Raw genomic sequence first — 139673 nt, 5'->3', positions numbered from 1 at the left:
GGATTATCCTATGACACTTAGTCTCTTACTTACTAATGGGTAGGGATGTTGTCACGGAAATGAGCTTATGTGTGTATATGTTTAGGAGTGGCCCCCCAAAATTAAGATGTTTTTTACCTTGCACAACTTAGTCCTTGATTGAAAATGCAAACTTGTATAATATCACTCATTGATATGGACTTGCAGAGCAAGTTCTTCGAGACATTTGCCTCTCCATTCACAAAAAGGGGATTGTTACTCAAGTTTTTGATCCTGGGAGGTGGTTCCACCCTGGCATACTTCAGTTCCACAGCTTCAGGTGACATTCTACCAATCAAGAAGGGCCCACAACTTCCACCAAAGCTAGGTCCCCGGGGCAAGATCTAATTAAGTTTCCCAATTCCATCTGTTTAGCTCCTTCCCCCTCCCCTTCTTCTTTTGAATTGAACAACGTGTATATCTCTGCTTGCATATAACGTGTAAGTATGCCTAAAGCTTACTTCTATTAAATGATGTTCATTTCCGGTCCAATTGAGTGTTCAGAGTAATAATTATTTACTTTTATCAACTTTTCTGAGTTCAAAAACAGTAAGCTACTAGTAAGTGATCACTCACCACTGATAATGAAACTCAAGATCTTTTAATTAATGCAGTTGACTTGATTTCCTTGCATGATCCTAATTTATGGAAAGCAAAACTAGTACAAGTTGTATGTTACACGCATTGGCCTGTGAATCAATACAGCATGATCTCTACATCAACACTGTCAGAAAGGAAAAGTGAGTTAAAAGGTCACGGGGAAGGACAGACTTGATACTTGTGGTAGGTATTGTCAAAAAATCACATCTGGGTGCCTACCGGACTACAAATCCTCCTTATATGGATAAAACACATCTCTGACAATGCTTCAAAGCCGATGATTTTGTATGCACATTCTTATGTACAAAAGGAAAGAATTGATCAAGAATCCAACAAACACCTCTGTGAGGCTAATGTACTTTTAATGACGCGATGTGGGGCTTCTCATGACTCCCAAGGTCTCAAGATATGAAACCTTCTTGTTGGTCACTACGGTTTGAAGTTTTTGTTGCTTTGGATCATCGTCTTTGCATAAGTCATCTGAAATTGCAAACGGGTCCTTCTTCATGTCTGCGTCACCTTGATCAGAGCCCCAACCCATAAAATCTGATAGTGTCATTGAACCAGCTTCTGCACTAGCCTTGTCTATCTCTTCTCTAGAAGGCCTTGAAACCGAACTTATCCTTCTCCCTAATAGATTTTGGGATTGAATTTGATAGTCTGCTTGGAGTACATCATCTATTCTTGAAAGTACTGTAAAAGCCAAACTTTCCAATATTCTTGAATAGCTTTCTAGAACAGCTTGCCCCACATCCTGCCAACACAACAAATCCTTTATCATGTTAATTCATGCAACACAAATGGAAAGGAATCCATATATGATGTTGGGTCTAGGTATTAAGACCAAAACTAGAGTATGCAAATAGTGGACAACAAAACTCAAGCTTCACAAAGGACATGCTCTTACCCTGTTGTATTGGATTTTGCTTATATCCAAAGCAGATTGAGGAAGGCCAGGGAACCGGTGCTTTAAGAGAAGTAATATGGTTTCTGCTCTCTCTTCAAAGAGCTCCCTTTTTTCCAAACTCACTGCAGAACCCCAAGCAGATTTGGAATCTTTTTGGTGCATCTTTCGCTTCCAAATCACTATTGATGCTTCAATTCTATTCTTGAGATCTAGGATTTTATGCTCTGATGATAAGTCCATGGTTGATAGGAACTGGTCAGGATCAAAAAATTCAACTGTTATACTCCTGTAGTTCGAGTCCCCTAGACTTGCTCTTCCATTCTGTAAATGAAGAAAAGGAAAAAAAATAATTATTTTATGTAAAAAAGATGTCACAATGTTGATCCAAGTGCTAACTCTTGAGCATTTGTTGCTTCTTTTTGTCTCACCTTAGGTAGAGAGTCAATATAGCTTTCGGGAATCTCCATTTCTGTCAGGATTTGGGCATTTATTGCCATGGCTGCTTTAAGTACTTGATTAACACAATCTTTCTGATACTGCAGAAATTTTCTAGCCATATCAGATAGACCTTCTGCAGGAACCTTAGGGGTAGGTAACCACCACTTATCATCATTTTTTGTCTTTGCACTGTCTTGATCTGAATCATCTGAACCTTTTGACACATAATAGAACTCATTTTGATCTTTGAAATTATCCAGACATTCCTGTTCATCATTAGCAATTTGTTAAAGATAATTAACAATCAATTCAAACTTACAAAAGAATAATGATCACATTTAGCTCAAGGGGTAATTAAGTTTACTGATCTTTCTTACAAGAAGCATTGCATCAAGCTTGCGCAAGGCAGGGACATTCATGTGGAGGTCCGTTCGTTGTCGTGTCGTCATAATCTATTCAATATAAAAATCAGGTTCAATCATATAGCAATTATTATGATAGGAAGAATAACATAGATATTTAAATAGAAAGAGGGCTACCTCCATATTTGAACCATCCTTAGACTTTTGTTGTGAAGGAACCATTTCAACAACGTAATCCGTGACTGATAGAAGCCAATCAATTTCTTTTCTCCATTTTGCTTTTCTTTCTGCCGGCATTGGTTCTAGGCGCTTTTGTTCACCAAAAATTGAAGCTGCGGTTTCAATGAGATAAGAATTATTAGAACATATTATGATATGTTGCAAATATTTGTTCATTACAAATCAATCACTATGGAAAGAAATTCAAAAGAGAAAAATAAAAGTCAACGTACCAGCAAGGTTTGTGAATGCATTTGACAGTGCCAAAGCAGATGAAACGCCCTTTCCTCCACCGGACATGTCCTCACCCAACAACAATTTGGCAAATCTCTCCTTCATCTGTTCCATATCTGAATTAAACCCAACCATGAATGTCAAATTTATGCAAGTCATCAACATAAAATTATAGATATTTTCCAAATCTCTCTTTTGCATGGAAAATTTTTTATTTGTAAGATTAAATAGCAATAGTATTCATTAATTCACCTTGCAATAGCTTCTCTTTGGCTTCCTTAACTGCAATTTCCTCCTTGCTTATGACCCTTACTTTGGGAATAATGTTATCTAAATCATTAAGAGGCTTTGATCCTTGACTTCTTGATGACGCTGCACCATCCTCTGTAGGTTCCAATATGGTAGCAGTGTCAACGCTAAGGCTCTTAGTATGCCTCCCAGTGCCCTCAAATATCCCTCTGAAATTAAACAGTTTGGCCCTGTAACCTTCCTGCTCTTGTTCCCCTGCTCGAACCATGTTTGTGTCTTTTTTTTATATATTTTTTTTACTTTTCCTAGGAAAGTTTAACTTTTGAGGAGTAACCTAGCAAGAACAAAACATGGGGTGTCTTAAGACCCTGCAGGGAGAGATACTGGCCGAGAGAGAAGGAAAGTAGCAGAGGGGAAAGCCAAAGTAACGAATGAAATGGGAGTTGTATTTTTTTTCATCCTTTTTTTCTTTTTGGAGTTGGTGAGTTTGAGAAAAGGGTGGAGGTGGTTTGTTTGATGGTTTTTTTTGTTAGCCTTTCTTTTTTGAGCTGGGTTCTTTGAACGTGGGGTGCATGTTGTAACGGGGATTTAAGAGTGAGAGAAACAAAATTTGCATTATTATTATTATTTTATTTTTTTTATGCTAGGAGAATTTTGCTTTGGCAAAGAGGGGGGGAAATTGGATGGTTGTTGGTTAAGGTTCTAATTTAAAGGTCAAAGATAGCTGAAGATCAGGGAAGACAGACATGCACGCTTAACCAATTACTACAAATTTATAATAACCGACCTAATACCCTTTTCTTCCTTCAGTGGACCGTGACAATGCCTTTGTCTTGTTTAAAAGAATGTTGTTTTTACTGCTTGTGAACTCCAAAATCTTACTTTTTTTTTTTTTTTTGCCACCTACACATATCTCGAGTCTTTTATTGGATTTCATTATCATATTATATATCCAATCCTGTCATTACACAATTTTTCTAGTATGGCCTTACGAAACTTCTTTGCTTTAAATTTAGTTCATGTCTGATATACTTTGGGCTAAAATTACGTAAGTAACGTAACTGCCACGTCTCAAACGCCTCAAACAGGAAAAAAAAAAACACTCTGATTAAAATTTGATTTCTTACCGTCAAATCCCTTGGTTATTTATCTTTTAAAAAATATATTTCAATTCTTTATTTTTTAAATTATTTAAAATGGTATGCAAATAGTGAGCCACCACAAAATGAACAAACCCAAATCTCTAAATTGAAAATGACAAACCTAAATCTCAAATTGAAAATTACATATCTAGGACATTTTGCACATTTGAATCTTCCTCTAGAATTTGTTGTTCCCAAACTTGGGCAGTTGGATTTCTTGTGTGATGGGTTATGCATCGAGGTTGGGGTGGCAGCGCGATGGTCAAGCAGTCAATTTCGTCGTCCACGGCGAAGCGGAAGAACTTGTGTGGATGGGAATGGCTGTGCGGGATAACGTCTTGGCGTTTGGAGAAGATGATCCACACACTCCCAAAATGCAAGAGGAGGAGCTTCTAACGCTTGAGGTCTGAAGCAAAAGAGGAGGGAGGAGAAGGGAAAAGATAAAGAGATAAAACTTACCACCTATGGTGATTTTTAATCCGTTAATAACTTTATTTCATTAACAATGTCAATTTTAGATGCATAAAATGATTATTTTGAATTAATTTTAAAAGATAAAAAATTAAAATAAATTTTCTAAAACATAAAGGATAAAAACAATAAAGAATTAAGGCAAAGGGTTCATTAAAAGGAGTGGTAGATTTGGATGGCAATAAATAAAGGATGATTCTGTATTCAAAGCTTAAATTCCAACTTCAAGCATTCTGCAACTCAATCATATTCAAAAAAATGAGGCGTAGAAAAAGGACAACAATTTTGTCCAATAACACCAAAAACATCATCAAGTCGAATCTTAGTTAGACTCGTTAACCAATCCCTTTCTTTTTTTATGAGATTTCGTTAGTTTAGTTTGACACTATTTTTTTTTTTTTTAAAAAAAAGTGTTTTCTCTGTGTAAAATCAGATCATTTGACCTTTCTTATATCATGTTCTCACACTTACATTTTTTAGATTTTATTTTATTAGTTAACCAAAACTGGTAGTTGAATTAACATCCCTCACACTGTTCTTTGTTAGTTGGGCTTCGGGACCAATTTTGCTTTAAAACAAATGCTTTGCAAGAATTTTTTTTTGTTGGGTTTCTTTTCTTTCATTTTTTGGTATCATCGGTGATGGAACTTCCTTACGGGTGAGCGAGCAGTCCCCCACATGTTTAGAAAATATTGCTGCATGATATTAAACGTTGTGTCTCTAAGAATGAAAATCTGCAATAATAAAATGGTACATTATTGAACAAACATAGTTTTATAAAAATGGGTCAAGATTAATCAATATTAGATACTAAACTTGATGAGCTTACATCTTTAATAATTATTAAATTTGATTATTCTAACTATTCTATTAAAAATTCTCATAAAATAATACAAAAAATAATTAATGCTTCACTATACCACTTTATTTTAATCCACAATATATTGTTTAAAATATAATAATTTTTTTATTTTTTGTTTAAAATAATTAATGCTTCACTATACCACTTTATTTTAATCCACAATATATTGTTTAAAATATAATAATAAGTTCAATTTTTGGTTAACATTATTATACGTTGTTCAGCGGCAGAATTGGTGAAAGAAGAATGCGGCCCATCAGTTTAGGGCCCAACGACCACGGACGGGGGTGCCACGCTTCCTTCAATTCATTGCGTCAAAGACCAATGCCACATCTGTCTGCCTTGTATAGGATGTGTATATGGATTGCATACATCTACTTGTGATTTTTTTTTGTTTGTTTGTTTGGTTTGAAGAATAAAATTACTTGTTTAACCTCTTGCAGATACTAATACTACAATTTACTTTGAATCTTGCTTCCAACACTTTTATTACATTTGTACTTTCCCCTGGTTAGTTTTTAAAAATGCTAATAACCCATTTATTGATTAAAATTTATTGAAAATCATAATTTTTTTTAGATCTTACTTATTATTTAATGAATCTCTTATAATTTTATAATTTTTAATAAATTTTAATCAATCATAAAATATGTTACAAAGTACCTTATTAATACTCTTTATTTTTTGTTCCACACACTGCTACCCACCACTTTTTGTCATGATTCATGAATAACATAAGTCGAGAATATTGCAAAGGTAAGCCAGAAAGGCCTGTAATTGTATTGTTGTTACAGTCACTATCATATTTCTATGACGGCCTAACCATTTTTTCTTTATCCAAGCAAAGATCGTAGAATAATTTTAATTTTATTAGAAGAATATATTATCTTTATTAAGCCTATTAATTAAGAGATAACAGGAAGCATTGGATAGCATTCTTTCTTTGAAAAAAATGGAATCAATCGGGGTGTTAATGACTTGCCCAATGCACAGTTACATCCAAGAAGAGCTCGCAAAACGCTTCAACCTCTTCAAACTCTGGCACTATCCCTCGTTCTCCGCCTTCGCCCAAGCCCACGCCCATTCCATTCGCGCCCTCGTCGCAAGCGCCAAAGTCGGAGTCGACGCCGCCACCATCGATTCCCTTCCCAACCTCGAGATTGTCTCCACCTACAGCGTCGGATACGACAACATCGACCTCCACAAATGCAGACACAGAGCAATCCCCGTCACCAACACGCCCAACGTTTTAACCGACGACGTGGCCGACGTAGCCATCGCCCTCGCCTTGTCCCTCCTCTGCAGAATTTGTCCCCGAAATTCCACTTGGCAATTCACACCAAAGGTTTTTAATTTAATTTTTATCCTCAAGAATTCTATTTTCATATTCTCAGTTGGATGTTACATAATTTGCGTGTTTTTATATTTAGCTTAGTGGTAAAGCGGTTGGAATAGTTGGGCTGGGAAGGATTGGTTGGGCGATTGCGAAGAGAGCCGAGGGTTTTGGGTGTCCAGTGAGTTACCATTCCAGATCTGAAAAATCAGAGACAGGGTATAAGTATTACTCTCACATCATTGATTTGGCGGCTAACTCTGAAGTGCTCTTTGTGGCGTGTACCCTTAGTGAAGAAACGCGTCACATTGTGAACCGTGGGGTTATTGATGCGTTGGGCCCGAAAGGGATTCTGATCAATGTTGGGCGAGGCCCGCACGTGGATGAGCCCGAACTGGTGGCCGCGTTGATTGAAGGGAGACTAGGTGGGGCGGGCCTTGATGTGTTTGAGAACGAGCCGGAGGTGCCTGAAGACCTGCTGGGGCTTGAGAATCTTGTCATGACCCCTCATGTGGGGACTGACACTCTGGAAACTTGCATCGCTATGGGAGACCTTGTAATTGCTAACTTAGAGGCACACTTTCTTGGCAACCCACTTTTCACACCTGTCCTTTAGATCGCTGGCTACTACCTTGCCAGAGCTCAGTTACATTTCAATTTTTCTACTTCAGTGAGTTGTGGATAACAGAAAATAAAAATAAAAAATCATCCATTCCACTTCCTGTTCACAAAATGCACATCACGAATTCATTCTAGATAAACACATCCCAAGTTATTTGTATCAAGCGCACAAATAACCACCCTTAAACGATATGAATTCATATAGAAGAGACAATACATAGATTAAGCATCTTCATATGCCATCCGGATAACATAGACCAATAGTATGTGCATTGATTACTTAAACTAAAATCTTGCCCCGACCAAATTTTTTCAGAAATGAACCACGACATTGGACGGGTGGCAATGAAAAAGGTGCAGTGAAGATGCAACATCTAGTAGATGTTATCGTCCAATAGATGGTCATATGGAAGATTGACCACGAGAGGGTAATGCATAGTCATACAAATTTTTGCATATAATATCATATTATTTTTATTACTTTAATCGGCTCAAATATTTTTTTCCAACTCAACAATTCTACAAGGTTGCTTAACGGGTAGTTTGGTTGAAAAGAAGAGAAAAAATAAATAAATAAAAGAGAATTGAGAAAAAATATCTAAATTAAAATAGAAAAAAAAATATGAGACCCAAAAACAAATTTTAAAATTTTTTCTCCCTTTCTTAAGTCTCCACAACCAGACATCCTATAAATGATGAATCCATTTTAATTCTAAAAACATTAGTACAAATGCTATTTTTTACGATATTATTTCCAAATTTTCTTGTAAAATCATCTTAGAATGTACGACAGTGATCATTTTGGAATCATCAAATCAATCATTTTATTGCCGAAACAGTTTTTGAAAATTTTCTTTCGTAGTCGTGTTGAGCAGATCTCTCTATTCTTTTTCCTGTTCGGTTTAGATTTTTGCTCGTAATGAATTATTTTATTGTATTTTGTTTGATGGATTTTAAAGGTAGTTGGTGAAATAAATTAACACTTAACAACGCCTCTTTAATTTTTTTTTTTAAAAAAACCTAGAATATCACTTGCGTGTAGTATTTTTTTGATTCAGTCTGAGTTTCAAAAATTAGGTTGTGTTCGTATTTAATTAGGCTGGTAGTGGCGGTGACAGTGTACATGATGAGGAGGAGGAAGCTGAAGCTTGCGATGACATGGAAGCTGACGACGTCTGAAGGAGGATAACATAATAGGAAAAGGAGGGGCAGGGATTGTGTACCGCGGGTCCATGCAAACGGAACTTGGAGGCCCATGTTGCTGATTTTGGCCTTGCCAAGTTCTTGTACGACCCTGGCGCCTCTCAGTCCATGTCCTCCATTGCTGGCTCCTACGGCTACATTGCTCCAGGTTCCATTCATTATTTCTCTTTTCCTTCTTCATAATATTAATATACCATGCAGATAACAACATGCATACTTATACATATAACAACATGCATACATATAAGCTGAATGTTACATCACGAACTTATAATTGTTGAATCCAGCCATTCTCAGTCTTAGAATAAGATGCCTTGGGAATTGGGATGTAACATAATTGTACATCTCCTTGAAAACTACTGATTGAAGTTTTATAGTTTATTGGTAAAAGAATGAAGAGACACTTTGCAAATAGTGTATTTCATGTTTATGTTTGGTTACCATGTTGTTAAGTAAATAATGTAATATGAAACTCACAAATCCTTTTGTTGTTAGTCAGAAGAACAATGATACAGTTATCCTTCTGGGTGAATCTGATAAGCGTAATATATAGTCTTTCTGCCATGCAGGGGAGGGGCAACAAGAGTAGTGGAGACAATTTTCTTGCTGCTCCAAACATTGATCATTCACAGGACTTTGTGAGAAAGGATCTTAAAGAATGGTTATGCTGGATGAGGTTTGTATTTCAGATCCTAATTTTTAAAACCTTACAACGACCACAAAATGTTGTCAGATAAGAATATAGCCAGCCAGTTTGCTACTTCATTCATTATAATTCTATTGTTTATTATTCAAGGTTTCATTTTTAAAGAGGTTATGCCAGAGAACTAAGATAATTTGTCATAAAACTTAACATTAAACCATCTTCTAGATTTTTGTAGACTTTTTTGAAGGAAGCTGTGTTTCAGTATCCAGAATGTGGCTTGACCAATTAGACACTGTATTAGTTTCATCTATGCTTTAATTCATGATATAACAAGAGAATTTTGACTTCTTTTACGAGAGGATGCTTGAGGTATAGCAAATAAAGATCTAAGTTCTGTATTATCATCACACTTTTATGGGTGTCTTAATTTTTCTCAAACAACGACAATGAATTATTTTGTATTTGAGTTGTAGCATAGGCTTATTTGTATCTTAGTTTCTTGATTTTACCCTATGACATTTCCTCATGGACTCAATGATTTTCCTTCAAAAATTATAATTTCCAAGATAATTAAATTGGAATTTTAACAATCATAGTCATGACCTATTGGTAAGGTTGTTGTTGTTTCTTATAAATGAGTCGTTAGCTATTGTTTCTTACAAATTATCCAACTTGAAAACCTCTTTAGAAATATTTTTAATAGAATCTGTTATTTAATAGACAAACATGAAGAACAAAGGACAAATGGTTTTGCATAAGAGAATCAGAGAAAGTTTTTTCACCATACACAAGAATCAATATGTATTTTCTTCTTTTATTTATCCAGAACAAAATCTACAAGTAATATCATGTTTTCTTTTTATTTTTCAGGAACAATTTTGTGGAGAGATTGAGTCACATTTATGGAATGATTTCAAGCCAAAACTTCATAGGAGGTGATCATTGTATGACGTTAAAGGAAACAGACATAGAGTAAGTGTAAATCTGATTGGAGAACAACTTTTTATGACACGAAATTGATTTGAACTGAGGATGTTTTATAATTTCATTAACGACCAATCTATCATGTTTCGTTATGTGGGTCACTCAAGGTTTCATATAATTATTTGTAGAAACCCATTTTTTACTCTACTAACACCAAGTCATCCTACAAAAAAATTGCAATGTGCTTCATTGGTTGCAAGCAGAAACAAGATTTTGATGGCTAAAGCAATGGCAGTCAATTAAAAAAATGTTTACACTCACTAAGAAATAATGTAATGGTGGAACTACATATTATCATGCGTTCTTATTTACTTGAAATAGAGGAATATATGTGCAAATGCTTAAACATATAGCATGATGTTGTTAGCGTTGCTTCATGCCTTAATAAATTTTAGTTTTGGTTAGCTTTTTCTCCTTATTCTATTAGTATTGTAGTTTTGTTTTAATCATTGACTTTTGTTTCAATTGTTATGTTCTATTACAATAATGGTTGCTTCTCATAATCATAAATGTATTCTTTTATTAATGATATTATTAAAATGAGACAAATATTTCAATTTTTGTTGGTTGCGCATCTATTTTTTCATTATTTACACTTGCTTTGTTTCTTTATATACATTGGATATATTGGTACAATATAACATGACATTATTTTAAAAATTATTTCTTTGATCTATAAAATCTATATTATAAATAATTCTTAAATAATAATTGAGAAAAAAAACCGTCCATTGCCCGGCTACAAAAACTAGTTTCTTCCGATGACCGCGAGAAGAGAGTTTGAAAAAAAAAAGAGCATAATATTATCAAGAATATTCAGATAATTCTAAGGGGGGCTTATCCGAAACACAATAAGAAAAACTGAAGAAGATGAACTTTATCATAAACATAGTAAGCTCAATATTTATCATGTATGCAAAATCAAAATGAGCACCGATGACATAGCAAATCACCCTTGAAAAACATTAAAAGGGTCCAATTCATAATGACTTGGGAATCGCTGCTCATATATTTTTCCCCCACGAATACCAACATTCATCAACTGGTTTTCATCTATTGCCCTGGTGGAACTTTATTTACAGCCAGACATAACCCGAGGATCCTCTATTGCGATTAGATGAGATAAGAAGCCCCTTTGAAGATGAGGAAATTGAGAGTCTCCAGAGTAAAGTACACGAAAGTTCCCTTAGAATGGGTGAAAAAACACCCAAAACTTGATCCCACCACACACTGCCATCCAGAACCATACTTTGTATCAAACTCCTGCCAGTCAAACAGACCATAATAAACTCAGTCAGCGACCAACCACAAACTTCTTTATCTTGTGTTGTGTTACAGAAAACTGATACTAAAATTAGTCTTCCAGATACACACGACATTAAATTGACTTTTAAATTTGACATTTATTTAATGTTAAAAATTATACGCTTATCCATTCATGTCTAGAAAGAACAACTTAATGTTGTGTATCGTTGAAGGAGGAGAGAAAAAATGTTACCTTTTTTATGTGGGCAGCAATGGATGTGCAATCAAAAACATCATAGAGATCCAAAGCTTCAGAAGCGGATGCCATGGCTTGGATCTGCATCTTATCTGGCATGTCAGTATCCTCTATCACAGCTTTACCTTCCAACATGCTGTCCAACACTACAGAGCAATAATATGTCACTCCTAAAGAGCCTCTATCTCTATATTTGATGTCTCAATTTTCTTTCCAAGCAAAAAAAGAGAAGGAAGAATGGCTTTAAACTAAACAAACCCATTCCAAGTGTGAGGGAATCACTCAAAATGACCATAAAGCTGGCACTGTGGCGCATAGTCCAACTTTTTTGTCCTTACTTCTGCTTGGTTACAGACATTTTTGGCCTCATTCTATAAATGGACACCAATAAATAACTCCATCTCGTTACCTCTCTCATGCTTTTTCGTCATGGTCGTGCTCGCGGAGTCATAGTGTCATACTAGGAAATTGATGGTAAGGAACTCTATTATGGATAAAGCTGGTGAGACCATAAATAAAAGGAATTTTGTCACTTTGGTAATTTTGGTTTTGGCTAGATGCGTTGCTTCTTGAAATTTGGAAGTTGGAAATTGGATTGCATTGAACTAATAACCCATCCTGTGAATTTTGTTTTTTTCTTTTCTTTTTTCACTAGGACAAATTTAAAAATTATTCAATACCCTTCGTTTGCTAGAGAACATAAAAGAAGACAAGGGAATAAACATTTATACTAAAGAAAAATAAGTGAGAAAAGAAAAAACCGCGTCCTACGCTAAAATTGATTCCTTTTAATTTCGGCAGAATGCTGCAATATAGAGAGCAAAAGAGTTTCAGAAAAAAAATAAAGAGAAAAAGATTAACAATATTATTATATGTTTTATAATTATAATTATAATATATGCAGATAAATTTATTATAATTGCATTACAACCCAATATATACTATAATATTTGCCTTTTGGGTGGTAATGAATTAAAATGACATTGACTCGTCTGTTATCGTGACAATTGATAACTATGGTAAAAGCATATAAATTTAAAATTTACCATAAATTATACTTCTTAAATAATATTGAAAATTATAGATGAAGTTGATGTTCTTAATTTTATTTAACGACATTGTAAACATTTCGCGTGATAATAAAGAGACAGACGATGGTGATGAAGACTTTGATGTACGTATACCATTTGAAGGCAATGAAGAAAAGGATGAAAACCAAAGTGAAATTCCTAATCGCTATACCTTATCGCTAGAGTCGTCTGAAAACACGAATCCTCTAATTAATCAATATCAAAACATAAGCTCGAATAAACATTGTAGTGCATTATCGTCCACACATGATCTTAAACATTTCTAAAATGTTCATCTAATTAACCATGGAATTTTTAGTTAGATGATATTTAATGCACTTTAAGGTGGACAAATATCTAATAAGTTTTTTTATCATAAAATAAAAATTTTAAATTATGCAGTTTCATAAAATACAAATTTATGAACTATGTGTGTCCAGTCTAATAATTTTCATTGGTCGATAAAAAACAAAATTATCGCCCGGTGAACGTGCGACTAGCTAATGGCAAGTCTCCTGTGGCATAAGAAATGTATGTTTCTCACTCCTCACTTTGTCATGCCTTTACTTTACCTATCCTTTAAGACAGTCATCAACTTGAAAGAACATTAGTTTATCAACTTTTTTTTTTTTTTTACTGCGCTAGTTTAGCAACTCTTAGAAACCTATTTGTGTCAAATATGAAATTATATATTTGATCAGACATACATTACAATGTATCCAATTATCTTGCTCTCTTCTTTATTATTTATCACTATTTCACACATGTTCTAAATTCGAAACACAACAATGATAAATCATTCTGTCGGTTTAATGACTTATGAGTTATGACTGTGATACTGATGCTGACACAAAAGGCATCTCCAAGACCGACAAAATTGAAAATTTTCATTACATATCAAACCTTCATATATATATATATATATATATAGTGAACATTAAAATCTTCAACATTCTCAATTTTAAAGTGTCATTTTTAATTTTTTTTAATGAATATTATAAAATAAAAACACAACTTTAACCATACATATTGTTATCCCAAATTAAATATTAAAAAAGCTAACTGTTTGATATCTATGTATTAACCTCTGAATATTGAATATTTGAATTAAATTTAAATTGAGTTTAATTCAACTAGAATTGATAAAAAAAAATCAAGTTCGGTATCGCATATCAAAATTTAAATTTTAAATAATAATATTTGATAGGAATAGAAAATACAAGTAAAAGTTAAGCTAATTAATAAAAGAAAATCAAATGACTTGGTAAAAAAAAAAACATTATTATTAAAAAGTTTAGTTTAATACAAGTTTTTTTTTAAACTGTCGGTCAGTAAGAAAAATCTTAAATATGATTTTGAAGATAGTTAGTACGTATAAAAGTTAACATAACAGTCTATAATTAAATAATATTATAATTATTTTTAATCATATCAATATATTTTAATTGAATTCTTTAAAATTAGCACACGGATTAAAAAACATTCTGAACGAATCCTAATATGCAAAAAATTGGAAGACTATCCTGATTACGATTTAGCAACATTATGGTAAAATTATAAGATGCAACTTTTAGATAAGGCTTACATGAATGGCTAATGATTAGGAACACGTCAGTAAGCACTAGCAGACAAGCTCAACAGCCTAACACCTCCATGAACGATTCCCTTTGATATTTTAATACCTACAAATATCAAACAAGATATGAACGAAGATTACCAAATAATATTATTAGATTACTTGTCTCTGGATGTGATTTCATTATCTGCTTATTATTAACACAAATAAACAATTGTTGGCCTTGGACCTGGATTCCACACCATTTACGATCGATAACTTAACCTATGTGCCAAACTATTTATGCATATAGATAACTCCAAAGGTAAGGTGCACCTATCAGAGCTAAAGCGTAAACTCGTAAATAAACAAGAGCTAGAAATGAATGTTTCGCAAACGTTAATTATATAAATTTCTAAGTCAAATATATAAAAATATTTAAATATTTTTTTCGTAGATTAAAAAAGAATTGTTGATGCTACTTACTATTTAGAATTCTAATGCATAATAAATTCATAAAAAAGTGTTCATTATTAGTATGCAAGGGGTAGCAATATTATGGGTAAAGTATGAGAATTTTTTAAACAAATGATTGAACACAAATAATTAATAATAAGCTGAAGTTAAAATTAAATAGTTTAAGTAGTTAGTATTTGAGTTTGATTATTGGCAAACATAATCTTTGATGAAATTTTATTTATTTCTTAATTGAATTTTGAATTAGTCAAAAAATTTCTTTATAAGATGGAGGGTTAAGAAAAAAAAATATGACATTATTAATTGGTATGAATAGAAGTCTTTATTAAAAAAGGATACCTCAAGCCAAAACAGAAGGGTCCCAAAACATAAGATATGTGAGAGTCTCTTCTGAATAAAACCAGTGTTGTATTTTTGAAACTCTAGTTAATTTGCAGTATGTTTAGGGAAATTTTTTTCATACAATATATGTATATATAAAACATTTAGTTATTTTACAAAAGTAGCGTAAAATAGTTAATTATAATGTGCGTATAAAATGAATGTACACAAATAAATAAATAAAATCTATGTATGCATTTCATGTCCACCGAAATTGGTAGACTAAATCAATTAACAAGAAGCACTTTATCACTTTGTATTAAGCAATTAAATAATTTTATAAGTCCCTTTCATAATTTGTTTATCATTAATTAATTTAGTTTAGTGCATCTTACTTGTACAAATAAAGTTAAATAGAAAACAAAGCAGAATCCATCCATGTCATCCCATGTATATGCACTCACTTTTAGAGCAACAAATTATAGGTATCACACTATAACTTCAAAGGAAGAGAGCACTCCATTCTAGAGCAAATCCGAATATTCACTTTTCCTCAGCTGAAATTATTGTGTTACTAACTTACTATTTAGAAGGAATGAGTCGAAAACGAAGCATGAAGTTAAATGCAAGATTATTGTCATGAAAAAACAAAGCGGGGAAGCTTCAAGTTTAATAACCTGAATCTGCTCACGTTTTTGTAACGAACAAATTGCTCCAACAATTACGGTCTAGTTCTTTCCGTAAATATAAGCACACCTAGCCTAGTTTTTGAGACATAGAACAAAAGAGTATGTTAAATATATTTTGTTTGCATATTAAATCAACAAATCAGAGTGGCGCAGCGGAAGCGTGGTGGGCCCATAACCCACAGGTCCCAGGATCGAAACCTGGCTCTGATAAAAAAGAGAAGGCTTTCCGCTCAAATCTTTTTTAACGTTTACCTAATAGAATCTGGGCTCGTTTTCGACTCTGATACAATTTGGGTCAAATGTGGGCCTTTGTTGAATTTTGTTAGGGCTGTTTTCAACTCTGATACCGTTAGGGTCTAATGTAGGCCAGACCAGAACAGAACAAAGGAAACACTTGAGGCCCAATTATTTGCAACCCCAAAATATTCTTTTTCATGTTATCTTAAACTTACGTACAACTAGCAATAGTCATCCAAATAAAAAAATATTTCAAGCATTTAATTTGTAAATACCGTCACTGTAAAACATTTAAAGTTTTAATTTTTAATCATAGATATTAATATTAAAAAAACTGTACTGTTAGCAAATTTGAAATTACTATTAAGGTTAAAGTCAATAGTGTTATTATACATGTCAATTGTGAATATATTTAAATTAAAACCTAAATTTTTTTACAGTTATTTGATGATTCAGATATTGTTATTCCTAATATTGATCCAATTTGACATCATCAAAATCAAATTTATACCATTATTGAATTAATTATATTTTTGATAGAAAAATAGAAAGAATCCAATTTAAGCAAGATTAAAAAAAATGATTGGAATTAATAAAACTGTTTTGATCAAAAGTGTAGCAACACGAAATAACCCTTCTATTTGTAAATGGTATGTTGCTGAAAAATATTAAACTCTCGATTCAAAGTCCACATGATTTCTCGTTATCCCGCATTAAATCCCAATAATTGCATCTGAAAACACAACTTTACCAAACCCTTTCCCCCCTCAAAATAAATAAATAAATAATAAAGAAAGAAAGAAAAGCCTCATTAAAATAAATTCGCATTGACACTGATTATATTTTGACATTTCAATTTCTGTCCCTCTTCATCTCCTTTTCTGGTTTTCTTATTAGATGTTAACAACCTTGCATTAAAAATTTAAAATACCGATTAAAATAGTTAGATGGTGTAACCAATTTTGTCATTGGGCTACCCAAATGACATTAGCTAAATTCCTTAGTTGAGGTTTTGTTTAGCTACTTAATCTGCATTAATCCAACAGATCTAAATATCGCGAATAAATTATAGAACGAACCTAAAATGATAGCAAATAAAAACACGTTGGAGCATAGACAAACAGGAGAGGACCCAGAATATAATTAGACAAATTGTCCTACTCCTATAATTGAAGGTTCAAGAATTATTTTCCAGGAAGTGCTCCTGCCCCACCAAGAAAAAAGACAACATAAAAAAACTGTAGCCTCTTATTTAAACACTCATAAAACAAATAACATGATAAGAAAAAAAAAAAAAAAAAAGAAGCTGCCGACACTTGTTCCCGAGCCTGGTGAATTTGTGCAGCCAGTGAGGTTTGGTTCCGAGCCTTTCCAACACTATTAAGTATTATGCATTGCTCTTATTTACCCATCAAGCCTAAGGCACTTCACTTGTTCTGCATTGACCATAGCTTCTCTCTTTCTTTCCTAATTAATCCTTCCATGCAAACAAACGCTCTCTCTCATACTCATAGTGACACACACAGCTTAGTTTCGTTGTATTGTATGTGTCCTTTCTCAATTCTCATCATATATCTGTTCAAGTACCATTATCTTTCTATGTTGAGTGTCGGCATTTTTTGAGTTTCTCACTACCACTTGTTCTTTTTTTCTGATACATGCATATATATACGTCCAGATATACAGTCTATTCACTCAAATTCAGTGTCACAAGTTCTCAAGATTGTTGTCCGGCACTATCTGCAGCACCATTCAATTCTTCACTCTATATTGGATACACACACTTCTAGTATATACCAAGTGATTGATGATGTTGTCAGCAAAATCTGAATCGGATATCACAAGCTTAGCTCCATCTTCACCTTCAAGGTCACCAAAGCGCCCTGTGTACTATGTGCAAAGTCCTTCAAGGGATTCTCATGATGGGGACAAGTCATCTTCAATGCAGGCAACTCCAATATCAAACAGTCCTATGGAGTCTCCCTCACATCCTTCGTTTGGGCGTCACTCGAGGAACTCTTCTGCGAGCCGCTTTTCGGGGATTTTCCGGTCATCTTCTGGAAGGAAAGGGAGTAGGAAGAGGAATGATAAGGGGTGGCCTGAGTGTGATGTAATTCTGGAAGAAGGGTCTTATCATGAGTTTCAGGACAAGGGTTTCACAAGGCGCTTCCAGGCTTTGATTGCTGTCCTTACCTTTGTGGTTGTCTTCACCGTGTTTTGCTTGATCATTTGGGGTGCTAGCAGGCCTTACAAGGCAGAAATTGCTGTTAAGGTAAACCCAATTTCTCAGTTTTGAAAGGAGTGAATTTATGCCACTCCTCACTCTTTATTTTTTATTTTTTTACTACGTACGTACTCTAGAACCATAAATAAATAGTTGCTGTTAGCGATACATAATAATTGCAGTGGGAAGTGGAAAACATTGTGACTACTCTTGGTCAATCGCTTTTCCGATAAAGTCATTAAGAAGATCTGAATGATAATTCAGAATCTGTTAGACACTGTTACTATGACTGGGTCGGTGCTGCAACAGTAATATTAAGTCTATCCATGCTAGAAATGAATTTCAACTTCAAAGAGCTGTATAGTCTTGTGAATTGCCAATAACCTAGTTAGGTTAAACTAATCATTTAGTCCTCATAGCTAACACTTTTTTTAAGAATCAGTCTCTGTATGGAAAAAACTGAGTTTTAATTCCTTTACGCCCTTATTAGTAATCATTGGTTCCTGCAGTTATCATGTTTCTTAAATTTTAGTCCCTTTTCACTCTTATAATGACTAAAATTTCAATTTTTTTTTTCATTCAGGCACCAATTTCTAAATGAGTGTCACCTGTAGAGACCAAATAATTAGTTTAACCTTGTAAATAATTTTATTCTCTGAACCTGTCAATGGGTTTCTATGTTATTCTGCAAACTCTATTTTATTTCAAATTAGCACATGGGATATATATGGTTACCATAAACCCCTTAGAAACTTGGGCAGCATTATATTATGATAGTGTTTCAATGTGCATAATTTACTCATTCCATTCCTAGATTTTGATTGGATACTCCAGTTTTAAACTAATATTAGTAATAGTAGTATGGCAGTGCATCTGCATGTAAAACAAAAGACTTGAAGCAATGAATTTATTGAAGTATTGCTGCAATTCAGGGTAATTCATAAAACAAATGATGGGATAAGGATTCCTATAAAATACAGGCTTATAAATGCTCTCTAATTACTTGCTACTGCTAGTTACACAGGCTAAATTAGCAAATTGCATAATAGTGCTTGACGTTTCGATTCTTGCAGAGTTTGACGGTGCATAATTTCTATGTTGGAGAGGGTTCAGACTTCACGGGTGTCCTCACAAAAATGCTGACAGTTAATGGCACTTTACGCATGAGCATCTACAACCCTGCTACATTTTTTGGCATCCATGTGCACTCCACACCCATCAATCTAGTTTTCTCAGAAATCACTGTTGCTACTGGCGAGGTAACAATCCTTTCATGACTGTCTTTATTCTGCTAATCAACAATTAATTCAATCATGCCAAACCCACTTTCACTCTCACTCCCCCTAATGAGACTTTTGAATTGGAGAATGAAATAATCACCTTTGGTGTACCCTTGGAGACAACAAGTTTTATGTTCATCAACATAAATAGTGTGACATTGGGAAAATTAAAATATATCAAGTAACATGTGAGTAACATAGCATTTGCTTATTGTGCATGTAACTTGTTGCAGCTGAAGAAACACTATCAGCCAAGAAAAAGTCACCGCATTGTATCAGTGAACCTAGAGGGTACTAAGGTTCCCTTATATGGGGCTGGATCCACCATAACTGTATCCCAAACTGGTGTTGAAGTTCCACTCACATTGAACTTTGAAATCCGTTCGCGTGGAAATGTAGTGGGTAAACTGGTCAAGACAAGGCATCGTAAGGAAATCACTTGCCCCTTGGTCCTCAACTCTTCTCGATCAAAGCCTATCAAATTCAAAAAGAATTCATGCACCTATGATTGATCAGTGATCAATGTCCATTTTCATAGCTTATCTGTTTTGAGAGTGTAGCTTAAAATTGTATAATCTGTGTTTTGTGCCAAGCTTCAGATCATAAGGTCCATTTGGTTTGCAATAGAAGCAAAATATGCACTCGAAAAAATACTTCTTACATACAACTAGTCCCCCTGAATCCCCACTCTGTACTTTACTCTTATGAGCCTTGTGCAAATAAATGCATGTATGTAAATTTGTATATGCATATGCATAAAATGAAGAAACAATTCGCGAGTTCATTACTGAGGAAATTAATAGCCCTTTGCACGTCCCCATCATCCTTATTGAATGCTCGAGTGATATTGGGAAATTGTAGATTGATGGGTAATCATTTGAGCCAGTTTATGAAAACATGAAAGTATGTCTTTCGAGTAATCCATGACTTAGCTTGATGTTAGGCCGGTATAATACTCTTTTGATCATTCCAAGAGAATTAACTTTGCTTAACAAGAAATGGGACACAAGAATGATCTTAACACAACAACAAAAGAAGAAAAAATCAGGTTGTATTTATTGTACGTACACAAATTAAACTCGCATTACTGGTTTTGGGCCTTAGCCCCTCCTTTTTCCCAAAAATTAGTTATTGATGCATAGCTTGGATGGGTAGAAAATGGAAAGAAGATACTTGGGTCAGACTAAATGAGAAAATTATACGATTTTTTCGCAGGTAGTTTATAGTTTGTTTAGATTATAACCATGTTTCACGAAAAAAAAAAGTGTTTGATAAATAAGTTCATGTCACTAGTTTATAATGGATTTTCCTATTTCGGGCTCTAATTAAAATGTTATTTGAGTTTATAACTTATATTTTATCTTTACCATTTCAATAAACTGTCTTCTATTTATTACACTTTATTTTAATTATAAAACTGTTTTGACTAAAATAATAAATCATTCCGATAAATTTGAATTTGATTTTTCACATAAATAATTTTTTATTAAAATTTATTTACTTCTTAATCATCCAACTTCAGATTAATCAAATTTCTTTATTTTTACTCTTATGAAAATTGGAGGATTAAGAAAAAAATATATCACATGAACTTCTTCTCCTAATAAAAATCTGAAATTTTTATCCTCATTTTTTTCTCGCATTAAAAAAACATTTTCCTTTCTTAATGGTCAAGGATAGTGGCAGGCTTTCACTCTACTGAAATCTTGTTAACATGGTGGCCCCTGAAATTAAGGCGCGTTCATAGTTTGTCATTACTCACTGTTATTACAGCGTTTTATTTCACACTTCACATACATCTTCACTGATGTGCATTGTGTGACACTTTTCCCAAATTCATAAACTTTTCAACACCCCGCATCAGATCTTGATCCCAAACCAATTCAAGTAGGCAACAAGCAACATGTGTACGATGAAACCCACTTTAAGATTCATCTTGGTCCTTCTCACCCTTCTCTTGGTGCTGAGGTTTAACGTTGCCTCAGAGGTTGAGGATGAGTTGGAGGAATTGTTAGCAGTGGATGAGGAAGTAGAGCAAGAAGCGGAAAAGGGTGGCGAGAAGTTATCCGAAGCAGAGGTTTTGAGCAAAGCCCAAAGGATCGTAATTGAGCTCAACAACGACAACACAGAGAGGGTTGTTAATGGGAACGAGTTCGTTCTTGTTCTGGGGTATGCACCTTGGTGTCCAAGGAGTGCTGAGCTCATGCCCCATTTTGCAGAGGCTGCAACTTCTCTCAAGGAATTGGGAAGCCCTCTTGTTTTGGCCAAACTTGATGCTGACAGGTATTCCAAGCCAGCTTCTTTCCTTGGAGTCAAAGGCTTCCCCACTCTGCTTCTCTTTGTCAACGGCACCTCTCAGCCCTACTCAGGTGGTTTCGCAGCGTAAGATGCTCTAACTCCTTTCACTTGTAATTGGCTTATCGGATACGAATCTGATACTGATACTCTTGGATAAAGTTATGAAAATCCAATAGGGATATAGAAAGCATGTATAGTATGGATACATAGAGGCATTTTCCCTTGATGAACCAAATGAAACTTGTTCTCTTTATGGATGGTTTTAAGAAAGGAATGATATTGATTTGTAGACAATAGGAACTAGGAAGTGATTTGTGATAACAACGATTTATAACTTTTTGTTTTTGTTTTTAATAATGTCCAAGAAGTATGTTCATAATTTGAATTTGCAGAATTGCAATTATATATTTTATGAATTTTTATACATATCTAGATATGTATCTTGCACTCTTACACCAATTGTATCTTATATATTTTTGGGATTGTTGTATCACCATATCGGATACATATTGTATTTGTGCATCATTTATCTGCTTATTTGTTTTCGTGGTGCTTTCAGAGATGATATAGTGATATGGGCACAAAAAAAGACTAGTACTCCTGTTATTCGGATAGGTTCAGTGACAGAAGCAGAAAAGTTTCTGAGAAAGTATCAAACATTCCTTATTGGTCGGTTTGATAAATTTGAGGTAAGTTAATTTATGAGTTAAGGTATGCTAGGGTGATCAGACTAGAGGTTCCAAATTGACAGGAGGTGCAGATGAGTGGGAGTTGTGGAGTTGATCAATTAACGTAGTATGTGGTGCTGTAGATGACTTTTTGTTGATGAATTCACATGTTGATAAAAAAAAATTACATTAACTCTGAATTTTGTAGGGTGGTTTTATAGCATTTTTTGTTAAAATATCGCAGGGACCTGATTATGAAGAATTTGTGAGTGCTGCACAGTCTGATAATGAAATCCAGTTTGTTGAAACAAATCAGGTAGAGCTTGCTCAAGTTCTTTATCCAGATATCAAGCCTACTGATCAATTTCTTGGAATTGTCAAGAGCGAACCCGAAAGATACACTGCATATGGTGAGTCTGTAGTTGGTTTCTATCCATATGTTGAATTCATTCTAGTGTTGCTACATTAAATTATGCAAGTAAAACAGATATTGATATACCGGTATCACTTAAACTGGCAAAATCTTAATAAGTGAATTCTATGTTTGTTGCCAATTAAACCATGCAAGGAGAACAAACTTGAACCTCCCGTCCTTTCTATTAACTTTGGGCGGGTAATGTATTTACATTGATCACCTTTATGTTATTTAAGCAGTTAAAATTTGGTAGACCGCATTATAGGTTTGTTATGCATAACATGATTTTTTTCCTCTTAGCTTTATGTCTGTCCCCCCTCCCCAAATCAATCACACCAAATGGTGAGTAGTTAAGACTGACTAAGGCAACATGCTAAACTTTCCTGATTGTGCAGATGGAGCTTTCACAATGAATAAAATACTGGAATTTGTAGACTACAACAAGTTTCCATTAGTTACAAAGCTGACTGAAATGAATTCTATCAGAGTCTACTCCAGCCCCATCAAGCTTCAGGTCACTTTTATTTCCAAGTTTAATCTACATTAGATATTCTTGACTTGAAGTTCTGTTCCTATTCTGCCTTTAACTGGGATACTAAGTGTAATATTTGAGTAATTTGCAATATAGTCAGTGCAATGACCTGATCAATTTAATACACTGAGATGCTGCAAATATTAAGTGTAATATTTGAGTATTTTGTAAAGGGAATGAATGTCTTTTTCAGAACTTATTGAGCAGTACTTCTTACATACAAAAATATTCTGGAGAATCTGAACTACCAAAATTGGTTCAGAACTTGGCCATGCTTCTTCTCATCCAATTTGATCATTTTCAATAACTGTAATTTGGTTAAAAGACCAATATTTATAATCTTTAAGCAACTTGCAGAAACTAAGCCACTAAAGGATGTACTAAAATTTACTCCAACTGCATACCGCCAAGTGACTTTTCTTTGTCGTTAATGAATAATACAGGCTGTATGGACTGTTCCTTACTAGTTTTATTCATTATGTTTCTATTCAAGCTTACTAGTTACTTATATCAAGGTTAATTGTCTGCTTTTTTCTCTAGGTTTTAGTCTTTGCAAACATTGATGACTTCAAGAATCTTCTTGAAACTCTTCAAGATGTTGCAAAAACATTCAAGTCAAAGGTGATTGATTAGTTACTTTGGCCTACATTTGGGACTTACAAACCATTTTCCTGCATCTTTTAGAACTTTTGGTCTAATTCTTTTGTTTAAATGCAGATAATGTTTATATATGTGGATATTAATGATGAGAACCTTGCAAAGCCCTTCTTAACATTGTTTGGTCTTGAAGAATCAAAAAATACTGTGGTTAGTTTATGAGTTAATAACAATGATTTGTTCGGATTGTTTTATTAGTTTAGATAATTGTGGCAACTGATGTGATTTACTTCTTGGTGTGCCGAATAGGTCGCCGCATTTGATAATGCAATGAGCTCAAAATATTTGTTGGAGACAAAACCAACACAAAGCAATATTGAAGTATTATCTTCTCTTTTGTTCATATAATTTCTCCTTGCATTGATCACCTACCAAAGGAGACTAATTAATGTTAAAATGACATTCTGCAGGAGTTCTGCAATAACCTTGTGCAAGGGTCTTTGTCACCTTACTTCAAGTCACAGCCAATTCCAGATAATGTGAGTATCATTCAATATTTTCTGCATAATTTCCCTACACCTGCAAGGTGTCTGTCCTACTTTAGTTTTAGACAATTCAACAAATTAGTTGCATTCAGTGTCATAGTGGTCCTTTAATTCTTTCAAATTAAAGTGAATCAATTGAATTTGAACTAGTGGAAAATATTTCAGATTCATTCCTAAAGATATACATAACGTGCTCTATGATTATAATATTAGAATAGAACAATAAAAGATGGAAGTTATTGATTTTAGTCCTGTAACTTAATTCAATGTCTTCTTAATTAATCATCGTGGCATTGGAAATTTCAGACAGAATCAAGTGTCCATGTTATTGTCGGGAAAACATTTGATGATGAAATCTTGAGCAGCGAGAAGGATGTGCTCTTGGAGGTTTGCAAAGTTTTATCCCTTCTAGATTTTATGTCGCATGTTCAAACTTCATTAGTTTGTTTGTGTTAGAAATATTATATAAAATCATTCATGTGTATTTACTTAATTGCTTAAGCTTTTGGGATAATTGGTTCATGTCGTGGTATCAGATTCTCTTAAGAGTCTATGACCAAGTGGTATAAATTTTGATCTCTATCGCCCTCAATCTTTTAGTAAAAAAATGTTTAATTTCAGCTCAAGGTAGGTGGGTTTATGCATTGTCCATGCTACTCTCACATGAGGGGACAAGTTAGAAGTATAATGCCATTCATGTGTGTTCACCTTGTAGCTTAAGCTTTTGGAGTAGTTGGGCAAATTTTGTTGAAAATATTAGTTGGCCAGCTTTGGGATTTTTTTTTATTATTCCAAAAGGTATTGGCTTCTCCTTGGTGGATTTTGCACTCATGAGTCATGACTGAAACAGGTATTTACGCCTTGGTGCATCAACTGTGAGGCCACTAGCAAGCAAGTAGAGAAGTTGGCAAAGCACTACAAAGGATCAAGTAATCTAATATTTGCAAGGATAGATGCTTCAGCAAATGAACATCCAAAACTGCAAGTAAGTGTGATGAAAAGGCTTGTCATCTGTTTTTCATGGGATTTTATCAAGGACAAATGTTTATTCCATATTGATATGACCAATTTAAACAAAGTTTATGTTTACTGAAGATGTGTTTTACCTTTGCTTAATATTTCAGGTGAATGACTACCCCACGCTTCTACTTTACAGAGCAGACGATAAGGCAAATCCGGTAATTACTTCTCAGGACTCTAATTTTGGCGACAGAAATTCGGTTTATGTAATTACCACTCTACTATAACAAAACACTTTTTTTTTTATGCAGATCAAACTTTCCACAAAATCTAGTTTGAAAGAGTTGGCTGCATCCATTAACAAATATGTAAAAGTCAAGAATCAAGTCGTCAAAGATGAGTTATAGAACATATCAAAAAGTTTTGGGAGAAAAACACTTAACCATGAAGAAAGTAAAACATTATGGAAAGAAACAAATATTATGTTGTCTTGCGTAAGCATTTTCTAATTTTTATTAACCTTTCCCCTGCCATTTTATGGTGGTCCAAATATGAGTTAGTCTATTATTATTTGAGTTAGCTTACTGCTAAATTGCGAAAGCTAGTCAAATTATAACATGTAATGAACTACAGAACATACTTGATACACCAAACATTGTACCGATCAACACTTTCCATTTGCATCTCATAGAAACCTGCAAATCACAGGCTTAAAGTTGATGCATTGACACATATCAAACTCAAGCTTTTATAATTCGAAAAAAAAAAAAAAAAGTTGTAGGCAAGCTTATTCAGCTTCGCGAGGGGTGTTGCTAGGTGCTCCGAGCAATGGATGAAGTTCATTTTTTTATAGGTTTTTTTTAAAAATATTTGTGATGAATTAATTTAAAATTAATAATTCAAGCAAAAATTGAACATGTGACTTTCAGGTTATTAATGCAATACTCTAACTTACTAAACTAACAAGCCAATTATATTATAAAATAAATAATGTTATTATACATAGCACTAAAGTTTTTAATGTATATTTAATGCGTATGTAAATTTAAATAATAAATTTTATGACAATTAATTTTGATATAAATCATACGAATAATTTAATCCATATATTCTTTTTACAAATAAAAGATATTTACTATTACAAAATTTTGATATAAAACATATGGATGAAGTTCATCCGTATTGATTTTTTGATTTTTTTTAATTCCTTAAAATTTTATTTTATTTTTAATTATTAATATATTAAATTACTCATTTGTGCGTTAAACTTTTTTTATTATTACAAAATTTAATATATATTAAAATTTTTAATAATAAATATTTTGTATTTATAGAAAATATATGAATTAAATAATTAATATAATTTATATTAAAATTAATTGTCACAAATTTACATGTATATTAAATATATATTAAAAAATTTAGTGTTATATATAATAAAATTATTTATTTTATAATATAATTCACTTATTAATTTAGTTAATTAGAATATTATACTAATAACCTTACAGTTACGGGTTTAATTCTTATTCATAACCAACATTTACTTTTACGGATGAACTCCGAATGACTCTTAGGATGGCTTGTGTCCGTGAATACGGACGAGCAATTTGCGGGTTTTTTTTTATCAAAATGGGTGATTTTGAGGAAATAATTACGGATATGGGTGATTCAACATAATATTTACCTGTCATTTTTTTTTTCTATTGCACAAAGAGGTGCCAATGAACAATTTATCATTCAAAAGGTAGTCACGTGGCCAGTCTGCATTTGCCTCTTGTTGGGCCAATCAGGGGGACGTTTGACGGGACAATACGAGGCGTTTTGCAAGGTAAGTTCTTTTTATTTTTTCTGTTTTTTTATTATAAAGTTGTTGTCTGTGTCATTTGGTATTTTTTGTTGTTGATACTGTATTAGGAAAGTATGGTAGAAAAATATTTATTTATTTTAATTTATTAGGCCACTCGTCTTTATTTTTTATATTGTTATTGTGTTTTATTTTCAAATTTTATTTGGTAGCTCATTTTTTTATGTTTTATATTTTTTATATATTTTATTGTGAAAATATAGTAGTAAAATATATATTTTTTTATGTTATTTCTGAAATATTTTTAACTTATTATGTCATTTTTTTTCAACCGTTTTATTAATTTTTTTAGTTGAACTGTAAGTTGTAGAAATAAAAAAAAATTGTATATGAGCTAGGAAATTTTTTTACCTTTACTGTTTTTTTATATTGTTATTGTGTTTTATTTGTGAATTTTATTTGTTAAATTTGATTAAAATGCAGTATATACTAATTTAGTTGATTTAATATTTTTGTTTATTTATATTTTGGTAGCTCTTTTTTTTATCTTTTCAGTTTTATTTGTTGATATTTCATTAGGAAAATGTTTGTTTATTTGTTTATTTTTTAAAAAATATTTTAGGAAATTTGTTGTTTTTTATATTTTAATAATATTTTAAATTTTTTGTATGATTTAGAAAGATGTAGGGATCTTATTTTTATATTCTTCAAAGTTGTTTTTTTAAAGAAAATGTATTAGAAAATAATATAGTTGATATTATATTTGTGAATTTTTTTTTTATGTTTTTTAGCCCTTTTTTAGTTGTCTAGTATGTTGTAGAAATTAAAAAATTATAATACGATATGGGGAATTATTATTTTTAATTTTGTCTACCATTATAGTTTATATTCAGAATTTGTTTGTGTTTAAATACTTTAATCTTTTATTAATTTTTTTAGTTGTTAAGTGAGTTTTAGAAATAAAAAAAATTGTATGAGGTAGGAAGTTTGTTCTTATTTTTACTGTTTATTTTTTTATAATGTTATTGTGTTTTATTTGTAAATTTTATTTGTTAAATTTGATTAAAATGCAACATATACTTTAGTTGATTTTATATTTGACTTTATTTATATTTTTGGTAGTCTCTTTATTTTTTTTTATCATTTTTATTTGTTGACATTTTATTAGGAAAATGTAGTAGCAAAATATTTGTTTTTATTTATTGGTTAATTTATTACGATTTTTTTGTTTTTTAAGTTATAATAATTTTTAAATTTTTTTATGCATTAGAAAGATGTAGGGAACTTTGTTTTATATTCTTCAGTAAGTTGTTATTTTTTTAAGAAAATCTATTGGAAAATAATATAGGATTTGATATATTGGGAATTATGGCTGAAGTTCCAATAGTTCATCCAGATCCACCCACGAGACGATTTTTGTTATTATGGCTTGAAACTCCAATAGATGCATGTGTGAGAGGCTGTATGGAGTGAGAAAGAAAATCGTGTCTTGCGATCTAGGTGAGCCCATCGTGAAGGCCAACAGCTTGAACAACTGAGTGTAGATCCTTTCAAGCTTACAAATATTACTGCACCCATAGCTGGATAAGGTATACAAAATCAACACCATCATTCAAGCATATTTTGCAAACTAAAAATCCCTTTGTTTGGTTCTCAAGAAATCATACCTAAAAGGACTGCTCCTATCATTATTTCATATAAGTCTAAATTACGTCTTAAGGGTCATACAAGGTCTACATGCATTAGGAATAAAATGGATTGGTCTCAATCTCAACAGGCATACACTAGTAACCAATGCGGGCACAAAAGCACGATGGGCAATTGTCCACAAAATTGACATCAGTACCATGAATGAAAAACAAAATCATTTCATCCAAATTGTCTTTGTAATTATTATAATGCATTTCAATTTCACTCATTTTTTTGCTATTTAATAGAAAAAACTCTCAATAAATTGAAACACAAACCTGATAAAACCAATAACCCTAAATTCTAATCAATATTTCCAAACCCTAAAGTTCAACAATTTATAAAAATAATAACAACATTCAAAATTAACTAAAGTCACTTAAATTAAAATTAACATTATTAAAACCTAAAATCACTTAAATCATTTAACTATTAAAATTACTTAAATTAATTTAATTAAAGTCACAAATTATTTAATTATTTAATTTATTTAAATTAAATTATTTAATTACAATTATAATTACTAAATATAAAATGAAGGATAAAACTTTTAAAGTGACACCTCCTATGTAACAATTGTCATAATGACATTACTTGTTTTAACAAGTCACCTAAAGGGATAAGATGAAATAAGATAGTGTCACCATTACAATACAAAAGACAAGCTGGTGACATGAAATATGGTGGTATTACAAATTACCACCGCTAAGTAGTAACATGGAAGAGAATGACATCACCTATTAAATAAGAAATGATAAATTGATGACATCATTTTGACAGACAACGGTCAAATTTGATGTGACAAAAATACTCATGATAGATAAATATTTTATTGAATTACCCATACCATTAATTACCTCTCCAAAATCACCCGTTTTAGTAAAAAAAATCCAGCGACTTGCACTAATTCATGATATGCATGTGCAAGTTTGTATATTGGTTTCCCCGTTTCGTACTTTTAATAATTTGTACTAGTTTGTCGGTGAAATGAAAGTAGCCAACTGCTAGCATGTTAATAATTGTACGTTCAAGAGTGTTTTAGCTCGTGGATATGCTAAATTCAGTTACTCCACGTATCATTTTCCACCAAACATTTTGCTTCTGAAACCATGACGAGCATCATACAAGTCCAGATTAATTCGAACCTAAAAGCCTTATTTTCACAGTTGTTTCATTTATTTCCTGAAAATTGTGTTTGGAACAACTTGATAATCGTTTAAAGCGTCTCGTGTTTGACGATGACAATGCAATTAATGCAAAATGCTGGCAAGGAGTGGCAATAATAAATGGTGGTGAGTTGGATTTGGAAAATTACAATTATTTCAATTATTATAAATGCTGGCAAGTAGTAAATGTTTTTTTGTGTTATTATAATTGTTGTGTAAGAAAAAAAAATTAAAATAATTATCAATTTTATTTTTTAATGTAATATTAATGATGAATAATAAATTTTATAAATAAATTAATGATAATATAAGATTAATTTTATAAAATTATTATTCTATTTATTTATTTAATATTTTTTCTTGGTACATATAAAATAATATAGGACGATAACGGACAGAAAAAGAAAGTACAACTTGAAAAACTAAAGGCTCACTCCCTGTTTCCTTAATTAAACATTTAAAAAAATGGAGGTGTACTTTTATAATTACTCTTGCAACTAACTAAAAAAATTTAACTGTCAATTATTTCCAATTAATATTATTTTATATTTATGTATAAATTAATCTTGTTAACTACCTTTATCACTTTAATTTATCCTCTATATTTTTTATCTTTAAATTGATTCTTAATATTTTATTAAAAAATTATCAATCATTAAAATAATTTTATATCATAATTTAAATTGTTCATATAAATTCAAAATATAATTTACATACTTAAAAATATATATTGATTATGAATTTTAATTGTAATATAATTTATGTATTTTAAAAAGATTTAGAATCTCTACTAATTTTATTAAACTTTTTTTTAAGGAGGTGGGGTCTAAAATGTATTTAAAACTATTTTTCATATAGAACCTTTTTAAATAAATAATAAGATTGCATGTTAATTATTTAGTACAACTCTTATATACTTGTCATATATACACATCTTTTAACTACATAGTTTTTTTTTTTTTTACACATCTTATATCTTTTAATTGCATAGTTTAAATAATAATAAATAGTAACAAATAATATATCATATAATAGTAATACTTATCATTAGTTAATTTTAATCAATAATAAAATAAATTTTTAAAAAGGGGTATGATTTTTTTGAGACATTAGATAATGTGGATTTGGAATCTCATACAACTGCCCTATTAGCCTTGTAGTTGCCAGAGAGGGTTGGGTAAAGCTGAACACCGATAACTGATAGCATGCATACACGAAAGAAACAATTTTACTGATCTGATGCGTTTATAAGGCAAACCTCTGATGTGCCAGAGATGGTTAATTGAAGAGGCTTCAGGGTACTTGTAAGAACTACAATTTATTTAAATTGTGTCTGGACTCTGGAGGAAGCTAAGAGAGATATCGTTGATTATATATTTAAGAAACTCTGTCCAAGATACAGCCATGTTTGACAAATAAAAAATAAAAAATTAAGCGCTGAATTATTTTTCATCGCTTAAAATTCTTGACATAACACTACTAAAAATTCTGACTAGATAAAAAACAATTCGAATTGAAAAATGTCAATTATATAGTCCTTGAAATTGAATTTGTAATCCGAATTCTAATATCTAGGCTGAGTAGGTACAAAGGTTTTCAAACCCCATGTACTCTTTATTTGCAATTCTTTGGATCATGTTTGATATGCCCACACCACCTGCAATGAAAACCGAAAAAAAATGAGGCAATCTTAATCAAGCATTACAAAAATATAAGCCTTTAGGCATAAACAAATTAGTCCTCCTCAATTAAACCCTAATGACACTTGCCTAGTGATATTGCACTGACAAAAATGGTGCTGGAGAGGATAAAAATGATCAGCGATGCTCTCCCTAGTATGGCAACCAGCTTTCTCACTAAAACTTGCCCAACAAAGGCCGCAAAAGTGGATACAGCCACGAAGTAAAGAGCTTCAAGGAAATCACAAAGTGAATATTTGAAGTTATTTAAAGACATAAGAATATAAGATTATTTTTGTTAGTTCTGTTCCCATTCATCCATACTTACTATAAGGAATAGGAAACCGTTTTAGAAGGTAATATTCCACCACTGACATAGATGCTGAAAATGTCATGGCAAAAGTAGCTGTAGCACTTGACACCTACATAGAAAGGAAAATTCCCAGTCACAAATTCAGTTCAAGGGACCGACACAACAAACTCAGTCAAATTGTCCACAAGCACAAAATCTACCGTAGAAGGATGAAAGTGTTGGGACTTGGGAGGATAATTTAAATTTTAAATTCAAATTTTTAAGATAAAATTCAAAGATATTATCAACTCTGTAAAATGTTGTTTGGATCTAACGATATTATCTTTATTTAAAGTGTAAATATTATTTTTGGTTCTAAAAAGAGAAAATTTCAAATTTAGTATTTAAATATGAAAAAAGTATGACAGTTTTATCATTAAATTTGTGAAGTTGTAATGTTCAAAGACCAATTTAATAATAAATTATATTTTTAAAGAATCAATTTGATATTAATTAATTATAAAGTTTGGAGATTAATTTATTATTAAGTTATCTACCGATTAACCACTCGCACTTTTTACATATTTAAAAACAAAATTTTTATTTTTATTTTTTCAAGATTGAATTTGTCACAACTTCCTACTTTTAGAACTAAAATAAATATTTATCTTTATTTTAAAGATTGCGTCGTCTCTTAATATTACAATGCAATACGTATAAAAACATGTTCTTGAAATAAGAATTATCCAACCACAAGAGACGGTTACAGTCCTAAGCAAGAGGGTGATGACGTAGAGGGAAAATTTTGTAATTTTATTGGAAAGAATATTCATTACGATGGATTTTTGGACAAGGCAAGAAGAACCATGTTAATTATAAACTTGTCTCTTTTTGGTATTTTTATTACGTGTGTTGTGTATGTTTTGATGCATGAAGGGGTTTGTAATTATTTCCTAGAGAGAAAGTTACCTGAGGAGGGATTCCTAGCTCGAGGAAAAGAGGTCCCAAAATAAAACCTCCACCAAGACCAAGCAAGCCACCAACTATACCAGCGCATATGCCACAGGAACAATACATAATTAGCTGGTGCGCTCTCCATTGAGTTCGTTGATCTCCTTTGGATGCTATCACTCTCTTCCCTGTGTACAGAAGCACAGCTTGATATGAAGTCGCTCCTAATGCCACAGGGACCTGCAAACAAACCACAAAATACATGATCAGGATCCTGGTTCATTCATTGCAAGTTGGAACATGCACGTTATGTGATTTCGAGGAAGCGAATTCATGCACCTGTAATAGATTAAGTACCCAATATTCCACTGAACAAGTTGTTGTGTGACTCTGTTTGAAAACAAAGGCATAATTATATCACTACTCCACGTAGGAAGAAAAACAAAATGGAAATTCCGGATTGGAATTGCTGATTTCATATCTACCAACTTTTGCAATCTCGGAGGCAAGTATAAGGACCCAGACAGTGAAAAGAACTCCAAGTGCTTTCCAACGAACATTCTCAAGAATTGATCCCTGCATGGCAGTGGCATTTGTCATTCCCACAAAGAAAACAATTGTCATTGATTTGTGAAAGTAGAAGCTGCTACTTTGTGATGTCTCAGTCTCACCGTTTCCTTGGATTTTTTAGGCTCTTTATGATTGCTTGTGTTTGGCCCTCCCGGTAGAGGCTCATATGCGACCTCCGCGGTCCTTTCAGTGCCTAATTAATTACAGTGTCATGTGGAAAATAACATGATAGTTTTAGAAACCACAAAAAAAGAAAAATAGAATTTTTACTGACCCACTTACCATTAAATTGTGATTGTCTAGCAGTTTCCTGGAATTATAACAGGAGATGCATTAAAAGGAAGTAACAAAAAGCTAATTTATTGGTAACTCCAAATAAAAGATTTCTGAATATGTAAGCACCTTCTTGATAATGGTTTCTTTTTTCCATGTCTCAACTCCTTTTAAGAATGCCTTGGTTGCAATTCCTGTTTTACATATACACCCAGTCAAAGGATTGGTAGGGAAGAAAAGAAAAGATTCAGTTGTTAATAATTTTCTTGCCTACGAAAATTATTAGTAACAAGACTGTGATCATCCAATCAGCAAAAATCACATTGAAGGCAACTCCAATGCTGATTCCAAGCACCAGCACTGGTTGGAAAAGAAGTGCCAAGTCGTAGTCGATCACTGGCATGTCAAGCGTAGGATGTTTTTGCCTCAAATTGTAGAAAACTGTCGCTGCTGCTCCACCCGTAATCATACCTTTTTATCAAAATCAAGAGCACTCAGAATTCACAAAATTTTCTAACCAATTAATAACCTAAACAAAAGCTACCTTAATACTTTAATAGGTACTGAGCACCGAAAATTTATTGATTTTCACCAGACCAATAGCACTTTGGTGACAAAAAGATTCTACTATTTTAGGCTGTACTGATATTCAGCGAAAAAATATAAACTAATTTTCATCACATAGTACACTCCATAGTTGAGTGCTCGACTCAGCACAGGATATGGTATATGTACTGTAACTCTCTTTTTCAATGACCACAAACAAATTTGATACTTTTGGTGAAAATATTTCCATTTTAGCATTTGACACCACTACTATTTAACAAAATGTATTATATTTATGTAACTACCTTTATATATATATATATATATATTAAAAAAATGATGACTATTTTATAAATAATAATATAATAATAAAAAAATTAGAGTATACATCTTGGAGAAGGAGGTTCTTATTTTTCCCACTTTTTCAATTAGTTTACTATCTATATTATCCTTTTTCTTCTTATATAAGTGCGACTTTTACTCACAAAGAATTACAAAGTTTTCTCTCACTTTCCTTATCTCCACATAATTTTTTTTTATTTTAATTTAATTTTAAATTATAAAAACTATACCAAAAATTATTAATACAAAATTTTAAATTTATCGTTATATAGTATTATCTTGTCATTTGTTTGTTTATTTAAAAACTATAAAATTAATTAAAAATATTTTTTAAACATTATAAAATTTTAAATCCTTTCTTATCTAATACTATTTAATTTTATATTTTATATTAAATTATAATAATAAAATAATTAATAAATTTAAAAATCTCTCTATCCGTTAAATACTTTTATTTAAATTCGAAAATAGTTCATATTTTATGTTTACATTATTAGAAAGCCTTGGACAACTGCTCTCCCAGTCCCCCAATGCTTAATGTAGAATTGTTGATGGGTCCCTACCACCATCAGCATGTAATAAAGGAATTCAATTTCGGAAAGTGACCAGAGGCACGGAACCAGTCATATGGTAGCTATGATGAATGAGGGTTGAGTAAATGGACAACGAGAGATGAATGATGATAAAAGCCACAACAAAGAGGAGAATAAAAAATAAAAATAAAAAACACAACTCTTCAACCTCGTGGTCAGTTTATAATATTTAAAAGAAATGGTGAACCTATGAGCGGTGATTATCTAATGGTTATTAAAAATAGAAGCAGAAAAATAATAGATGCAATAAAAAGATAGTAAATAAAATCAAAAGTTATGTTTTCCTTCTCTAAGATACTCAGAGCATAAAGTTTCTTCAGTTTTCAAGAGATAATCAGAGCATAACAAAAGCATCGTGTAGGTCTAAGTTTTTGGCACACGTGATCAAAAGAGAAATTAAAGATTTTTCGTTTTTAAGTCTAGATCTGGCCTACCTTCTCAGGATTCATGAAGCTAATCACAGTATATTATGCCTCACTCGAATCTTTATCCTATAATATTCTCTCAACGATGCTTTCTTACATTAGAATTACCGACATCATATTATATATTTAATCGGTTCAAATAGTCGAAAAGCATAAGTACACCGGATAAAGTTCTCTTTTTAAATTTTTAATGGAATCATATTTTGAAAAGACAGTGCATAAACTAACCGGGCATTTGGTTTGGCAGTAGAAGTTTTTTTTGTTTTTTTTTTACGGAAATCATGAATTTTAAAAATTATTTTTTAAAAAAAATAAATAAAATTTATTTGATTTATCATTAAAATATTAAGATAAATTTTTTAATAATAAAAGAATTACATAGTATTTTTAACATATTAAATAATTTAATATAGAACAAAATGATATTTTTATTGCAATAACAAAAAAATTGTTATAGAAAGTAAGATTTTTACCTCTCCATAAAAATATTTCATGGAAAATGAATTAAAAAATATTTTTTTAAATATCTTTCTCATGAATTTTATTCTTTTTAAAATTAATATTAAATATGAGAAACTAAATTTTCAACCTATAATTTTCAAAAACGCTCCCTAGAAGTATTGATATTAAACCAAAAAGTCATATGTATTATAATTTTAAATTATTTTACAATATAAAATATTTTACACTAATTAACAAGACATAAAAATTAAATTTACAATAATTTAATCATAAAAGGTTATATGATTCAGAAATTAGTCACACATAAAATTTATTGTAACTTATGTGATGATTGAAATCAATTTTTTTTATGAACTTAGTGTGTTGCCAAGTTACACACGTTGAGTCTTTTTTTTATAAAAAAAAACGAGTTTATAAACAAAATGTTGAATAAATGATTTGTCAGCTGAAATAATTCACACACAGAGATCAGTAATGCTTACACTTGGAGATTGCAGTAGCTGATTTTGCATCAAATCCAATAATAAGGGAGAGCATAGTGACAAAGATGCCACCCCCACCAACACCACCCACAGTTCCGAATGCAGATCCTACGAATCCAATTATCGTACCCGTTATTATTCTCCACCCAAATTCTATTTCCTGCAAATTAATTAAATCACACACAGCTAGTTAATGTTCACCCCAATTCAGATTTAATTAGTCCATTTTCAATAATTTCATTGTTCAATGAAATTAACTAAATAAAGAGAAATAGGGTCAGAGAGGGAGAGAGAAAAGAGTTTTGAGGAAAATCATAATAATAATAATAATAGATGAGTGAGGACACTAACTGGCCAAGTATGTTCGTATCCAGACCCAGATGAGCTCCACAAAAAGTTCATGACTTTGCCAAGAAAACTAGTTTCAGCGGTGGTGGGATCAATCTTTTTGTGGTTTACATGTTCAAGAGCAGAAACAGAGGCTGAGATTAAAAGTAGAGAAAATGTCAAAACTAATCTCACGTCCCACCGTCGAGGTGATCCATTCATAGCCATCGTTGTATGCTTTTTCTTTTTCTTTTTCTTTTTCCCCAATCTTGTAAGAACTATAAACTTGAATAAACCCAAACCTTAGTTAGTATGATAGTTGCAGGGATTACACATGCGCATATGTTGGGTAGGTTAAAGAATTGACAAAAACCTAAAAGAAAGAGACCCTCAGCTACGACTCTGAGAAGTAATAATTGTGTATACTTGCCTTTCTCCCTATTCTATAAATGCCACTGCCTTTTCAGTCTCTTTTTATGTCAGTCACATCTGATCTCACTACTTGTTCACTACCGGCCATCCCAGTTCTTCCTTACAAAACACAATTAAACATTTTTAATTAAATCATTAGTTTTCTTACCCTATAAAATAATTTACATTATCATTCGATTAAAATATGATTTTTAATGTAATTATAATAAAAATTAATAGTTTTATTATATATAATAAATTATTGTTAAATGATAGTATGAAAATATTTATATCGTCGGTCTATTATATATTAAATCCTTTGGATTTATATATATATCTTTCAAATTAAACAGGTAAAATAAAACAAAAGGAATAAATGCGACATTACTAAAGGCATATTTCTTATACACATGTTAATTGGGAAAACAAAGTTCAAGTTATGCATGCTATGTCCTAAATACACATGTTAATTGAAAACCACATGGTAGCATGATGCTCAACGAAATTACCAAAACTTTTTCAATGACAACAATATGAGTTCAGATGGTGTGTTCAAACGTTCTGAACTTTATTTGAAAGTTAATGCATGTCCTGAATCTTACAGCATTGCCATTAGAGAGACATTTTGATATTTTTTAAAATTATTAAATTAATTAACTAATTTTATTTTTTACGTCAAAATGTTTTTTTCCTAGGCATGTTGATTATTTATATTCAATCTAATTATTTTCAAATCTATCTCTTGATCACCGTAAAATAACACAAAATATATATTTTATAGAGTGGTTTAAAGGATCTCTGCATTTCCTATACTCCTAAAGAACATCAATATCATTCTTAATTTTTTTAAATTTGAAAATTTTAAATTAGTTATGTATATCTTTCTATAACCTTAAATATTTATTGCTATATTGGTAAAATTATATATTAATTGTTCTTTTATAATTTAAATAATTTGTTATTGTAATACTGAAATTTAGTTTAACTACCACCATGAAAAATTGAATAAAAAATCGTTGATCCGATGCGGTTCAAATTTCCTAACTGCATGTTTGGATGCTCCTTTACATGAGTATATGTGCTTCAAAATTGAAGCAGGCATTCCTAACTTCTGCTTTTTCTCATGTTGACTGAATTTATGTACCAAAAAATGTTGACGTTAATTTAAGGCTAAAACACACACATTACCGATTCAACAGTAATAAATGGGTTCGTAGATATACGTCTAAGAAAAAAAAAAATGTCTGACGCACTAGTACTGTAGGAAAATAATTAATGTGCATATATATTTACAACTACTACTCTCTCTCACTCTGTTTCTTTTTTTCACAAATACAATTACTACTCTTAGTTTGTTTATTTGAGTTAAAATTAAAAGGATAACATGTTTTTCTTAAGAAGATAATAACATATTAGTACAATCCACATGAAAAAAGAAAAAGAAAAACATGTTAGTACGGCCTGCGTGTAAAAAGCCAGAAAGCTACATTTTAAGTTGATTTTTTATTTTTTATTTTTTGGGGAAAGGGAATATGTTGATTGTATATCTTATTTTGATAGTAAATTAAACAGGTAGAAGAAAGATTAAAAAAAAAGAGGTGTAATAAGTAAGATTAATATTGTGTATTTTTATTAAAAAAATTATGAATCTTCCTATTATTTATAAACGTATTAAATAAAAATAATATTGATTGTGTTAAAGAGATATTGAAAGAGAATTTCAAATTATTCTTTTTGGAAGAGGAAGGAAAATAATGCCAGAGACAATCTATCAAAATAAAAAGACTAGAAAAAAGAAAAGATTGCAGGGGAATATGACTCAATAGGTAAAGGACAAGCCGTTGCGGAGGGGCGTCAATGGCATGAAACTGCTTGTCATGGTTTCATCTTGATTTGCATTTTGTTGTCTTCCCTCAGGGTGTGGGTCAAGTACTATCTACATTATATTATTCTATTAAGTCATGGGACGAACATATAAAAAATTATATTAATATCATTATCTCATAAATTCATTCTTTTTTTCAGATAAGGAATGTGACAGAGTAAGACATTATACTCTTATTAAGGGATTCATTTGAGTAGAGTATCTAAATTATTATAAATTTTTTTTTTTTTTTAATTTTTACCGATAAAAAAATATTAGACTGTTGAAATATTCTCATATGTAAGAATTTGGAATATTAAATTGTCATAAACACTTAACACATTCTTTCTTTATGTGATAACTAACAGTAAGTATAAAGTGGATCCAATATAATTATTACTACTAACAACTCAATTCTAAGAAAATATATAAGTTTAGCGAGGTATAATTAAACATTTTATTTTAAAAAAATATAATTAAGAATTCATTGTGATTAGAATTAAACAAAATTTCAACAATATTATTAATTAGAAGGGTTACATTCTTGCTATATCGAGCGAAGGAAATTAGGGTTCAGAATTTACGGGATCAAGGAGATTATAATTCAAACTTTTAAACTTAGGTTTAATCAGATTTTTTTAATTTAAAATATTTGTAATTTTTTATTTTTTTCATTAATCAAGGACTAACTTAAAAAAAACAAAAGGTAGTTTAATTAATGAGAAGAGAAATAATATGACAACTTTTATTGGTTAAGAAATCAACGGTGTCAAGACTTTCAAAATATTTAGAGGTATCACAGAAACTCTCTTTAATGTGTAGGTTAAAACTTGAAATTAGGTGAAATGTGTTTACATACCATTTAATTTGTTAAGAGAAGACTGATTGGAAAAAATATTTTTTCATGTTTATTCGGGAATCAAGATTCGTTAGAATAACGAATAAAATTTATTTGATTAACAGTCAAATTTATTTGATTGAAAAAATGTATCCGTGTGTGTGTGGTGTTGATAACTGTCAATGAATTTCCGTATCTTTGGATTAGATTTCCTTCCCTCGTCACATCTTGTTTTTTGCAGTACAAGGAAGGAAAAGACGTACAACCTGTACGAAAGACAAAAAAAAATCAGAAAGAAGAAATAGAAATTAATAATAATAACAATAGTAATAAAAATAATGCATATCATAGTAATAGTTTTTTAAGAGGATGAAAGTAATATACTGAAAAATGACAAAAAAAATTGAATATATATTTATTATTGTTGGTTGTGGGATGATGTTTTTTTAGCAATGGGAAGATCGAAGATGGTTAAACAAACAAAGCTTGAATGGTTCATTTAATAAGTATTCTTCATATTTTTTTCTTTTTTCTTTTTCTTTTTCATTTAAACTTTTCAATGTAATCTATATAATCTATACTATTAACAAAAGGAATACCCACTTTTGGTATACACAATATTTAGTTAATTTTACCCTTTCACTAATTTTAAGCTTTCACTGTTCTTTTTGTTAATAATTATTTCACTTTTTTTATTCATAAAAATATAAAAATATAAAAAAAAAATTTATAATAACTCATTTTTTCAACCAACCGAAATCCATTAGTAATAACTACCCCAAACTCTTATATTATTAATCACTTTCTTTATTTTATTTTTATTTAAAATATATTTCCTAGTATTGATAATAAGGTTAGTTTTATAAAAATGTTATTTTATTTTATTTTATTTATTAATTATTTTATTATATAAAAGCAATAGAACGACACACTTATGATATGAGCGTAGATATAGACTGTAGCATGTTAATTTAATAATATGTAATTGATTACTTGAGTTCATTCTTTATTTTATTTGAATCTTTCTTATAAGAGAAAATATGATTTGAGAGTGATTCAACCCACTTTTTACGAAATTATTAAAACATGGAATAACATTGTAGAAAATTATCCAAGAAATGTCAGTCAATCAATATCCAAGAAAAGTAAGTTTTTAACATTGCAGAAAATAATATCCCATAGGAATATATATCATACGTGCTAAATACTCGCATTTCTACGTAGAAAAGGAATATATGAGTGCAATATTTATTAAGAGAAATATGCAATCCAATAATGTTCAAACATTTAAAATATCTATAAGTAATATGATATATCAAAAAGACATCTTGTCATACATATCTTATGTTAAACTCCCACTATCTAAAAATAGCAAAGGACTTTATTAACATGACTTAAATACTTAGATAGGAAGATAGTGGATCTACAAACGTTTCTTTGATAGCAACTCACGTCAAACAATTGAGGGTTATTATTCTTATATTCAACAGTTTTTTTTTATATCAAACAAATTAAAAAAAAATTAATTTTATCTTTTTTTACTTTTTCATATTTTTTTCCGAATAATCTACCAATTAAAAATATATAAGATCAATTAATATAAATTCACACGCATTGATAAATTCATATTATTAATATAAATTAAGGATGGAATAATGTGTATACTCATACGAATTAACAATTATAAAAGAAAATAAAAAAAAGAAATAATAAAAGATAAAATTTAAATTTTTTAAAATATGTTGAATGTAAAAGAAATTTATTGAATTTTGAAAAAATAATCAACAATTGATATATAAGTGACTTGTGTAATCATGTTTTCCTCCGTGGATAAATCACTTATCAGTTAACACTAGTATTACTGTACACAAACACACTTGTCTAGAATCTTTGTTTTTTAAAAAAATAAAGTCAATGCATTCGTCGTTTGATTAAGTTTAGAAAAACAAGAATAAAACACGTGTTTAAATTTAAAAAAAAAACAATTATTTTTCATGCGTGTCGTTGTATAGTATGAAAAGGCGACTTTTACAAATTAAAAAAGAACAGTATCGTTTCCGTGTCTCTTTAATCAACAATAGGGAATAGTTGAATTCATGTTAATAATACTACGTTCATTTTTTGTAACTTATTCAATATTTATTTTAACAAATAAATGTAAAATTGAATGATACCTGATATTCGGAGAAAAGAAGAAGAATTTCTGTGTATGAAATGAGGCAATTACCAATTAACCCCTGTAGCACCAGGCCAGCACATATAAACATAATAGTCTGAAAGGACAGATGGGGACCAAGACATATACACTTCACCTCACACGCCACATTTAATCTACAACTACCAATCTGGCATAAATTAATATGGCCCACTCTTCTGATGACAAAACGTTCATCTATAAAAAAATAAATATAATAGATACATTAAACTTTAACTTTCTTCTATTTAATTTTTAAGATAAATTTTAATTTCATTTCATTTCATCCTAAAACAATCTCATCATTTTTACACTAGTCATTCTAATTAATTTTTACAAATTATCCTTTTATAAATAATTCAGAGTTAAATTATTTATCTTTAAGTATCTAACCGTTAGTTCTTTTTTTCTTTTTTTGTTACAATCCTTTTTTTAGAAATTATTTTGTTGTCAAAATATAATGTTATTTTTATTAGATTATTTAATGTAATAAACTATTAATATTTATAAAAAGTTCTATTAAAACTAAATGTAAAAATTATTTTTTTAATATTTTTAAAGTGATATATACATAAAAGAAGGAGAGATCAACTTACACTCTTATAATTTTGACAAATTATTATATTATTTTATAATTTTTAAAAAACTAACGGGTGGATTGAAAATTTCTTTCATATAAATTACATATACAAAAGTTTATACTAATTCAAAATTATTTGTTATTTTATTTATATAGTTTAAAATTGATATAATATAAATATTTTAAAATATACTAAAATACAGATGATTTGATCATCTTCTATCATTGTTTAATTTTAATAAAATTTGACATAAATTATCTTAGTATCATATAAATATAATTAAACGGTTCAATCAATAAAAATCATATTTTATATTAAATTATAAAAATAATATAATAATAGTTATTTGTAAAAAGAAGTAACATTTAAGAATAAATTAGAATGAAACTAAAATTTTAGGAAGTCTATTTGTGAAATATTGATGATGAGGGTTGTGATCATGATAATGATAATGATGATAGTTATAGTGATAATAATATTGATCTTGACGTAAATTAAATAATTAAAATATTTAATTTTAATATATATATATATATATATATATATATATATATATATATATATATATATATATATATATATATATTATATGAAAAGTTATACTACAATAGTTCACTCTGTTAAGAAGTGCATTGGGAAAACAAAAGTGATTAATACGAGAAGTTAAAACAATAATTGTAAGTCATTAAACTATAAATTAAATGATAGAAATTACAGTAAATATAAATTAAATTGAAATTAAATTTAAACTACATGTTTAAAATTTAGATATCAAATTAATAGTAAAATTGAAATTATTTGGTATTAATCAATACATGTGGTAAGTAACAAATATTATCATGGTTTATACTCGAAGAGTGTTCAAGACACATTTTTTTATATTAGCTAAAATTATAAAATTAAGTAAAATACTTATTAAATAAGTGGTAAGACTCGTAAAGAGTTGTGATTTATAATAAAATTTAGTTAATAATAAAAATATATTCGAAACGCGAAAGTGTCCTGACATTTTTTATATAAAAAGTATTTTTTCTTTATAACTTATATTTTAAAACAAGAAATATTATCAGATAAATTTTATTTAAAAATATAAAATTGATTAAATGATTAAGAAAAAAAAAACTTAACAAAAACAATGAAACTGGTTATTAACAATTTTTATAAAAGAAAAATCAGATAAATCCTATTCTACCTTATCACTTATCAGATACATCATAGTGACTATGACTAGTGCGTAAGTGGGTTGGCTAGTGGATAGCGTCGTGACTATAAATACATTTCACACTGCCACATGCGTGTGTCGGTCGCCACTACTCATTAGTCAAACACGCAATCGTTGTCATATATTTTATCCATTTCCTATTACTAGTATATAGTTTTTTTTCATAAATTTAATAAAGCTTAATATTTCTATACTGAGATTATAAAATAAAATAAATTTATATTATCATTTAATTATAAATTATTTTAAAATTATTTTACAATAATTATTTCAAAAATTAATAAAGTTATCTATCATCTTGTGAATAAATTATTATGTAAGAAAAATTTATATTATCAAATGGATAACTTTTTTTCTCAATACGGTTAAAGAAAGGAAAATGTAGAGATGTATAGAATTAAATACTCTTATAATTTTAAAATGTATTTTCATTCAATTTTTAATAAAAATATTTTCAATTTCTTAATCAATGTCTCCAAAACAATCTTTAAGGAGACTCTAAATTTAACTAGTAAGAATTTTTTTATTTATAATAATTTTATTCTATTAAAATATTAGTTTTTTTTATAAAAAGAATCATATGATCTATATTTTAAAAATATTAATAATAATTATAAAGTTTTTATATCATGTGTAAGTATAACATTTGCACATATTAACTTTCATTATTACGCTAATTAAAATAATTAGTTTATTATCTTCTCTTAATAATAATAACTATTTTTTCTCTCGTAATCTTTCTTCCTTTTCTTCGTTTTTGAAAAAAAAAAATTACTCAATCAAGGAATTATTCATGTGCACTTCACTATACCCACCAACGTGTAGTTACGCTATGTTATGTGTGGGATAAGTGGGATTATTCAATCAAGGGTGCGTGTATGTGAAGCTGTTTCAAATGGTTGACACACGTTCCAATGTTCTGTTTTGTGAGAAGTAAACCTGTTTTGGTCGTGAACGGAGAAATAAATAGGCTATAGTCGTTCAAATTATTTTTTATGGGGATAAAAATTATTTGAAAAAAAATGGTATAATTAAATTTAATCATTTTAAAATAAGAGAATATAAGAGATAAATTATTAGAGGAGATAGATTATATCATAGTAGGAAAAAATAATGAGAGAAAGAATCAATTGTTGTTATTAACATAATATAACAAATTAATTAATGAGAGAATATGTTGTCAAACATGAAAATCTTGTTGCTGAAGGATACGTAAGTATATTTGTAAGTTCTCTTGAAAACCTGGTTAGCCCCGAGATTTAATTCACTCAAACTTTTTTTTACATAAAAATATAATAAATTAATTATTTTAATTATTCAGATTTCTTAAACAAAATTTGAGATTCAAGTTTTTTGAATGAAATAAATGTGATTAATTAGTTAAGTTTTTCGGCGGCCATGATGTATTTATTATATTTTATATTAAAAATTAAATGTTTTTGAAAGATTAATTAAGTTAAATGAGTTTTCTTATAAAATTTTATGTTTTGTAATAAAAATTTATTTTTTAATTTTTTTAAATTAAGATATATAATATAATATCTTTATGAATGTTTCTCTATTATTTCTTATTAATATTAATTTTATAATCAACATTTTTAGTAATATATATGACCAACATGTTATTTAGAATTATATTCAATATAATTAAAATATAAATAATAAATTCAGATAATAGTATATACGTATTTAAATAACAATCATATTCGGATTGTTTTTATAAAAAAAATTGTTATGGGTACTAAAATTAGTATTTGCATGTTTTTAGTTTAATAAAAAGTTACTGGTTTGAGTGTGATGTTGAACTCCATCACCTTAGTTAAAATTTTGGATTTGAGTCTTGTAAATAAAAAAAATGATTAAAAAAAGAGATCCCACTAAAATTAGCCAATCAAATTTTCTAATAAAAATTAGTCTTCATACTTCATATCAATATCATAATGAAAAAATAATATTTTTAATTCTGTGTATTTTGATTATAGTTTCAATAAAAATTACGTTTAAATATAATTTAATCCTAACTAGCATTATAATATATTGTTTAAATGTGTGTGAGTGTGATGAGATGATGAAGTTTAGTGAGATGTGTCCGAAGAACTTGCTAGAACAACTGAACAAGTCAAATCTTTAAGGCTGAAAAAACGTAGATTGAGGTATTTAGGTTAGCTCTTTCTCAATCTATCTTTTTTTCATTTTTTGATGAATTGAGCATGATCACTTCAAGGACATCTAACAAAAGAATATCACAACTTTTTATATTATCCAACGCCTGATTTGCACTAAATATTCTCTTGTATAATATATATGTATTTGCTATCTTATCTTGTATTTAAGGTGAATAAGATAATATTATATTATGATATAAAAGATATGTATGTCACGGTTTTACTTTCATAAGAAAAAAGACAATGTCACCCTTTTATAAGAATGACTCAGCAAATTTTTAAAATTAATTTTAATAAATGCTACCAACTTTTTATACATTATTTTTTTAATGTTCTTATTTTACTTTTAGTTATATATCTATAATAACTTACTCAAACGCTAAGCAAATTCTCCAAAGTTCAGCTGATAGGAGAACGGAGAACCCTCATGAAACCCAGCTGCCGCATACCATCAACACGGATTCAGCAGACCGGAATACTGCATCTCCATCACATACAGTCATGTTCCCATGCACTACCATTGTTGCACACTCAAGGCTGTCATTGCATTCAGTTTTGCTTGTTGAATTCATAGTAACTTTTTAACTGATTGTGAAATTGATAGTCAATTACAATTTTATTGCACGAGGGTTTGGTTGGCGTACATCCGTAAAGATCCTACTCACTACTATCTAATCTTAGTCATTATGAATATCTCTTAGTCAAGCTAACAAATGGAACAATATTCCTAATCAACTAGCGTAGGGAAGGGTTTTTGACCCATTAAAAACAAATAAAAAACTAGTGTAGGAAAAAACTACCTGCGAATTTTCTGTTTTTGTAAGATTTTAGAAATAGGAGAATATGAAAGAATAAATTAAAACGATTTCAAAACATAATGCCAATATTCTGGTGAGCCATGTTTAAGGAGCCAGAGATAGACCGGAGTTATGGGTGGAAAGATTCCTCACGTTCGTTGTTTATAATTGTAAACATCATTTGGCATTTTAGAAAAACATCTTCAATATGGGTTTATGGTATATGATGATTGGATATAAAGGGAAAAAATGACATTTTCTTTTACCTTTTCAAAAAACAAAGTACTTTTATTTGTTTAATAATCCGCAAAACACAATAGGCTACCATATCAAAGAGCCAAGTAAATGCACTTCATCTTTCAGACAATTTCAGAATTCACTTTCTCGGCATAATTACATTTTTTTACCTCCAATTTTTTTATTCCAAACAAAGTAATTTAAAACATATTCCTCTACTTCTAAGAAAGTTACAAATTTTATCCTCCATCATTTACATCCTAAAAAAATTAAACTTTTTAATCCCTAACATTCTACTTTTGAAAAAATTTGCATCCAACTTTTTATTTTTTTAGAAATTTTACTAACTTCGTATTTTGGACAAATATTCCCTAACTTTTGTACTTATTAATGGATAAATGATAAAATTCATACACTGAGTATGCAACAAACTAATGGTAAAATGCAACAATATTTGTCCAAAAATTAATGGTAAAATGCAACAAACTAAGTTGATAATAAAAATAGACAAATCTTTTTTAAAAAATTGGGAGTAAAATATACAATTAAGCCTTCTTTCTTGTTGAATTCCTACCAATATTTTCCTTATACACTTTTTTCCCATCATTCATAATCTAGTATTACAAATCTTAACACCTAATTGCGAAGAACAATTTATTTATGATAAAATGACGACATAACCTTTTATACTTTATGTTGTAATTAAACCCAATATTATACGTGTTTCGAGATTGACAGGCTTATACAAGGTGCTTATCAGCCTATAGATGACAATTCTGCTTTGCAAACTTCAATGTAGAACATGATGCAAATCGAAATAGAATAAGAGACGTTTTACCAAACACTGATGCCAAACAGCAATCTGAATGTGCATATAATCAAATTGGAACACTGCACACTGATCTACCTATAGAAACGAATCATGAAAATCCATCCCTACCCTAAAGTTTTGAACCTCGGTTCCTAAGAACAGGAGTATGTTTTTCGAGGGTAGGGGGAAAAACAAATCCAAATTACAAAAGTTCTTAGGATAGGTAACTTTCTATGCTGGTGAAACAGAGCCTCTTAAAATGAAGAAATCATAATTTAAATGTTGCTCTAACAGCATGGGACACCAAAATTCTCCAAAGACCTAGTTGCCGCTTAAATTCAAAACACCAATGAAACATAGACATCCAAACAAATCCGTTTACTATGAAAGTTACATACATGATAAAAGAAACGTAGAAACTGCCTTTGACTTGAGGAATATATCAGAAGAATTGGTTTTAGGATACACATTGTGAAACAAGTGAAGAAAACCGTTTATGCAGTCACAACGGAAGCAAACCAGGTTTACCTAAACTAACTTCCCATAACAAATTAAAGCTCTCTCGTTATGACTATGGCAAATTTCATAACAAATGCCTAGAATAGTATTGTGGGATAGCCAGGTAGGGATGTCTTTCATTCTATCCAGTATTCACTAATTGAAAACTGCTTAAACCACAAACTATAAATGTAACATAGCCGACTGAATAATCAATAAGTCTTATGATCTTGTTGAAATATAAAGCAACTACAAATTAAATGAAGGACAAAGTAGCAATCAGACTCTAAAAATAATTGTTCCAAAATACTTGCCATAAGCACAAAAAAGCAATCTATTCTTGTAAGTCCGTACCCAGCAAACAACGATCTTTGACAGGTTTATGCAGTGGTAGCTGCTCCCTTCTTCCTAGGTGCAGCTTCGGTACCTGATTCAAAATCCCCACAGAAATATAATATTAATATTAATAAAACGATGGCCAGAACACGCAGTTAATCAATTATTAACCCTAACCAAACAATTATTAGAAGAGAATAATATGATAGAAAACGATGAAGGTACCTTCTCTGAAGCCACTCTTGAATCGGCGAGGCACGTTACGCAAGTACCTCATCCTGCCAGTTCCGGTGGTCTTTCTGCGGATTGCCTTGACGCTCCAGTTATCTGAAATCGTTAATCATAAATCAGAGTAAGTTAACAATTCCAAACATAAACCCTAATGAGATAATTGAAGAAGAAGAAGTTACATTTCCTAGTGCGTGCGGCGGGGAAAGCACAAGCGGCGCAACGACTCTTCTGGAGATGGAAGCTGCGGCGGCCACACCTCACACAGAGAGTGTGAGTCTTGTTCCTTCTCTTACCAAAACTCCCTGTTCCCTTCCCCTGCGTTCCATTTACGCACACGTGTCAAACCGTCGAATCATATAATAATACACAGAAAGAGAAAGGGAAAGAGAAAGAGTGAGGGAGAAAAAGTAGTACCATTGAAGCAGATGAAAAACCCTAATGCTGCAGCTATGGAGCTAAATGGCTGAAGAAGACGTAGCGGCGTGGCGATTTGTATTTATATATCTGTTGCCCTGGGTTCAATATGACAGGGGTTTAGGGTTACGAAGTTAAGGGATAGCAATGGAAATAAATAAGGGTGGGCAAGCCCAGGCCCAGATCTTGATTGGGCCATCAAAATTATTTTGGGCTTTAATTACTTTCTGCTAAATCCTATTATTCACATGCAATTACTTTGCACACCAGGCAAATTACTGGTACACCAAATACAAGATGTGAAATTCCAATATTACCCTTCCATAAAGCTGATACAAATTCATAATTTGTACGAGTAAGCTTACGGATTGCAAATCCATAAGTTTACGGTAAAATAAGAACCTATGACTTTTAAATTATTAACATAACGCTCTAACCAACTGAGTTAATAGGTCAATTATGTTATAAATTAAGTAATGTCGCTATATATAACATTAAAATTTCTAATATATATTTAATGCACATGTAAATTTATATAATAAATTCTGTAACAATAATCTAATAATTAATTTGTTTACATATATAAATTTTTATGAAACCTATGATTTTTATTTAAAATTTATATATTTTTAGAAAAATACATTATTAGGTCAAAATTAATTGTAATAAGACCAAAATTTTAAATAATTAATTCGTAAGCTTATGAATTGCGAATCCATAAACTTACTCTTATGAATTAAAGGAAGAGCAATATTGGAACTGTCCATCTTGTGGTGGGAGTACCAATAATATGACTGATGCGCAAAGCAATTTCCCTAAAAGTGGCTCCTTCGTGTAAGTTGCATATTGGTTCATTGAGTGGAATGGGCCTCTTTATGTCTATTGTCTATATACGGTTATTGCCATACCATCAACATAAAAACGGGGGGAAAGTTAAATCATTAAAAAGTATTTCGAAGATTTTTTTTAAAAATTTAAACAATATATAAACTGAAAATAAAATATTTAAAATAATAAAATATATATGATGAATTTATTCTTACATATAAAATTAGAGCTCAAATTTTTAATGCTAAAATTGTTTAATATTTCTCTCTCTCTCTCTCTCAATTTCAATAAATAATTCCAATAACACTTTAATATTTATGTAGATTCACTTTTCACTATGGTGCATGTATTTTGTTTATTTATAAATGTTTAAATATATATTTCAAAATACATTGCCATGTTAAAAAAGAGAGGGATAAAGAGTGTGAATGTGAAATAATTTTCTTACTAGAAATAATGAAATATATTTATCTTTTGTATATATAAAATTTGAAGTTTTGGTCTATCCTAGGAGTATATTTTACATTGCATTAATTATATAGTTGTAAAATATTTTACATTGCTTTAATTATATCAATTTATTATGTTTTTTTTTCATGGCAGCAACAAGTTAGAACCTAAGACCAATGGAAGATATTTAAAAAAAAATAGCGGAGGCAAAAGAATAATTAATAATATTTTTACAGAAGAGAAATATTATAAGTTTTTACAAAATACGTCTTTTATGTATTTTTATATTTTATAAATGTTATATGATTTTTCATCGTCAATGCGTGGATCCGCCAGTGCTCAAGACCTTTTTGCATATTAGTGTCAAATTTCTCACTACTCTAACCGTCCTCTGTGGACTGTGGGTACGTATTGATTTATTATTTATTATATAAAACATGTTTATAAGGTCTTGTTAGGACGTTTAGTGTAAAACAACACAAGTGATTGGATAAAGTGCATTTTGTGAACCATGAAAGCGACATAAGCAAATAGCATTCCCATTCTATTTCAAGAGGACTTGATGTTTCCACGACACAGATTAATTATGATTAAGTTAGTTGCGATTGTTTTAGAAATTAAGAAATACTAGTAATCACTGATCATGTCGGTGTACAGGCACCCAACTAACAGATGTTGGCGCCCAAATTTGAATAAAACTTATCCTTGGTTTACGTCTGCATGAGGTCCCCCCCTTTAGCCTGCTTCTTTAATATTCCAGATAATTTATAGCACTTTGTAATGCCCCTCCATTTATGTAGGACCAAGACCAATATCGCCACACACTAGACATAAACGTTTTGCTCACCAAATAAAAAATGTCTTAGCATAATTGTGAAATTTGAGAGCCATAAAATCTGAAGTTAATACTTGTTTACTGTTATAATTTATTTCGGTTCCTCTTCTGATCATTAAAACCAAGTCTAGGCTGTTCCATTATGTACTTCCATTAATAATTCGCATATAGTTCATTTTAAACACCGTTCTGCCAAATATCACCAGCATCCTCATGAATGAGAAATGCAGTTTCAACACATATAATCCGTGTTCCTGCTTCTATAGATTATGTTGTCAGTTACCAGAGTTCAGTAGCTCTCGTTACAGGGCACAAGTTTTTTCAAGAAAGAAACAATCATGTGTTACCCTCTTTTGCAAATTGCAAGTGCAATCACTTAATATTTAAACATACATGATTTAGGACAGAGGTGGGTGTAGGACTTAAACGCTGGCAAGTGTACGATAGTGACCTCACAGTACAGGAAATCCAATGCATCTCATCTTATCTTTATATCAAATTAATTAGTCCTCACTTCTCATTTCTCAGTGCCAACCTGACTATAGATTAATGGGGACCATGCATGTTATTCTTACAAATAAAGAAGGATTTCTCCTTCACAAGGCCTAGGGACGGATGGCAGTTAACCGGGTTTGGTATATGATCAAGAGTCCCGGAAATTCTTCTCAATGACCCAAAGTGATTCTTTTTTCTTTTTTTTTTTTTTTTTTGTTAAAATCAGTAGCTGATGGCGCATTAAGTAGTTACTATTAGTGTAGTTCCTAAAACAAATTTGCATGCTAAAAGGTGACCCGTGAAAGAATTGTTGAAGGACTAGTTTTTGATTTAGGGGTCTAAGGTTTCAAATTTTGGCTAACAAAGTAGCAAGAATTTGGTAGGCTGTTGTTGTTTTAATCTTTTAGCCACCCACCACCTTTAGCTTTGCATCTTAATCAATGCAACTGCACTTTAAACAGCATGTAGTCAAAATCAATACAATGTTTGTGATAATTTAAATACAAAAGTTCCCAAACTAGTAGCCTTTTCTTCAATTATCTTTAATCCAAAGAGGAAGACCCCTAGATCAGCGGGCAAAATCCCTCAAAGTGTTAATTGGTACTCTAAATTAAGTCCTTTGGCCCTCAAATCAGATAATAATTATCATATAGCCACCAGATTTAATGTTTAATCATTTAATGTATAAAGAGAGAGAAGGTTTGAAAGGGAGAGAGAGCATGGGATGCCGTAGACAAAAAGGTAGAGTTGAAACCTAGACAGAAGAAAATACAACTCTTTAGAGTACGCTTGTTTTTCTCTTTTGGTAACCTTCGGAATAGTTACCATCTGCACAATTCTTTATATGAAAACCCGAGTCTGGACAAAATTGTAGAACACACACGAGAACTAGAGCAGATAAACACTGTGTCTGCTCTAGAAGACATTTTAGTGCCATTAGGAGAGAAAAACCTTGCCTTTTCACATTAGAATTAGAACAAAACCACAAATGCTGCTTAGAGAAACCATTCGCAAGACCAGGGTTTTATTTCACAAGACCCTCCGAAGCTTCAAGTCTGTCATCTTTGGAGGGTACCAAAAACTACCCAGATCTCTCTCCTTCAATCCGTTTCTCGGTCGCAGTGGCAATGCAAGAACTTACACAAGCGAGCAATTCTACAACGAGTTTTATGACATGCTGCAGTCTGATCTGAACAGAATAAAGAGGAGTGATAGCAATAGCATGAACAGGTCAAGAGATCATGCAATTGGAGATGCCGCAGCAAACACTGAAATCCTTACCAAGCAAAGTTCGCAAAAGAGCATTGCTGAAGAGGGAGTAGTACTGAAAGAGAAGAAAAGCAAAGGGAGCTGTGAATTGGGAAAGAAGGAATGCTTGAATAATTCAAAAAGCATTAACGAGGGAGTTCATGATTTGACGCAAAAGATGAAGGAATTGGAGATGATGGATACGGGTGATGTTGAGCACGTGCTAGACATTGAAGAAGCACTTCACTACTATTCACGCCTTAAAAGTCCTGTTTATTTAGACATCGTGGACAAGTTCTTCATGGACATGCACTCTGAATTCTCTGTTCAAGACTCCTCTATCAGTGTCAAACGCTCAAAGTCGAAGGGAAGACTTGGCTCAATCAGGCTATAGATAAGATAATTTTAATGTAAAGAATGTTCTAGTATACATGAAACCTAGCTGTTTTGTTTTACTATTTTGTGTCTCTGATTTTTACTTCTCCCAGTGTGGTGCTGAGCGATTTTGAGTTTGTTTGGTGAGAATTCCCGCTATTTCTACTCTTTTTTTTAGTTTCTGGTTGTTTTCAATGTTGAATTGAATCTATATTGTACAATATAAAGACGAATTACTTGGTAATAATATCTAGCCCTGTTTGTCAATTTACCTAATTTGAAAACCTTTTCAGAATACGGTTTCTATTTCTTTCTCAAAGATGCTTGGTTATTGAAAAGAGGGTGAGAAAACACAAAAGCATTCAATCTGTGGTGACTATGAGATTATAACTACACACAAACAAAATTGTGATGCATACAAATAGATTAGAGTGACGGGAAAGTATCACTTCTTGGCAATATTGTGATACAATATTAACAACGATCTTATAGCTTCATGATTCAATGTTGGAAACCCAAGTTGCAGTCTTGCAGAGTTAAAATCGGCATCTTTTTGTGGCTATGGCTTCAATGTGTGAAACCCAAGATGTCATGTTTTTTAAAGGGAGATTCTTTGGACTCTTTTCCATGCCTATTAGTAAAATTAGGAGAGGAAGATGGAAGGAATGGCAGATAAAATGAGGGATTCGATTTACACACATAATTTTTTTTTAATACAGTTCCCATGAGAACTGACAATTGCTTTTCGAATGATCAAGGGATGCATGAGTACGAGCCTCTTGCATGAACTTATGAACAAGTAGTTACAGGAGAAAAAAATACAAAGGTAAAATATTTTTTTTTTCTTATAAATTAAAAAATGTACTTCAACTTTTATAGTATAATTTTTTTCAGATAATTTTTCTAAGCATTAAAGCATATGTTTGATTCTAATTACTAAAAAAATATTTTTTTCTTATATTTTATTCTTGGTATTTAGAAAATTTTATCTAAATAAAACTTGTATTTATCTTTTAAATGGAAAATTTTTCTCATTAAATTTGTACTAATTTATTATTGAAATTTTCGTACTCCTTAACTTCAATACAAATGTATTCGTGATATTAAATGTATTATATTACGTTTTTCAATAAAGATTTTTTTTAACTTTCTGTAAGAAAAATATAGATTTTTAACTTAAGTAAGAAAAAAAAAACATCTTTAACTTTTAATTCCTTAACCATGATACTGGTTGGGCAAAAATGTTTTTGAATGAAATGATGTCTTTCCATGACAGAATAACTATTAAAAATATTTTTTTTATCCAAAAATGTATATTTAAACAAAAAAAACAAGGTTATAATTTTGTAAAATAGGATTATTTTAAGGAATTTTTTTTTAAAATACAGTCAAATCATGTTTCAATGTTCAACCCAAAATTGGAAAACTAAAACCTAGTGTCTAACTACCACACTATTTTCAATGCTTGGAGACAACTTATTAAAGTTTGGACCAGTCGTATTAACAAGTATCTACATCGTTGTCTGGGTGTGTGGTCTTCCGTATGGTCATCTACAGATTTTTGCCACTTTTTCCCCTTGTTAATGTCGTTTTATCCTTGATCTGTGACACATTAATTCTTCGACTGTACTCTAGTTATTACGTTACTTGTTTCAGCCCCAAAACCGTGATTTATAAAACGTAACACACTGGAAAATTCTGGATCTTTGGCAGCTCGGATTTACACTAATGGCCAATAGCTTAACTAACTATAATTTCATTAGGATAAAAGATTGAAGAAGAATAATATGATCGCAGCAATTCTTTTAGGTGTGCAAATTTTTAGTTGTCGGCCTAATTGGCAAAATAACTTGTCTATAACCTGAATATATAACTATATGAATTGATTCATTCAGACACATAACCCACTGCAAAATTAGTTACGGAACTACTCATCGAGAAAATATTAATACTCCATTGATCAATCAAAGATCAATTGTTAAGTGAAGACATTTGAATAACTTTATATTACTAATATACCCACTCAGACAAGAGTCCTTTGAACTTGAAGCCTCTAGGCTAGAGTGACGCGCATATTTACCCTGTACTAAAGTTCAACCATTTTATTAAAAATATGGGGGCGACTACACCACTATGGAGGCTCGTACACTAGTTAATTATTTCAAATGCTTATGTTGATAAATGAAAACACAAATGATTTTATATTAGATTTCTGACACAATTGAGGGCTTTATACAAAGATATTGCCTTGATGGAGGCATGTAAAACCAATACATGTCGACATTCTTAGTAAAGAGAAAAATGAAGACTCCAAACCCCAGTTTCTTATCCTGGGGAGAATAGCCAAAACAATGATGAATCAACTGTGCCACGTCATATCCCAGATCTCACATAATCTCCACCTGAATCACAGAAATGCATGATTCCGATCACCCAAATAAAACTTTCTAACAAGGGAGTCTGTTTTAAATTCTATTAGTAACCGGTAGATGAAACCAAAACATTATGCTCCTTTAAACGTTTCTGAAAATGAGCTAAACGGGTTTGCAACTGCAGGATGCCAGCAGCCTTCTGAGAAAGAATGGCGTTTAGTCTTGTTATGTAATCATCCAGCTGATTCCCTGGTTGATCTGCTTCAACCAAGAGGTTCATCTCCTGCATGTCAAGCGTAGACAAAAATATGAATATGAGAAATGGACTTTGCACCCTTGGGAGGATGCAGAGGCAAGGATAGTAGTATTCAGGAATTCGTTTTTTCACAATTCTAGAACCTGTTCATTATTCCTAGAATGAATAACACTGAAACCACGGACAACATTCAGTAAAAGATTCATGAAATTGAAGTTTGGTGTGTTATGTACTTGTTGAAAATATGCACACAATTCTTGTTTATGCTATTTATCAAAAGAATCTTTTGAAGTATTCACACACCTGTATTCATATTCAATTGTTTCAGGTGACTCCCTACATACAATTAGTCAATTGTTTCAGGTGACTCGCTACATACAATTAGTCAATTGTTTCTAAGGTTGGGACACATGACCCAGTGTCCAGTTACCCAAGAGAGTGTGAAGGAAAATAAAGAACAAAAACAGAGATAATTTAAATACCTCTCTAACAATGTTCATGGTCTCCTCTACTTGTGTCCGGTGAGCATTTACAAGGTCCTCTTCTTCCTGAAATAATGACAAGCTTTTGGTAAAGATGAGCTCTGGGTTTTCTATACAACTGTTATCTCAGTAGCCGACAACTTACCTGTAGGAGGGCATTTAAATCATCCTCAGCATGTGTGGTTTGAGGTTCAACTTTTGGGAGGTCCTTCCATTTGATCTGACCACTGGGTTTCTTCAATTTGTCATCTGTTGTAGCATATGATTCCATCTTTCCATTTTTCTTCAATGGTGGTTTCACCTGCTCGTAATACTCTTCAGAGGGGCTAAAATCATCCCCTTCATTTTCATCAGGCCATCCATCTGTCACGCGATCCTCATAGGCTGACCCAGTAACAGAAGATAAGGGAACTGTACTTGATTCTTTAAGGTTGAAATTTGACGATAAAACATCCTTCTTTGAATTGTTCCCTTTCGATAGGCTTTTTACCCTGGTTTGTAACAGCGAAACTATGAATTTTCTTTTCTTTATCCTTTTGTGCGTGGGTGTGTTGGGTAGTGTTTATCTGAGGTGTGATGTGGGTGGTTTAAAGGAGCAAGGGATACAGAATTACATCTAACAGAAAATTCATTGTTACCTGTCAGCATATCTTAATGTATTCAGAGTATGTTCACATGAACCAGTGCTTGGTGATATGCATGAAATCATAACGGTGCGGGAGTTGCCAACAAATGAATCCCTCAAAACTTCAGTCAGTTTACTGCCTCTGAAAGGGATGTGTCCTTGGTCATTGTCCAGAGCTCTTATGCATTCCTTTAGGGCAAGTAAGCTCTTATTGATCTCAGCACCTTCTATTCTGAATCATATAATTGTAAGCAAATGATGAAACAAAAGAATTCATTAGACTAAAATCAGAATGCTTGAGGGTTTCATACAATTCATGATAAAATCCCAAATCTGAGATATCTTCAATTATAATGTATATGGCCAAATTTAGAATCTAATCTAATCTAATTTATATTCCTAATTAATTTTCTGAGGCACAAGTACTATTTTATTTTGGATAAGTAACAAGATAAATCCGTCTTAAATAACTCAAGGTCTCAAGCTCAATCAAACCTTGTCTGTTTGTCATTATCAGTGGTATCTGCTCCACGTTCGCTTCCAGCAAGATCTATGAAGGAGAGCTTGCCAACCAAACGGAGAGGTTTGGATTCATTGCCATCAACTGACCTCTTGATAGCAAGCTGAAGTATTGCATGTGACCGTGATGATTCCTCATTTGCACCTGTGGTGCCTGTACTTCTTGTGGAATTTCCTTTCTCAATCAGGTCTTTTATGTTCTCCACATCCGATACTCGGTACTCTTGCAAACCCACAATGCAAACTTGCTGCTTACCATCCTCCCTCATGCAAAGTTTTCTGCAGAATTAAAACTTTAAACCTCCAGAACACACAGATTACAGATGCAAACAACAAGATATTTGACTTACTTTCGATCATTAAGGAGATCAAAGAGCTTGCCACCATATATTTCAAAGAAGCTCACAAACAATTGAAATCCCTGGTTCCTGTAAGTATGATGCATCAATCTAAGGATGTCCCTTGATGCTTTAAGTGGCAGTGGCTTCATTGTGTAAGTTTTTCCACTTCCTAGAAAAGAAGAAAGTGGAATTTAGAAGTTCACTCATAGTACAAATCATTGAGGTCAAGTTCACTAGGCAGAAAATGGTCCACAACTAGACCTCAACAATTTTAAGAATTGAGTTTTGGTCATGGCCAAAACATAAAACTGTAAGGTTTAGAGAAAGAAAAGAAACATCAATATATGATATTATAAAGCAGAAATATCACTTCACAAATTGGCATAAAATTTGATTTGTCTTCAGGCAGGATGCAATAGCAACAAAATCAAAATCCAGAGGATGTTATCACCTGTTTGCCCGTATGCAAAGCAAGTTGCCTTAGTGCGTTCAAATATTATTGGAACTATGGGCTCTACTGTTTCACGATACACCTAAAAAAACAAAGTTAAAAAAAATTAAAATGAAGTTAGATAAGGATATAACAAATGTTGTCAATCATTCTTTACAACTGAACATTTATGTACATCATAGTTACCTCATCATTTGTAACCTCTTCATTCAAAACAGCATCAAAGACAAATTCATGCTTTTCTACATACTGAGTTAGGTCAACCTGCAAAGCACATATAATTTTAAAATGTTTATCTATAAAGCATCCATTAGATTATCATACCATAAGAACTGGCAGGTGAGGAAATTAGTGGGCAGAATATTATTATCTTGGTTCTTTTCATTCTCCAACTAGAGTACCTAATATTTAAAACATACAGATAATTACACTCCACATATCATAAAATTACCTGTCCTTTTCTGTTTTATATTATCAATGTTTTTTTCAAGTCACACATGTCTGATTCACCAAGAGAAAAAAAAATAGAAATATCAGTTACATAGCCAGCGCCACATTAGATTTCCTACTACACAAGTCATGTTCAGCAACTTAATCTTATATTTCTAAAACCTAAGGACAGCTATACTGCATTGAAAGTTGGAACTATCGATTAGTGTTGCCTCTTAAACTAACCTTCAGTTTAGTCTCGTGCACTGTTAAAGAATTGGAATATGTTTCTATGATGTCCTCCTCATTTTTTGCTAATTCCTTCTTATTCATTGGTCTTTTACGAACCTGCGTTAAAAAATAACATGCAAATATTAGAACATAAAAGCAATGCTCTTCAAAATTGGACAAGATTTAATATTCATTTTCAGAAAATTCAATGAATTTTAAGTTGGTAAGTTGGTATTATGCCAATGCAACCTTAAAGGAAAAGAAATCCAAATTTACTATCAAACCATCTGCAAAAACATAAAAATGAAACATAAAATGGCAGAGATTATGCGAAAGAACATACCACCACTTTAATCTTTGCTACAGAATTAGATTTCTCTTTGTCTGCAGGGAGACTTTTCAATATGTTTTCAGGAGCACGAGCTCTGCCAGTCTGTTTGCTCAGCATGTAAGTTTCAGAGTCATCAAAGCTTCTACCCCGGCCAGGTTGATACAGGGAGTTGGCATCATATGCATTGGAGACTGGCAGCTAGCAGGACAGAAAAATTATAAACAAATTTAAGCTACCTTTTCATGTGCATCTACTTACAACGACAAAAGGACAGATCAGCCATCCTAGTTGGCTAGTTCAAAACAGATTAACTTAAAGATTTTATAAACCTATATGATCAACTTGAGAATACAATTCTCATAATATCTAGATTGAGAAAATGCTTTCAATCCTCACATCATATGAAAAGGAATGAATAAATTAAAAAACACAAAGTCCTAACATACAATTTTCCACAACATCAACGAAAATTCTGCATAGTATGACACTTTCAAGGGTTAGAGACTCAAAGAAATTGAAAATTTCTGTAGCCGTGATCTTTCAACAGATTACGGATGCAATGTGACCGTTATTCACAGGATTAAATAATAACTTGAGAACAAAAAAGCACAGAAATCAAATGAAAGTTCTTCCGTTGAGGAAAATAACAACCTCGGGAGGAAGAAGCTCGGTGTCGAAGGACTGCAGATCCAACAAGCCGGGGCTGAAATCACCGGACAAATCTTCGCCATTCTTTTTCTGCATCGAAGCACGGTAACCACCGGGAGGCGTGGAAGGCTCCATATAATACTCGTTTCCTCCGTTAAAGCTCCTTGGCGCATTCCGGTACATTCTTCCTCCTTGTGCACCGCCGTACAAGTTATAGTCCTGCTCGCATTCCAAACACGAATCTCATCAAATCGGACAAAAACGTTTACGCGTAACGATCGAAGACAAAATCGCTAGTGAAAGGGGAAGAGAGAGAGAGATTTACCTGAAGCGGAGGAAGTTGATTGGAGGAGGATTGAAGGTGTTGAAGGCCAGCCGACTGGAGCCACCTGTTGCCGTTGGATGAGCTGTCGAGGAAGTTATCGGAGTACTGGCGCTGGTGGTGCACCCCCGCCGCACCAGATCTCAGCCCCTGTCTCCCTGCACCGTTCATCTTCCTTGGCGATGATGAGATCGGAACGGAATGATGAGGTAGAAGGACAGTGGAGTGGACTGGAGTGAAACCGAAGATATAGGAAGGATACGATACGAGCGACAAAAGGTGTTGTAGTGAAACCAAGGGAAGGGGGAGGAGGCTTTGAAATTTTTTGAAGGGACTCCCTGCCTAGCACGTGCGACGACGTCGCGTTGGGGGTTAGGGTAGGTCCCGTGGTTTTTCGAACTTGTCCCGTCCCACATGGGTGGGGACGGCCTCTGTTTTTTGTCTATTTATTACCGTTGCGCGCTTGGCTTCACATTCAAAACTTGAGGTATTATTCTCTTGCGTTATTTTAAAATGTTATGCCACGTGGCATCCATTGTGGGTTGGGTTTGCGTGGTGATGGCAACGCACCGTAACAATTTGCGGCGCGGCTCCGTGCTCATATTTGGGCCCAGGGCTTCCGGCCTTTTCTCATTCTTTTGTTTTGCTGCCTTCTTGCTTTTTCACTGTTTGTTTATTTTTAATTTTAAACTTATCTAGGGAAAACGTTCCCTGATGTGAAGGGAATGGGAGATGGGGACTGCATTAGGTACTCATTCAAAGACAATTTGAATCAGTGAATTGGCCATATATGATGGTCATCATCTCCATGATTGTTCAAGGACTGATTGGTCTTAGATGATTGAGTTTGTTTAAACTTTAAAATAAATATTTTTTACATGAGTGCTTTTTTAAGAAGTAAAAATAATTTAAAATAAGTAGAAAATTATTTTTTTTATAAAAAAAAGTTTAGATAAACACACTTATTTTAAATTTATTAGATATTATTTGATTACTCAAAATCAGTCTCAATAACCATATAAGTCATATAAGTAAATCTCACATCACACTTTATTTCAAAATCTTAAGGCTATGTTTATGGGTTTTTTTTTTACTTATATGGTGTTCCACTTTTTCATTCTTATCTAATGTCGGACTTCACCTCACACTTGTACTCCAAAAAATTTTCTTTCAAGCATGAGTCTCTTATACATTGATAATTTTTTCCTCGAGCGGAAGTCATTATCAATCCATTTCTTTAGAGCTTTATTGTGGCTGCCTCGACACTTCCTAGCCATTGTTGCCAACATGTTTTACTCATTTGAACTAGTCACCAAGTTGGATCATCGTTGGACAATCGAGAGGATTAAACATTAGAGAGATTTTCACCAATGAACCATAAATAATCATATAAATGAACTTTGACACCACACTTTAACACAAAATCTTAAGACTTAAGTTTATAGGTCTTATTCTTACTTATATGGTGTTCAACCTTTCTATTTTTATCCAATATGAAATTTTACTTCACACTTATACGAAAAAAATGAATTTCATGCTTCACATAAAGTAAAGTTGATTATCATATCAAATGATTATATCGAAAATAGAATTTTCAATTCAACAAGACTTCACGATGGTATCACACAAATCTTATGACCCAAATAATTGCCTTAAAGCTTTGAATATAAATTGTTTATGCATCTTTTCATATCAATGTAATTGTTTAAGACTGTAATATTTATGACATTATACTGTATTCAATTAGTAGTTAAAATGCCTTTGTTTTAGTATAAAAAAATTGGGTAGATCTTTCGTTGTCTCATATACAACTTCAATTGTCTTAGGCAGCGTTTTATTTACTTTCTCGTATCAAATTGTTTGAAGTTGTTTCAAAGCTTTGTTGTATTTTTTTTGTTGTTGCAAGTTTTCTATCCAGAATTTTTATTATGCACTTTTGTCTCTTAATACCTTTATTTTAAATCAATATTCTCAAACATCAAATTAATTAATATATTATTTAGAGAGTATTGTCAAATATTTTTTTTTTGGATTTGACATTAATAATACGTAATAGCTTTGGTAATCCTCCTTCTTAAATGAATTAATCCCTCTAATATATAATATTACATTCTTCTCTAATTATAAGAGATTTTTTTAACTAATTTACATCCTTTAATGAAATTGACTAACTCATTCAATAACATATTTATTAATATATTTTTTTCAAATTATTTTTAATATTATTGGAACTCACCATTTTGTTAATGAGATGGGATAGAAATAAAAATATTTTAGGTCGCTCAATAGGAACCTATGGTCTAATTTACATTAGATCCATTTCAAGTCAAATCTTTTTAGAAAATAGGTCAGACCAAAACTTTTAGTAAAATCCTTTTTAGTTAAATAGGTCAAGTCCTAAATCATTCAAAAAATCGTTTAGACTTAAAAGACTCACCTATTTAAAAAATTATATGTAATTATTCCTATTAGTATTATTACTATTATTATTATATTAAATTTGTTACGATTTTATAAAAACTTACATTTTTTGTCTTTTTAAGTATTAATCATGTTGGTCTACATAAGTAGTCTAGTTAAAGTTTATAACTAAGTTTATTAAAAATAAATTTATGTCATATTTAAATGTATTATTGCAAAATATATTTTTAAATAAGATCATGAATGTTATATTAAACATAAAAATATGTTTGTATCATATAAGTAAGATTTTATTCTTATATATAAAGTGTCACATGTTTTACCTCTATTTTAGTGTTAAATTATTATAAATTAAGTCCTTAAAACAAACTTGTAAACCCGATTAGACTTTTATGTAGGTCAGATTCAAACCCTTAAAAAAAGTCTTTAATGAATAAACTGACTAAATTTAGGTCATATATTTTTAACTCAGGTCAAGTTTAAGTCTAACAAGCCTAACTCAGCTCGGCCTATTTTCACTTTCAGGTGGACATATTAATGTGCTTACTAATTATTTATTAAATAACTCTTTGTATAGAAACATTAATTTAATCGTTAAATATTTAACTTAAAGAGACTATAAAATAAGATATTAACTTTAAGAGCAGTATGCAGAGAGTAATCTTGTAAATAATCAAATAGTTCATATAAAACTATTTTTCTTCCAAATTTGAGATTAAATAGAAAGACTTTTTTTTAGAAAACACCATGGTATTACACCAAAAAAAAAAATGTTTGGCATTTGGCAATTACATCAAGTTATCAAACACCATAGTGTTATCCCATTGTCACGTCTCCCTCAAAACCTGATTTGCAGCCCTTGAATGTTTCCTACATTTGAATGCAGAATGCTCCAGGAATTATTTGTTTATTTGTCAAACAGACACCTAAGAGTGATCTCATAAGCAGAAAATATAGCACCATTCACAACAAACGCTCTAGCAACCGCAGTTCCTAAACCCCGCCATAGAACAACGTATCCTTCCTCTTCAACGCTCTTCCGAAGACAATCCAAAATGCCTTTGTATTTCAGCGAAGAAAATGTCTGAGCCTGCAATCTTGTCTTTATAACGTCCAAAGGGTAGCTGAAAACCCAACTCACAACCCCGGCCAATCCTCCTGATACCAACATAGTATTCAAGCTCTCTCCACAACTTTTTCTGCAACCTGGGTGAAGTTTCTCCCTCGCGTATTCATATGTCCAAAAGTAAAGGCCATGCGCAGGTGCATCTCTTAGTATAGTGATGCCAAGTCCTCGATAAATGCCACGAAGACCCTCTCTTTTCCATATGTTGTTGGCAACCCTTATGGGACCCTTTTGTGGTTCTGTGGATTGGCCTGTGTTCTGAAGCTGAAGGCGAATTTTAAGTAACTCAACAGGAGACAGCAACATGCTCTGCAAAGCGCCGGAGCAAAATCCCCCTAAAGCAACACCCTTGTAGGAAGGAGGGTCGTTAACAGAAACGGACGTGCTAAATGCCCTTGAGAGAACTGCGTAAATTTGGAAAACCATAGCGTTCTGCATTCAACATATACAAAATAATCACTTCAGTTGTGGTCAGTCACATTCTTATAAGAAGGATTTGAGTTCATGTGATCAAGGTGAGTTCATCTTTTTAAACATATAAAATTGTTTTAGAAAATAATTATTTTTAAAAATTTGCACCGACCACGATTAAAGAAGATATGTATTTACTTTAATTTTTTTCCAGTAAAACACTGAACATAATAATGAGCAAATTTTGAAGTATTCACTGACTCATATATCACATATGCAACTTTATTAGCACTGGCATATTCTACTGTCACAATTTATAATACGACTTTCATAATTGGTGGAATTCTCAACAATTGGATGACGGTGATCGTGGAGTAATTGATGATGATTCTTCAGTAATCCAGAATCCATCGTTGCCCTCTTCCCATAATTTATTTTAATATTGCCTCTGGGCGTGTATGACTCAGTGCACCATGATTTTCGTTAATATCCACAAACAAATAATTGAATAATAAGACAATAGGACTGGTTTTTAAAGTCAAACACGATGAATATGATCATCAAACTTTAAAAAACGTGCATTAAATTTCTTTTAACTTTGAAAACACGATGATTTCTTGAGAATGAGAGACTGAATTCAAGTGATTTTTTGTTTTTCTAAGTTTGAAGATGAAATTCATTCATAGTATAAAAGTATATAATTATTTTTTACCGAAAATAGAAGGACTAAAGACTGATTTTCTTTCCTTGATAAAATTTATTTTCCAACAGCCTATCTGGCATTGAGGTGGCTTCAACGATTGTACATCTAATAATCAATGGAATTACAGAAGACACCAAAAAACGCAGAAGAAGAGATTGGTTGGTTGTGGCCTCCCACGTGAAAGGATATAAAGGGATAAACCCCCCATCATCCACGTGATGCCCCTGATCTTAAAATATGTCTGTAACTAAACTTAAAACAGATAAAGACGAAAGAAATAACGTGAAAAACCAAATAATTAATTTACCTGAAAGGTAACAGAGGCCAAAGGTGCAGCCATGCCACGGTACAGAGTAGTTGGTCCTTCCTTGGCCACCAAATTTCTGAGGATGGTGAAAGCAGAGCCATTGTTGGAGTTTTGTTGCATCACACGGAGCGTGTCTAATGGGTAACCGGAGATTATACCAGCAGTGCCTCCAAATCCTCCAGCTACAAACTCTTTACCCGTACTACTAGCAAGAAATTCTGGCCAAAATTCCATTATCTTATCACCTTCCTCGATCTAAGTCACTCTTTGCCCCTGCTGCTGAAATGAAAACTATTACAATTTTGAGCGTTATATATAGAGGGCCGATTATGAGAAAATAATGAATAAAAAAAAATACTTTACCCGCGGACTAATGAATCATTAAAACATGGCAAACTTAGTCACGGAGCTTGGATGTGATATGATTTGACTGATATCAGAGTATAGTGTTCTGCTAACTGTTTTGAAATGTTAACAAACAACAACCTAGGAGGAGGAAGATCTCGTTTTTTAAGTCTGAAAACAACAACGTGTGATGAAAAGACGTGAAGATGTGTTGTTGGATTGGAAGGTTGGAGAACTAGACAGTATAAGTGGGAAGTGGGTTGGAGAGATCTACCTGATTCTGAGATGTGTTGTTGGATCGGGTTTAATTTGTATTTGCTTGCTTAAACAAAAATAAAAATATTTTAAAACTAAATGCATTTTTTTTTTTTGTCAACAAATGCATTGAATTTTTTTAAAGATAACAAAGTTTAACAGAAAATTTGGAAAAAATTAATTAGAATCGTATAACTTTCGAGACATTACAAATCAGATTAATTCTCATATTAAATAAAAACATAAAGTGAATATGAAAATTTTGTTTTAAAAGATATAAAGATTAATTTTAGTTTTGATGCATCATAAATGTAAATATTTTACACTATTAATCAATTAAAAATTATTCTAATGTAACTTTTAAAATAAATTATTATAGTCATATTTTATTTAGGTATAATAAATAAAAAAACAGATAATTATATTAGTTTAGTATCATTATTTATAGGCTAAAATATAATTTTATCCTTTATATTTTAGATTATATTCAATTTGATCTTTTTATGTTTTAACATGTTTAGTTTAGTCTTTTATGTTTTTAAAGATTGTCATAATGGTCCTTCTAAAATGATATAGGACACAATTATGAATCATTTTTGAATTAATTTTAGACATAAAAATTATTTTATTAGATTCATTTATATGAAAATACGAGTTTAATAGATATGTTTTTGAACTTTTTCTTATAAATTCAAAGTATACATTTCTACGCATTCAAAGTATACATTTCTACGCGAATCTCAACAATTACTTGATTTGATTTTACATATTGATTGTTTTGAACTAATAGAAAACTTTTTGGTGAAATAGTCATATGTATAATATCACCACTTCCAATAATAAAATACAAGTCTATATAACATAGGAAAACAAGATGCCCACGAGTGTAAGAGTAGGATGAACCAAATCTTCATTTAATAATTTTTTTTCATTATAAGGTGCTCGCACTCCAGTACCTCCATCTCCAGTGAATACTTTGCCAATATAAAAAGTTCTTAATGTTAGTTGAGTGCCCGGTTCTCCAATGGATTATGTTTGATTTAGAAAAGGTGAAAATTGCATAAAAAATAATATTTTTTTTAGAATCTTTTTCAATTGTTATTTTTTACATGATTTTCACAACCTGTGACCCTTTTTTATTCTCCTTGTATTTGTATTGTATTTCGGATGATTTTCCCACACCTCTGGATTATCTCCTTCTGAATGATAGTCATGGCCTCATGGGTGATCTTCTTGTTATTTTTCCACCGAACAAAAAAAAAAAATAGACCAAAATTTTGAAAATAAAACGTTCCAGATATATTTATTATTACTAACTAAAATGGTCAGTTATCTAAAAGAAGTAAAATTGGCACAAACAATAATACCAAGAACTCCCACCGCCAGAGTGATGCAGTATTAAAAAGTGAAATTTGGTGTACACAATTGTCCAATTATCTTGCACGCGTACTAGAAATTGTTACGTCATTTTCGGAATGAAATTCTTGCTGGTTGTAAGGAAGCTCTGACTCTTCCACAACCTCATTGATGAAGTATGCTGGCTGCATTGGTTGGGGAAGTTGGATTGTATCATTTGATAGAAATGAAACAATATCTACCATTGTAGGTCTATCCGTTGCTTGATCTTGTACACACAAGAGGCCAATATGAATACATCTGAAAACTTCATTCTGAGAACACAATCCATTTAACGTTGAGTCTATAAGCTCCAGAGCTCTGCCTGCATTCCAGAGCTGCCACGCCTACAAGAATTCCAACATCCACAAAAGATCTTCACCTTTGATAATTAAGCATAAAATTTAGTGGACTAGTCATTTGAGAAACTTACGTATCCTATGAGGTTGAGTGGGTGATCCGAATGATAGCGACTATTATTCTTTTTGCTACTAAGTATCTCTAGTAGCAACACACCAAAGCTGAACACATCTGTTTTGATGGACACAACACCTTTCATTGCATACTCTGGAGCCATATATCCACTGCAAAGGCAGATGTTTTCATAAACATATATCAAAGACCAAAATTTTAAAAAATTTGAAAATTCACTATCGTTTATAAACTTACTATGTACCAACAACTCTATTTGTGTTTTCTTCTGATACTCTTACTCCAAATATTCGAGCCATGCCAAAGTCAGATATTTTAGCATTCATCTCGTGATCAAGCAATATATTGCTTGCCTTTAGGTCCCGATGTATCACCTTTAGTCTTGAATACTTATGAAGGTATAGAAGTCCTTGAGCAATTCCTCCAATGATGTTCAACCGTTTTTCCCAGTCTAGCAAATCCTTTCTAGCCGAATCTGTTTTAAAGTAAGGTTGCTTGTTAATATGCTACATGCTAACATTTGGCACATTCTTACCTTTGTTAAGATAAAAGAAAGCCTACCAAATAGGTAGAAGTCTAAGCTCTTGTTAGACATGTACTCATAGACCAATATTCTTTCATCTCTCTGGATGCAGAACCCTAAAAGCTTTACCAGATTAGTGTGCTGGAGTTTGGCCATGAGTTTGGCTTCATTCGTAAACTCTATTAGCCCCTGTCCCGAACTTTTAGAAAGTCGCTTTATTGCTACTTCTTGCTGATCACTTAGATTTCCCTGAAGGTGTCATTATATTAGTTCTTATTCTGATAGTTTCAAATTTAAGGCAATTAATTCTTATGAAGATGTATTACAAAGTTTCAAATTACCTTATAAACAGGACCAAAACCACCCTCTCCTAACTTATTTGCAGCTGAGAAATTGTTTGTGGCAACAACGATGGTATCAAAAGCAAATAGTTCAACTTCATTGTTAGTCTTTCCCTTGTTATTACTTTTTATGGTTTTGCCGTACACCATTGCAAGCATTGCATTACCTCCAATGTCATGTAATAACTTCTTCTGCATCTTTTTTCTCTCCACTAGTGGCGTGACATGAAAATATAAGTTATTTGAAAAAGAGTCTTAAAATGCTTAAAATGATCATAAAACCATATCCATATTTTACTTACCTTTTGCTTTGTATTTTCTCAGGAAGGCACGCGATAAATAGAATATCACAGGTATTACAAAAGCTGCTCCCACCCCAACGATGAGCCAAATCCACCAGCTGTTTACTGCAGAAGATAACGTGTGTAGAAATTAAAATGATATGCATAAGGAATAAAAAAGATTAAAAGTGATAAATGTAAAGACTAAAATATGGTGTTTATAAATATTCTGTTTGATTCATAGGAATTGAAAATAAAGTTGGAATTTTACAATAATTTATATATTTTGTTCAATTAACTAAACTAGATTCTTTGATGAATGTTTATAAATATACGAACTAAAAGAGAAAAATTTATAACCATAGGAGCCAAAAAGTAAGCATTTTTTGTTCCATAACCAGTTCCTTTAGGGGACCAAAAAAAAAAGAAATATATTAAATTAAATGTACCTTTGTGTTCCAGCAATGCAACAGAAACGTTGATTGGCAGAGCTATATTTCCAGAAGCTCTAACAAATTTGGTTCCTTTGAGCCATATCTGACATCCAGTACTAGTATTGTTAATGTGATTTAAGGGAGCAAACGCGTCGCAGGAACAGTTGTTCCTACATATGATCTCACAGCACTGTGTTCCATTGTTGTCGTCTTCATAAACTTTGATACCGAGCGTGGACATGTAACCAAGAAGCTCCGCGAAACCGCCCTCATGGCTCCTACATGCTTGACTTTTCCGTGTGCATAGAGGGTTTGCTGTCCCATTTCTTAGAGGATTTTGAATGCGGGTACTGTATCCACTAATTTTATCGTAGTACCTTGACCACAACATGAGACCTCCATAATTTGTTGACTTGTTTATTTCAGGTAAGATCTTAGACATTAATACATCAGCCGGAACATAACCTCCGGCCGGAGCTGCAGCTTCATCTGCTGGTAACCCCAGAAACAGTTTACCTACTTTCAATGATGTGGCCCACTCTCTCCATGATTTTAGAAAGTTATCTAAATTGTTTTGGCTATAACTGCACGAAGGGTTGTTATAGAATTGTACCCAGACATAGTCAAAAATGCCGGTACCAATGGCCGAACCCAGCCTAGCATCAGGAAACGGACACTGAGGTGCTGCTGACAAGTACAAAGATGCAGGTAGTTGTTTTTGTTGTATCGTCTGTGAATCTGAATTTGATTTGAGATATTGTGCAAGATTTGCCATGAAAGATGTATTATCACCCAGCGCGATGTCAAAGTCAAGGCCATCTAAAACTGCATCACCAAATGGGCGTGATGAGGAGAAGCCACCGAAGAAATTATCCCACAAATAATTGGACACATTGTTGGCATCCTCATCGGAAGTTATAGAGTAATTACCAGATCCTCCTCCAATAGAGAGCATCACCGTGATCCCTTGCTCTTGACAATTCTTAATCTCTCTCCCAATCTTAGTGCACCCATTAGTAGAGGGGTCACAATGATCAGCCAGGCTGAGTTGAGGGGTCTGGCCATTCCCAAAGGTGGAAAGGAAGGCTATGATTACATGCGAGTATGTCCCTGTTGCACATGTTTCATTAAGAGTTCCCTCGTCGGCGTTTTGACCCCAGTAAATGGCTACGTTTTCGGGTTCAGAAGGGTCAAGTAGCAAGAGGATGAGGACTAGGAAGAACAGGAGAGAGGGAAGCACACTTGTGCTCATATTTTCTCACTTGGTTTAGTGTATCAATCCAATTACCTAATATGTAATATATCTATATATGATTCCAACATCACTTTTAACGCGTTTTAAACCCATTTCCTCCCTCTTTCCACTCTCACCGCCTCCTACCTTCCTTTTCACCTTAATCATTGACTCCTTGCATTGACTGATGATTGACTCCTTGACGCAATGTAAGGGGTAATTTTGTTTTGTCTTTGTGTGTTTTTATTACGCTTTCTTTTAACGCGTTTTAAACCCATTTCGTCCCTCTTTCTACTCTCACCGCCTCCTACCTTCCTTTCCACCTTAATCATTGACTCCTTGCATTGACTGATTATCCGCCACTCACTGATGATTGACTCCTTGACGCAATGTAAGGGATAATTTTTTTTTTTAGGAAAAATATATATTATATTAACTCAAAATGATATAACAATAAATATGACATACTTTGCAGTTAGAGAAAATAAAAAATCTTCCTAATACAAAAAGGTTTATGTCAAGATGTTAAAACAAATGCAACAAACTTATCTATACATAAGAAACTTAATCTTACTAATAACTTCTATTACAGAAAATTGATAATCATAAAAAATTAGCTTGTTCCTAGACAACCAGATGCAGTAAACTGCCATTGTTATAGCCAGACAACGAAATTTTTTTTGAACACCTGATGTGGATCTGAATCTAATTAAAGAGTCAGTGATACGCTGCAAATAAATAAAATGTCTATGGAAAGGAGCTAAATCACTCAAACTTGAAGATATTTCCTACAAGAATAAGGGATAATTTTGTTTTGTCTTTGTGTGTTTTTATTAGGCACTTTAGATTTTAGGTGTCGTGTTACAACATTTGGTTTCTCACTAGACAAATCATCGAGAGTAATGTTGTTTCTAGTTAAAATTTTCTCATCAAATTTTACATGGAAAAAGATAAGAAAAGAAAGAGAAGTGCAGGATAAGATGGATGATGTGATAGAGATAAAGCGAAAAAATGTTGTGAAAAAGTAGTTGAGAAGAGGAAAATGTTTCATTTTTCAATTTTCAATTTCATCCGCCCTTGTAACACTGCAGTAGTTGAGAGAAGAAAAGGGAAAAAAGAAAAAGGCAAATGGGTAAAGATCTGAGCGAGGAGCAAGTGTCTTTGATGAAGGAAGCGTACTCTCTATTCGACACAAACGATGGCAGTGGAATTGCGCCGTTTGAGTTGAGGATCCTGATGCGGTCTTACACTCTATTCGACACAAACATTGACTCAAACATCGACGCCCCCATTTCCCTTTGAGGGTGCATGTATTTTTTTTCCATCCCATAAATCATTAAACAGGACTGATTTGTGCTTGATTGCACCGAACACTGAAGCATTGAATGCATTATATCTTTCGTCAACATCAAATAGAGTTCTAGGGTTTTGGTCTTAACTGGGTCTAAAGACTTTGTAGATTCCTTAACGAGTTTAACTCTCTTTGTGATTGTTGTTCATGACTTGCTTGATACCGGCTTGTATCAAAGAAAAATATGGCAGGGTTAAGTGTTGGCAAGATCTGCTATGAGAAGGTGTACCTGAGGTCGAAGTTGTCGTAGGCGGGGACGATGTTGTGTCCTAGTTGGGGGTGGATGATTTTTCCGAAACTGACAACAGGGGAGTATATTTTTTTGGAAAAGGACATTTTTGAAAAACAAATTAAAAAGAAGAATGAATACTTAAAGAAAGGGTGTGGATAAACAAAAAAGCGAAGTGAAGATAGGAACTACCCAAAGAAATGGCAAAACCCTAACACCAAAGATTCATCATCACTTTTAATCCAAATATCCAATATAAATCACCTTAACCTAACCAAAATATAGTTACTTTATATCCTAAATTTATTTTGTCCCCCTCAACTCATCATTCCCGATCACAAATGCTAAAATAATTAACCTTACCACTGGAGAAAAAAAAAACTTTTTTATGAAATAGGCAGTGGTTGAACCTGACTGCCACCTAAAACTCTTTTCTTTTGACAAAATGAGCGATTTTTCTCGGCAAAAAGAATACAATGTGCAAGTCATCATTTAAATTTAACAATTGCTTGTCTTCGCCCCTAAATTAAACGGCTCAGGCTTATAACGACATAAACCGGAAATCAAGTGCGAAATAATTGTCCTTAATTAAATAAGGATCATAAAGTGGTTACAATTGAGGCATCATATGACACATGCAGCATGTAGCGTATACATGGCAACGGAAAACAAAAACAGAGAATGTAGCATAATTTAATTAACAGTGAATCAAGAAGAATAAAGAACGCGGAACATGCATTTGCATTTGAAGGGACATGGACAATCACAGCTTACAAAAGTTGAAGGAGTCACCATGCAACGAGTCTGAGGTGACAAAGGTAGGAGCACACGCAAACCAAACTTTATAGTCAGGAAAAAGTCTTCATATATCCTTTGCTTTTTTTGGTTCTTTCTTTGAATTGAATTGATTGGTGAATAAGAACAAGTGAATTAACAAGCATAGAAGTGAATATTTGATTCAATGAATATTCGAATTCGGCCATCAGAGTATTTTAATTCATTAATTATTATTCCAGTTCTCAGATATCAGCTTGAAATGACAAATTAATTTGTCTTCTAACTCAATTGAGCGTGTGATTGATAAAATATTTTTAGCAGTTACTTATTTATGGCATTTGTTTATACTTTTATTGTGTGCTTACCGATTTATAGTTCTTCATATATTACAATTATATAATTTTGGTCCTTTAGATTTAAATTGGACTAATTAATCTTTCAGGTTTTTTTCTATTTATAATTAGGTCTTTCCTTCACGATTTAATATTTCTCATGACAGAAAGACATCGATCTTTTGTTGTTCCATAAATATCATAAAAATATGGTCAGCACACATTTTTAGTGTCACACACACAAAAAAAAAAAAAAATTTCGGTTATTGTAATTTGTAATTCAGATATTCTTTCTTTTCAGCCAGTAAACTGTATTTAATCGTTGACATATTATTCTCAATTTTTCATGTTAGCTAATTTTGTGAAATACTGGACCAGAATGAAGAAACTTAATTGTGAAGAAAAGAAAATTTGAAGAACCCAATTAGTATAACTGAAATCTAAAAGAATAAAATGGCTCAATTATAAAACTTTAGGAGAAATGCAATTAACTAAAAGCGTTTTACAAATGATCATTTTTGTTGATTACAAATAGTAGTCTCTTATATTAATATGTTTCTAAAGCTTCTTATGCATTGTTTATTTTGTTTATTATTGCATTAGGCTCGTTTAATTTAACGAACGGATACAGGATGCTAATAAGTTGTGAAATGGACGCTACTTACAGTGTTATTTGTTAATAATCATTAGAGATCATATATAGTATTTCGGTACATGTGTTTTTCTTTACTAGTTGATTGTTATTATACTTAACATATTTTTAAATAATTTTTTTTTACAGATTTAAATCTATCTTATAACATAAAATCAACAACGTGAGTCATCCTAATAGAATTTAAATAAACAACGTGAGTACTATCTGCCAATTAGAAAGCTAAGATAATATGCCAGCTGGAACAAACTAACTGCCATTAGATAAAAATGTTATCTGGTGATAAGAATATTATAATAATCTCCGTATTTGATTTTGGTAATGATAAGTTTTATATTAACAAGTATATTATAAAATGTCTAAACGAGGTTATTTAATTGTATAAACTATATTTTGAACTTAATTGTTAAATCCAAAATGACTTATTTTTCTAGAATAACAAACTGGATATTACAATGCCATCAGGATATTATAGTGGTTAATTATCCCTTTTTCCTTTGTCACTTTGCCAGCAAGTTGGAGCAAGCAAACGATTAAACTCATTAATTTAATGGTAAAGTATAATTATATTTTTGTACCTTTTTCCACTCAATTGCCAATTGTCGAATTTCACAATTTTATGGCCCATGCCTTTTATAATAAAAAATTAAATAAAAAGACGTTGATATCCGGCCAGCTTTTGATTGTTTTACAAATGTTGTCTTGCTTCGTATATCAAAACTTAGGGATATAAATTCTTATAGATCGATATTCCCCATAATTTTTTTAAACAATTGTAATTAGAATATTTATCTTTTATGTAAGACCCGAAATATGATTATAAGTAAGTTTTGAAGATTTGAATTAATTATGAAATCAATTTTTGATTTAAGACTTAGTTACACTTAATATTTTTTTGCTCATTATAAAAAATACTTATCCTCTATATATCTATCCCTAATGATACATGCATTTTACATAAATCAAACATAAGTTCTTTCTTATAAATTCAATGTGAATTGTGAGCTAAAATACATTCATACTCATTAGTTTCCTATAATTACATTATTACTGGATATTCGATTTCTTTTTACGTGGATAGATATAAGAAAGATGGAATAAAAGCTTAATTTTTTAGGAGTAAAAGTTCATTAACAAGTCGTAATAATAATACATACGTAAATTAACATGAACTTCATAATTCTAACTGTTTTTTATTTTCATATCTTAATTTTTTTTATATAGAAGTAGCTTAGTGTGCCGTGTCCTGGGTATTAATTTTATAATTTAAATTTTTTTATACATTATAATTGTTTAATGTATTTATTTATTATATTTTAATTAGTAGAAAATATATTAATAAAAATATATATTATATACACACACAATAGTTAACAATATTAATATACAATAAAATGTAAAGTATTATAAAAATCACACCAGAATTTTGTATGATGTATACTATATTTTCATATGCATGCATCAACTTTGTATTTTTTTTTTATAAAATTCGGTACTTCAAAAAAAATGTATCCCCATAAATTTTATTTTAGATTTGATGTATTTTATATTAATAAATTTATATATTTTTTATTGAAGAACAACAACAACAACAACGCTTTATCCCACTAGGTGGGATCGGCTACATGGATCAACTTCCGCCATAATGTTCTATCAAGTACCATATTCTATCCAAATCATTAAGTTCGAGATCCTTCTTGATAACCTCTCTTATAGTCTTTTTGGGTCTTCCTCTGTCTCGAATTGTTTGTCTTCTCTCCATCTGGTCTACTCTCTTCACTATAGAGTCTACCGGTCTTCTCTCTACATGTCCAAACCACCTAAGTCTATTTTCCACCATCTTCTCTACAATAGACGCTACTCCAACCCTCTCTTTAATAGCTCCGTTTCTAATTTTATCCTGTCGAGTCTTACCACACATCCACACCGCAACATCCTCATCTCCGCTACACCTACTTTAGTCTCATGTTGGCTCTTGACCGCCCAACATTCTGTTCCATACAAAATCGCCGGTCTTACCAGTTCGATAAAACTTATTTAGTTTAATAAATAAGAAAAAAATTGATTTGAGCAAAAAAATCATTCCAAATAAGTGAATTTTATTATCCAAACTTCAAATGTTCTTTAACCTTTCAATATATTTTTATCAATTAATGTTAAATATAGTTCATAAATCAAATATTTTCTTTTTATATTAAATTCTTATAATTTTTAATTACACGATGTAAAATATGAGTTTATGCAAAATTGATATAGCATAATACATATTATCTACAAAAGATATATTGTTAACTAAAGAATACTAAAAAAGAATGAAATAAATTGATCCATCATTTTTCATGATAAATTATTAAAAAATATTAGAATCATTATGAAAAATGCTAAAAGAAGAATGAAATAATTGATTAAGAATAAAAATGATAAAAAAATAGAATAAAAATCTATTGTTAAGAATAAAAATTTAAAAAATAGAATTGTTTGCATTTAAAGGAATAATAATTGAATATAGTTGTAATAGAATAAAATAAAATCTATATATATAATAAAATAATATTGATTTAAATTAATAACTAAATTAAATAACACTATTTAATATTTTTAGAGAGAATATACAGTATATTATTAGTAGTAAGTAAATCCCAGAACTTGAATGATAAAAAATAAAATTTAGCTATGGCCCTTTCTCTCTCTCTTCCTCAAAACTCACCCCATTGCATTTCATTACTACTTCTCCTTACTATTTTCTTTTCACAAACTCCCATTTTTTCTCTCTACATTCTTTCTTGCTGATAAAGCAACTATTTTTCCCAAACTCTTTCTTTGTGAATTTCATTCCATTCCTCACAAGAGTCTCTGCATTCTTGATCTTCAGACACAAGAACATACCCTCTCCGCAAGAACAGTTTTCTGACCTTTTCCAATATATTCGTCAGCTTCTTCAAACAACTTATAGCCTATTGAAAGAAATGCGTAGCAGTGAACTAACTTCTTTAAAAGAGTCTTTTGATTGGATCACAGAAAATTTGAATAAAATATAATTCTTTTCATTAACTTAGGCTATTCATTATTGTATTAATTAATTTGTTATGTAAAATTATCCAAGGCTCCTAATGGGCTACATCTTGCACTTATTCAATGTTGTGCTTGCAGCAGTATACTGTGATATTTTTATCTACTACACCATGTGCAAATTCATTATGCTTATTAATTAGCACTACTAAAAAAAGGTAAACAACACCAAACTAGATTCACCATAAAAAGAAGTTAAGAAACTTCCTTGTTGTACAAGCCAAACCACATTTTAAAATGAGTTTCTATGAATAAAAACCTTACATAATTATCAAGAACCAATTTTATAGTAGAATAAATCATAGTACTTAGAGAAACAATAGACTATGTCCTAATAAATATTTGGCATCAGTATAAATAATTTAAAGAAGAAGAATACACATAGTTTACAAAGCAATGTAATAGACAGCAACACTCCTAAACTCTGCATATCTACAGAGCTTAATTTGGATCCAAAATCGCACATCACACTTCATATATGACTACAAACTTCAAAGCAATGTAATGGACAGTAGCAATGTTAGCTGGCACGTGAGGACAAACTTTCAGGGATTCAGTGAAGTAATTTTTCCCAAGCCATATAGTCCTCAAATAACAACTTCAAAGCAGTATTATTAGATGAGTGTACAAGCTGCACAATGTTTTTCATCAGAAAAATTAAGCCTTTCATGCTACCAGTATGCTCATACTGAAGGAAATCTATCACTATTGTGAACTTTCCTATATCGTTATGTTATTTTTACATGAATTTAAAAATATATTTTACTTTATATAATAATTAATAAATAATGTTATTGAGCATACTGAGCACATGTATATAAATGATCTTCAAATGAACATCTCAGACAACATAATATGCCTACAGACGCAGAAAACTCATTAACAAATACCTTGGACAGACCAGTCAACCATGCATCCCTAACTTTAGGAATGATTAGAATATGGGTAGGAGCTTGGGGATCTATGTCCCTAAAGGCAAGGACCTGTCAAACAGAAAATAAAAGATGAAAGGTTATAATACATCTTTAAATAATATTTTAGCTAGTTTCAGAGTCTCGTTTTACTGATTTAAACGAATGTTGTCAAGGCATTAAACAAAACAAGAATATAAGAGCAGTAGAAAACTAACATAGGAGATTACTAGACTTTGGAATATCCATATACGTACAATAATAAGCAAAAAAATTTAAAACTTGGCTATATGCCAAACAATCCATCAGACCCCTCTTAAGGGAATGGGTGAAAGTCCCCCAAAACCCTATCATGATTCCACCAAGTGGAATTCATGTGGAGGGTTTCAGAGACCCGCCAATACTGAAATGTTTGAGTGTCCAGATTTCTTTGCAGTGGACATAAGTGGCTCAAAGAATAGGGTTGAGCGAAAAATTTAAAACACAACGCATACCTGTGAAAGGGGGGCTCGCAAGTCACAGAACAGTCACGGCACTGAAGCTACCACGGCACACACAACCACGGCAGGGCAGACTAGGGCACAGCAGATGTTGCCTTCTCGGTCAACTTTGAGGTTCGCTTTGCTCAGAATGCGTAGAGAACAACAAATGTTTTGTGTAAAAAACCAATGAAAAAACCTTTTTTATTTTTTTTAAATAACAAAGACGAAGGGCCTTAAATTGTATGTCATAAAAAGAGGTTTTTTTAGTAGTGTAGTCAACTTGAATGTTAAACTCTTTACACTTCAAGCAGGCCGAAGGGCTTCTCCTCGAGCAAGAGATGATATGTTGCTATGAACTTATAGGAAAATTTGTTACTTGCATATTGTCAGATCATATTTGAAACCTTTGCAAGCAGATGTATGATTTTATGATTTCTTGTGTATACAATACAATATGTAGTCATTTTTTTTTTATCTTCCATCACTCTTGCATTCCTTTTGTTGGGTGGAATTTAATGAAACTAGGAGGTTCATTGCTTAAGTATGTTCCTCAGCTTTAATTAATTAGTTCAGCCTGTCACTGTTTAAATTTTCTTTACTTGAAGGCGTTAGCAGAAGTTTAGCTTGACAATATTTTCTGATCTTCCGGAACTACGCGAGCTAAGAACGTTGTTCACAGGGAAATTTGGGAATTCTCTTGAACTTTACATAAGTAAAGAGGTAATTGATGGAACCACTTTTATAGCCTGTAAATTATTTTCTTGATGACGTCTTTGTATCCACTTACTTGAATAATTGATTTTCTGCAGTTTGTTGAAAAGTTGAGGCAAGATCTTCCTTCGAAAGAAATGAAGATCCAGCTGTTGCATGATGTAGCGCAAGAGTTCTCTATTGAATGGAACAGCAAGGCTTTGGAGCAGAGACTTCAGTCACCGCCTCAGTTACATGAAGTAAGTTTTACTTATCATTGATGATTAGTATTTTTATCTAAATAATCAAGCATATGTTTCAGCAAAAAATATGAATCAGAATTGGATAATTAGAAGTGAATTGATATATTTTAATCTCCTCTTGATTAAATATCAGTAGTATTTACTTTTCCCGAATTCTCTGAGATGTATATCCAGCTTGTTTTAATGTTCACACTTGTATCCAGAGCTCTTAATGCATTACATTAAGCAACAACCTCACACTTCCCAACTGTGGAAAATAGTTCTTTTATTCCCGGGTGAATTTTTGAGATTGAAATAAAAATGTCATTCTTTTTTAAAGAACTACAAGTAGGTGTAGTTGTTGACCCACTCACTTATTTACATTTACAATTTTTTATAAGATAATTAATGTGAAAATCACGGAGTCTTAAGCTGGTTGTAAAAGGAGAAGGGAGGAAAAAAAGATGACGGATTTGATTTCTCTGGCTAATAAAAATCTAATAATTAACTTTTATCGATAAAAAATTGAAACCAGAAGGCAAATTTTGTTAATTAGGGTTAAGTTAATTTTTTGAATTAGAAAGTACTTGATAAAATTAATTAATAAATATAAAATGATATATAAAACATATTTATATGATTTTTATATAACTTTTTAATTTTATGAAATTATATTTCTAGGTAATTAAAATTTAAAGTTTTTTAGTTGATTTTGATCTTTTCTTCTTTTTTTACTACTCCTATGATTTTTTTTAACAGTGACATTTGATTAAAATTTTAAGATAAATAACATAAAATCTTTAATGTGTCGAAGATAATGATAAAAAAAAAACTAAAAGTTATAAACTCAAATTTCTACTACTATAAATAACATTGAGAAAAAAAATTTATGACTTTTTTTAAAAAAAAATATATTATAATTTATTATAAAATAGGAACCAAAATGAGTAATTTAATTTAAAAAATTTATCAAAAAGTCAGGGACGGGCTCCCCGGCTCCCCACCCCCACTGTCGTTCGGTCATATTCGAGACCTTTATAAGCACAAGTATGACTTTTTGTGTATGCACTAAAATTTTGCAATGAGTTCATAACAAGTTATATTTTGCTTGAGGAGAAGCTTAAGTGTAAAAAGTTTAACATTGAAGTGGACTATTTAATAAGCATAATGAATTTCCACATGGTGTAGTAGATAAACATATCACAGCTACAAGCACAACATTGAACAAATGTAGTAGATGTAGCCCATTGGGAGCCTTTGATAATTTTACAAAACAAGTTAATTACTACAAGAATGAGTAGCCTAAGCTAATGAAAAAAATTATATTCCTTGATCCAATCACAAGATTCTTTGAAGGAAGTTGGTTCATTGTTATGCATCTCTTTGAATGGGCTATCAAGCTGTTTGACTTAGTCCACTATATACTTTCATCAATAAATATTTTGCTAATTAATATTTAGACTTTTAGGTTAAAATTTTATACTAAAAATAAATTTAAATTTAATTAGGTAAGACCAATTTGAGTTACAGGAGTTTTTTTTTCTCGAGTATTTCTCAAATACTCAATAATATTTGTTTCTACTTTTAAATTCTGTATTTTTTTAATTTACTTAGAAATTTTATAAAGCATATTAATTGTTGAATGAGATTGGAATATTGAAACTAAAAATTAATTTAAAGGTAATTAGTTAATATAATTATTACAAAATAATTTTTGATTCTTTATTTAATAACTTCATATAAAAAATTAGTTGATTAACAATATAATTTTTTTATGTAAATATATAATAATGTATTAAAATTATTTATTAATATATTTCAAGCACATAATATTTTAAAATTGATTCGTTAATAACTCTATAAATTAAATTGATTCGTTATTATTTTAGGATACTTTTCTTATAAAAAGATGGTTTTCACTTCAAGAATGACATTAAGATGAATATATTTTGTTGTTTGGCAAAGTGGGTGGGTAGGATATGATATTTTGGTCCTTGATCGAATCACAAGGATAGGAATGGAATCAGAAGAAGTGATGAGCGAGGTGCACCTGGGTTGCCCAGCCGGTTTCTCCGGACCCTATATTTCCCTTTTCTCTTTCTCTACGAATCTCCAATTCGACCAAGATGGTGACCTTCTTCTCCCTCGACGACGCACCGCTATGTTCGAAGCAAACGCACAACATTCATTTAGTGTCAGAATCCAGCATAACATCACTTCGTCAATTCCAAATGTTGGTCTCCAGGTATTTCTCATCATCTTTTTGCCTTTCCAATCCATCCATTCATCTCTTTCATTACTTTCCCCAAATTCTTGTCAGGTTTGGAGAGCTGAACTATTATTATCTGATTTTATATTGCATAAAGCATCTTCTTCCTCTCAACTTCATCAAGTTATTGCATTAGAACTTGGCGCTGGAACTGGTATGTTGCTAATTAATTACTTTCCCTTTTTTGTCATTTCTTCTTACGTTTTGCAATCATTTCCTTAAGTCTTCATTTCTGACTTCTAATGAACTATAATTATAAGATGACAAGTGCCAGGGATATCCTCTTTCTCTTTTTCTAACACTTCCTCTTAGTATATGATGAGGCCAGCATAGGATTTCATCCAATAATATAGTGTTAAAGATACGGTGTTGTTAGGACTTAGGCGTTAGCATTCTTCTAATGAGATAGATATTTCAGCAGCACAGAAACACATATATTAAGAGATTTAGGGCTAGTTTGAATAAACTTCTAAACAAAGAGTAATATGAGAAGGAAATAAAAATGAATCAAACTTGCAAGAGTAAAAATCAGCTTATGCACCTTAACTTTTTTAGAAGTTCCCTCATCTTACTTCTATATAAACACCTAAATCAACCTAACAGAGTTTGTCATTCTTGCGATAGAAAAGTCTTAACAGCAGCATGTTACAATCGAAAAGCTATCATAAGTTTGAGACTAGTTGTTATTGTTACAAAAAGAAAAACAATTAATGTGTTTTCTTATTCAACTGCTGATTGTTTAATAAAACACTTTGAGGCACTCCTAATAACTGCTTTGATGTCTATGAAGAGGAATAATAATAAAATCTGTATTTGAAGAACAGCATGTTATTTATCAAGAAATGTATTTGATTTCAAGTTTTCAACCAGGCTTGGTGGGTTTATTACTTGCACGTGTTGCAAATGCAGTGTTCCTAACAGGTATGGTGCCTTCTTTTATTTGAGTGCCACTCTTCCCTGCTCCTATGAATCATCATGGTGGAAATTCATATTCTCCTACTACAAATGGGGAGTGGGGACCATATTGCATAATTATAGAGAACTATGGTGCCTTTTGTTATACGAGGAACTTGTTTATTTCTTTTAAATTTTTGTTCTTTTAAAGTTGATGATTTTAATGGACGGACAACGCTTATTATTATTTGTCAGACCATGGGACTGAAATACTTGACAACTGTGCAAAGAACGTTCAGCTTAATTTTGGATTATTGAATTATCAAGCCAAAATTTATGTACGTGAACTTGATTGGTTCGGTTGCTGGCCTCCTAAAGCAAAAACAGGAGAGGCTCCTTCCACACAAAAGTAAAGTTAATTATTTTGATGAATATTCTCCCAAGAAATTATTGCTTCTTTCTTTTCGCAATATTTTCCATTTGGTTCTGGCATGAACATAACTGCTTCTTTATACTTTTCTATATCAGGTGTGCTCACAATCACTTTATGCATCATCCAGGTATTCTTGGACTTCCAGAGAAATTGAAGATGCAGAAAATGCTTCTTTGCTGGTGGCTGCTGATGTTATTTATAGTGATGAGCTGACTGATGCATTTTTCAGTACCTTAGAGAGATTAATGTCAAGGGGTTCCACAAAGGTATCAAAACAGAATTTCTTTTTTGTATAGCAGAAAATCCAACGAATCTACTACTTGATGAAGTAAAAAAAAAAAAAAAGAAGCCTATTTAACATGTGTAAATTGATGAATTTATTCAAGATCAAATTATATTTATTTGTTGCACTGTTGTCAATATTAGTATTGAAAAAAAATACAATCGAGAAAGCAAACAAATCAAATAAAAATGATAAAATGAAATATATTTTTCTTTGATATTTTAAACATTATGAATTCAATTATTATTATGTTAACAAAGGGGAGGGGTATGGAGATAACACGCACCATGATGAGTATGGAACATGGGGAGGAAATGTTGCAGTCATGATCTGTTGAGCCCCTCTTCAGTGCATTCACTTATTCAACATTCATCTTATTTGTAGGTGTTATACATGGCACTGGAAAAGCGATACAACTTTTCTCTTTCTGACCTTGATGTTGTTGCAAATGGATATTCACATTTTCGAAGCTATCTCAGGGATGAGGATGGTAAGCACATATATGTATTTTTAGTGTGTATTAGTTTTACATAATTATTCATAATATGGAATGCTTGATGTACGTAATTTATTACAGAAATTGAAAGCCTCGAGTCTGTAAGCATGCCTAATTTTGTGGGGAAGCAGATGGACATCTCTCAAATTCCACAGTATGTTGGAGAATATGATAGAGGACGCGACGTTGAGATTTGGCAGATCAAGTACTTAGGATCAAAATCATGAAGCCCCTCAGTGACCCGGATTAAAACTTGAAGGGTCTTGCTTGGAGCATTGGATAAACGAATTATAGATTTTATTATTGAAATACATTGGAAAACACGGCACAGGTACATTTATAATCTTATAACAGTTTTTTTTAATCAAAACATCTAACATTTAATTGTTTAACTGATAAATTGGATGGTTTTTTAACTTCTGAAAAGGGAGAAAGGAAGATTAGGAATATTGGAGGATTTTTTTTTGGTGAATGAGAATGTTGGAGGAAATTAGGAGAGATTATTTGGAAAATAATATCCATGAAAATTTGGTCTTTGGTCTTTAATTGAGTCAACATCATCATGCGTGAGATAAAAAAATTATTGTTGTTATTATAATTCTTTAATTCCAAGTCTCCAGAACTTAAAATGTATTTAATATTGTGTTTATTAAGAAAGAAGATTAGAAGAAAAATATGAGAAGATTTATAATACAATTTGACCTGCAACTTAACTAAGTGTTTATTTAATAGCTTCTTTTTCAGGAAATTGTATACCATAAAATTTAATTATAAGTTTATTAAAATAAATTACAACTTATTTTAAAAACATACACTAATTTTTTTATTCCAATGAAATAAAAAACCTGTAAAAATTGCAACATATTTTAATAAACTCAAATAATTTACTGTGACCTTGTTCAAAATTGTATTTATTAATCTCCTTAACTTCAGTCTTCAGTATGAGCACCAATGTCCAATGCTATTAGTACCTGCCAGCATCACTGACAACCTCCGAACAGAACAATAGCACCCTTTGATTGTTGTCAATGTCATCGTCAGTGTCCCTAAACCATCGCTGCTACTGCGGTCCTTTGACCATCACTATAATTGATGTTGTCTGGCGCCTTAGCTTTTATATTATGGATGATGGATGATTTTTCTTGCTATTTGACTAATTAAGTTCAATATCATATTATCATATGCATTATGAGGTAGAAAAGTACATTTAAGTTTCTAATTCTCCTTCCATGCCAATGAGGTAGTGATAGGGACAGTCAGTGAAGACGTTAAAAAAAGGCAGATCATAATGCATATACTATTGAGCTTAATTAATTAAACTATTTTATTAATTTTAATTAATCAATTACTTATTCCTTATATAAATAATTAAAAATAGTAATATATAATTGTATAATAGTGTAATTTTTTTTACATAGTACTATATTTTAATAAAATTTTACATATACTACTTTTTTTAAAAATTAATTAGAATACATATTGTCATTTAATACTAAATTGTCACTAATAATAATTTATTAATTTTTATAATATTACTATATTTTAATAAAATTTTACATATATTACTTTTTTAAAAAAATTAATTAGAATACATATTGTCATTTAATACTAAATTGTCACTAGTAATTTATTAATTTTTATAATAATTATTTTAAAATAATACTTAAAATACTTTTTAATTGAAAAACTGTGTAAAATTTACATCACAAGTAAAAATTAGATTCTTTCTATAATAGTATTATACTACTTTTTTTAATAAAAAAATTCATTTTATTACGCATCTCTTTATTTTAATGTACAAATAAAGTACTCCCGTCTTTAATTATAAAATATTTTCTTGAATTTTATTTATTCCTTTTATAAGATCATTTTTTAATTATTAAATGCATTAATTATTTTTTTTACATATCTTTTAAAACTATTATTCCTAAAATATTTTTTATTTAATTCTAATTCTATTTTCAATCACTCATTTTTTTATTTATTATAGTAAGTTTCAATGAATGACATTTTGCAAATAACTTTATTTTTTACTTGGCATTAGAAAATTAGATGATGTGAACTAAATTTCTTAATTAATATAAAATTAGTTATTTTTGTTTACAAAGAAGAGTTTAGATGGAGTATTATTTAGAGATTTGTATTATTTAAAAAAGATTTTGTGATTAGGAACGAAGAGTATATAATTATTTCTTCTGTCTTTAATTATAAATTTTGTTTTTAGAATTTTATTTGTTCATTTTTATAAGATTATTTTTTAATTTTTAGATGTATTAATTATTCTTTCTCGAAATATTGATGAGAAAAAATTAAGCCAATGAATAAATTAGAAAATAATAATTTTAAAACAATAATATAAATAATTGAAAATTTTAATATGATTAAATTAATTAATTAATTTTCTTAAAAAACATAAATGAGTTAAGATGGTGTTATTGTTACGGATACGGATAGTTAAAAAACATAAATAAGTAATCACTTTTGGCCAATCCCAATTGTTTACTAATCAGTATAGCGTGTACTAATAAAGTTTATCCTTGGAACATTCACTTTTTTCACTTGACACCTTTATTCCCATTCTTTTCTCTCTGTAATTCTAAATCTTCTTGACAGAGATATGATCCGAAGAGGAAAGTAAGCAAGCAAAGGTCTCTCTCTCGATGGGTTGCAATCAATCGAAGATCGAGAACGAGGAAGCGGTGGCGCGATGCAAGGAGCGGAAGCGCTTCATGAAGGACTCAGTAGCCTCCCGCAACGCCTTCGCCGCCGCCCACTCGGCCTACGCCACCTGCCTGAAGAACACCGGCGCCGCCCTCGGCGACTTCGCCCACGGCGAAGTCCAAAACCCTCAATTTCACTCAAACGACAACAACACCAGCAGCTCCTCCTCCTACGTGACGGCGGCACAGCCCTTCGAAATTCCTCTCCCGCCGCCCCCTCTCCCCGATTTCTCCCCCGCCCCACCTCTCCAGCGGGCCGCCAGCATGCCCGAGATCAAGATCAACAATCCCGACTCCAGGCCCAGGCCCGAGCCCGTCACCACAATCGTCGAAGAGGACGATGAGGAAGACAAGGAGTTAGAAAACGAAGGGTCTTTAAGGATGAGAAGAAGCAACAGAGTTAATAGTAATAGAAGGGTGTCAGAAGAAGAAGTGCAAGAGCCTCGTCCTCCTATGCCTCCTCCTCCTTCCAAACAACCTGATCACGCGACACATCATCACCACCACTCCATGGCGCCGGACACTCAAAGTGGTGCTTGGGAGTACTTCTTCCCTTCCATGGAGAACATTGCCGGGACCAGCCTCAATGCCGCTGAAGAAGATGCTGTCCATAAAGTGCACGATATTGAGAGGAAGGTGTTTGAGGAAAAGCCCAGCAGGGTTGTCCTTGAGGAGGAGGATGAGGTTGTCACACCTGTCAGGAAGGTTGAGGTTCCTGAGCCTGTACCTGAGCCCATGCCCCAGCCCGAGCCTGTGAATGTGCCGGAGGAAATGATGGAGACGCCGGTGTCGATGAAGATGAAGCAGACGCCCAGTTCTGTGGAGGGGAAGAGGATTGTGCAACGTTCTGGGAATCTGCTGCAGATATTTGCTGACCTCGATGATCATTTTCTCAAGGCTTCTGAGGCTGCTCATGAGGTTTCAAAGATGCTTGAGGCCACACGATTGCACTATCACTCCAATTTTGCGGATAATAGAGGTACCTACCTATTGCTACTTCTAAATTGGGTACTTGTTTGAAGTAATGAGCTTTTTAACTTCTAGTTTTATGATCAATTGGTGGGAAAGGTGTGAAATAATGATGATCACTTCACAGATTTCATTGTAAGAGTGTGGCTAGTTTGGACTAAGGAGGGGAAACAAGCTGCTCGTTTATTTTGTCATAATGAAGTGTATTTATGCGAATGGTTTTTGTTTTTGTATTCTTCTTGCAGGGCACATCGATCACTCTGCACGGGTCATGCGAGTTATTACATGGAACCGATCCTTTAAGGGAATACCTAATTTAGATGATGGGAAGGATGATTTTGACTCGGATGAGCATGAGACGCATGCCACCATCTTGGACAAGTTGTTAGCGTGGGAGAAGAAACTCTACGATGAAGTTAAGGTAATTTGACTGAGACAACTGTTATGTGATAGGAGTTTTACTTAACTCGTCCTCCTTTCCTATTTAAATTATAACAATTTTCTTTCAAAGTCATGCAGCTCTGAGTATGACAATGTACATGTATGTATTTTTTAAATATTTATATCTTTCTGTCTACCTATCCTTTTTCTACTGCCTTATCTTTGCTTAGTTCTGGGTTAAATATGCAGACAGACAGACACACATTTCTTGTTCTAATTCTGAATTTGTCTGCATAATATTATTTTATAGGCTGGTGAACTAATGAAATTTGAGTACCAAAGAAAAGTTGCCGCCCTTAATAAGCTGAAGAAAAGAGGCACCAACTCTGAAGCATTGGAGAAAGCAAAAGCAGTTGTCAGTCATTTGCATACAAGATACATTGTAGATATGCAATCCTTGGATTCAACAGTCTCCGAGATTAACCGATTACGTGATGAACAGTTGTATCCAAGACTTGTTCAGCTTGTTGATGGGTGAGTAATAATGTAGAAGTTTTTCTTTTTCTTCGATTAGTGATATTCATCCACCCCATGGGGTGGAAAATAGGAGAGAGATAGAGAGAAATTGAAAGAAATGATAGGTGATGTGATGTTAAAATGAGATAGATAGAAAAATAGGGTGGAAGTGAGATGGAAGAGAAAGTGTATGTAAGAGAATAACTATCCTTTTGTTTTTACAATTCACATATTATAATTATAGATGACTTGTCTTGTAACCTTGAAGAACTTTTTCTTTTTGTTATCTCAATTCACATATTTGGCATGCTACTTCTCGAGTCTTCATTAATGCTCCTGTTGTTACGCATGTTTCTACTCTAATGAATGCAAGTTGCATGCTTCTTGCAGGGAATTTTTTTTTTTTCCTTAATCCAATTAATACATTAGTCTGGATCTGTATGAGTGCACAAACACATCCTTACGCATGACACATATAAGCTTCTCTGTTAATATTGATGGACTTTTTATGGACTGCAGGATGGCCACTATGTGGAAAACCATGCTAGAGCACCATGTGAAGCAATCAGAGACTGTGACATTGCTGAGAAATTTAGACATTTCCCAGTCTCCTAAGACAACTAGCGAACACCATTATGACCGAACATACCAGCTATTTCTTGTTGTGCAACAATGGCATTCACACTTTGAGAATCTTGTCAACCATCAAAAGGGATACATAAAGGCACTAAACACTTGGTTAAAATTAAACATTATCCCTATTGAAAGCAGTTTGAAGGAAAAGGTTTCTTCGCCTCCAAGAGTTAGAAGCCCACCCATACAAGGCCTTCTCTATGCATGGAATGACCGTCTTGATAAGCTTCCTGATGAGCTTGCTAGGACAGCTATAGGAAACTTTGTTGCTGTGATAGAGACTATTTACCATCAGCAACAAGAAGAAATAGCTTTGAAGAGGAAATGTGAGGATACACGAAAGGAGCTATCCCGTAAAACCAGACAATTTGAAGATTGGTATAACAAGTATATGCAAAAGAAAATACCAGATGAATACAATCCAGATAGGGCAGAAGACGCTAATGCTCCTGATGAAGTTGTTACGAGGCAGTCTGCAGTTGAACAAGTGAAGAAGAGATTGGAAGATGAGGAAGAAGCCTATGCAAGGCAATGCCTCCAAGTGAGGCAAAAAACTCTGGTAAGTCTCAAAAATCGTATGCCAGAGCTCTTTAGGGCTATGTCGGATTTTTCTCTTGAATGTTCCAGAATGTACAGTGAATTAAGGCCAATATCACAGAACCTAGGCCAGAGCTTATCATGAGCTGGGTTGCGCTTATTTTATTTTTTCAGTTATTTTTTCTGGGTAAAATATATTTATCTTGGTTGTGTTATATGATATGATATTACACTTAAGATCTCTTGATTGGGGATGAGTCCTGAAGATTGCATTTGACAGTGTTAAATAAACAGTATTTGAATTTTCAAATTATTGCAGAGAATGCAGTTGAATGGATTCATGCCCTTTGATAAACGTTCCATGTATGTTTTGTTCAGTTGTAATTAATGTAAATCTCCTCAAACCGTTTCAAGATGCTGCATGCTGGCTGATAGAAAAGGTGTCATTTATGTTTATAAATAATCATGCTTCTGGAAGGAAAAAAAATAATTAGTTTATGAAATCCAATTCTATAATACAGGGGCTTCAACTTGTAGCTCTTGATCAATATCAATCTGACGTCGTTTTTATTATATATAATAAATAATTGTTGGTTATGTGATTTGAGCTGAAATCATCTAAAGGCCTTTTGCTATAAAGAACTGAAGATGCGATCGTATATATTTGACAGTACACTTCCATGATTAATCTGCGAAATAGTGATGTATTCTATGTAAATAAAACAACTGTAGCTGAAAGGAAAAAATGATTTTTTTTTGTATCACATCTGGTTGCCTAATTAACTCCTAAAGTGATAACTTGATGTGTTAACATCTACTATGTTTGTTACAATTTTTTTATACATTTATTGCAGTGTATGAAAAGTAATTTAATATTTTATTTGATGTGGCAATTGTTTTATTTGTAATATTCTTGTTATTGTATATGCTTAAACATTTGATGAATTCCGTCTAATAGTTTTTTTTTTATTGGTACGTGAGAAGGTAAAGAAAATTTATATTAATATAATTATTTATTCATGGAAATAATAGATGTGGTTAAGCAGCCCATGGAGTTGGATTGTATAGCCTATAAAAAAAGAGAGAAGTTGAATTAGGCTACCCATGGAGGGAATTGGCCCAATTAGTGGGCTAAAACCCATTCTTTAAAGATTTGGAATTGATCACATTAAAAATCATTTTGTCTCAAAAGACTGGTATCTGACCCATGACAAAAAAGAAATTTGTCTCAAAAGATGAAAAAGTGAATCAATTTAATTGTTTCCTGACATGAATTTGGTTTATGGGCTTTTGGCACTCTAGGCTTTTTTTGCCCGAGCTTTTCTGTCTTGTGAGGTTTTTCGCACGTAGCATAAGGAAGTACTGTGTTGATGAATATATATATATATTAAAAAAAAACAACAACAACGCATCCAAACTTGGAAGAAGATTATATACGTACATGAACTAGACTCCTGATCAGTAGTAAATTACAAAGGGAAGGATAGTAGTGATTCAATATTCAGTCGTCAATGTATTACAACAACGAAGTCAAAGGTTCCTTGGCACCATTCATTATTCTATGATTTGATTACGTAGGAATATCAGGCTGAGCAACAAAAATAATTTCTCCCTCTATCTTGTATATCGCTGTTCAAATTCATCCCAGTAGGCTTTGGTGGTAAAGCTCTAGCTAGTCTTTTTGCTGAATTTATCAGATAGAAGCAACTTAACACAGCTGCTATATTTCCTTAAACTGACACCTATGGTCAATATGGTATGGAGTTGAAAATTTCGTGGATAAGTTTTATTAGTAAAATAGTATTGAAGTCTTGTCCATGAATTTTTCAAATAATTTTTTCTCCACACCAAAACTAACCATTTGAGGAAAACAATTGAATTGGCTAAAGTGTTTTGAAGATGTTCAGAAAATATATACCTATTTCATAGAAAAGCTCATTGATGTTCTCTGCAGTCTTAGCAGATGTTTCCATGTAGAACATTCCATTCTCTTGAGCAAATTGCTCTCCTACCTGCAGTAGTTTAATTTGCTCAAACGAGTTACAAGGAAAAAAGAGAAGGGAATAGGAATTTGGTGCAGTTATATTATATAAACTGCTTCTTCACAGGTTCTAAATTATTGCATTTTGAAATGAAGAAGTGGAAAAGAAAGAAAAATATTGGATGAGAAATGACAAACATAAAAACTGAAGTATTCCCACGTACTTATCATTTATATGATCTACATTTGTCTATTCCAAGGGATAAGAAAGGAACAGGGTATGAAGATGATCTCAACACTACCTCAGCTTCAACCTCTCTCTTTGGCTCCAAATCTGATTTGTTTGCCACTAATGCCATCACCGACTTCTGATTTCCTACATGAAGTAGTTACGGTTTTACTGTAATGAGATAGGAACAAACCAAAAACTGATGAAAGAGAGATAGAAAACAAGTTATTAATGTCCAAACTCCAAAGACAAATATGAGTGGGTGATTATTGATTAAGGAATAAGAAGAGTGGCTTTATTTCCAACTTCTTTAATCTTTAGGTACAAACTTGAATTGCTGCAACAAGAAGAAAAAAAACAAAAGAAGCTGAAGCAATAACTACTCATAGAATGCACGTAGTGCAACCAAAAAATATGGATGCACTTAATAAACTTGATTTGTTGTTTTTCCACTAATTTGGTGTAGAAATAGTTCAATATACTTATCACATGATGTGAACCCAAGATCAATCTGCTAGTGCTAACAACCAGCTGGTAGACAAAAACAACATAGCATTTGTTTATTTACCGAGTTTGAGGCATTACCATGTGTTTGCAATTCCTGAACCCATTTTTTGGCTCGAACAAATGTATCCTGAAATAGAAAATCATAACAGGCAAAAAGTTTTAAGATTCATTCAAGTGCTTAAAAAGAAATGAAACATTAAGATAGAGAAAGTTTCTAAGTGTATATATAGGTTACTAATGTAGTATTCAGTAATCATTTATTCAAGAGAAAAGACAACATATTGCAACGCAACCACATTCTTCTGAAAAAAACTGTGGCCTAAAGAGAAGGAAAGCATACCAGAAATTTATCCTACCTGCTGTTAAGGTTTACAAGAATTAATGCCGAGCAAGATTACTCATGACTCATGATCATTAATTTATTTACATGTTAAATTTGGTTGGAAACAGAAGTTCCTGTCACAATTTACATTGTCTATCACTTCACAGTGCAGATTTTGATATTTCTTTCTTGCCAGTCTGATATTATGACCTAGCAATGTCAAATTTGAGGCAGAGCATTACAAGTTCTTTATCGGTTTTTGTAATAATTTCAAACAAAATTGCAATAAAGGAAAATGTTATTAGGCTTGCCATATCACAAGTTCCAGTGTATCCACTCCAGGTAAACCATAAATAGTTTCAAAATTAACAAACTGAATACTTACAACACTTGAGATGTCATAGACAACAATTGCTGCTGCTGCACCACGGTAGTACATAGGAGCCAAACTATGATAACGTTCCTGTCCTGCTGTGTCCCATATATCGAACTTTACAGTTGCTTCAGATAATGATAATATTTGGGTGAAAAAAGCAGCTCCTATGGTTGGTTCCTGTGCGTAGATTAATGTTAAGATTCCTAAACTGTAGTTGTTATTGTGCTGGGAAAGCAGCTTTCCAATTTCAATTAATGCGATGAAATGGAAGTAAACCTGGTTAGGAAAGAAATGGCCTTTTACAAATCGCAATGCTATGCTGGTTTTTCCAGTTCCCATGTCTCCAAGAAGTACCTATAAGAAGGAGCATATTATATGAATGTGTGTCTGATCTTAATGATTAATTAACATATTTTTAGATGAAAATTAACCCAATACTATATTGTATAGCTATAACTAAAAATAGTGGATACGATACAGTGTGATATACAAACATGGCAAGTATCTAATGAAGATTCTACAACAATCCGGCGATATGGCCAACTTTATAAAATCAATTTGGTTAATCGAATTATTTTTATGAAATCAGTTCGGTTAACTGAATTCGTTTTCACTTAAATATATTTTTTATTTGAAAAATAGAGTTTAAAAATTAGTTTGAAACTGATTTTAACTTTTAGAACTAGTTTAAAACTAATTAAAGATCAGGTCAGTTCATAACTAATTTTTTTAAATTAATCTGATTTTGAATCAATTTTTAAATTAGTTGATTATTTGTATATAAAATCAAACCAGTTAAAATAATTTGAGACCAGTTTGGTACAATTTTTTTTTTATCGAACTAATTTTTGTACACCTCTATCATCATGGGATCATCCTGATTCAAATTCTTGGCATGAGGGGAGTGTTAGAGATATCACTTCAACTAATAATATCAATAAAATAAAAGTATATAATATATAAATAAGGACAACCCTTCTCTATTGAATTAGTTTTAGAAAGAGTTAGGTCTATGAGTATCAAATTGATATTTTGGTTAATTACAATTAAAAAATATCGGTTAATTGATCATGCACTATATTGATCTACTTTTTCTGTTTCTATTTCATATTTAATAAGTAATAACGATCAATTCATATGATTGTTATTCTTGATATTAATTATTCTTCCTTTGTATATCTGACCAGTACGAATATTTGATAGTTGATACAGCAAGGACAATGCAATATGTAACGGTAGAAATCATTAAACTAGTCATTTCAAGATTAGGAGCAAGGAATTAAGTGGGGAAGGAGGGGGGATGATGCAATAAAATGACTGAAATCTGAAAAGAAATAACCATAAGGTAAGACATACCCACCAGCTTGGCTTGAATGATCTTATTCCCCGGCCTTGCCATGGCGCTAGGTTGAACAAAAAGAAACAAATTAAATTGTACAAGTTGCAGAAAGAGAAACTTATGACAAAAGAAGCTACTAGCTAAATTTCTCGCTAGTTGACTGGCAGTTTTTGTTTAGCGTTGACTGTTTGTTAGTTGAATACTACATAATTCTAAATGTCAGCACCGCTTTGATATTCAATTTTGGTGCCGTTGCTATTATCCATTATAAGGCATTCTCGTTAACTATATCGATTGCATCTCACGAGGCCTAAAAACTGCAAATTTGCTGCTTTATGTCTGAAAACTGAACATAGTAGAAAACTTGGAAAACAACACTTCAAAATACATGCTGCATTCCATAGTCTCCTAGCATAACAAGTTCCTCATAATCAAATATTTTCTACTGATTACTTCTGCCATGTGTTCATTTTCAAAATGCAACTTGAACACAGTTTTGCTTGAATCAATTGCACGGTACGAAAAAATAGTAGCAACATACATATTCTTCAATTCTTCATTTTTGTTTCTATTTATTTATTATTTGTAAAGTTTAAAATCTTATTAGTTACTTTTTTTACCAATTATATTCTCATTTATCTTTTAATCTTTCATTAATTTATACACGGTTTTATTGCGGAGTAGAAAGAAAATAGGATAAAATAGAAAATCTCACTGTTATTTTATTTTATTAGAATCAAGAAAATTAATTACTTTTTTATTTTTATTTTTACATAACAACCTGAAAAACAAGATAAAAATGAGTAGAACTCCAGACTCTACAAGTAAATTTTATTAGTTAGTAATAATAAAGTCCTTATAAAAACAATCCATTAAAATTTTACAAATAGAATTTCTCTAATTGATTTTATTTTCTCTGAACTCAAAATATATGCCAATAAAAAATCAAAAACTAAAAAGAAAATCCATTTTAATTAACTTGTACTTGAAGCATAAGAAAAATTGATGACCTGAGAATCTATTTGAATCTAGGAATAAGGAGAAAGACAAACACAAGGTGTCCAGAGACAAAATAGGAAAGCGCACAGGAAAAAATCAATCATGTGTAGGATATCAATACCATCTTCATCAATGTTCATAAACTGCAATATTATTCACTTTAAAGAGAAACTAAAAAAGCATGCGATTCTCAAAAGCTTCCTTCCCGGTGCTCTACATTATGTGGCCGATCGTGGGGCTGAAACTGAGGCGCATAAAGTGTGCTACCGGAGCTGCTGGAGGACGTGGCCAGAGGTATCGTACCCTTTGATACCATTAGCCACCCATCATTCGGCTCTAGATTTTAATTTTAATATCTTAGACACGAAGCTCATTCCATCTCTAAATCCTTATTTTATTTCTAAATAACTTATTAGTATCCCACGGATGTTAATTTTATAATTTATAACTTTTTTTATATATTATAACTTTTTAATGTATTTATCTATTATATTTTAATTAATAAAAATATGTATCCGTATATATATATACTATACTATACACTGATTCTGTTTATGATTTCTCTTCAGTGACCAGACAGGGTCTCCAGAAGAGTCCAAATTAAGATGTATGCCCCCACTCTATATATGTGTGTATACATCAATTCAAATTAATTTAGATAGGTGTAATTGATTGACAAAATCAAATTAGATAGGTGTATTGTGAATCCCCACTGTACGTAATAGTAATGTATGTATAATATAATGGTTACCCTAAAAGATAAAGTGTTGTTTAATTAACCGTCTGTATTGAATCATTATTGTAACAGTGGGTAGAGATCATTCATGTAAATTATGCTTAATTACATCCATATATATCCGTAGATTTTGATTCTGTAACAATAAGTGTGTTGGGTAAGCACTTATATATGGTGGTGGGGGTGGAAGCAGTACAGGTTGTACAATAAAGGTGCGGATCCGGAGGGAATTGAGTGGACCTACATGTTGTTGAGTAATGTTATTCGGTAATTTACATAGTAGGGCTATCAATTTCTGCTTAGTTATATAGGTAGTAACTTACATACATTTGGTCCAATTTAAATAAACTTCTCTTATTAGTTAGTAGCTGAGAAATAGAAAAGAAAGAAGACATAAAAGAAAATTAATAAAAATAAAACAGTGAGAGTAGACACGAAAAAACTATTAATTTGATCCTTAAGGAGTTAATGTCAAGGACTTTTCAACACTTAAAGGATTATTTTGTAGTATAATTTCTAATGTTCGAGGAACTGCTTATATAATTTATTTACTTTTCTTAGAGATGAAATTGATGGCACCGACCAATATTGATTTATCTTAGATCTTTTACTAAACCAAAAGAACTTTGTGGGAAAAAAAAATCAAATTAGAAGCGAAACAAAGAATAAAGTAAAAAAATTAAATTGTTTGAATGAATAAAAATTAAAAAAATTCTTAAAAATTAAAAAAATTCTTCTTATTTAAATGAGTGGAAGAGTAAGTGAAAATTTGAAAAATGCTTAATAACAAAAGCATCTTATATATATATATATATATATATATATATATATATATATATATATATATAAAAATTGAACTTAACTTTACAAAAATAAAGATTTCTTACTGTATTACTTTTTCAAACATAAACTATTTATAATTTATTCATTTATTTATTATGCTACAAAAAATATTTAAATTTTAAGGAATTAAAAAAAAAATCCTTCCTCACTTTCCCCTTATTGAGGGGAGAATTTATTGGTCTGGGTCAAAAAACCATTTCTCTTTTTTTTTTCCTCAAACATATAATAGAAAAAACTTAATACTTTTATTCTATCTCTTTTTTCTTTATTTTATTTTGAATATAGAAGAAGTAAGTGTATGATTAGTCAGTCACTTGTTCAAACTTAAAAGTTGTTACACATATTACGTAAAAAAATATAAAAGAAACAGTTCTGAGAAATTATAAACATCCGTTAATAAATTCTATTTTAACAAAAAGAGTCAAATACATTAATAAAATAAAAAAAGAGCCAAATACACAACAAGAACTCAAAGATGTAAAAAGTTATCTTTGACGGAATGTTTAATTGTTTATAACACATCGTGAGACGTCAATATGACTAAGCTATATGTATTGTCTTTTAGTGAGGACATGCCATGGATCGAGTTTGCATTTAAAATCTCACCCAAAATTTTCACTACTAGACTGCCATTAATTGATCAGTTGTTGCCTATTTAAAACAACAGTTTTTTCATAGATGATGAGGATTTATTCCATAATTATCTAAATAGTCAGTACTTTCTTCCGCATAATTTATTGCACAAACGTTATCAACCTTCTTTGTTTCAACGGTAAAAAAAGAGAGTCAATTTTCATCCTTTCCAATAAAAAAACACACATTTTCTTGTAAATATATTTATATTAACTTAAATGTAAATCTTAAGCAAAATAAACATCTTAACCACATTTAATGTTGAGAATTAAGTTCACTAAATCAATTTTACCAAATTTTAAACCATACAATCCTTTTATTTTTATTTTAGTTCAAAAAAAATTCTCACACATTTCAATAGTAATTATTTTAAGACAAATGCTAATTAGTATTTTTAGTACATTAATTAAGAAATTAATATATATATATATATATATATATATATATATATATATATATTAAAATGCGTAAAATTAGTTACCCATAACTTTTGTTATGCTGTCATCTGATTTCTACCTTAAATACTACTATTTTCTTTTAGTTATTTAATTAATGTCCTAATGAGACAGCTTAGCCAAACCCTTATTTTAATTATTCTATTTAGCATTAAATTATCGTCAAGAAAATCTTATGCTAAGGGAAACGGACAGTACATATATATAATGGACACAGACCAATTTCAAAAAGTCATAAATTGAAATTTCAGTTTCTGACAGACCCTAAGAATTTTTTGATATTGCAAGATTGTATCATTCCCCAGTCTTTATGTTCATCCTTTTCCATTATAAGTTCTGGTGCGAGGGCTCATTGTACAACTTTTCTCTGTGCATGCACTTAAAAACATCTTAGTAGATTGCCCCTAGAGGCATAAACCATTTTATATGCTTCCAATTTTCTCTGTTCTATACCATGAACCTTGAAAATTGTCACTGTGTTGATAACACAAACAGCAGCAGATGGTCAAGTTATGTGAGAATTTTCTGCACTCCTTTTGTGTGTGTTGATAATTTGATGACAAAATTGAAGATGCCAAGTTGGAGAACGTTTTGGAGGAAGATCAAGTGGGAAAAGAGGAGGTTATTCAGCTCTTCACCCGCAGTTCATGTCCAATATGATCCTAGCTCCTACTCACAGAACTTCGATGATGGCTATTCCACCGACCCTGATAACCTTTCTCGCTCATTCTCAGCTCGATTTGCAGTCCCCTCCAAGATTTTTGACAAGAGTGAAATGGTGTGCAATGGTGATAAATGATTAATGAGAGCAACATGGTGTAATTTTTTTTCCTAGTTCTTTTGGACTCTATTTTATTTTTCCTAGCTATGAATATGATGTTGTATATAGTTTTGGACATCTTGTTAATCTCCTTGACTTAGATGTTATAGTAGAAGTGATTTTCTTAAGATGTCTTCACTTCTTTTTCTATGTGATCTGCTTTTATTCTTCATGTATAGTTTATCAACTTTCTTTCCAATTCTGGATATGCCATTTTTGAGTCAGGTTGCTGTCAGTCCAAGTGCCTCAAACTGTCATTAAACAAGTAATCAGATTCAGAAGTTCGTGAGTAGAGCTTTAGTATTTATATTTTATATATTATTGTTTGCTTAATAATAGAAGGATTGCCAATAATTATAATTTATACTAAATAAAAAGCACATTTAACCTTCAAATGGAGTTTATATTATTTTCTGTTCAGTTGTAGTGTGATAATATTAAATGTTTCCATTCAATATCTTACAAGGAACGTGCCTTTGTGGTTGAGGTTGAGGACTAAAGTCTTCATTTCTCCTCTGTGGTCTAATCTTGCAAGACAAAGACAAAATAGAATATGATGTTTATCGTGCACAAAATCCCTATATTGTTGATCATATGTCTAAAGGTCCTGTACTTGCTAATCTTTCTGGATCACTATGTCTGGCGAAGTAGAAAAGCAGTAACTGCAGGACCCATGTGTGCTGTGAACATGGACTAGTGTAAGTGTCATTCAAACCTTTTTCCCTTGTCTTGAGGTTATTTCTTCTTGCCTTTATTTTTTCGCTAATGCTTCTTCTTGTGCCAGAAATAAACTGCATTAAGCAGTCTGAATTGTTATGATGGTTCCACTACTACCAGCGTTAATCTTATATAGGAAGTAGGCTAGAAACTACTCCAGAGAGTAACAAAACATAAATAGAAATAGCAGAAGTTATTGGAGCATTTAGTTATCTTTTTCAGTCCTAATTCACCATCCCATCCCTTTTGTATCACCATATGCACATCACTATCACCTAAAGGTTTCAGACCTGTGTGGCGGGGCTCATGGAATTTAATGATTGTCCTTGTGCTATTCATATTTCGGACCAAACTGTCCTATGCAATTATTAATGTCTGCAGCACTCTACAGTGCAGCCGTTCATAAGGGTCCAAGTTAGAGACAGAACTTAACTTGAATGCTCCATTAATTCACTATCTTTCTGCTTCTAATTGACACACTCAAATTGCAGCCCCGTAAAATTAGGTGCAAGAAAAGCACAATAGCTTAGTAACATAAATAATATGTAACAGCAAACCTTGTCGTTTTGGTTCACATGTAGAGATGTATGTGACTATAGTTGGCAGCTTCGGGGGCTCATCCTCTACCTACAATAGTTGGCAGCAGCACCAGAATTAACATGATTCCTGACATTGTGGAAATAGGACCAAACTTTGTCTTTGTCACTTGAACCAAATACTTATTACGGTGGTATTGGCATGCTTAAAGTTAAATGCCATCCCATCATTATGGAAATTTTAAGCAAAATCAACATGACTTTCTAATGCCACTGACACTATACATTATTTTATACTACAAGTTGTGTTTTATGTATTCTTGTTTAGTAAAGAGAATAATTATATTATCAGGAATTATTTGACTTCGATTTGAGATCTTATGGGTATCATTATTCTCAAGATTTTTTTTTATGTTTTAATCTAATAATAGATCTCATTTTAATATTTTTAATAATTTTTTTAGGTCCTGCAAGGGACCCATCTTTTCATATTTATTTACAATTTATTTTAAAATATTAATTATATAATTTTTAACTAGGAAACAAAATTAATTCAAAAATAGAAAAAAAAATTAAGAATTAAAATATTTATTCATCAAGATTATTTATTAATAATTAAATAGTATCATCAACAATGGCTAATTTTTACTGGTTGATTTTTGTATAAATCTGGTTTTTGTAACAACCAACTTTTATGTAATGGCTAATTTTTACGGGCTAATTTTTAAGGTTATTTTTTGTAATAACTATTTTTTAACAACTAATTTAAATTACGAATTAACAACTCAGTTACATAATCAAAAACAAACTTCAACATTCAACTAATTGAGCATGTGTTACAACATAACAACCGATAACTTAACATAAACTACTAAACTAATTAAAAACAAACTTAAATACATAACTAATTAATGATAACTTAGACATAAAAATTAACTTATAAACTTCTTAAAACTATAATTACAGGTGATTTTGTGATTCTTGAGTTGATTTTCAATTATGTTAGTCATGTCTTTTATAAGAATATCGTATATCTTTACAACATTATCGAACGTCATTGTCTTTGCTATTTGTTTTTGGACAACATTTATTTTCTTTATTTATTTTTCAATGTCAGACAAGTTGACAATCGGTGTAAAAGAAGATGTTTCTTCCCCTTTCATCTTCCTTTTGACCACCTTTTGTCCCATTAGGCGAGCGAGTACTATAGGGGTGTCATTTTTGGAAACCTCATTCGATGTCTTTAAATTAGATGATGATGAGTAATTTTAATTTTCATTCATCTTTGTTCTTTTTGAAGGAACTTATTTGTATTATTCTAACCATCTAGGTTGATTTTTTAATAGCCGCCATGCATGCTCCAAAGTGAAATTCTCTTTTTTGTCTTCCTTCCAAATAACATATGCATTAACCATGACATTGTTCTTGTATAATTGTTTTTCTTCATAGCAACTGCTTGCTTGTAATAACCATTGAACTTTAAATGACATTGTGAAATTTTGGTCATCAAGATTTCAATTGATTGTTGAATCTTTCGCTTATATTGTCACAATATGTGTTGTAAATTTCTACCATCCTTTTCCAAAAAGCCTTTAATTTTTTACCATGACCGACTATTGAATTGAGTGAGGCATTAAGTCAGGAATGACTGAGAAGTTTATCTTCAATTGAAAAAAAATAGTTGTGTGCCATTTTCTTCTTTGTAGAAATCCCTCCTCCTTTCTCTACTGTAATACTTTCTCACCCAATTTAGGTAGAAAATTGTGGAAATTATATATCAACTTCTTTATTTGAAGGAGTTTGAGCACGATTAGAACTATTGGGAGGCTTACAGAACGTGGTGGAGGTGTTTTGTGACATTAAAGAAAACATTTGAGAACTTTGAGAATTTTTGATAGAAATGGATTGATTATAAGTTACCGGTAGTGGTAGTGGTAACAAGTAGGGAATGAAATAAGGAGGAATTTGAGAATTTTCCCTCATTAATGGAGGTGATAGTGACAAGCAAAGGAACAATAGAAGAGGATGTTACAGATTTTTGTTAGAGGAGGTTGTTGGTAATTTTACAACAAATTCATATAAGTTTGCCAATTAAATTGATTTGGATCCATTTGACAAGGAATAAATAAAACAAGATTTAAAATTAAAATTGGAAAATTTGAGAATAACAATGGGAATAAGAATAAAAATATGAAAAATGTGTGAAAATTGCTTCCCACAATGACCCAATTTATAGGATTCATGTATAATTCTATTTCTAAAATCTTTTGATGTGAAAAGTAACTACACAATACTAATAATAAGTTTGCAAATGCAATTGTATTAAAAAAAATTCAATCAACATTCATTGAAACACCTTCTCTCCCTCCCCCCTCTTCCTCCCTTAGTATTTCTTTTGTTCCCCCTCCCCCTCCCACTCTCCTCTGTTTTCTTTCTCCCTTCCTTCTTTGCTCTCACCCTCTACTCCCTTTCTCCTCTTTTTCCTTTCTCATTCCTTCTCCGCCTCCACTCTCTATTCCCTTACTTCTCTCTTTTTCTCTTATGCCTCCCCCTTTACCCTCATCCTTCTTCCCCCAATGTGTTGTGCCCCCTCCCCCTCTCCTTTTTTTTTTTTTTGTTTTCCTTTCTTCTCCGCCCCCACCCTTTCCTCCCTCTAAATGACCTTGCATAGAGGCAGATTTGGTGGTCCTTCATCCAATTATGCCTTCAAATCAGTGCCAACCAAATGTCGTCACAAGCTCGAAGAAGAAGACAGTGATGCCGACACAACTTGAACGAATGGATTCAAAGACAAGCATCTCCAAGTCTATTTTTTTAATTGTTGATGATTTTTGTTCAATTTAGGGTTGAGATCTATTGTTGTTGTTGTGTATCTGGTTGTTCTTCTCCTTAAAGCTTCATTTTTTTCTATTATTAGTTGATGCTTCCCGTGTAATGTTGTGGAGAGAGATAAAGTAAAAAATCAATTTTTTTAAATGGATGCAATTCTTCTACCCGTACTGATCCACGTGAAGATCCAACATCCTGCTGTAGTAATGAATCTTAGCAAGATCAAATCTTGATATTAAGATCTTCTTGCAAGATCCCTTATTAGAGATGCTCTAGAGCCTTGACTAATTATCAACCGACCCAATAAAAAGGAAACACCTGTCAACTATCTGATTATAATTTTTTAATTGATTGCAATCGAAACCAAGGTCACTTAACAGGTGTCAAAATTGAGGGATTCGGAGGATGAGTCGAAGGCTAAATCATTTTTCATTTGACTATTATCACTGCAATGGAGAAGTATAATGGAAATTTAGAAGTGATAAGTAATAAGTTGAATTTTCAACTGGTCCTAACCAGATTTTTACGCCCAAAAAATAGAAATCAACCAATCAAATTTCACATAAATGAAATTCATGGTTTTTCGTTAGATTCGACTAATTTAGATATTTGGCATAACATTTTTGCATTTTATGATTATAACAGAAGAAACAACATTTTTTTTGTCAAAGAAGAAATAACAATAATGTAGATCTTGGTTTGCAGTATGCCCACATCAGTAATTAACATTAGTTCCACGGACCAAACTAAATAATATTCAAGTAATTGTTTTAAAAATATATAAGAAAACTCTAAATGAAAAATAAAGCATTTATCGTCCAAGACAATGAAAGAAATTAAATATTTAATTTTAAAATAATCTTAGGTCTTTAATAAAGAAAAATGTTAGTTGTGAAACCAAAAAAGAGTACTAGTTATATTTAATTAATACCATAAATCACTCGCAAACAAGCCAATCAAATAATATAAAACTAGCAGTTACTAATTAAGGTGGTTCACAAAAACGTTATTGATATTGCCAATATTGTGCATGAACTACATTTTATGACCCTTTTTCTAACCCCTTTTTTAAGAAACATTTCTGCTTACATTATTTTTTTTATATATTCTTTTGTCAAATTTAAGAAAAAAATGTTACATAAACATAAACTTATTTAGGTATATGTGTAAACTGAATTTTTATATGTTATTGTTTTTAAATTGCTCTTAAGGTTGACCTAAGCAATTTAGTGACATCAGTTATAGTTCATAATTAAAAATGACTTGTCTGAAACTCTGAATATTCCAATATTTTTAATACAATTGGTTCAACGCTATTTTTTATAGTCATGTTTCTAATAAAAAAGTGCTAACTAACACAAATAAATATATATATATATATATATATATATATATATATATATATATATATATATATATATATTTGCAGTAACAAAAATACATTTAGTTGTTGTAAAAAAGACATATATATTTAGTTAATATTGAATTTAAATGAAAATATGCTTTAAAGAAAAATAATTAGAAGTTCTATTAATGCAAAAAATATTAATAACAGTTCTCTATTGTGCTACGTATTTTGGTTAAAATGTAACATCAAATACAAAATTAATGCAGTACAGCACGTTAGCACCACCTTTAATTTGCAGTGTGTGTAGATATCACGTATGAAAGAATTATAATGACCTCAGCTCATGTTACCGCTTATCATGCTTTATATTTTTTTAGAAAAAACTTACCTATAGACTTTGGTATCCTCAAGTAGTAGTGACGATTCGGGCTAATTATATATAGTTTCAGTGATGTAATTGAATAATATTTCCTCAACCCAGAACTGAGGAAGCAGATAGTGGCATGGTAATAACCATGATTAGCATTTTTCATTAATTTTAAATTAATTAGAAGAGGCAGTGATCGAATACAATTCATTATTTTTTCAGTAAACCTGTATTAAAGAATTGAGAGAACTTCACTGCTGCATGCTTCGTGCTCTGACCTTAGGATCGCCGAATTCAGTTCGTCCTGGTTGAGCTTCGCATGCTTTGGATCAGTGATGTGAAAGTAATTTTATATAATTAAGATTATCAATAATTCTTTAAATTATTGTATAATTATCTCCTATTAAAAACAATAAACTAGTGATAAAAAATTAATAATTAAAGACTTAAGCATATTTAATATTTTAAATAATTAAAAGAATTATTAAATTCATTTTCTTATTATGATTTCTTTATTCTTGGTTTTGCACCACCAAAAAAAAAAAAAAAAAACATTTCCATGAAGTTCCCCACCCAATTTGCATATTCACCGGCTAACGACTAATGGTCCACAATTGAATGCAATAAATGATAGACGTGATTGACTAAAACTTAAATTAAATATGCTGAATAGAGCCTTAAATCAAGGCAATAATTAATGAAATAAAAATCGTACTGTGTTTTTTTAAAGGAAATAAATCATATGTTAAAAAAGTTAAAATATTAATTATTCAGATATTATTTATTTTAGAGTAACATTCATATTAAAATGTAGACGACGATGTTTATTGAGACTTCCAGTCTACAAAATGAAATAGTAGTTAAAATTGATTCTTGCTATCAAGAGCTAATTGGTTAAGGAATTAACAATAGAATTTTTTTTTATTGAAAAATATGTCTAAAGTGTATTAAAAAATATGATGGGATATATTAATGTTTTATTAAGTAGATTGACTTTATAATGTTATAAAAAAAATTAAAAATTGCTAGATATTTTATTAAATAAATTTAATTTAAAAGTATAATATATTTCTTTAAATTATAGTTAAATATTGAATATGATAGTATATAATTCTCAAATATCCAACTTATTTAAAATTAGGCTTACATGATCATTTAATTAATATCAAGATCTTCAAAAGTTAGTTAGATTAATAAAACTGAGTGTACATACATTGAAGAAAACAATTTTACCAATATTGATCCCGGCCTCCTGGCTTCACTATATATTTTCCTCTTTTTAAAATAAGGATATAATTTAAAAAATAATAATTACTGTACAGCCTTAAAATTTTAAAATTGTAGATAAATACAAAAAAAAATTTCTTCATAAAAGACAATTAACTTCAAAATTATAAAAAATAAAAGCATTTTTGTCCGTATATATTGATTTAATATAGTCTCAAATTAACTCGAACTAAAAACATTTAAATTTCGCGAAGAAAAAAGGAGTTAAAGACACAAAAACGTTATTATTATAGAACTAAATTCAACATCAATGCTCATTTGCGAGTTTTTTTTTTAAAGTTTGATATTAATATTAGCCAATAGTATTAATTAAGGCAAACGGATTCAAAGTTTAAACGGCCTCTTAAACATATTAAGCAGGTAATATATATCTCTCTCTTCGGAGTTCACAGTATCAATAACTACATTTTCCTTCCAAAATAAATATGGTTCTTATTTCTACCACTAGCCTCAAAAGAGACAATGACCACACAATGTCTGCCATACTTTACTTTCTGAAGTCCAAAGTTCACACAAATGGTAAAAAGATCATGATTACGGTCAAGAAATTGGCGTCAAAAAATATATAATAGTTTTGAATTGGATTTGGCAAGAAGCATGATTCTCAAGCAAGTCCATGCGTTTCACCAAATTCTCCCCTAACCAAATTCATTTTAATTGACCCCTCCTTCATTCCCATGTCCCTTTATGTATAAATCCCCAATTTCCCATTAGCTAGCTATTGACAAGAACCAAGCAAGCATGCCCAAGAAAATTCGAGATTACCTCTTCAAAATAAAAAACCCTCGCCCTCAAGTCCGGTTACCCTCTAAGAACTGGATTCTCTCTGGCTGCAAGCATCCTAGGACCCCTTCCTTTGCCTTATACAGTGGTAGAAACCAATCTCATCATAATCCTGTTCTCAACAACAATAACAATAACGATGCTGCCACCTTAGCAGACGTTGATCGTTTCCTCATGGAGAATTTCAAGTCTCTATACCTCAAAGACGAACATGATCATCAAAACCACGACCAAGAAATTACAACGCCACGTGATCTTCCTGGCTCGACCCGATTCTTTGTGAAGCCTGCAGGGTTCTCTGGGTCCCTAGTGGAGGATGCTTTCACAAGTGACGAAGCAGCATCAATCTCAACAATCAACGATGTTTCTTCTTCAAATTCTTATGAGAAGGAGGCTCTTCCGGATAATAGCATCGCTTTATTGACGCGCTCGACCAGCCCCTACGAGGACTTCAAGCGCTCCATGCAAGAAATGGTGAACAACCATGAAAGCGTGGTTGATTGGGATTTCATGGAGGAGCTCTTGTTTTGTTACCTTAACCTCAATGAGAAGAAATCGCACAAGTTCATTCTCAGTGCTTTCGTCGATCTCATCACCGTCATGCGTCGGAACTCGGAGACACCTTCCAACAACCCACAGAGCGTTCGAACCGTTAGGAGTCATCGTGGGACCAGAAATGTTACGTTAGAATTTGGGTCCTCCTCCTAGTCCTATATAGTAACAACAAACCATTAAAATTCATGTACTAGTTATTATTATGTGATGTCATTCCCATACAAAGGTCCAATGGGGGTTATCCTTCTAAGAGTAAGAAAAACTAGCTCTTCTTCCAAAACCATGCCAAAAACTAAAAAAAAGAACATGGGACGAGGTTGATGAAAGATCATGTGTTTTAATTTTGAGTTGACTTTTATTTTCCGGGGTTTTTCTCCCCGGGCATCACATGCACTAAGGTGTACCATATGATTTTGTGTTTTTTTATCAACAATGAGCACTTTTGTTAATCGCTTAAGCATTGTGTTATTGTCTTTTTGAGAGAGATGTTATTGTTATATTGATGTAAAATTGTCTATAATATATATTAGGAAGAAATTGTGATTCAAATTTTATTACCAATAAAAAAAACAATAGTTAACATTTATTAATAAAAAATCATCATCATTATTATTATTTAATTTCTATGCATATTAATGTAAAAAATACTATAAATCAATCATAAATCGTTTAATTATTATGAAAATCACCAAACTTATTCTACATAAAAATTTGTAATTCAATCATAATATAAAATCAATTTGACTTGAATAGAATGATACAATATTTGATAAAATAACGAAATTATTGGTCCATATAACACAAACTATAGAGCTTACCATATATACTTAATCCATTCTTTATATACATCACTTTATTTCAGCTTCATTTAGGTAAAACAATTCTAAATTCATTCAATTGTTATACTATATTTTCTTTCTTTACAGAATGACATGATTTTTTTTATATTCTCTCTTTCTTATCGTTATATAGTCATATTACTCTTATTTTATGACATTTTATAAACTTTTATATCAAGTCAATTTTTTCTATAATTCATTGTCTAATTACAAAAAAATATTTATCTTTTTACACTATTTTAATTAATATTTAATTTCATTCAACCAACATTCATCAAAATAAAATATTTACAAATAATTATCAAAATAAAAATAAAACAGACAAGTACATATTAAGTTATATTATATCTCACAATTTTAATATTGTATGGACATATGTAAATGTACATGAAATGTAAAAAAAATATAAAATTGAAAAACATTTAACTAAAATATTTTATTCTTAATAAATATTATAAATTGAAAAGCATCTTTAGTGGTATGTGAGCTGTGTAAAGTAAATTATCTTTTAAAACTAGCAAGACAAATAATATCAAAGTTTTCATAAGGAACCAATTGAGATTAATATTTACCAATTGGTTTATGGGCCAGCACAAAGGCCAATCGTCCAATACGAATAAATTGGCCAATTGAGATCCGAGGCATTTGTTTTTGTTTTACCCCAAAGTAACTTCACTTCGTCATGAATGCAAAGTTGCTCCCGAGATCCCAGGCCTGCATGCTGATAAATATCAGGTAAGCTTATACCCAAGATACTCATATGATATCATCATAAAAACTGCAGACTATAAGATTGATTCAGTTCAGAATAAGTCTAGTGAACACTAAATATCAACCAGGATAGTCCACAGAATCATGCATATTTCTCCCGCTTGACCACAATCCCCAACTTGATAGGAAACAAAAACTCTGAGGAAGTGCAAGTGACAAGTCAATACCAAATAAACCGTACATCAATAGAAAATGATAGATCAATCATCTGCAAACTTCATTATAAAAAGAATAAATCTTCCTGGATATATAAAATGACCTGTAAGATGTTCTTTTCAATTCTTGAATTACTTGACGGATCTGAATGTGAGTGCGTGAAGCATATACAATTGTAGAAAATCTTGAGGACTCAGTTTGTGACAACGAAACCTCATTTTTACCCTCTAACCTGTTGTCAGTCTGCATGCTCACACCAGTTGTGAAACTACCCAAACTCTTCCGCCATGCTAAGGTAGCACAGAGAAGACATAGTGTTTTTCCAGTTCCTGTGGGACTCTCCAATCATTACATTTCTGCGCCAAAACACATATAAAATTGCACAATGCATATCCATAGCACAATAAATTGAGTATCACTAATAATCAATCACAATCTAAATGGTGAGAAAACGATAGAAAACAGATGCCATAGGTGAATCCTTGTTTTGGAGGACAATGGTAAGGCATTGAGCATTTGAAAACAAAACTAAAGGAAACAACAGCAGATAATGACTTCAAATCTAAAAGGTACAAACAGTCATAAATAGTGGCAATGTCGTGTCATAACTATGCCAGATACATATCCATGTCAAATATTACCTAGACACTTGAAACATTTTTATAATTAGATAATTTTTTTTAATCTTGATGTTTATAATGATTTATGATTTATACTCATTTTTAAACATGAATTCTCTCGTGTCCTATAAATTTTTAAATTTGTTGTATCATATCCATACCCCGTATGCTGTGCTTCCTCGACAAGAAGCTATAATCTACTATAGCATTCGATTTGATGGTAAACCGTGCATCTAATGAAGAGATACAAATCTATGACAGAACCACATCATTATCAAATTACCCAGTAACAAGTAATAACATTAACCTTGCGGTATCACTTCCAATTGAACGATCCAAAGGCAAGTTTATAATTGCAATGTCAAAAACTCAAGAGCTGTCTCTTCCGCGACTCTCACTAATTGGCAATTGAAATTTGAAACAACTCCAAATCATACTCCGGTAATTGAAAAGAAAATACAACAACTGAAATAGATTCTAAATTGCTACCAAAGCGGTTGGGGGTAGCGGAAGGGACTAGTACTCTCGCACAACGACATTTGATTCCTCGCTGATACTATTTAGTCCAAAAAAATTATACCTGCGGGAAACCAAAGAAAAAAGATTAAAAATGGTTACCTCCTGAAGTAATAAAATTCATTCAAATTTATATATTTTTTAATTTTTAATATCATAATAGTTTTTATATATTATAAAAAATCTCAATTAAATACCGATGAAGTTTATTATATTCCTTAAAAAATATTTATCTTATTAAATATCATAAGATTTATTTTTTATTAAAAATCTTGATTGAATATTTAAAAAAAAATTAAAATTTTTAGAATCCTAATTGAATACGCCGTGCAGAAAAAAAATTGAATACACCTCTAATTAAAAATGGGCAAATACTTACAAATTAATTTAATGTAGTAATATTTATTGGTCCAAATTGTTTTATGATTTAATTTAATAGAGATTGCATAGAAACTATCATTTTAGTCCATGCATTGCACATGCTAAATTTTTATTTTATAAAAATAAATTTTAAATATATAAATTATATTTAATTAAAATATGTAATTAATGAATATATTTGTACTTTTAAATTTATGATAAATAATTTATATTATGATATATTATTATTTTTAATTATTGATCATTTTAAAAAAAATATTGAAATTTAAGTAAGAATTAAAGATATTTTTTTGTAAGATAAAACTAAAAATATTAAAAATGATAGATTGAAAACCATAAATGCTAACATAAATAATTCAGCTGATATTTAAAAAGTACAAGAGAAAATATATGAGATACAGGTTTGAAGCGTATTTAAATTTTGAAGATAAAATATTTAAAATTAATTATGATGTCCAATTGTAGCTTGGCAAAGGATTCAATTAACATCAAAAGCATAAAAGAAATATATCATATATATACATTATAAGAACGTATTTGATTTTTGAAGATCAAATTTATATATCTTCTATATATTTAAAATTAATTTTTGATAATATGTTTCAACTGTTCGATTGATATTAGAAATATATAAAAAAAAAATCCGATATGTGTTAAGAGAGTGGAATACATTAGTTCATGAGACGAGAGTATTTAAATGAGAGTGAAAATAAGAAGAAAAAAAATAAAGAGTAAATCAATGAGAACATAAATACACTTATATATATATATATATGTAATTTTATTACATTCCTTAAAAGAACTTATTTTTTTCAATGGGAAGATAGGATATTCACAGCGACAAATGCTAATTGGAGACAACACCACCAAGAAGATGATCTATATAATAATAAAGATTAACAAAGGGAAGAGACTAGTGGCAGCATAGTAGGAAGGATCAAGTGAATGTTGTGTGCGGAGGAAATAGATGAATGTATTTGAATTTGAAGTAAGGAATAATTTCATCATTTCACTTTAATGATTGAGTGGAGAAGGAAGAATATCCTAATAGATATTACAAAAGAAATGAAAACGGACAAGACCTTGTTTTACGACGAAGGCCCGCAAACAAGCCCAACTTTCCAGTTTGAGAAACCTAAAAAAAAAAAAAAAACAGAGAGCAAGGGTTCCGAGTATAAGCGGTAGATGTTTCTAGAAGTTGGGAGTATCTTCCGGACATCTCTGGAGCAATAGAGCACGTCTTTTGTTTTCCGTTCAAACTGGTTAATTTAACAATTGAAAAGGTCACAAACACAAATAGAAAAAATAAAGTAAACACAAACCCAAAATTCCACAGCGGCCCCCAGCCAAAGCAAACTCAAGACTCTAGCCTCTTTATTAAGGACCGTCTCGTCTTCTCGATAGTCCGTTAGTATGCTCTGCGGTTGTTGAATCTTTTTTAGATTATTCCTGAACCCTTCAAAACCCTCTTATCTCTCTTCTATCGCTTGGCCTGGTAAACCCTATTTCTTCTTCCCTTAGATTTTTGTCCCTTTTGCTTCCTCTCATCATAGATCTGCGTGTTCTCCGTGCATTTTGCTCTACAATTAAGAGTTTTTTTTACTTTCTTGTCATTATTGGAAAGCCTTTTGTTTTGTATTCAGATTTTTTAGCTTTATTTTGTGCCTACCATTTATGTTGTATTTAGCCTAGTTAAAATACAATTTCGATGAAAAGGATTGGATGATTTGATCCGATGGACTATAACTTTATAGTGCTTCTTTTTAGATCGAGAGAAAATATTCAGATTTAGTTTTCAAGGCTGCTTGTGCTTTTAATGCTGAGTGTTATGCCATTACGTTTTAATTTATTTGAATAACTGTTTTATTTGATTGCTGCATGCTTTTATAGCTCAATTATAATGCATGAGCTGGTACCCTAGGCATTGCCTAGATGTCGTTTCTACAGTCATTTTCTATTCCACTGCTACCAAATTAGAATCGATGCATCATATGTAAATGTGACATGTGATTTTTTTTATTTTCATTTTAGATATTCTTTTTGGCTGAGAGATCAAGCAAAAATGAGCGTGGTTGGATTTGATTTTGGTAATGAGAGCTGCATTGTTGCTGTCGCAAGACAAAGGGGGATCGACGTTGTGCTCAATGATGAGTCAAAGCGTGAAACACCTGCAATTGTATGCTTTGGTGACAAACAGCGGTTCCTTGGGACAGCTGGGGCTGCTTCTACAATGATGAACCCTAAGAATTCCATCTCTCAGATAAAGAGGTTAATTGGTAGACAGTTTTCTGATCCAGAATTGCAGCGAGACCTGAAGACATTCCCTTTTGTTGTCACTGAAGGACCTGATGGATATCCATTAATTCATGCACGGTACTTGGGTGAAGCTAGAACATTTACACCCACCCAAGTATTTGGAATGATGTTATCAAACCTTAAAGAAATAGCCGAGAAAAATCTGAATGCTGCCGTTGTTGATTGCTGCATTGGAATTCCACTTTATTTTACTGATCTTCAGAGGAGGGCGGTCTTGGATGCTGCTACTATTGCTGGTTTGCATCCACTTCGTCTGTTTCATGAAACAACTGCAACTGCATTGGCTTATGGAATTTATAAGACCGATCTTCCTGAAAATGATCAACTGAATGTTGCCTTTGTTGATGTTGGACATGCTAGCATGCAAGTATGCATTGCTGGATTTAAAAAGGGGCAGCTGAAAGTGTTGTCCCAATCATATGATAGGTCCCTAGGTGGGAGGGACTTTGACGAGGTTCTGTTCAATCATTTTGCTGCAAAGTTTAAGGAGGAGTACAAGATTGATGTATTCCAAAATGCCAGGGCTTGTCTGAGGTTGAGGGCTGCTTGCGAGAAGCTGAAGAAGGTGCTTAGTGCTAATCCCGAGGCACCTTTGAACATTGAGTGCTTAATGGATGAGAAGGATGTCAGAGGCTTTATCAAGCGCGATGAGTTTGAGCAACTGAGTCTTCCAATTTTGGAACGGGTGAAGGGACCTTTGGAGAAGGCACTTGCAGAGGCAGGTCTTACAGTTGAGAATGTACACATGGTTGAGGTGGTTGGTTCTGGATCTCGTGTGCCAGCTATAAACAAAATTTTGACAGAGTTCTTTAAAAAGGAGCCTAGGCGGACAATGAATGCTAGTGAGTGTGTTGCCAGGGGCTGTGCATTGCAGTGTGCAATTCTCAGCCCAACTTTTAAAGTACGGGAGTTTCAGGTAAAAATTTTCCCTGCCATTATAATGTTTTAAAATTATTCAATATGGAACTGTTCAGATCTTTTTACGAATCATGGACTTCAGCATTTTTTATTTTTTTTTGGTATATGTTATGTACCTTGAAGTTTGAATTACTTGTCTCTGGTATCTCCCTTTGCTTTAGAAATTGTGCTCGTTAACTACTATTTTGTTGTGGTGAATTGTTTGTATATGTGTTAGTATTATAATTTTATATAATCTTGCTCTTTCTGTTTCATGATGTGAAGGTCAATGAAAGCTTTCCTTTCTCAATTTCTCTCTCGTGGAAAGGTCCAAGTTCTGATGCACAGGAAAGTGGACCAAATAATACGCAGAGAACCCTTGTTTTCCCCAAGGGAAATCCCATACCAAGTGTCAAGGCACTAACCATCTACAGGTCAGGAACCTTTTCTATTGATGTTCAATATGATGATGTGAGTGAATTGCAAACACCTGCAAAGATCAGCACATATACTGTAAGTCAGTTTTTAAGTTTTTATTTACGCACACAGACAACACATTCTTTTGTCAGTCATTTGACTCCCAACTTTACTTAAATGTATGCAGATTGGACCTTTCCAATCTACAATAACTGAAAAAGCAAAAGTTAAAGTGAAAGTTCGGTTGAATCTTCATGGAATTGTATCTGTCGAATCTGCAACTGTAAGTCTTTAGTCTTGTCGATTGCTTTATATTTATCTGCTATACTTATCTTGTGAGCATCTGTTTCTAATTTCTTATCTCCCCCCCCCCCCCCCCAAAAAAAAAAAAAAAAAAGCTGCTGGAAGAGGAAGAAATTGAGGTTCCAGTTTCCAAAGAACCAGCAGGAGAAAATACCAAGATGGAAACTGATGAAGCTCCTGCCAATGTTGCTGCACCTCCTAGCACCAATGACAATGATGTTAACATGCAAGATGCTAATTCCAAGGCAACTGCTGATGCCCCTGGGTCCGAAAATGGGACCCCTGAGGCAGGAGATAAGCCTGTGCAAATGGATACTGATACCAAGGTAAATGGTGATAGGAAAATTTAAGCATATGAATGGAATGTTTGTGTGTCATTGGTCAACTTTTAGATGTGATTTTTCTATTTTTGGTATTTAGAGCTTGTTATGATATTGTGTGGTTTTCTTTTTATATAGTATGAGTAGTATAGACATCAATAAGATGCTATTGCTTGGCAATTGTTGATTGTGATTAGAGTTGGGGGGTTATACGATCTTGAATGAATTAAAACTAGTAGATTTTGATGACTAAGATGACAGTGTGACAACTTAAATTGTTTAAAACATTAGTCTGAATCTGAATACTTGTAAAGTAGGCTTGTTGTTTAGATTTATTGTGGTATTTCATTGTATTTGAGTTTTACAAATATGGATTTAATTGATTTTTTGCCCTTATTTGGAGGTATATGAGCTTGTTTGGTTTGTTTTCTGCTTTTCATTTACAATTGATGTTTTTTGCAAAAATACCGTCTTGTTTTCATGTTGTTCCTTTTCTCCAATTTTTCTCAAGGAAAATGGTAAAAAAAATAGTTTTTAAAACAAGAAAATAAACCAAGGGTGATCCAAGTCCTCCCCTTCCTATAAATATATTGTGAATATGATTTTGTGTGTAATATTATATGCTTGGTTGGATTTTGTGCATCAGTTAAATTGTCAAACATGGTCTGTTGATAGTTCGTAATTTGACTGGCTTTACTCATAACAGGTTGAGGCTCCAAAGAAAAAAGTTAAGAAAATAAACATTCCTGTGGTGGAGTTAGTTTATGGGGCAATGGCAGCTGCAGATGTCCAGAAAGCTGTAGAGAAGGAGTTTGAAATGGCTTTGCAAGATAGAGTGATGGAGGAAACAAAGGATAAGAAAAATGCAGTAGAGGCTTATGTTTATGACACGAGAAACAAGGTGAGGATTGCCATGGTTTTCTTGTTATTTAAGGATGAATTTTGTATTATTACTAAAACTAATTTCTCATTATCATTTCAGCTTAATGACAAATACCAAGAGTTTGTCGTTGATTCAGAGAGGGAATCATTTACTGCTAAACTTCAGGAGGTAGAAGACTGGCTATATGAGGATGGTGAAGATGAAACTAAAGGTGTATACATTGCCAAGCTAGAAGAACTCAAGAAGGTAAGAACTTTTAGGGGTTAAAAAAATCTCTGACTCTAGCTGATCTGGTATGGCCTTGTTTTAGAAAATACTTTTATCCCCATCATAGCAAAAATCTTTTCAAAGATGGAATGATTAAGGAGGCACCTTGTATTATTTTTGGTAGTATCATGCATAAATGCCAGCTAAAAGGAAATATTTTTGTTTAAGTTTTTGCCATCTTAATGGATATTTACATGATTGCAGCAAGGTGATCCAATTGAAGAGCGTTACAAAGAATACATGGAGAGGGGTACAGTAATAGATCAACTTGTCTATTGTATAAATAGTTATAGAGAAGCTGCAATGTCAAATGATCCCAAATTCGATCACATTGACATCAATGAGAAACAAAAGGTAATTGGTTGCTGCCGTTTCTGTAAGTCTTTTAATTCATGGTTGCCATTTAGCTGAAATTGTTTTCCATTTTGTTTGCAGGTCTTAAATGAATGTGTGGAAGCTGAGAACTGGCTCAGGGAGAAAAAACAGCAACAGGACTCTCTTCCGAAATATGTCACCCCGGTACTTTTGTCAGCTGACATAAGAAAGAAAGCTGAAGCTGTTGACAGGTATTTGCTTTTGTTCTTTAGATTTAGATCGCACTTTCTGTAGGTTGTGTTTTTTAACCTTGCTCATTGTTCCATCTATACAATGATAGGTTCTGTAAGCCAATTATGATGAAACCAAAGCCACCACCACCCAAGCCAGCTACACCAGAAGCACCAGCAACCCCACCTCCTCAGGGTGGTGAGCAGCCACAGCAGCAGCAACAACAACCACCTGAGGAGAATCCTAATGCCAGTACTAATGAAAAGGCAGGGGACAATGCTAATCCAGCCCCACCACCAGCATCTGCTGAACCAATGGAGACTGACAAACCAGAGAACACAGGCTCTGCTTAATTTTTGTTGATTTTGTCTGGTCTCTACGTTTTGTATAACAATTTGAATTGTACCTGGAAAAATCGTCGTGGGTGAGAGTTGATGCTGGGATTCTTTGCTGGAAAAATTGGTAATGGGTGAATTATCTGAGATTCGGATTATTTTTGGTCAAATCTACGTTCTATAAGTGGAATTACAATGCTTGTTTACATTTGAGTTAAATGACCCTATTTTCCTTTTGCGTGGCATTATAACTTTTTCATTTTGTTCAATCTCGTATTGTTGTTTTGTGAATTGTCTTCCATTTCATTCTGCGATTGGGTTTAGATATGCCCTGAGACGTGGACGGTAAATTCAACAAGCAGGTTTTCTGTAACAGTCGTGTGTTTATAGCACCGATTCAACAAACCATAATTCTGAACAATCTGTTAATTCGGTAAAAAAAAAAAATGTTAATATTTCAATAGATTACATCGAGTGTAGACATATTTACTTTGCGCTAAAAACATTTATGCCTTTCAATAAATTTAAATTTAGACTAGTAAAAATTGAGTTATCTTCGGCATGGTACAAAATAGTTTTGTTGCAGAACAGTAGAAGTGTTTAAAACAAATTTTTATCAGAAAATGTCTTACTAAATAAGAGAGAAAAGGGAGAAGAATTTGAATGTGTATAAAATATAAATTATAGAAGTATTAAACTCTTGTAATAACATTGAATGATTTAATTATTTATTTTATAAATTTAATAATATATAGACTTAAATATGTCTTTTCCTGATATTTTCATATCAACATTTTTTCATTTTGTTCTTGTAAGCTTTTTTTTTTTAGTTTTAGTTCTCATAAGTTAGTATTTTTACAATTTGAATTTTTGTAAGATATTTTATTATTTTTAGTTATTATAAATTTATTTTTTTAATTTTGATCCTGAGATTCTAATTTTTTATTTTATTATAAGTTCACACTTACATGTAACAAAACTGAAAAATGATAACTTAAATAAATTAAAAATAAACAAAATATTTAATCATGATCAAAATTAAAAAATGTATAAACTTATAAAAACTAAAATTTAAAGAAATGAAATTACAAGACCAAGAAAAAAAAACTAACGAGCCCAGCTGATAAAAATCACAAGCCCAATTGGCTTTCGGCTATTTGCTTGGTGGACGGTGTGAAAAACGAAAGAGAAGATTGCGACTTGCGAATACATCAACAAATGGGTACTTTGGTTCGTAATGGTGCTCTTGCAGTTCATGCTTTGCTGCTCGCATAAAATAAAATGAGAGAGATCGGGTAATCCAACAAGTTGCAGTTAAGCTAGTTTTTGACGAATCCAACGATGCTTGCTGGAACCATTGCTACAACAACGAGGAGGATATCAACTTCTCCTCCTTTCTCTCGGAGATTAAAAACAAACAGGTTCTACTCACTCGCTAAAATGTAATTGTTCTTGTTGGTTTTAATTTCCTTGTTTTTTGTATATGAAGTGACACCTGAATTTGTTTGATTATGCAACATATAATAATATTTGATTGAGGTTTAAATTGAACTAGCAGAAAATGAGATTGTCCAAATGCTTCGCTTGCCTGATTCCCATGAAGGAAATCACCATAACATTCCCATGAAAGGAGGACAAGCGTTGAGGAGGGAGCCTTACTCTCGGACATTGGATGAGAGATTCATTAGGATTTTGAAAATATTCAAATGGGGACCTGATGCAGAAAAGGCTGCGAGATTCTTAAGATAGGTGTTGAGGTCAGTGTTAAGGTTCAGTTTTTTAAGTGGGCCGGGAAGAGGAGGAATTTTGAACATGACTCGACCACTTATATGGCCCTGATTCGCTGCTTGGATGAACATAGGATGTTTGGTGAAGTGTGGAAGACAATACAAGACATGGTCAACAGGGCATTATCTGTCTTTTACCAGGTTAAGGGTCGCAAGGGCAGACCTACGGTGAGCACTTACAACTCTGTGATGCAAGAGGGGCATCATGAAAAGGTCCATGAGCTGTACAATGAAATGTGTAGTGAAGGGCATTGTTTCCCAGACACTGTTACATATAGTGCACTTACATCAGCATTTGCAAAACTAAACCGTGATGACTCTGCTATTAGATTGTTTGCTGAGATGAAGGAGAATGGATTGCAGCCCACTGCTAAAGTTTATACAACCTTAATGGAAATATACTTTAAGGTGGGTGTAGGGTCGAAGAAGCTTTTGGCCTAGTCGAGGAGATGAGAGCATGGCGGTGTCTCCCAACTGTTTTTACTCATACAGAATTTATAAGGGGGATGGGAAAATCTAGGAGGGTTGAAGATGCATACATGATATACAAGAATATGCTGAAAGATGGTTGTAAACCTGATGTGATTCTGATGAATAATTTGATTAACATTTTGGGAAGATCAGATTGCTTAAGAGATGCTATTAAGCTTTTTGATGAAATGAAATTGCTGAATTGTGCACCTAATGTTGTGACATATAATACCATTATCAAATCTTTATTTGAGGCCAAAGCTTCTCCTTCTGAAGCTTCTTCATGGTTTGAGAGGATGAAAAAAGATGGAATATTCCCCAGCTCATTTACTTCTTCTATTCTCATTGATGGTTACAGCAAAACAAATCAAGTAGAGAAGGCTTTGTTGCTTCTTGAGGAGATGGATGAAAAAGGCTTTCCACCTTGTCCTGCTGCCTACTGCAGCCTGATCAACACCCTTGGAGTAGCCAAATGCTATGATGTTGCAAATGAGCTATCCCAGGAATTGAAAGAGAACTGCAGATGTTCAAGTGCTCGTGTGTATACTGTAATGATTAAGCATTTTGGAAAATGTGGGAGACTCAATGAAGCTATCAATCTGTTTAATGAGATGAAAACACTTGGATGCACCCGATGTTTATGCGTAAAATGCTCTCATGACTGGAATGGTAAGGGCAGAAAGAGTGGATGAAGCTTTCTCCTTGTTTAGAACTATGGAAGAAAATGGTTGCACCCCAGATATAAATTCTCATAATATTATCCTAAATGGCTTGGCTAGGACAGGTGTTCCTAGGCGTGCTTTGGAAATGTTTACAAAAATGAAGAACTCTACTAATAAGCCAGATGCGGTTTCTTACGATACTATTCTTGGTTGTCTTAGCCGAGCAGGTCTATTTGAAGAGGCTGCAAAGCTTATGCAAGAAATGGGTTCAAAAGGATTCCAGTATGACCTCATCGCCTACTCTTCAGTAATCGAGGCAGTCGGAAAGGTTGATGATTGTAAAAAGGTAGTCATGAGAGCAATCTGGTTTTACCTTTTAGAGTGACTCTGTCATTGCTTATTATTTATTAATCAATACCTTGGATTTTTTGAAGGTTTAGGAACAACCAACGAAAAAAACCAATTTTCTGTATAAGTTTCAAAAACCACAAAAAAAGTGTTCCATGTATTCTTGTTTAGAAACCTTGAAAATGTAGTAGATCTCAACTGAATAAGGAAATTTCTGATGATATTAATTAATAATACCCATCCCTTTAAGATATATGCTGTATGCGTCAGAAAACTTGTTTTTATTTGAGAAATTATTTTTTCACAACAATGTCTTGCAATTTTTTACAATTATGAGAGATAAGAAGGGTGGAGAAAGAAATATGAGAAAAGATGAACATGTAATAGAAGAGAAATAGAAAAGTAATATTATAAAGTGTTAAAGGAAATTGTTGTACGAATACTAATAGTATAACTCTTTTATTGTGAGTAATGATACATATAGAAACAGATTATTTACACATCCTTGTTATGGTTAATTGAAGAACGATGAAATTCCGCTTAACTTTTTATTAGCTCAAAATCTGCACAATGTCTACCCATACTCATGGTGTCATGCAACTATCATTATCATTTTGCTCTATCTTTGCAACATATAAAGAGCGGACACAAGTAATGCAACCATGGCGATTATGTTGGTAGAATGGTAGTGAACGACGAGTGATACACAGCATTTGCTTCAGCTTCTACATCATATTTGGTTTGATATTGAGGCATTGAAGAAAATTCTAATGTTGAGGCAGCATGCAGTCCATTTCGCATTTTAATAGATGGTTGAGTATTAAACTCATATTTAGAGCTTAGAAATATGCAACGAGACAATTTTTTGGTAACTACCATAATTAAGGTAATTATGATTTTCCCGTGGAATAGGATATCTCCACAAGTTTCGGTCCAGTCCAATTAGGAGGTTAATCATCCGTTCGAGACTTAGTCACATTTAAATTTAAATAAAATGAGTTTGTTTCATTTATCAATATTTATTACTATATTATTTGCCTTAAAAAGAGGAACATGCACAAATTCGAGTCGTATTCTGACTCAGATCCTCATCGTGTTTAAAGTTTACAAAATAACTGGGAAAATGATTTTTGCACAATACTGCTGACATGGCTGTGTTTTTTGGACCGTCAGTGGTTCACTAAAATTAATAGTTTAATTTTTTTATAAGTTTTTAAAAACTTAAATGTAAGGTGTTAAGTTTTATAAAATTGCATTGTAGTCCTTCCTTTCCAGAAGATGAGAAAAGCACGTTAAGCAAAGTTGAATCGAAGGTTTCGATAAGTAAAAGATTGGTAGCAAAAGATAGATTGCGAAGACATTTGTTCAGCACCTTAGAAATTCAAGAAGTTTAAACTTCCAAGTTTACTAAGTCAATAATTATAAGATAAGTAGCAACTAACAATTTTTTGTATTCTAAATATTTAATTAAGATATTTTAGCAATAATAAGAAAAGCAAAAACCTTTTCAAGACATCGAATGACGGCTTCAAAAAAGCCTAAACACTAATTTCGTATTTTCCAGAACAAGGTAGAGCATCAATTTGCAAACTTGTTACAATTAAAAGCTAGCATGGCCATGGGACATTCCACATGCTCACATGGGTTCATGCATGGCGAGGGGCATGTGGAGAGAATAATTATGACCATTGTAGAACTCTGAATCTCGTAATCCACAACATGTTAAAACTGTTGGACTCTATGGCTCCGTTACGTTTATGTTCACTATTTGTAGGGATGGAAAATATATAAGAAAAAATATATTTTAAACTGGCCTTTCTCTTTACATTGCTGCCTGTGTAAGTGTGTCAATCGGAGGAATCCATGAAACACCTCAAAGAGGTAATCAGTTATACGACAGAAGTGAGAACCTCGGTGGAAAACAAAATTTACAAAATGGATGGGATAACAGTTAATAAAAAAACTAAAAGAGTATGTTTATATATTTCAGAACATGCTTTTCTTTCTGTTATTGGAAAGGATGGGGAAAGTGTGGTGAAAGTCCCACATCACGGAGGAACTATGAGGAAAAATGAGATATATTGAAATTCTATATCGAATGAAAATAGTGTCAAGATAGACTATATAAATGGAGAGTAATCCTCATCTTATAAGTCAATTTTGTAAAGTTGAGCTAAACTCACGAACCACCTTCTGATAGAAGCAAACTTTCCGTTTAAGGGTTTTTCTCATAACAGACCATATTCTTCTTTGCAAGTCATATTCTCATCGCACCTTCTTTCATGGTCCAAATTTAACAGATATAACACGTTATCTATTGAAAAAATGGTGGACAAAGGCTTTTGTCGATGTTGTAAATTAATTTATCATTTGATAGTAGCTGTCGGATGTCTTTTCCCTGTCCTAATGATGCCCCAACTAAAAAAAGTATCCGTATGCATATGTCAAACCACAGATAGTTTTGACATATGTTCTTAGATAGGTTAAAAATTTAAGACCTAAGATAATAACACTTTGCTTTGCCTTAAAGTTACTCATAAAGTCAATTTTTTTTAGGTCCGAAAGTTCCTTCAAGTCAAACCTAGAACCAGATATGTCAATGTACTTCTCCATTTGTATGAGATTTCTTTTTTTCCCAATTTGAATTCAACTATGGGGATTGGCAGAGTCATTTGATATTATATATGACAAAAAGATGTAAAACCATATGAAGTTATCCGAATATGGATCATAATATAGAGTCGTTTCTCTATGGCTAAATAGGTTGTAGGTGACTTTCGAATTTAAAGGTTAGTTGACCCCCTTTCACATGAGTATTATAGTGATGATGGGTTTGACAAGAATGCCACGGAGATTACCAAAAGTGTAGAAACATTATCCATCTAAACTTGACGTAAAGTTCGTGATAAATTGGGAATGAATCTATTTGTATGAGATTTTTCTATGAAAGTTGTTACAAAATGAACTGGGACCAATCACATGTTAAATAACCAAAAATACATACTAAATGTCAACTGATTCAGTTAGAAGTAATTCATATCATCTAACATTATAATTATTCATAAATATGATATACCAAAGTCAAGCAATAGACCAGACAGGCATTGAGCACAATTCTGAACTCGGTAACAATTACATGATTGGGCTATCCGGTTCTAATTCTAGTAAAATGCAACATTGCTGGTAAGAAGGGGCAAAATGCCTCAAAAATGATACAACTAGCTGTCTAGAGTCTACATTGTTTCTTACACAACAATGAAAACTACAATGCATAAGATTTCAAGTACCATTTTCGGCAGAATCATTGTTCTCATCATTTCTCTGCTCTAGTTTTGAAATCTCACACTGCAGATTCTCTAAAATCTGCCTCTTCTGCCTTTCCAACTCTTTATGGAAATCCTTCCTCATCTTTTCCAGTTCCACCATCTGCTGCCTTTTACTATTTTCTATCTTCTCATATATCTTACTGAATTTCTGAATGGAATCAGCAAGTAACCTGAAAGAAGAAGCTTCGCCACTGCCCCTTCTCTTCTTTCTTTTCTTTGCTTGAGGCCCATCAGAATCTTCTTCGCCAGTAGATTCTGTATTGTCAGGATTATCCTTCATTTCATCCAACCCATTTGCATGGTTCAAATGAACTCTGGTGTTCATAAAAACATACTCTCCTGAGTCTAAACCACAAGAGAGACCAGCTTGTTGCGGAGGAGAAGACATTAGCTCATCCATCCTTTTTAAATAAACCCATTTGCAAGCTCCACCATCACTATCTGGAAATTTAGCCTTCTCCTTCTTGTATTTTTTCTTCAATGTATCTAGACGATTTCTACACTGAGTATCTGTCCTTTCAATTTTTGAAACTTGTGATACCATTTTTGCAACTTGTTGCCATTCCTCACATCGAAGACTCTTCCTTCCATGTTGAAGAAACCTATCACCCCATGCATCAAGAAGAACAAAAGTCTCTTGCTCAGTCCAGTCAGTTAGTGAATTCCTACCCCCAGAAGATGGTTTAGGAACCGTGGGAGCAGTAGCTGCAACTGATGATGGTGCTGGCACTCGAGGTGCGAGTTCATAGGTCGAAATCAAACTCTTTAGCTTTTGCTTTTTTGGGTGCCACTCTAACTCATCTTCACTCTTAATGGCATAATAATCAATCTGCTTATTCTCTTCCACCTCCTCCTCCTCCTCCTCCTCCTCCTCCTCATCATCATCATCATCATCATCATGGTTATCATCATTTTCATCACCACCCCCATACATGCCATCTTCATCAACAGCATCCTCTTGGGGAAGCTGAAGATTGTTACTTTGATCAACATCAACCTCATCATCCCCTTCTAACTGTTCTTGTTCATTTTCATCATTATCATCATGGGCATATTCAGTATCAACTGGGGGGGAATATGGAGAATTCTGATAACCATAACCATATGGGTTATGGGGATACCTTGCATCATCCTCAATGCCATCCATTAAGAAACAGGTCACAGTTGCAATTTGCAAGGAAACTAAAGCTACAGACAGAACTAGTAGTGGTATCTCTATCCCCTTTAAGGCCTTAACCAACAAATCAACAACAACCCCTCTTTGTGTATTGTATACTATAATATTCTATTCCAATTGAAATGAATTGCATGGTCCTGGATTAATTCACAATTATCTTGCTTGTATAAATCGAATAAAATGCAAAATAGGAAAAATAATTGAAGCAGAGAAAGAAACATGTGCATCCAATTTTCATGAGATAAAAGCAATAACATCAAATTGGAGTAAAATGAGGAGATTGTGATTGATTACCTGAGGGAACGGAATTTGGGGGAAATGAAAAGCGTGGAATTGCAAACAGACGGTAAGAAACTGTCAATTAGCGAAGCACATCACAAGTTCCACAGAGATAGAAGGTGCTTGTTGCTAACGTGAGCCGGATGGGTTGGGTTCCATTATTTCATTTTTTTTTTAAACTTTAGTTTGTTATTATTTTCCTACCATTCTTGGTCTTGGACGCATGGTTAAAACCAAGATCTCGATCCCATCTGCAGGAAAATTTTACGTCATGCTTCGTGCGTGATTTGATTAAATTTTGAAGATAAAAAATTAAATTAAATTTTATGTAAAACTTTTATATTGTAATTTTTAATAAAATTTGATCAATTGTAGAAAGTATGTCTAAAAAAATGTTTTACATCTATAATAATATTATTTATTATTATCAATTTTCACAATTAAATGTAATGCTAAATTAATATTTTTAATATATTAATTTATAAATTAATACATTAAAAGATACATCTAGCTTAATTAAACCAAAAATAATAAATTTGAATATAAATATATAAATTCACATAATATATAAAATGTTAAAATATACTTTTTCCTTTATAAATATTATAAATGTTTGAAATTTTTCCCTTCTAAAATTTTTAGTATTGCTTTATATCCTTATAAAATTAAAATGTACTGGATATATATATATATATAATTAATATAAATATAATATTTTACATTAATTATATATATAATTGATGAAAAATATGATATTTTTTATATTAATTATACACGTATAGTCCATATAAAAAAGTCATACATGTACATTTAAATATCTAACTTGCTTTAAGTAAAAAATAATAATAAATTTTAATTTTTTGAAGACAAAATATTTTACAAAAGTGAATCCCAAACATAGAGTTAAATATATTTTATCCTATAAAAATAAAAAATTGAACATAAATGATACATTAGAGTTGACCTAATAACAACGGATTTAAATAATCTATAATATATATATATGTTTGATTCTATGGTACCATAATAATTTTATATTTATTTCTTTCAAAAATATTAAATGATATTATTAAATAATTTACTAATTTAAATAAATATTTAAAATCTTTATTTATTATTGAAGGTGTCCTTTGTTAACTATTTTTATTTATTATAATAGTAATTATAATTAAATAATTTTAAATGTCATAATTGTTTATGTTAATAGTTAGCAAGGACACCTTCAATAATAATTATTCTCTAAAGTATTTTTTTATATAAAAATATATTTAAATATTGATTGACATATTTATTAATATATATTAAAATTTAAAATAAATAATTAATAATACATTAAAATAATATAAAAAAATTACTTATATAAATTATATAATATGAATTTAATACTATAAGATACGAGATACTAAATTAGATTAAATGAAATATAGTACTCCACATAGTAGCCTATTTTTTTTAAGGTCATTTATAGTAGCCTATTTAACTTTTACCTTGTTGTTGTTTTGTGGCCCCATTCTCATTGTTACGTTGTTAATTGGACCCACACAAAATAAGAAGCTGTGGACATAGGTCAGTTACTTTTTGAACCCCGCTCAGCTTTCTTCCTTTGTCCTTCTGTTTTGTGCCGACTCCTCCCAAATCAACCTCAACAAGGAAGGCACGTGTCCAATTAATTAAAGTATTACACACATTAAGAAAAAAAAAACTCATTGGTTCAGGGAATTTCACATTAGATTTTGCATATGAGATTAATAAATAAATAAAAAAACATTGTTGTGAGAAAACAGCTTTTTTAAGCCTCAATTTTAGATGTTTATAAGTTATAACTGTTGAAAAAATTATTTACTGGGTTGAAGTTCTAATATATATACATAAAAATAAAAGTATAAATTTTAAAATAAAAAGCGTAATTTAAACATTTAGAATTTATAGTTTATTCTTTTACTTGTCTTTCTAGTAATTAATTTTTTCTTTTTTGCAATAAATTATTTGCTTTACTGAATCAATTAGAATTTAATGTTAGATAATCTAAGATTATCTAAGAATTAAATGAAGTACAGTATAGTTAATACTGTATTTTGTTTATTTTACCATTAACATTTAATGTTTACACTGTCTTTTTATCCTACATAATTTAATATTAATAAAAAAATAAATTATTTGTCATATACTACTTACACCAAGTGTGATGTTGTAATTAATAACTTATGTGAGTCTTTTAATAATGTAATTTTGTTTGCCAGAGATAAACTAATAATAGTTATGCTAGACTAGATTATGACTTATTTGATGACTAGATTTAATGTTATGTAGAAAAAGTTGAAAAAAATTTACTATTTTAGTATTATTTATATACTTTTTTAAAATTTAATATAATGTAATATAAAAAAAATCAATATACTGTAAATAACAAGATTATTTTCATATAAGAGACAAGGTTACATTTACAAAGGTTTTTCTATATACCATGAAATAGTCTCGTAGTATTAATAATGAGATGTGTTTTTTTATGGTACTTGTGATCTCATGTTAAAAAAAGTTTTTTTTGGATTCATGTGTCAGTATTTGATCTTAGAGTTTCATGATTATAATCTTTATAATTATATTGTTTTAGTTTTTATCTTTTATATTTTTTATTTTTATTTTTATAATTTACAAATTTTATATTTTAATTTTTGTGTAATTTCTATAATTTAAAAGTGACATTTTTAGGTTCTATAAGTTATATAGGAAGTAAAAAGATTATTTTTAAAGTATAGAAATCAAAAAAGAATTAAAATATAAATTATAAAATAAAAAAATGACTTTCAAATTAAAAGAATTAAAAGAGAATTAAAATATAATTATATGAGGTAAAAGAGAATTAAAATATAAAATATAAGATTAAAAAAATTATTTTCAAATTATAGGGAGAGAATAAATTAGTAATTAAACCTTTATTTAATAAATACTATAAACAAATACTCGCGTACAAGGATTATACGTATTTGTATTCTAGCTCCCAATGATGAGAACAGTGAGATGAGAAAGACAGAAAGAGAGAGTAGTACATCGGAAAGGTTTCCGCATTTGGGTTTCTCTTTGATTGAAAAAAGTAGGTCGCTTTACACTAAATTTGTCTGCATTTACTTCTCACCAATCTGATGCATTCTGGGAATGTGTAATGGTTTTTTATGAAAGGAAAATTTTCTTTTTTTGTGGTTATAATCAGAGACCATTTTCAAGCTTTTGCTAGATTGCTCGATCAGATTTTGTTTTGGGTAATAATTTGATCCTGTATAAGCTGATTTCACTGTTGAATTTTTTGTGTTTGATGAATACTTAAAAAAAAAAAAAACTTCGCAATCGCAACCAAGATATCTTATTGTGGTGTGCTTCTTAGGAGTTGCAAATTTGTGTGTTTGTTTGTGTTTGTGGTATCATCTGGAAATCTGACTTGTTGGTTTGGAGCTTCCAAAATGTATCTATTACAGTTTCTTCAACCTTTTTTTTTTTTACTAAATTCGATAATCCTGATCATTACCCATCATTTGTTTGTTCCAAATTTGTTTTGAAGCATTATGTTATCCAGGATGTCTTTGGAAAAGCTTTTATTTCATCATTTGCTAAAATTGTCATGAGATTCATCATTCTAAATTTATCACTTCAGATGGAAATTTAGATTCTTGTATTGCTCTTTGTGCAGCAAATATCACTTTTATTTGGAATGGAAATTAATACTCACTCCGATATTAACTGAGTTGCAAAAATATCAATAGATTTGCAGATTTGTTTTCTTTTTTGGGCTAGAAAAGCATTTAACAATTTGCTAATATTTGTAATAGCTCTACTGCTCATCGTTGCCAAATTTTGCAAGTTCCATTTCCTTTTATAATATCTGTGTACTTGGGGAAAAAATAGAAAAACAAAAACTCTTCGAGTGGCTAAATCAGTAAGCAAATTTTTCATGCTTTGATTAGTTGTTGTGAACTTTGGTCATGATTCCTATTGTCTGGGAATTAATACAATGCTATTTCTTTAGCTTTTTGAATTTGATGCAGCAAGCAAATGATGATTTCATCCTTTTAAGAGGAATGGGACACTAGGATAATGCTGAAGAAGGGAAAAGGATCATATTTGGAAGATTTGTAATCTCATGGCTGATTCTTCTTCCAATTTCTCTTTACCTTGTGATGCATTAAGCCCAACACAAAAGAGTTTCTCAATTTTCCATACCTCTGGTTCTTGGTTGGGGGTTGGTGCTAAAGGTTTGCCTGATTCTGAATCTGTTTGGAGCCCTACATCTCCTCTGGATTGCAGACTCTTCTCAAATCTTAGCAACCCGTTTAGTGCCAAGTCTTCTAGACCATCGTTTCAAACTGGGCATAAGAAGCAGTTTGATGGCAGTAAAGTAGGCCTTGGCATCATAAGCTCTCTTGCTAATGAAACCAAACTTAACAATGACATCCTTGGTAAATTTAAGAGGAAAGGTATAATTTTTGGACCACAGGTGAAAACTGGCATCCTTAAATTCTCAAACAAAAACCATGAATCCCTTGCGCCTTATTTGAAATCTAATTCCTTTCCAAAAAACTGTGTAATTTCGCTTCCTTCTGAAACCACAATTCCCAAATCTGAACTGGAAAACTTTTATGATGTCTCTGGAAAGAAAGATGGCAATTGGGAATCCGAAACTTTCAAAAGTACTGTGACTTCTTTGCCTGATTCCTTTAGCCCTTCCTCATTAATCAACTCAACTCAAAACTCCAAAATGGGAATCAATGAATTAGGTGTAGAAAATACATCTGCATTAATGAGTTTGCCTCAACTGACAAGCAGAGGTTCACAGGTTGATAATTGTTTGAAAATTAAATCAAATTCACTTCCAATTTCCATTGATTTTAGTAAAGGGTGTATAGGCTCACTCTCTGCAAGAGAGATAGAGCTTTCTGAGGATTATACCTGTATAATTTCTCATGGTCTAAACCCTAAGAGAACACATATTTTTGGCGACTGCATTTTGGAATGTCACAACAATGACTTCACTGAGTTCAACAAGAAGGAAGAGCCTGCTTTCAGCTCTTCTCAAGTTCCTGCATTTTCAGATGGATCAGCCCCTTATCCTTCTGGCAATATTTTGAGCTTTTGTTACTCATGTAATAAGAAATTAGTAAAGGAGGAAGGCATTTATAGATACAGGTTTGTCCCAAACATTTCTCTAAGCTACTGTTACTTCAGTCAAGTCAAAAGCGCCAGTGGTAATATATTGTATATCTTGCAGAGGTGAGAAAGCATTTTGCAGTTTTGAATGTGGATCAGAGGAAATTTTGGTAGGGGAGGAATTGGAGAAAACTTGTAATTACTCAGCAGAGAGCTCTCCTGACTCAAGTTACCACGATCTCTTCCTCACGGGTCTGCTTTTGTCCAAATAACACGCTTTCTTTACTTTGTGGAGAGATACTGTGAATAATTTTATTTACAAACAGCTTCCTGTGTGGATTTCTTTGTGCTATGGATGGTTGCAATGCAAAATTATGTTGTGTGCTGGTTGTTAACAAGAACCATATTTCATAGTTCAGTGAGTTATTGCTGGAATAGGCAGAGTTTTCTCCCTTCTGGTAACTCTTGAACATATATATGCACTGTAATGATCACCGGATGAGTTGATTAAAGAGGCTACAGGAGGCCCTTGCTTCTCATCATTTTCTCTTTACTTGCCTATCATTGCCTTGTACCTTTGCTTAAAAGTTAAACATAATCAACTCATTGAGATTTCTTTTAACTACTCTAGTTTGTATTAGTCATTGTTTGGTCAGCAGATAAATTTGTTCTCATACCAATACCATGACTACATATACCAGTGTTCTTCTTCCCAAATTATCATTTCTTCATTTTGCTACTTTAGTCCAGAGCAGGGGCCTTACTCCGAAATTAGATTGCATAAACCATTTATGTATCCTATGACATGGTTTCCCGGTGTTCCTTGCCAATACCCGCATGATATATGTCAAATTTTTGTTGATGAAATAGTATGATGAACCTTGTAATTGAAACAGATTAAAATAGTAATTTGATAGGTGATGACTTGATGAATCATTCTTTAAAATATCTTTGACTTGATGGCCATTATTTCCACTTCGAGATCCAACTCACCTAAGCTTTTTCTCAACCAAAAACAATCATATCATTATTAGGATTTAATTATGATGAGAACTTTTTAAAAGGCCTAATCACTTTTATGACATAATAGCATAGTTTTAACATGAATATAGTCTAGTAAGAACTTTGGCACAGTTTTTACTTGCAACAAAGGACCCACCGCGAAGTTGGACTGCTGAGAAAAGCCCACACAGGCCGAAGGAGGCCAACGGGGAAAGATAGAAGAGATGTAAAATGCATTACGTGATTTGAATTTACACAATTTTATTATATCTAGGTCTTTTATACTCTACCTAAACCTTTTTACCAACTAAACTCGTTGATTAATTTTGTGGCAAATGTTGTTTAAAAGAAGAGATGACCATTTTCCATTCTTTCTTCTTTCGTTAAAGGTTGTATTCATATTTTCAACTCAAAATTTTCTACATGAATAAGGTTATCAAACATCTCTTAACAAAATTGCTAAAGTAGCAGAAATTATAAGGAGTAACATCGGCAGGCATCAGCTGATCAACCTGAGATAAGAAACACTCTAGTAAAAGAACAAGGTCCTTGATTTTCAAGGCACTCCTTTTTTCTTTTTACGGGGTAATATTGTTTTGAAGGTTTCTACTAACAGAAATTAGACTCTCCGGAATTTAAACAAGTATTCATCGCAGGCAAAAACAAAAGGTTAAAGTTTATCCCCTTAAGTTTTATGGTTCCTTTAACTTCTCTTTCCCGTCCTTGATGGGAGATCAAGGCTGAGCTTTCCAGATTGATGAAATGTCAGCCACAGCTTCTCCCACTGTGAGATAGACTCCTTTTAATCCAAAAGAATCCAAAATATTTGACTTATGCAATTTTTCCATCACATTTCCAACAGGATTTGCCAACACAAGCTGCAGTAGCCAATTATAAATGTTAGGTTAGAAACCAAAATAATGGGTAGTGTAGTGTTTTAGGCATTTTGATATGTCAATCAGTGTCTGTACCTCAAGTGATCGCTTCTCCAGCATCTTTCTAAGTTCACATAAAGTGTCAAGCCCACTTGTGTCTATGGCTGTGACAGCTGACAAAAGAATATTATTAAGTCAAAATGTGTCAAAATTTTAGATATAACTAATGTTGTAGGTCCAATGAAAATATGTACCTGTCATGTCTAAAATTATGCACTTCAATGGAGCTCCATTATTAGCTTTTATATGCTCTTCCTCTTCTCGAACCCATCTCAGAATCCTGTTGCAGGAGAAGCTCTCAATCATATGGAATAATGGATTCACTCAAAAGCACCATACTGAACTACATTATTGAAATAGCATTGACCAACCTTTCTTGAAGATAAGTTGAGTTAGCAAAATAGATTGGAGACTCAACAGCCAAAATGAGAAATGAAGGAACTCTTAAAGCTTCTATGTATTGGTTTATGTTGTGGAATATTTGTGTTCCTGGTATATTCCCCAAAACCAAAGTGTTTGGTCGAGTGACATGAAGCAGGATCTTGAAGACTGATATGATAACCTGAAGATTTTGACCAAGTCAGTTGGTATTTTTATGGCAAAACAATTACATAATCATGCTATTATATTTTAGCTTTGTAAATAACAAGAAAAAAAAATTAATGAATTAACATCTTACCGCTATACCAAGGCCTAAAGGCACTGAAATGAACAGAACCCCAAAAAAGGAGCACAAACAGGCCAAGAAATCAAGTTTGTCAACCTTCCATAATTTGTATGCAGATTGATAATCTATTAGACCAATCACAGCAGTGATGATAATGGCCGCTAAGACAACATTTGGTGTATAGTAGAACAGAGGCATGAGAAACAGGAGGGTCACTAGAACAGCTGCAGCCATGATTATATTTGAAACTGTTGTCTGTGCTCCAGCATTATAGTTAACAGCTGATCGAGAAAAGGATCCTGCAAGCATATTCTACACATAAGAATGTGCGTAGACTTTCTCAAAATTAACTAGGCATATGATCAAATTAGAGGAGAATAATTACCTGTTGTAACATAACATGAAGAACAAGAGCCAGCTATGTTCATTAGACCAATGGCCATCATTTCTTTGTTTCCATCCACCTGGTAGTTTTTAAGTGAAGCAAATGTTCTACCTACTGCAATTCCTTCCTGTCACATAAGAAAATTTAGTGGAATAAGAATGACAGTTAAAGGAAATTACATAATATGATAATATATGTCTGTAAACATGTAGTTATGACCAATATAAGAGAATGCAAATCAATGATTTTTTGTGACCAACAGGACAACTTACAGTAAGAGATAAGATCCCTGTAATGATGCCAGTTTTGATAGCAAGAGCCAAGTAAGGACCATTGAAGTATAGCATGTTTGCTGATGGTGGATTAACTCCCTTTGGTAAGTGCCCAATCTGCCAGAGAATATACAGAGTAGTAGTTATTAGAAAAAGAAGTTATCTTTGTGCATCTCTTGTGTGTTGAAAAAAACAATGAACAAGTATATTATGTCTTACAACTGAAATTTGATGAGTCGTATTTCTCAGAAGAAAGACTAAAATGGTCGACAGAATAACTGATGTCAATGGGGCAGCTGCTGAAACCCAGAATAGTTTTGGTTTCCTCAAGCTCTGTTGCAATGATTCAGAAGAATCAGAAGAACTGTGAGAGAACAGTAATAGACTGTAATAATAAGTTTGTGCAAGATAGAGAAATTTACAATGTGTCTTGTTGTCAGCAAGAAGACCAAGAAGCCGAATCCCAGAAGAATGGTTTGCCATGACCACTGCAAAGTTGCACAAATATGTTAGTGAACATGCACGTATCTACATTCACTAGGACAAGTACCTTTCATTTAAAAGCGACCCTTAATTCCCTAGCTCTTAATTAAGAACTATAGAAAGCAAAAAAAAAAAAAAATTGTGATTCTCCAAGAATTTTTTCTTTCTTTTGGAACGTGATTCCCTAATATAATACTCCAAGAAAGCATATTTAAAAAAATAGGTATCCTTCGCTTGCCAATCTTGGAGTCCAATGATAGTCTAAATTCTGAATAAAAGAATCAGTTCCATCAGAATGCTTGAAAGGGTTGTGTGGTGCGGGAGACTTATTTTCTTTTCTAGGTAGCTTTGCTATACCTTTGAAAGAAGCGAAACAGTAACCAGAAAAATTTATCAAAACAATTATTTTGTGGCTATATTTTTAACTTTACTTTCTCAACTTTATTCGCATTTCAAAAAGCATAACTAGAGGCTGTTTTTGTACTGTGAAATCAACTAGATTGAATAAGTTCTAAAACATAAATTACGATATGTGCAATATAATAGACTTACTAATAGGTAGACAGGTATTCTGGAGTGATTTGATTTAATTTTACTAAATTCAAATTAAATCAAGCCAATTTTTACTGTTTGATTTGACTCGATTTAAAGGTTTTTTTTTATTTTTTTAATATATTATTATAATTTAAAATCTATCAACTAAATTTCCATAATTATTGTGTTATATTATTTTAAAAATGAATTTATTTTTTTATTAAATTTTGTTTAACATATTTTAATTAAAAATTATTATTTTCACTTCTATATAACATTAATATAAAATGATATTTGTAGTTTGTAACATAAAAATAATTTGTACATATTTAACATTATTTTTTAATGTATGAAAGTAAAACATTTTGATTATAGAAAACAATATAATTATAATATGCTGATTAGTTCTATTTTTTATACTAAGATTAGAAAATTAATCAAACCGTAAAAAGTATGTAGTTTTTAAAAATTTTAATTTTGGTTGTTTTCGGTTTCGGTTTTTTTTTTATTGGTTTGTGGGATTACAAATGATTTGATTTGGTTTTGAATAGCCGTAGTTAATAGTAAATTTTTTTATAATCTTTTACTTGTAATGGGTAAAGATTTAATTATTATACAAAAAAAAAATCAATTTCAAAAATTAAAACCATACACGATCCACTCTAATCGAACTAAAATTAAATAAATGTCTATTTGGTTTTTATAACAATTCATGTAAGAAAAATCATTTATAAATAAGTTAACTCTTGGTACAGTGGTAAAATATTTGATTCGAAGCAAGCATTGTTAAAGTAAAAATCGCAATTAGATTCGAATATTCGATGCTCTTGGTGGAGCTCTGTACCTCGTGTCTTTGCTTGAAAACAGAGATCATAACAGGAATTATTTGCATCTTGCTGGTAAAGTGCACAATTCCAAGTAACCCTTTCAGCTGCTGCAGTGACACAATAACGGCAGCACCGCCTGTGAATCCAACCAGCGTTGCCTTCGACAGAAAATCAATTACGAAGCCTAACCTGTTTACACAGCCAAAAGCTTATTTTAATCATAAAATACAGCCTGTAACTGCAAGTAACCATAAATTCTTCATTTTTCAACTTTATTAGGAAAATACTAATTGCTAGTTTTAAGATGTGTTCGGATAAATTTCTCTGTAAAGAAAAAATAATAATTATGCTCCAAAACTGTAAAAAATAATTTTATACATTCATTCGATTATAATTTAAAATAATTCATATGATAATTTTCTAATAAGATAACAGTATAAAATTATTCACAAGCATTCAACTCAAAGTTAAAATTAATCTATGCATAATTTTTTTTTTTGAGTGTTTTGAATTAATACCTTAATATACCGAGAGAAGCTTGGAATACACCAGCAAAGAAAGTGGCGGTGAAAGCCAATCCCAGATAGAGAATAGGTTCTTGAGTGTAAGAAATTTTCTCACTTAACATTGATCCCATAACCAAAGAGGCAATGGAAACAGGCCCAACACCAAGATGTCTAGAACTTCCAAGCAGCGAGTATATCAATGGGGGCACAAAACTCGAATCTGCACCATATTCAAACCATTTCAACCGTTACTTCGTTCCCCCACAATATTGAAACGTCCATCATAGCATATTTTCCATTTTGTAATAATAACTCAATTCCAGGCAACGCGGAAACGACAAATAAAAAAAATACTAACACAATCCAATAATAGGTGGCAAGTTGGCAAGCTTCGCATAACTGATTCCCTGCAAAGAATAAGAGACAAACATTGAAACTTTCAGACGCGTTAAAATGTAAGTAAGTTTATGTCAATTATTAAAGAGTTTGTGAAATGCTATGTTTGAAGAAAAAGAAAAAAGAGAGACTCCCACTGGGGTGGTGTATGGAAACTCGCCTAGAATAGGGAAATCACATTTAAGACGCAGAAGTTATAACTATCATCTTTGATAATCATGTTCGAAACATGAAAAATCATATCTAAAACATGCAATCAAATACCTATATAAGGAAAAGTAAAATTAGGGACGAAACAATTTATATACAAGTTAAAAGAAAAAAACATGAAAAATCACATCTAAAACATGCTATATAAGAAAAAGTAAAATTAGTGATATAGAAGTTTGAAAAAGAAAAGTAATTTGGGTGGCTAAATGTTGTGAACCTGAGGAATGGCGAGGCTGGAAATGGTGAGGCCAGAGATGAGGTCAGAGCGGAGAAGGGTGAGATTGTAGTTTGGGGCCCACTGGAAAATGGGGAAGAGATACTGAAGTGCGAGGAGGAACTTTTTGAAGCAAGTTTGGTTCTTGAAACGGTAGAGAGGGTCATCAGGGAAGAAGATTTCAGAGACTCTTTGTCTGAGTTTGTGGAGTGTGGTTCGGTGTGGTGGCAACTGCACTGCATGGATTTGCATTGTCTCGTCCTGGATTTTGATGGTGCTTTCATGGCTATCAAAGTGTTCCACTCTGTTGGAGTTCACACCCATCTCTATTCGCTAGTATTTCCTCTGTCTGCGGTTTCTCTTAAAACACAGCCACAGCGTTGATGCCAATTTATAGAGGGACACATGTCTTACATTGCAAACTCTCCCTTTCACTGATTACCGCTCGAGTCTCGACGCTTGTGTTGTAGGGACATGTCGGTCACTTTATTCCCTATAATCTTCCACGGTTATTACTCTTCTCGCTCAACTAATTCTTTTTTTACTTTCAGTTTCTTTGACTAATTATAAATATTAATGTCATTTGACTGATATTAACTTCAATATACACTTCGATAAATATATTAATTAATGTAGTAATGATTAAATTTGAAAAGGAACAAATACAATACAAATAAAATAAAATCTTGCTGGATTGTTTGGTTGAAGAAAAACAGCAGAAAAATAAATTAAAAATAAAATAGTAAAATTATTTGGTATGAATAAATTGCGAAGAGAGAATTCAAATAAACGTATAAAATACTATCTCATCCTTGTTATATTCACGCTAACAGATCGTAAATAATCGATTAAAATTGACAATTTTGTACTCTTGTTGGCATATTAAGCCACAACATCTTAGTGTCTTATTATTACATCTCCTTTAACTCACTCATGTCAATGATTATATGTATGACAAAAACATTTTGTGTAAGTTTAAACTTTTTGCTATTAGCATTCATCATTCCAATATTTATTCTCAATTTGTGAAGAGGGAAATAAAGTATGTGGATCCCACAAATTAAAAATTAATCACTCTCCTTGACATGTTAAGCCACACTGTGTTAGTGTCTTGTTAATATCTGGTCCCCTTTAACTAACTAACTGGTATCAATGATCACATTTACAACAAAATCTTTATGTGAAGAGTAGCATAGGTTCAAACATTTTGTTATTAATATTCATTATCCCAATATTTATCCACAATTTGTGAAGAGGGAAATAACTCATATGGGTCCCACTAATTCAAAATTAATCACTCTGGTTGGCATGTTTAGCCACAACATGTTAGTGCCTTGTTATTATCTAGTTCTTTTAACTAACTCGTGCCATGATCACATGTACCGACAAAAGCTTTGTGAAGAGCAACGTAGGAGTAGTCCAGATTTTTTGCTATTAACATTCATTATCCCAATATCTATCCCTAAATTGTGAAGAGGGAAGTAACTCACGTGAGTCTCACTATTATAGTTGTATATATAGAATGTACATAAAAAGTCACACACCTACACAGTAACAATATTGCACTCTCGTTAGCATATTAAGCCACAATATCTCATTGTCTTATTATTATCCAATTCCTTTAACTAACTCATGTCAATGATCACATGTACCGACAAAATCTTTTTGTGAAGAGTGATGTAGGAGTAGTCCAAACATTTTGCTATTAATATTCATTATCTCAATATTTATCCCTAGATTGTGAAGAAGGAAGTAACTCATGTGAGTCTCACTATTATAGTTGTATAGAATGTACATAAAAGAGCCACACCTACATAGTAACAACATTGCACTCTTGTTAGTATCTTAAGTCACAACGTGTCACTTCCTTATTATTATCCAGTTCCTTTAACTAACTCATGTCAATGATCACATGTACTGACAAAAGTTTTTTTTGAAGAGTAACGTAAGAATAGTCTAAACTTTTTGCTATTAACATTCATTATCCCAATATCTATCCCCAAATTATGAAGAGGGAAGTAACTCATGTGGGTCTCACTATTATAGTTGTATAGAATGTACATAAAAGAGCCACACCTACGCAGTAACAATATTGCACTCTCGTTAGCATGTTAAGCCACGTGTGACTTCCTTATCATTGTCTAGTTCCTTTAACTAACTCAAGCTAATGATCACATGTACCAACAAAAACTTTTTGTGGAGAGTAACGTATGGATAGTCCAAACTTTTGGTCATTAGCATTTAATATTCCCGTATCTATCTCCAAATTTTAAAGAGGGAAGTAACCTACGTGGATCTCACTAGTTCAAAATTAATTTTTCAAAGCATCGGTTAGAACAAATACACACTTCTTATTTTCATCTTTGATAACTTATTTCCATATGCATAAATAAACAGAGCCTTAATTAAGACCCAATGATTTTATAGCATTAATGTTTTTTTCTATTCCCCTTGACGATCTTGCGATGTAATTGTTAAAAGTCATTAAATAACAAACAAGCTTCTTAATTTGATAATTAGGTCAAAACTTATGATTATGATTGGTCTTCTAAAATGTTAATATCTTAAGAAATTAGTTTCTAACTTTCAGTTAAAAATAGTTGAATTCACCTTAAAAAAATATCAAGTGAATGATTAGAAAATAAGAAAGTGAT

The 139673-nt window shown here is 31.7% G+C and overlaps 22 protein-coding genes, 1 non-coding gene and 1 pseudogene across 33 annotated transcripts in view; 14 read left to right on the top strand and 10 right to left on the bottom strand.

Moving 5' to 3' along the window:
- LOC100776789 (photosystem I reaction center subunit VI, chloroplastic-like) overlaps positions 1-1920 on the top strand; it is a 2740-nt gene extending 820 nt beyond the window's left edge. The window contains exons 3-4 of one of the 2 annotated variants that reach the window (XR_005888537.1): positions 187-458; positions 633-1920. Coding sequence is in view for 1 of the 2 variants with exons in the window: in NM_001253163.2 (NP_001240092.1) it covers positions 187-366 (180 nt within the window). In the remaining variant the exon portion in view is untranslated. 2 annotated transcript variants of the gene reach the window in all.
- On the bottom strand, positions 889-4115 carry LOC100781787 (rop guanine nucleotide exchange factor 12). Its single transcript, XM_026125711.2, has 7 exons — positions 3031-4115; positions 2778-2894; positions 2503-2657; positions 2341-2415; positions 1954-2229; positions 1526-1846; positions 889-1372 (listed from the first exon to the last, which is right to left on the bottom strand). Exons 1-7 carry the CDS (start codon positions 3293-3295, stop codon positions 980-982), a joined length of 1602 nt encoding a protein of 533 aa, XP_025981496.1. The 5' UTR covers positions 3296-4115; the 3' UTR covers positions 889-979.
- A 2297-nt stretch (positions 4116-6412) lies between these two features.
- Positions 6413-7552, top strand: LOC102662120 (glyoxylate/hydroxypyruvate/pyruvate reductase 2KGR). Its single transcript, XM_026125962.2, has 2 exons — positions 6413-6847; positions 6933-7552. The coding sequence occupies exons 1-2, from the start codon at positions 6455-6457 to the stop codon at positions 7449-7451; spliced, it is 912 nt and encodes a 303-aa protein (XP_025981747.1). The 5' UTR covers positions 6413-6454; the 3' UTR covers positions 7452-7552.
- A 2-nt stretch (positions 7553-7554) lies between these two features.
- On the top strand, positions 7555-10331 carry LOC112999630 (uncharacterized). Its single transcript, XM_026125963.2, has 4 exons — positions 7555-7884; positions 8555-8807; positions 9229-9335; positions 10176-10331. Exons 2-4 carry the CDS (start codon positions 8712-8714, stop codon positions 10279-10281), a joined length of 309 nt encoding a protein of 102 aa, XP_025981748.1. The 5' UTR covers positions 7555-7884; positions 8555-8711; the 3' UTR covers positions 10282-10331.
- An 834-nt stretch (positions 10332-11165) lies between these two features.
- Positions 11166-12479, bottom strand: LOC112999562 (probable dynein light chain). The gene is made up of 2 exons (XM_026125814.2): positions 11788-12479; positions 11166-11552 (listed from the first exon to the last, which is right to left on the bottom strand). The coding sequence occupies exons 1-2, from the start codon at positions 11923-11925 to the stop codon at positions 11403-11405; spliced, it is 288 nt and encodes a 95-aa protein (XP_025981599.1). The 5' UTR covers positions 11926-12479; the 3' UTR covers positions 11166-11402.
- Positions 12480-16040: 3561 nt separating this feature from the next.
- On the top strand, positions 16041-16112 carry TRNAM-CAU (transfer RNA methionine (anticodon CAU)). The gene has a single exon. It is a non-coding gene; the product is annotated as a tRNA-Met (tRNA).
- Positions 16113-17406: 1294 nt separating this feature from the next.
- On the top strand, positions 17407-20427 carry LOC100818121 (uncharacterized). Of its 3 annotated transcripts, none has more exons than XM_006597003.4 (4): positions 17407-17492; positions 17818-18411; positions 19437-19622; positions 19877-20427. In XM_006597003.4, exons 2-4 carry the CDS (start codon positions 17947-17949, stop codon positions 20153-20155), a joined length of 930 nt encoding a protein of 309 aa, XP_006597066.1. In that variant the 5' UTR covers positions 17407-17492; positions 17818-17946; the 3' UTR covers positions 20156-20427.
- A 908-nt stretch (positions 20428-21335) lies between these two features.
- Positions 21336-26205, top strand: LOC100526845 (protein disulfide isomerase like protein). The gene is given in 12 exon segments (NM_001251788.1): positions 21336-22025; positions 22501-22630; positions 22854-23019; positions 23420-23538; positions 24097-24177; positions 24274-24363; positions 24463-24534; positions 24624-24692; positions 25005-25085; positions 25549-25683; positions 25823-25876; positions 25970-26205. Coding segments are annotated over 12 exon segments (1572 nt in total). The 5' UTR covers positions 21336-21546; the 3' UTR covers positions 26066-26205.
- Positions 26206-31671: 5466 nt separating this feature from the next.
- LOC100816528 (sulfite exporter TauE/SafE family protein 3) lies at positions 31672-37710 on the bottom strand. Its single transcript, XM_003546388.4, has 12 exons — positions 37287-37710; positions 36936-37095; positions 34356-34556; positions 34215-34279; positions 34095-34122; positions 33914-34005; positions 33732-33818; positions 33582-33632; positions 33261-33482; positions 32328-32421; positions 32090-32230; positions 31672-31977 (listed from the first exon to the last, which is right to left on the bottom strand). The coding sequence occupies exons 1-12, from the start codon at positions 37488-37490 to the stop codon at positions 31892-31894; spliced, it is 1431 nt and encodes a 476-aa protein (XP_003546436.3). The 5' UTR covers positions 37491-37710; the 3' UTR covers positions 31672-31891.
- Positions 37711-48691: 10981 nt separating this feature from the next.
- Positions 48692-49983, bottom strand: LOC100306503 (60S ribosomal protein L37). Its single transcript, NM_001249053.2, has 4 exons — positions 49862-49983; positions 49627-49762; positions 49442-49543; positions 48692-49307 (listed from the first exon to the last, which is right to left on the bottom strand). The coding sequence occupies exons 1-4, from the start codon at positions 49862-49864 to the stop codon at positions 49261-49263; spliced, it is 288 nt and encodes a 95-aa protein (NP_001235982.2). The 5' UTR covers positions 49865-49983; the 3' UTR covers positions 48692-49260.
- Positions 49984-53167: 3184 nt separating this feature from the next.
- LOC100802301 (uncharacterized) lies at positions 53168-54339 on the top strand. Its single transcript, XM_003546360.5, has one exon. It carries the CDS (start codon positions 53458-53460, stop codon positions 54109-54111), a length of 654 nt encoding a protein of 217 aa, XP_003546408.1. The 5' UTR covers positions 53168-53457; the 3' UTR covers positions 54112-54339.
- A 1931-nt stretch (positions 54340-56270) lies between these two features.
- On the bottom strand, positions 56271-61487 carry LOC100799100 (kinesin-like protein KIN-13B). The gene is made up of 12 exons (XM_003546355.5): positions 61103-61487; positions 60781-60996; positions 60142-60327; positions 59814-59915; positions 59325-59402; positions 59139-59220; positions 58697-58856; positions 58323-58625; positions 57841-58059; positions 57348-57693; positions 57203-57268; positions 56271-56747 (listed from the first exon to the last, which is right to left on the bottom strand). Exons 1-12 carry the CDS (start codon positions 61268-61270, stop codon positions 56568-56570), a joined length of 2106 nt encoding a protein of 701 aa, XP_003546403.1. The 5' UTR covers positions 61271-61487; the 3' UTR covers positions 56271-56567.
- Positions 61488-64228: 2741 nt separating this feature from the next.
- Positions 64229-66888, bottom strand: LOC100801221 (mitochondrial arginine transporter BAC2). 3 transcript variants are annotated; one of them, XM_006597092.4, is made up of 3 exons: positions 66431-66888; positions 66068-66358; positions 64229-65078 (listed from the first exon to the last, which is right to left on the bottom strand). In XM_006597092.4, exons 2-3 carry the CDS (start codon positions 66299-66301, stop codon positions 64428-64430), a joined length of 885 nt encoding a protein of 294 aa, XP_006597155.1. In that variant the 5' UTR covers positions 66302-66358; positions 66431-66888; the 3' UTR covers positions 64229-64427. The 3 variants fall into 3 exon arrangements, with proteins under 3 accessions (XP_006597155.1, XP_006597153.1, XP_006597154.1); XM_006597090.4 differs by having other exon boundaries at positions 66068-66346; XM_006597091.4 differs by having other exon boundaries at positions 66068-66343.
- Positions 66889-67942: 1054 nt separating this feature from the next.
- LOC100794508 (G-type lectin S-receptor-like serine/threonine-protein kinase CES101) lies at positions 67943-71364 on the bottom strand. The gene is made up of 7 exons (XM_006597089.4): positions 70089-71364; positions 69661-69765; positions 69359-69570; positions 69056-69266; positions 68732-68969; positions 68496-68646; positions 67943-68409 (listed from the first exon to the last, which is right to left on the bottom strand). Exons 1-7 carry the CDS (start codon positions 71323-71325, stop codon positions 68101-68103), a joined length of 2463 nt encoding a protein of 820 aa, XP_006597152.1. The 5' UTR covers positions 71326-71364; the 3' UTR covers positions 67943-68100.
- A 10620-nt stretch (positions 71365-81984) lies between these two features.
- Positions 81985-85594, top strand: LOC100306070 (S-adenosylmethionine-dependent methyltransferase family protein). Of its 3 annotated transcripts, XR_005888534.1 has the most exons (8): positions 81987-82287; positions 82363-82465; positions 83182-83232; positions 83461-83614; positions 83766-83904; positions 84306-84411; positions 84499-84748; positions 85351-85594. XR_005888534.1 is itself a non-coding variant. In XM_041009406.1 (7 exons), the coding sequence occupies exons 1-7, from the start codon at positions 82060-82062 to the stop codon at positions 84642-84644; spliced, it is 915 nt and encodes a 304-aa protein (XP_040865340.1). In that variant the 5' UTR covers positions 81985-82059; the 3' UTR covers positions 84645-84787. The 3 variants fall into 3 exon arrangements, 2 of the variants coding, with proteins under 2 accessions (XP_040865340.1, NP_001237070.2); XM_041009406.1 differs by lacking the exon at positions 85351-85594 and having other exon boundaries at positions 81985-82275; positions 84499-84787; NM_001250141.2 differs by lacking the exon at positions 85351-85594 and having other exon boundaries at positions 82017-82287; positions 84499-84781.
- Positions 85595-87041: 1447 nt separating this feature from the next.
- Positions 87042-90588, top strand: LOC100780700 (uncharacterized). Its single transcript, NM_001358564.1, has 4 exons — positions 87042-88116; positions 88352-88527; positions 88798-89021; positions 89523-90588. Exons 1-4 carry the CDS (start codon positions 87078-87080, stop codon positions 90316-90318), a joined length of 2235 nt encoding a protein of 744 aa, NP_001345493.1. The 5' UTR covers positions 87042-87077; the 3' UTR covers positions 90319-90588.
- Positions 90589-91642: 1054 nt separating this feature from the next.
- LOC100788883 (ras-related protein RABF2b) lies at positions 91643-95031 on the bottom strand. Of its 2 annotated transcripts, XM_003546336.4 has the most exons (7): positions 94949-95031; positions 93865-93942; positions 93598-93765; positions 92969-93017; positions 92457-92530; positions 92092-92185; positions 91643-91857 (listed from the first exon to the last, which is right to left on the bottom strand). In XM_003546336.4, the coding sequence occupies exons 1-7, from the start codon at positions 94985-94987 to the stop codon at positions 91757-91759; spliced, it is 603 nt and encodes a 200-aa protein (XP_003546384.3). In that variant the 5' UTR covers positions 94988-95031; the 3' UTR covers positions 91643-91756. The 2 variants fall into 2 exon arrangements, with proteins under 2 accessions (XP_003546384.3, XP_014622888.1); XM_014767402.2 differs by lacking the exon at positions 91643-91857 and having other exon boundaries at positions 92379-92530.
- A 4016-nt stretch (positions 95032-99047) lies between these two features.
- Positions 99048-99392, top strand: LOC102659787 (uncharacterized). Its single transcript, XM_006598226.1, has one exon. It carries the CDS (start codon positions 99048-99050, stop codon positions 99390-99392), a length of 345 nt encoding a protein of 114 aa, XP_006598289.1.
- A 7803-nt stretch (positions 99393-107195) lies between these two features.
- Positions 107196-108055, top strand: LOC100527503 (transcription repressor ovate-like protein). The gene has a single exon (NM_001250037.3). It carries the CDS (start codon positions 107239-107241, stop codon positions 107986-107988), a length of 750 nt encoding a protein of 249 aa, NP_001236966.2. The 5' UTR covers positions 107196-107238; the 3' UTR covers positions 107989-108055.
- A 4282-nt stretch (positions 108056-112337) lies between these two features.
- LOC100778196 (heat shock 70 kDa protein 14) lies at positions 112338-117621 on the top strand. The gene is made up of 10 exons (XM_003546318.5): positions 112338-112613; positions 113150-114350; positions 114617-114844; positions 114936-115031; positions 115147-115377; positions 116078-116272; positions 116354-116500; positions 116726-116875; positions 116957-117087; positions 117177-117621. Exons 2-10 carry the CDS (start codon positions 113181-113183, stop codon positions 117418-117420), a joined length of 2592 nt encoding a protein of 863 aa, XP_003546366.1. The 5' UTR covers positions 112338-112613; positions 113150-113180; the 3' UTR covers positions 117421-117621.
- An 811-nt stretch (positions 117622-118432) lies between these two features.
- LOC100780163 (pentatricopeptide repeat-containing protein At3g16010-like) lies at positions 118433-120923 on the top strand (annotated as a pseudogene).
- A 2815-nt stretch (positions 120924-123738) lies between these two features.
- On the bottom strand, positions 123739-125658 carry LOC100779629 (trihelix transcription factor ASIL1). The gene is made up of 2 exons (XM_003546893.4): positions 125468-125658; positions 123739-125310 (listed from the first exon to the last, which is right to left on the bottom strand). The coding sequence occupies exon 2, from the start codon at positions 125141-125143 to the stop codon at positions 123950-123952; it is 1194 nt and encodes a 397-aa protein (XP_003546941.1). The 5' UTR covers positions 125144-125310; positions 125468-125658; the 3' UTR covers positions 123739-123949.
- A 2778-nt stretch (positions 125659-128436) lies between these two features.
- LOC100816165 (FCS-Like Zinc finger 10) lies at positions 128437-131305 on the top strand. Of its 3 annotated transcripts, none has more exons than XM_006597086.3 (3): positions 128437-128543; positions 129471-130627; positions 130710-131305. In XM_006597086.3, the coding sequence occupies exons 2-3, from the start codon at positions 129585-129587 to the stop codon at positions 130858-130860; spliced, it is 1194 nt and encodes a 397-aa protein (XP_006597149.1). In that variant the 5' UTR covers positions 128437-128543; positions 129471-129584; the 3' UTR covers positions 130861-131305. The 3 variants fall into 3 exon arrangements, with proteins under 3 accessions (XP_006597149.1, XP_006597151.1, XP_006597150.1); XM_006597088.3 differs by having other exon boundaries at positions 128458-128543; positions 129490-130627; XM_006597087.3 differs by having other exon boundaries at positions 128459-128709.
- An 818-nt stretch (positions 131306-132123) lies between these two features.
- On the bottom strand, positions 132124-137398 carry LOC100812617 (probable sulfate transporter 3.4). Its single transcript, XM_003546298.5, has 13 exons — positions 137023-137398; positions 136558-136606; positions 136212-136419; positions 135711-135882; positions 134272-134337; positions 134069-134182; positions 133850-133966; positions 133578-133704; positions 133205-133491; positions 132897-133087; positions 132720-132805; positions 132562-132638; positions 132124-132468 (listed from the first exon to the last, which is right to left on the bottom strand). Exons 1-13 carry the CDS (start codon positions 137341-137343, stop codon positions 132325-132327), a joined length of 1959 nt encoding a protein of 652 aa, XP_003546346.1. The 5' UTR covers positions 137344-137398; the 3' UTR covers positions 132124-132324.
- Positions 137399-139673: the final 2275 nt, after the last annotated feature.

This window comes from Glycine max, chromosome 15 (assembly GCF_000004515.6).
Source record: "Glycine max cultivar Williams 82 chromosome 15, Glycine_max_v4.0, whole genome shotgun sequence".
NCBI classification, from domain to species: Eukaryota; Viridiplantae; Streptophyta; class Magnoliopsida; order Fabales; family Fabaceae; genus Glycine; species Glycine max.
Note: the sequence above shows the minus strand (reverse complement) of the source record. Positions and strands in the feature narration are given on the sequence as shown.

Bases quoted from the DNA above. Each gene is read 5' to 3' on its own strand.
- LOC100779629 (XM_003546893.4), bottom strand. From the start codon at position 125,143: ATGGATGGCATTGAGGATGATGCAAGGTATCCCCATAACCCATATGGT.
- LOC100812617 (XM_003546298.5), bottom strand. From the start codon at position 137,343: ATGGGTGTGAACTCCAACAGAGTGGAACACTTTGATAGCCATGAAAGC. The intron at 136,420-136,557 runs GTTAGTATTTTT...AATATGGTGCAG, and splicing joins GCCACCTATTATTGGATTGT to ATTCGAGTTTTGTGCCCCCA. The intron at 134,183-134,271 runs GTAAATTTCTCT...TCATTGCAACAG, and splicing joins TGCTGACAACAAGACACATT to AGCTTGAGGAAACCAAAACT.
- LOC112999630 (XM_026125963.2), top strand. From the start codon at position 8,712: ATGTTGCTGATTTTGGCCTTGCCAAGTTCTTGTACGACCCTGGCGCCT. The intron at 8,808-9,228 runs GTTCCATTCATT...TCTGCCATGCAG, and splicing joins CTACGGCTACATTGCTCCAG to GGGAGGGGCAACAAGAGTAG. The intron at 9,336-10,175 runs GTTTGTATTTCA...TTTATTTTTCAG, and splicing joins GAATGGTTATGCTGGATGAG to GAACAATTTTGTGGAGAGAT.
- LOC100799100 (XM_003546355.5), bottom strand. From the start codon at position 61,270: ATGAACGGTGCAGGGAGACAGGGGCTGAGATCTGGTGCGGCGGGGGTG. The intron at 60,328-60,780 runs GTTGTTATTTTC...CTGTCCTGCTAG, and splicing joins CCGAGCTTCTTCCTCCCGAG to CTGCCAGTCTCCAATGCATA. The intron at 57,269-57,347 runs GTAAGTTGTCGG...TCATTATTTCAG, and splicing joins ATTTAAATGCCCTCCTACAG to GAAGAAGAGGACCTTGTAAA.
- LOC100816165 (XM_006597086.3), top strand. From the start codon at position 129,585: ATGGCTGATTCTTCTTCCAATTTCTCTTTACCTTGTGATGCATTAAGC. The intron at 130,628-130,709 runs GTTTGTCCCAAA...TATATCTTGCAG, and splicing joins GAAGGCATTTATAGATACAG to AGGTGAGAAAGCATTTTGCA.
- LOC100816528 (XM_003546388.4), bottom strand. From the start codon at position 37,490: ATGGCTATGAATGGATCACCTCGACGGTGGGACGTGAGATTAGTTTTG. The intron at 37,096-37,286 runs GTTAGTGTCCTC...ATTAATTTGCAG, and splicing joins GATACGAACATACTTGGCCA to GAAATAGAATTTGGGTGGAG. The intron at 33,819-33,913 runs GTGAGACTGAGA...ACTGCCATGCAG, and splicing joins CTAAAAAATCCAAGGAAACG to GGATCAATTCTTGAGAATGT.
- LOC100780700 (NM_001358564.1), top strand. From the start codon at position 87,078: ATGGGTTGCAATCAATCGAAGATCGAGAACGAGGAAGCGGTGGCGCGA. The intron at 88,117-88,351 runs GTACCTACCTAT...TTCTTCTTGCAG, and splicing joins CAATTTTGCGGATAATAGAG to GGCACATCGATCACTCTGCA. The intron at 89,022-89,522 runs GTGAGTAATAAT...TATGGACTGCAG, and splicing joins CTTGTTCAGCTTGTTGATGG to GATGGCCACTATGTGGAAAA.
- LOC100818121 (XM_006597003.4), top strand. From the start codon at position 17,947: ATGATGTTGTCAGCAAAATCTGAATCGGATATCACAAGCTTAGCTCCA. The intron at 18,412-19,436 runs GTAAACCCAATT...CGATTCTTGCAG, and splicing joins AGGCAGAAATTGCTGTTAAG to AGTTTGACGGTGCATAATTT. The intron at 19,623-19,876 runs GTAACAATCCTT...AACTTGTTGCAG, and splicing joins TCACTGTTGCTACTGGCGAG to CTGAAGAAACACTATCAGCC.
- LOC100778196 (XM_003546318.5), top strand. From the start codon at position 113,181: ATGAGCGTGGTTGGATTTGATTTTGGTAATGAGAGCTGCATTGTTGCT. The intron at 115,032-115,146 runs GTAAGTCTTTAG...AAAAAAAAAAAG, and splicing joins TATCTGTCGAATCTGCAACT to CTGCTGGAAGAGGAAGAAAT. The intron at 116,501-116,725 runs GTAAGAACTTTT...ACATGATTGCAG, and splicing joins AGCTAGAAGAACTCAAGAAG to CAAGGTGATCCAATTGAAGA.
- LOC100802301 (XM_003546360.5), top strand. From the start codon at position 53,458: ATGCTGCTTAGAGAAACCATTCGCAAGACCAGGGTTTTATTTCACAAG.
- LOC100781787 (XM_026125711.2), bottom strand. From the start codon at position 3,295: ATGGTTCGAGCAGGGGAACAAGAGCAGGAAGGTTACAGGGCCAAACTG. The intron at 2,895-3,030 runs GTGAATTAATGA...GGTTTAATTCAG, and splicing joins CAAAGAGAAGCTATTGCAAG to ATATGGAACAGATGAAGGAG. The intron at 1,847-1,953 runs GTGAGACAAAAA...CTTCATTTACAG, and splicing joins ATATTGACTCTCTACCTAAG to AATGGAAGAGCAAGTCTAGG.
- LOC100801221 (XM_006597092.4), bottom strand. From the start codon at position 66,301: ATGGAATTTTGGCCAGAATTTCTTGCTAGTAGTACGGGTAAAGAGTTT. The intron at 65,079-66,067 runs GTAAATTAATTA...TGTTGAATGCAG, and splicing joins TGGCCTCTGTTACCTTTCAG to AACGCTATGGTTTTCCAAAT.
- LOC102659787 (XM_006598226.1), top strand. From the start codon at position 99,048: ATGAACCTTGAAAATTGTCACTGTGTTGATAACACAAACAGCAGCAGA.
- LOC100794508 (XM_006597089.4), bottom strand. From the start codon at position 71,325: ATGAGCACAAGTGTGCTTCCCTCTCTCCTGTTCTTCCTAGTCCTCATC. The intron at 69,766-70,088 runs GTACATTTAATT...TATCTTCTGCAG, and splicing joins TGCATTGCTGGAACACAAAG to TAAACAGCTGGTGGATTTGG. The intron at 68,410-68,495 runs GTAAGTTTCTCA...GAATTCTTGTAG, and splicing joins CACTCAACCTCATAGGATAC to GCGTGGCAGCTCTGGAATGC.
- LOC100527503 (NM_001250037.3), top strand. From the start codon at position 107,239: ATGCCCAAGAAAATTCGAGATTACCTCTTCAAAATAAAAAACCCTCGC.
- LOC100306070 (NM_001250141.2), top strand. From the start codon at position 82,060: ATGGAATCAGAAGAAGTGATGAGCGAGGTGCACCTGGGTTGCCCAGCC. The intron at 82,288-82,362 runs GTATTTCTCATC...AATTCTTGTCAG, and splicing joins TTCCAAATGTTGGTCTCCAG to GTTTGGAGAGCTGAACTATT. The intron at 83,233-83,460 runs GTATGGTGCCTT...ATTATTTGTCAG, and splicing joins AAATGCAGTGTTCCTAACAG to ACCATGGGACTGAAATACTT.
- LOC100306503 (NM_001249053.2), bottom strand. The intron at 49,544-49,626 runs GTAACTTCTTCT...TAACGATTTCAG, and splicing joins CGCCGCACGCACTAGGAAAT to ATAACTGGAGCGTCAAGGCA. The intron at 49,308-49,441 runs GTACCTTCATCG...ATTTTGAATCAG, and splicing joins CAAGAGTGGCTTCAGAGAAG to GTACCGAAGCTGCACCTAGG.
- LOC100788883 (XM_003546336.4), bottom strand. From the start codon at position 94,987: ATGGCAAGGCCGGGGAATAAGATCATTCAAGCCAAGCTG. The intron at 93,943-94,948 runs GTGGGTATGTCT...TCCTTCTTATAG, and splicing joins AGATCATTCAAGCCAAGCTG to GTACTTCTTGGAGACATGGG. The intron at 91,858-92,091 runs GTATATATTTTC...TGATAAATTCAG, and splicing joins TGAGCTTTTCTATGAAATAG to CAAAAAGACTAGCTAGAGCT.
- LOC102662120 (XM_026125962.2), top strand. From the start codon at position 6,455: ATGGAATCAATCGGGGTGTTAATGACTTGCCCAATGCACAGTTACATC. The intron at 6,848-6,932 runs GTTTTTAATTTA...TTTTATATTTAG, and splicing joins CTTGGCAATTCACACCAAAG to CTTAGTGGTAAAGCGGTTGG.
- LOC112999562 (XM_026125814.2), bottom strand. From the start codon at position 11,925: ATGTTGGAAGGTAAAGCTGTGATAGAGGATACTGACATGCCAGATAAG. The intron at 11,553-11,787 runs GTAACATTTTTT...TTTGACTGGCAG, and splicing joins TTGCTGCCCACATAAAAAAG to GAGTTTGATACAAAGTATGG.